This window comes from Arvicola amphibius, chromosome 1, assembly GCF_903992535.2.
Source record: "Arvicola amphibius chromosome 1, mArvAmp1.2, whole genome shotgun sequence".
Taxonomy (NCBI): Eukaryota; Metazoa; Chordata; class Mammalia; order Rodentia; family Cricetidae; genus Arvicola; species Arvicola amphibius.
This window is the reverse complement of record NC_052047.1, coordinates 66,764,045-66,908,223: the sequence shown is the minus strand read 5'-3', so window position 1 is coordinate 66,908,223 and position 144,179 is coordinate 66,764,045. Positions and strand designations below refer to the sequence as shown.

The 144,179-nt window shown below is 44.8% G+C and overlaps 2 protein-coding genes across 2 annotated transcripts in view; both read left to right on the top strand.

The window, feature by feature from the left end:
- The window catches only part of Ywhah (tyrosine 3-monooxygenase/tryptophan 5-monooxygenase activation protein eta), an 8,901-nt gene extending 4,909 nt beyond the window's left edge, over positions 1-3,992 (top strand). Inside the window, exon 2 of the mRNA XM_038316121.1 lies at positions 2,564-3,992. Coding sequence (XP_038172049.1) covers positions 2,564-3,217 — 654 coding nt within the window. The 3' untranslated portion in view covers positions 3,218-3,992. The remainder of the gene's footprint in view (positions 1-2,563) is intronic.
- Positions 3,993-68,781: 64,789 nt separating this feature from the next.
- Positions 68,782-132,690, top strand: LOC119826619 (sodium/glucose cotransporter 1). The gene is made up of 15 exons (XM_038348030.2): positions 68,782-69,146; positions 82,261-82,332; positions 96,002-96,106; positions 97,132-97,191; positions 98,294-98,398; positions 113,821-113,926; positions 114,985-115,065; positions 116,594-116,814; positions 116,999-117,134; positions 118,879-118,986; positions 122,377-122,527; positions 123,123-123,291; positions 125,807-126,022; positions 128,378-128,483; positions 130,853-132,690. Exons 1-15 carry the CDS (start codon positions 69,012-69,014, stop codon positions 131,074-131,076), a joined length of 1,995 nt encoding a protein of 664 aa, XP_038203958.1. The 5' UTR covers positions 68,782-69,011; the 3' UTR covers positions 131,077-132,690.
- The last annotated feature ends 11,489 nt before the right edge of the window (positions 132,691-144,179 follow it).

The window sequence follows — 144,179 nt, the reverse complement described above, 5'->3', positions numbered from 1 at the left end:
ATCTACCACTTGTAAAAAAAAAGGGAAGTCTGTAGGCTTGAACTTTGCCTGTTCTGAAAGCCAGGAGGATTTTTCAGTGTAATAATTAAGAATTGGTCGGATTTTGGTTCTGGCTATTAGTTGAGTGTTGCATTTTACGTGTCAGGACTGGTAAGATGGCTTAGTTGGTAAAGTGCTTGTTGTACAAACATGAGGACCCATATTAAACCAGCAGCAAAACAGTTGGTGAACAGATGGCTTTAATCCAAGACCTGGGGAGGCAGAGACAGACTCACTGGTCTTCTAGTCTAGGCTACTTGTTCCAAACCCTTGCGAGAGACCCTCAAAGATGAGCAATGCCTGAAGAATGGCACCTGCGGTTGTCTCTGTCCTCTGCACAGAGGTTAACCGATGTCCCCTAGTGTCCCCGTGGAGGTAGCTTAATGCTAGCATTTTCATGTTTCCTCACCCTTCCTTCACTGATGTTCTGTTCTTCTGCCGTGGGCATTGACACTTGGACGATCAGAACTGGGCAGAGCTTCTGAAGCTACCAGTCTCCATGCCTTCAGAGACGGTAGCGTGCAGCATGCCAGTCTTCTGGGTTGTATGATGTCAAAAGCAAGGCAAAGGCAATTCAGTCTCTAAGGACACTGAGAGGAGCTGTTTTCATTTGGCCGGTATTAAGTTTAGAATGTTAGTTATCTCTGCTGGTCTTGAGCTTATTACATAGCCCAAGCAGGTGAGTGCACAGTCTTCCTGCATCAGCTTCCTGAATACCTGTGCTGTGGGCCTGCATCACCGTGCTTGACTCCTGTGTCAGTTTTGTTTGCTCAGTATTACAGCTGATAATGGGTATCTCCCAGATTAAGAACTTTTTACGTTTTTCTAGTCATGTTCTGGTTTTGGCCCTAGGTCTATTTTTATCCAGTTTATTGCCTTATGAGTAGTGGGAGGAGGCCCCTAGAGATTTCTGAGTATGCAAATGATGTCATAGGAAGATAAATGAGTTAGCAGCAAACTGTTACTTGTGACTTACTAATGCTGTGTAATCCTAGAGCAGAGAATGGTTAAAAATGCTATGGGGTTGCGAGTTTGTGCAGCCAGAGGCAGTGTGGTTAAGACAACAGTTAAATTGCTGACCTGGAGACTACTTTTGTTGTTAATTTGTCTTGTTTTTAAAAAATGGAGAGATGCCTTTAATTCCAGCCCTCAGGAGGCAGAGGCAGGCATATCTCATTGAGTTCCAGGACAGCAAGGGCTACGCAGAGAAACTGTCTCAAAAAATAAAATAAAAAGAAAATTAGAAAAAGTTGTAGCTGATGAAATTGAACTCTTCCATTAAAGTAATTGTGTTTCAAAATTTATGGCCACCTAGATTCTAGTCATGTAGTTTGTAGAAAAAAAAAAGATGACTGCTAAGTAGCATTGCTTCCTTTTATTAGAGTTGGGCATTTACTAATGAATGTACTTTTCATTTTAGTTTGGGTGAAGCCTGGAAGTATCTGAGGGGAGTACCACAGAGCAGAGTCTTTAGCATTATGTACCACTGTAATGCCTTCCATGATACCCATTCAGTCATTCCTCTACCAAAATGAAAACATCACTTAAATTTTTTTTTTCTTGCTGGGCGGTGGTGGCGCACGCCTTTAATCCCAGCACTCGGGAGGCAGAGGCAGGCGGATCTCTGAGCTTGAGGCCAGCCTGGTCTGCAAGAGCTAGTTCCAGGACAGGCTCTAGAAACTACAGGGAAACCCTGTCTCAAAAAACCAAAAAAAAAAAAAAAAAAAAAAACCAAAAAAAAAAAAAAAAGTCAGAGGCAGGTGGCTCTCTTGTGTTTGAGACCACCCTGGTCTACAGAGTGAGTTCTAGGATGGCCAGGACTATACAGAGAAGCACTATCTTAAAAAAAAGTCTTGCTGGTCAGTGGTGGCGCAAGCCTTTTATCCCAGCACTTGGGAGGTAGAGACTGGTGGATCTCTGTGAGTTTGAGGCCAGCCTGGTCTACAGAGTGAGTTCCAGGATGGCCAGGACTGTTACAAAGAGAAACCCTGTCTTGAAAAAAAAAAAAAAAGAAAATATTTATTTGTATATGTGGAGACAGTGGGGCATCAGGTCTTCCTGGCACTGGAGTTATAGACAGTTGTGAACCACACAGCATGAGTACTGGGAACCAAACACTGGTCCTCTGTAAGAGCAACAAGCTCTTAGCTGCTGAGCCATCGCAGACTTGAATTTTGAATTACCCTAGGCTCTATCATGCCGTAAATACTGAGATCACAGTCACTGTGCCTGTGCCTGGTTCCATTATGAACAGAATTGTTACATCGAAGGGATTCACAACTGTCTGTAATTCCAAGATCTGACACCCTTACACAGACATACACGCAAACAAAACACCAATGCAAATAAAATAAAAATGAATAAATTATTTTTAAAAAGAAAAGAAAAAGAGCCAGGTTGTGGCGGTGTACATCTTTGATCACAGCACTTGGGAGGCAGAGGCAAGTGGATGTCTGTGAGTTCAAGGTGGATGACTTTCAGATACTCAGGCTTTGCACTCATGTTTGCCTCTGGTGTTTTGCAGGTGACAGAGCTGAATGAACCTCTATCTAATGAAGATCGAAATCTCCTCTCTGTGGCCTACAAGAATGTAGTTGGTGCCAGGCGATCTTCTTGGAGGGTCATTAGTAGTATTGAGCAGAAAACCATGGCAGATGGAAATGAGAAGAAGTTGGAGAAAGTTAAAGCTTACCGGGAGAAGATCGAGAAGGAGCTCGAGACAGTTTGCAATGATGTCTTGGCTCTTCTTGACAAGTTCCTCATCAAGAACTGCAATGATTTCCAGTATGAGAGCAAAGTGTTCTACCTGAAAATGAAGGGCGATTACTACCGCTACTTGGCAGAGGTGGCTTCTGGAGAGAAGAAAAACAGTGTGGTGGAAGCTTCTGAGGCCGCATACAAGAAAGCCTTCGAAATCAGCAAAGAGCACATGCAGCCAACGCATCCCATCCGGCTCGGCCTGGCCCTCAATTTTTCTGTGTTCTACTATGAGATCCAGAATGCACCAGAGCAGGCCTGCCTCTTAGCCAAACAAGCCTTCGATGATGCCATAGCTGAGCTGGACACATTAAATGAGGATTCCTATAAGGACTCCACTCTCATCATGCAGTTGCTGCGAGACAACCTCACCCTCTGGACGAGCGACCAGCAGGATGAAGAAGCAGGAGAAGGCAACTGAAGATCCTTCAGGTCCCTGGCCCTTCCTTCACCCACCACCCCCATCACTGATTCTTCCTTGCCACAATCACTATATCTAGTCCTAAACCTATCTGTATTGGCAGCACAGCTATTCAGATCTGCCCTCCTGTCCCTTGGGAAGCAGTTTCAGATAAACCTTCATGGGCATTTGCTGGACTGATGGTTGCTTTGAGCCACAGGGCATCATTCCCTTTTGAATTGTGCAGAGAAGTGTGTTCTGAATGAGGCATTTTATTATGTCTGTTGATCTATGGCAAATCCAGGTGATGGTAATTGAGGATTGTAGAAAGGAGAATTAGCCAACACAGGCTATGGCTGCTATTTCAAACAAGCTGATAGTGTTCTGTTAAGCAGTACATCTTGTGCATGCAAAAATGAATTTGACCCTCTCACCCCTTCCTTCAGCTAATGGAAACTGACACAGCGACAACTTGGTCCTTCACCATCAGCTTCATAAACTGTTTAACGTAAGCTTTCAGCAGCCCTTGCTGTGCCTCTTTAAATTATGACGTGCACACACTTTCTTTTCAATGCAATGCATCAGAAGTTTTGATATGTGTAACTTTCTTTTTTTGGTTGTGATTAAGAATCATGGATTTATTTTTTGTAACTCGTTGGCTATTGTTCTTGTGTATCCTGACAGCATCATGTGTGTCAACCTGTGTCAATCATGATGGGTGGTTATGAAATGCCAGACAGCTAAAATAAATGTTTTGGACTTAAAAGAGTAAATAAATGCTGCTTTGGGGATATTATCAGTGCCTGGCCTTGATTTTTCTTTTTCCCCTTCCTCGCTACAAAGCTGTTTTGAGTCCCGGTTTGCGTTTCTCAGCATTGTAGCGTTGGTAGTGTGTGTTCAGACTTTCCCTGTCCTTTGGTGGCATTAAACAGTGTGTAGCACACAGTAGTTTTCTGTGCAATGGCACTATCCACTCTCCTTGGTAACTGATGCTTATAAACGAGCCAGGAGAAGTGCTGCTTTCTGTAGCAGGGTACCACTCCACTGTAAGGTTGAATCTGTCTGTGGTGGGAGTGTCTGAGGTTAATCCATTGAGGATTGAGTGATACATAGTACTGACAGTAAACCCTGAGTTTATGTGGCTCATTTTCCAGGTTAGATATTATAAAATGCTAGTTAGAGTGTACAGCCTGGGGCCAGAGCAGATTTTAGTGATTAAAAAGTTTTTGCCAAGCCTGTCGGTGGTGCACACTTTTAATCCCAGCACTCGGGAGGCAGAGGCAGGCAGTTCTCTCTGAGTTCGAGGCCAGCCTGGTCTACAGGACAAGTTCTAGGACAGGCTCCAAAGGGGGGGAGTTCTGCCCAATATCATGGCACACACCTTCAATCCCAGTGCTTGGGAGGCAGAGGCAGTCAGGCATAGCTGAGGCCAGCCTGGTCGATACAGCAGTTCAGGCCAGCCAGAGCTACAGTGTGAGACCCTGTCTGAAAAAAGAAAATGTGATGGGGATTTGTGTGTGGATTGATGTGTGGTGGTAAAGGACACGGGGAGTTGGCTTTCTACCATGTGGCATCAGGATCCGAATTCAGGAGCATGAAGCCGTGGCAAGTGCTTTTTACCTGCTGAGTACCTCAAGCAGTTTTATTTTAAAGGATACTTCCTTTTTTTGTTTTTGTTTTACTCGAAACTTGAATTACCTTTTTTGAGATAGGGTCTCACTGATGTAGCCCTTGAGCTCACTATGTAAATCAGGTCCACTCAGGGCTTGAGAGATGGCTCAGAGGTTAAGAGCACTACTTGTTCTTCTAAAGGTCCTGAGTTCAATTCCCAGCAACCACATGGTGGCTCACAACCATCTGTAATGAGATCTGGTGCCCTCTTCTGGCCTGCAGGCATACACAGACAGAATATTGTATACATGATAAATAAATAAATATTAAAAAAAGAATCAGGTCCACCTGATTCTTGGGGTTTCTTGAGCCAAGAGGGAGTTATAAGCTGCTGTAGCCTGCTTTATAGCCCATCTAGCATCCTACGGCATGTTTAAGGTCTTCTATTTCTTTTACACAAGAATAACTTAAGTGACTTTTTAAAAATTTATTTATTATACATATAATGTGCTGCTGGCATGTATGCCTACATGTCAGAAGAGGGCACAAGACCTCATTATAGATGGTTGTGAGCCACCATGTGGTTGCTGGGAATTGAACTCAGGTCCTCTGGAAGAGTAGCCAGTGCTCTTAACCTTTGAGCCATCTCTCCAGCCCTTAAGTGACTTTTTAAAAACAGATTTTAGGCATTGGGCCATTTGATAAGACAAACAAATGTTCTGGGAATTTCTGTGTATAGTCTCTGAATCTACAGTGAAACTCAATGGTGTTAATGCTTTTGATTGGAGAAAACTAGGTATCAGCCATGTTATTTAAGGTGCCTATCTTCAAAGAGGTAAAGCTGAAGTCAAAGCAGACTGCTGGGAGGGTTGTAGCTTGATGGTAGTGTGCTTGCGTCACACAAATGAAACCTCAGGTTGGATCCCCCAGTACCACATAAACACCTGCTATCCCTGCACTGAGGTGGAGGATTGGAAATTCAAGGTCATTCTCAGCTACATAGTGAACTTCAGGCCAGTCTGGAATACATAAGAGCTTTTCTCAATGCAAAAAGCCAAAACTGGGGTGTTGAGCTGAGTATGACAGCATGTACCTGCAGTCCAGCTAGTTGGGGGGCCATGACAGAAAGGTCACTCGAATTGAGGTGTTTGGGACTGGCAAACATTTTAAACATGGAGCTGCCTTACGGCATGGCTCCTAAGCCACAACTATTTTGATCCCTTATCTGAAGAGTAGACCCCACAAAGATGACTCTAGTGACCAGCCTCTGCTGCTCCCTCCTCCAAAATGACATCTTATAAAATATTCTGGACTCCTGGCCTGGGGAAACCTGTTCTCTTGAACAACCAGGTAACTCTGCATCATTCTTTGCCATGTCCACTGGACTGCAGACCTTGATGGTGTCTAGAACAGCAGGAGGCGCACAGCTGGGGGAGCTGAAGATGAAAGGGATATTGCCCAAGGTGGAAGTGCCTAGGCTATCGTGGAGGACAGAGCTATGAATAACGAATGACACTTGCTGACTGCCTTCTGTGAGCTAGTCACCTTGGTAAGTGATGCTTTAGTTCAGCTGCAGAGATGGTTCAGTACTTAACAGTAGGAATAGCCCCTGAGATAATTAAAAGTTTGATTCTCAGCACCCATGTTGGCCTGTTCAGTTGCTTGTAACCCTAACTCCAGGGTTAAACATGGAGCAGGCCTCTGTGAGTACCTTTGTTCAAGTGGACACCTCCCCCCCACACACACACACAGAATACAAAATAAATTTTTAAACAAGCTTTAAAGGACTGAAGCTGGGCAGTGGTGGCACATGCCATTAATCCCAGCAATCAGGATGCAGAGGCAGGCAGATCTCTGATTCCAAGGCCAACTTGGTCTAAAGAGCAAGTTGCAGGACAGCCAGGGCTGCACAGAGAAACCCTGCCTCAGAAAACGAAATCCCCACATAGCAAAAGTTGAAGGACTGAGGATGTAATTAGTGGTAGAGGAGTAGTCTAACGTTAACAAGGGTCTGGGTTCTATCCCCAGCACTGCAAAAAAGAAAGGTGGCTAGAATTCTGAGATTCAGAAGTGACTTTCCTAAGGTTAAAGAGCCAGAAGGCAGCCTAGCATGCTGCTCAGCAAGACTTCAAGGTCCTTGCTTTCCCATAACATCATGTTGCCTTTGTGTGTGCATAGAAGCAATTTAAAAATTCAGAAGGACCCAGAGTTGTTGAGGAGGTCTTTGATGAGACACCCCCTCCCGCACTTGCCAGTCTGTCACTCTCGGTTACATTTGCCTTCCAACCAGATTGGCTGCTGAGTGTCCCACCAACATCCTGGGCATGTCCTGAAATCGGGGCCTTTCTGCTCTTCCACTGAGAAAGGATGCTCTGTAGACAACACACTGACAGATGAGAACAAGTGGCACCAGATGAAGCCCAGCTACTTAGTTCAACCTGCTCACTTGTGTGTGTGTGTGTGTGTGTGTGTGTCTACCATGTTCATGTATGGAGTGCACACATGTGCATGTTGATACCAGGTGCTTTCCTCCATCGCTCTTTATATTATTGTGATAGTGTCTTACTGCATTGGTTCAGCTAGAGTGACTGACTAGTATACCCCAGGGTTCTGTCTCTGTCCCCAGTGCTGGGATTAAAGGCATGGGTTGTTACTCCTGGCTTTTTTTTTTTTTTACATGGGTTTTGAGTGGCCAACAGGCCCTTGTGCTGGTGGAACAGTCAGTTTGTTGACTGAGCCACCTCTCTAACCCTGTTCCCTTACTTTTACACGTCTTTACCCGTCCTGGAATAACTATCTAAATTCAATCTATGATCTTCCTTCTTTGACAGCTACTATGAGCCCATTTTGGGGGTTTAGTCTATGACTCTGTTCCACACAATGACATTTATCAGTCCTTCTCTACCCAATAATCCCATTAGATTGTTACTGCATTGAGTGGGTGGCTTGAGATGCCTGTCAATTGACGTAGGCATGAGCCTGGTTCTTACAGAGCTAATGTGCAATCATATGTGTATATGTGTTTCTGTACACATGTGTATGTAAATGCAATAAAAAGAAGATGAAAACGTCATTCAGGGTTCCCCCTGCTGGACACAATTCACAGTTTATTGGACTTAATGTATGAAGTCGTAATTTTAGGACGGTGGCCCATGAACCATTGAAATGACTTAGCAGGTAAAGTCACTTGCCGCCAAGCCTGACAACCTGAGTCTGCCTCCCTGAACCCACGACAGGAAAGAGAATTGACTGACTACGTGTGGACCATGGCATGAGTCTCCCCTAAATAAATTAATACGTTTTTAAAGTGACATTTATTTTGCCACCTGTCTACTATAGGCAAGCCTTAGAGTTGGCATCTCTTCTAAACTGGTGGTATAATTGTAAATGCTAGCCTCTTAGGTTGTTGCCTTTGGTGGTGTCTGGAGAATTCCATTCCTGAGATCTGTAATTATTGTCAGCTGCTCTGGGATGGTCCCCATCTTCTTTCTTTTCCTCTTGTACCCCCATTTCCTTCTGCTCTTTACATGTGTCTTCTGCAGCTGCCCTCCTCCTGCTTGACTTTAATGGCCACCCCCTGAATTCCACCAAGATGGTTACTATGGAAATCATCTCCTGGAAGTGACATCACTCATTTCCTAGGCAACTGTTTCTAGGGTAGTGAATCATTAGCTCACCATGGCAACCCTCCAGGAGTATACTTCTGCAGTGAAATGGGAAAACAGAATGCTCATGTATTTAGCGGGGAGGTGGGGGGATGCAGGGAGAATACAGAAGAAGAAGAAAGGTTTGAGAAGAGAACACGTTTCTGCTTTGGAGAAAAACAGATGAATTGAGACAGGAAAAGAATGGAATCTTGTGGGTCAACCCTTTCTCCTTCCTAACAACTGGACTGATCATATGGCCTATCACCAAGCTGGGATATTTGAGAATGTTCAGGGACACCATTACTACTCTGCAAGTGACAGGTGAACACTTGGTCTCCCCAAGCAAGCGGGGTATATGAGCCCCTGCCCACAATCAGGCAGGTGTCTGGGCTTATTCCTCACCTGTGGTACTCCATCAAGCACGGACTCAGCTGTTTCTCTGTGGTTATTTGGGACACTACAGTAAGAAAACCCAGCCCAGGTCTTTGTTACAACGGGGTTCACAGTCCTGTTTGTGACGGTGGAGAGGGGAACCCCACAGTTACTCCAAAACATGCTGTGGTATGGACTGCATGCAGCGTCGGAAAGGGAAGACACCCAGCTTTAGGGAAAGCCTGTCAACAGATACCGGAAGCAGCTTGGGGAGGAGAGTTGACAGCTAAGAGAAGAGGCAGAGGGAGTGTGAGAGGAGGGGATTAATTGGCAGAGGAGTTAGCAGGGACAAGAGGAGCACAAAGAATCAGGAGGAATTAATCCTGCACAGTGGTTCATGTAATTCCAGTACTGGAGGCTGAAGTGGGAGGATTGCCATGAGTCTGAGGGCAGCCTGGGTTGTAGGTTTCCTCAATTTCTCTAGTACCGCGAAGCTCCTAGAACGATTTTGAACTTGCGTGATGTGACTGCAATGGAGAAACACCATAGACATAGGACAGGACTGTCAGGGTCTAGCCTTGACAGGTACACCGTAGACATAGTTAGGACAGGGCTGTCGGGGTCTAGCCTTGACAGGTACACCATAGACATAGGACAGGACTGTCGGGGTCTAGCCTTGACGGGTTCATAAGTTCCAGGGTAGGGGTGTGTGGGTTAGAAAAATTAGGTAGGAGGACCAGAGAGACATAGTTGTTGGGAGGACAACTCAGTGAATACTGAGTCTGCCCACGTTTATTTTCCATATGTTTATATACCCCAATCTAAAAGGGGGGAAGAAGGCAAAACACTGCTTTAACATGACACCAAGGACAACCAGAACAATTACTTGCTTTACTACTTGAGACATCAAACCGCTATTTCCTGAGTTAATATCATTAATTTAACATTATCATTAAGAACGTTTGGGGCTGCATATCCTGCTCAAAGCATTTTGATGTTCACCATTTTCCCTGGAGGTCAGTGGCTCTCGACCTTGCTAGCGCTGTGACCCTTTACTAGATAGTTCCTGAGGTTGTGGTGACCCATACCATAAAATTATTTTTGTTGTACTTCATAACTAATTTCACTACTTTATGTATTGTAATGCAAACATCTGATATGCGACCCCAGAGAAAAGGTCGTTTGACCCCCAAAAGGAGTCGGGCCCACAGGTTGAGAACTGCTGTCATTCCAGTGTCCTTAGTTTCCTGGTAGAAGAAAGGAAGGGAAGCCAAGGCCCGCTAAGCCCAGATGCTCTCTTAGACATCCTTGTTCTCCATAATCACCTAACTGAGAAGTGTGCATGGCTATTAGAATTAGGGCAAGAGAGCAAAGGCGTGGATTGTGACGGCAGGCTTGTGGGATGGAGGTGGCGGAGGCACGGTGCAAGGACTTGTGGCCCAGCTCGTTGCTGAGACATGCCTCCTCCTCACCAGCTGGCTCCCTGGGAGACGGAGTGTTTGGAACGTCATTCTCACCCCTACACGGGTTACTGGAACCGTCATTCTCACCCCTACACGGTTACTGGAGAAAGAGGTCTAAGCCTGTTCTCTCTTGGGCAAAGAGGGCTTGTGAAACAAGCCTGGAAACAAGTAGGCTCCATCCATGGGGATGAGACCTGGGCGCAGGGAGCGCGGTTCCTCTGCCTACCCACCCACCCCAAGCTGGGCTTCCTCAGTCAGGGTCAACCAGGGAAAACAAGTGCCAGCGCGCAATACCTAGGGAAATGATTGTGGGGCTGGTTGGGCAGGTCAGAAATCACTTATGTGGACGCTGGGACTCTGGAAGAACTGAAGATGTTATCCACAGGTAGCTTTTTTTTTCTTCTAAAGGGAAAACCTCAGTATTGGTTTTAAGGCCTTTCAACTAATTACGTCAAGCCCATTCTGATACATAGATATCTTCCCTTATTTAAAGTCAATCGATGAGGGACATTATCTGCATCGACAAAATACCTTCTCAGAATAATTTGGGCTAAGCCAGGCATGGTCTTGGTGACTTATGGAATTTATAATGTGACTACTGATTCCTTACTACACGCTCTGAGAGCGTTCCACGCGCAATCCTGTTATGGTTTAAATAAGACGGTTCCCTGAGGGGCTCAGCGGCAGAAACGCGTTGGAGGTTACCGAGTGGCGGCGGTGGACAGCAGGCCACGAGACCACGGCGGGCCACGAAGGAAGCCGGGTCCCAGGCAGGGAGCCCCCAAGTGGCCCGCTGGCCAGCGGGTCCTAGGCAGGGAGCCGTGGGGTGGGTGAGAGACCTCGGTGGGGCAGCAAGTCCCACGAGGAGCCGCAGCCATGGGTGAGAGACATACGGATCCCAGGCAGGGAACCACGTGGCAGTGAGAGACCCATATAGATAGGCACGGTCATGCAGAGTGAGGTTTGATATTATTTAGTGGGTTATAGAGAGGAAAGGGGGGGAAGAGGAAAAGGGAGAGAGAGGGGGGGGGACAGGGACAGGGACAGGGAAAGGGAAAGGGGAGAAGTGGGGAGAAGAGAGCGAGACAGGACAGACTATTACAAATCCCACATAGCGCACGAAACGTTCTTTCTAACTTTACAGTTAAAGTGAGTCAGCCTCAGGGAGGTTACATGGGGGGGGGGGGGGGAGAGCAGGTACCAGCTGCGGAACGTTCGCATTCTATGCTCCCTCCCAGTCAGCTTCTCTGGTCTCTCTGTGGTGTCGCCTCCTTTGACGTGAGGATATTGAGGATACTCCTGCCACCCTGGACCTCTGTTCACTCTGAAAGCTGGCACCCTCAGCCTGGCCTTCCTGGCTTTAAGGAAGTTATCTGCTCCGGCTTGGTACCACTTTCCCAGGCGTCTGCTGCCACCTAGCGGACTCGCGGGTGTCCATCACGCTCCACTAGAAGGCAGGCTTCCGAGTTTGCAGGAGCAGTTGAGGAGCAGCGATACACGTTCCACGGGCTCTCCCCGACTCCATATTCTTGTAAGTCCTGGGAGGGAGGACCTAGACGATTTCTGGGAATCTCAAAGGTAGCGAAGTTTTGACACTTCTCGGAGCCCAAAGGGTCCTTGATGCCCAGGAAGCTCGTCTAAGGTGTGTTCAACTTTTTGACACTCAACATCCACAAAATTTACTCTTGAGAACCTCCTAAATTGGCAATTAAAAACCCTTATATTTGAGCTGGAGAGATGACTCAGCGGTTAAGAGCACTGGTGGTGGGGCTGGAGAGATGGCTCAGAGGTTAAGAGCACTGACTGCTCTTCCAGAGGTCCTGAGTTCAATTCCCAGCAACCACATGGTGGCTCACAGCCATCTGCAATGAGATCTGGTGCCCTCTTCTGGCCAGCAAGCATACAGACAGACAGAACGCTGTATACTAATAAATAAATTAATAAATCTTAAAAAAAAAAAAGAGCACTGGTGGTGACTGGGCGGTGGTGGCACACGCCTTTAAGCCCAGCACTCGAGAGGCAGAGGCAGCTTGGTCTAAACAGATAAACCTTGTATGTAAAACAAATAAAACTCATATTTTAAGTAAGTTAACTATTTTTTGTTGGATCATATTCCTATTTTCCACAGTTGCCACTTGCATACGACTCCAGGATTGGACACACCTGAAAGAGGGAAGGTTAAGACTCGCTCTTGTGTCAACAACAGTCTGCGCGGATTCGGGGTCCAGTTCCGCCTGGAAGAGAGCACGGGAGGTGGAAAGGGGCTCTTGGAGCGCCCAACCCCTCCTCCACAAGACACATGGGGGGGGGGGGCGGGTGCGCTACCTGGTGTGGCCATGAGGTGGCCGCTCAGGGGAAGGAGCAAACTCTGGGACGAGATGCTGCGGCTGAGTTCAGTGTTGTTTCAGGACTGGATGGTGGGAGGGGATCGAAGGGAGTGGACCCAAAGAGGGCTGGAGCCGAGGCTGCCAGGCACTGCGACCCCTGCCGGCCAATTAGTCTTGCAGTCCTTTTAGCCAGCCTGGTTGGCCAGTCTAGTTAGACTGTGGTTAGTCCTTAGTCTAGTCAGCCTGTGAGTCAATCCTGTCTGCCAGTTTGTTGATTAACGGTCTAGCCGGACTTGTCAGAGTGTCAAACTGTCATTCGTTCAGTCAAGTCACCGTTGGTCCCGTATTTTCTCCACCGGGCCCTCGGCTGGTATTTTATTAGGTGGTCGGCTGGTGTCTTTGTTACGCTTCTGTTGCTGTAAGGAGACACCATGACCAAGGCAGCTCATACAACATTTAGTTGGGGGCTTGCAGAACGGTTTCAGAGCTTTAGTCCATTGTCCATTATCATCCTGGCAGGGAGCACTAACTGAGAGCTACCTCCTGCTCCTGAGGGATCTCCCAGAGAGAGGGAGACACTGGGCCTGGTATGTGCTTTTGAAACCTCAAAGCCCACCCCCAGTGACACACCTCCTAATCCTTCTAATCCCACCACAGTTCCACTCCCTGGTGACTGAGCATTCAAATGTATGAGCCTGGGGGGAGGGGAGCAATCTTGTTCAGACCACCACAGATGGCCCTCAAGACCCTCGGAACAGGGCCAGTGAGATGGCCCAGCAGGTAAAGACACTTGCTGACAAGCCTAGGAGTTTGATCCCCAGAGCTACGCGGTGGAAAGAAAGGACTGACTCACACAAGTTGTCCCCTGACCCCTACAAGTGTGCTGTGGGCACACACACACACACACACACACACACACACACACACTCCTGCACATAAGACACACGCACAGAGAATAAGTAAAAGTGTAAGAAAAAAATTTGAAAAAGGCATTCATTATCTGTAGCTTGGTGTGCAGGCCCTCCAAATGAGGGAGAGGAGTGCCCAGGGGCTGCTGACAGGAAGAAAATACAAAACTAGACCTCGGCTTTTCTGGATCAGAATCTTGCTGATGGAGGTTTTCTGTCCCGCCAGGTCCTGCAGCCATTAAATCCCAAAGAATCACACAAAGGTCTATATTAGTTATAAACTGATTGGCCCATTAGCTCAGGCTTCTTATTTACTAATTCTTATAACTTGCATTAGCCCATAATTCTTGTCTGAGTTAGCCACGTGGCTTGGTACCTTTTTCAGCGAGGCAGTCACATCTTGTTTCCTCTGTGGCTGGGTCACGACTGGAGACTGAGCTTCCCTCTTCCCAGAATTCTCCTGTTCTCATTTCCCCGCCTCTACTTCCGGCCTGGTCGCCCTATACTTCCTGCCTGGCTACTGGCCAATCACATTTTATTAAAAATAATACAAGTAACAGGATAAATGATCATTGTCCCACAGCAGAATCTTCTAGGTATTTAGGGAGTGGTGGATGGTGATGCCAACATGAGCCTGAGGTGGCACTTGGGGCAACTGCGATGCCACGGAAAGGGTGAGACTCACAGTGTCTCCTCTGGATTGGGTGGTGCTTACAGCTCAGCCTTTCCCTCTGCAGGTGGGAATCTGCTCCGTGAGAGGCTATGGGTTTAGACTAGGATCCAGCCTTTCCCTCATGTGTTTGAGTATAGTGGTGGCACAGAGTCTGGCCTTCTGGGCAAGCAGTAGAGCCTGGGTCTAATGTGAAGAAAGACTTAAAACAGTTTCTTTTGGAAATTTTATTTATGTGTGTGGGTGTTTTGTCTGCATGTATGATGTATGTGCACCATGCATATGCAATACATGTAAAACCTGAAGAGAGTCCTCTAGAACTGGAGGTATTTGTAAGCTGCCATGTGGGTGCTGGGACCTGGACCTCCCTCGGTCCTCTGAAGGAGCAGTCAGTGCTCTTAACTGTGGAGCCATCCCTCCAGCCCCGAAGACAATCCTCTCCACACTGTCTCTGCCTCCCTGAGTTTCTCTGTGCAACTCCCTTAGCCGATTTGGGCCCTGGCATTGCCGCAAACGTTCCTACTGTGGGATTTACTATGAATTCCCACAAACTTCCTGAGGTGGAAGGTGGCCTGCACAGAAACCATCGTTGGTTCCCACCACCTGTAGGAGCCTAGGGTGTGTGCTCTTGAGCACAGCCTTGCTTCCTTCTGGGCTTCTCTAGTAGTGAGAGGCTGGCGCAATCTCTAAGGCCTGCTGCATATGAGGAAGAAAACTCCTAAGGGGCACATCTAAGGACGCTGTGGGACTCTGCCCAGCTACAGTGTAGAAACAAGGAACAGATTTTATTTTAATTGAAAATAGATTCTTCTCTCATACAATACATTCTGGCCAGAGACTATCCTTCCCTCCAACTTCTCCCAGTTCCTCCCTACCTCCCCTCTTCTCCCCTCTGTCTCCTGAAAGAGCAGAACAAACTCCATTTTGAGAAAGAACTCCATTTTAGACAGGACCTAAATGGGGGAGGGGGTGGTGGTGAATACAGCCCAGAAAAGTCATAAACATCCTCAAGAAGCTGTGCCCTGGTCAAAGTGACCCACCAGGATGTCCAAACAATATCTGCTTGCTTTAAACGTCCTTGAAGGTGTCTGATGAACCACTGTTTTGAAATTCTTGTCTTAAAATTCCCCTATACCCCAACCAACAAATTCAAAAGTTGTACACATTTACCCAATCCTGAAATCCCAAGGCTTGTGCCACCCTGGCTTGTGCACCCTACTTGTGATTTTTTTCCCTTTATAATCCCCTTACCCTGAGGGCTTGGAGCTGTTCTCCCCCACCCTCTGTGTCAGAGTGTTAATGAAGCATGATTAATAAAAACTCAGGATCAGAAATTGGGGTTACACCTGAAGATCTGAAAAGTAAAACAACCAGCTGGTTTTTACCTCCTCCTCAGACTGAAATGGCAATCTTGCATCCTGGAATCTCAGAATGAGACTGTGTCTGAGAGCTGTCTCTCCCCAATCTTATATTCCTCTCTAGGGCTAGAATTAAAGGTGCCACTGAGATTAAAAGTGTGTCACTGTGGCTACTGGGAATAAAGGTGTTACCAGGTTGTTACCACAACCTGGTCTGTAAGGCTGAGCAGTGGGACTGTTTTACTCTCAGATCTTCAGGCAGTCTTTATTAAAATACAATTGAAATGCCAATGCAGATTAAGGTCCAAGTTAGCTAATTTGTAATCCATAAACCCCAGTGCATTTTGCATCAGATACCAATTCTGTGGTAATCATGTTTGGGGGTTCTTTGTGATGCGGGCACAGCTCCCATAAAAAAGAACAGGCCTTCAAGAGAAAAATAAACATGGCAAAACAAAATACAACAGGACAAGGCAATAAAAAAAAACCCCAAAAGACAAAAACAAAAACCAAAAAAGTCCCTTACACCAAAGCTGAACAAGGAAACCTAACAGAGGAAGAGTCCCAAGAGGAGGCAAAAGAGTCAGAGACATGCCCACTTCCATGGTTAGGAGTCCTACAAATCCTTTGTTAGTCCTTCCCCCACTTTGGGTGTCTGTGCCTCACTTAGTTGAGAACTCTGGTTTGTGAGCTGGTGAGTGGGAGGGTTGAAGTGCCCAGCTGTGTATGCACAGCCCAGTGGGGCAGAATGTGCCCCAGGGACTGGGGGCCCTCCATCGGATTAGGCTTAGCCTGGTAGGCTTGGTGGCACTTTTGTGGGGAAGAGGATCTTGACGACCCAAGAAAAGAGGGAGGGGGCAGATGAGTTTCAGATATGTGCTGGGACATTTCCTCTTTCTCCCCTAGTCCTAGTTCTTCTTGTTTTTCTTTGAAGCCAGGCACCCAACTCACACTATGTGTGGGTCATCTCAGTGGTCTAGTGAGGCTATAGCTCTTGGAAGTCAGAGACGACTAGGGCAGGGATGGCTCACTTCCTTGGGTGTAGGGCCCATGGGTCTACCCCTGCTCCTGGGGTTCATTTTGAGGACAGTTTCTGGCCAGCCAGTGTTTCCTGTTTGTTCTGTGCTCCTTCTTCCCCGCCTGGTGATTAGCTATAGGGCATTGTTGACTCCATCTTGGACGCAGTAATTTCCCACCTACCTGGGAGGTATTCCATTGTGCAGCAGCTAGGTATTTAAGGTTTTTCCTAAATTTGAATAAACAGCATTTGGCTGATCTCCTTTCGAATGACCCAGGTCTCTTGTCTGTTCTTTCAATCTCCAGGCCCTTGCCTGTCTTACTTATGGTACAGTGGCGCACGAACTGTACCGAGAGTAATCACTGGGATATCAGGAGTTACACTTGGGCAGGGCTAGGAAGTCCTGGGAAGAGTCGGGTATTCATTCACCACGTCCATGACCCTGTGGATGCAGTGCAGAGCCTACAAGCAGTGAGAGGGTACAGGAAAGAATGGGTTCATTCGAAGCCAGGACTGTGACCTGTACTGTGAGGGTACCAAAGAGGTTGTGGAAATGACAGAGAATGAAGTAGGGCAACTGGGGAAGGCTCACCCAGAAGGTGACTTAACCCTAGGACCTGAAGAAGAAGGAGCCAATCCTGGGAAAGAAGGAATGCTTCTGAATTCATTCATCTCTTCGTTAATTCATATGTTACCATGAGCCTCTGGATAAAGTTGTACCTTCTAGGAAACCAGAGAGCACCGGTCTAAGGAAAACCTTTTCTCTCACGGGGTCTGTGTTCTAGTAGAATCAGATTTTCAGAGACTGGCGAAACGGCTGGAAAATAACCAGGCTGTGTATCAGAAAATGCCTGTGGATGAGGGAATGTTTGGAATGAGATACTGAAGAGCCTAGCACACACAGTGCACTGGGTTCTATCTGCAGCACCATAAAGAAAATATGATTATTAGAGAATTAAAAATGACAGCAGCGACTTGTTTTAGATGCTTTCGTGTTGGCCGTCGAGCTGGTGCAGTGTAAGGGTCAGAGCACCAGGGGGCAGTAGCGGTCAGGAAACTGAAGAACATCTCAGCGGACGCCCGGGCGGGATGCTATATTGGCCCGGCTCTTCCTGCTCCCTCCCCCGCACCCCCACCTTGTCAGAGCGCTGCTGTGACAATCCCTGGATTCCCCAACTCTTGGCTGACACGGGTGAAACTGAGAAAGAAGCAGGAAGGGTTCCAATGAGTTGACAGCGCTGAGCGACCCAGGAAGTGGCTGGTGTTCAACTGCAGAGTTTTCTCACCCTCTTGCTTATCACTTCTGGCTGACATCCTCCCGCCAGGGGAACAGTTCCACCCCCTGGGCTGAGTGGGTACCAAACAACAGGTGGTAGCTAAGGTGAACAAGGCAATAAAGTTCATCAAGGTTAATTTATGGGAAATAAATGCAGCTGTACCCCATTTTCATCCATTAACATTCTAAACACCTTGTTCAAAATGCCCTGGAGTGTTTCTAGCTGCCAGGAAAACTCATTAGGGAGAAAGAGCAGCATGATGACGGTGGGTAGGGCTGAATTCAGTATATATATTTATTTATATTTTATTTATTTGTTTATTATGAGGCAGGGTTTCTCTGTGTAGCCCCAGCTGTCCTAGAACTCCTCTTCTAGACCAGGCTGGCCTCGGACTCGCAGAGATCCTCCTGCCTCTGCCTCCTAAGTGCTGGGATTGAAGGCGTGTGCCACCACTGCCTGGCAGGTCTCTCAACATATCCCTGGCTGTCCTGGAGCTCACTCTGTAGACCAGGCTGACCTTGAAGCCAGGGAGCCACCTCCTTCTGCCCGCTGAGTGCTGGGATTAAAAGTGTGTGCCACCATGCCCAGTTCAAGCTGAATTCAACTTTATCATCAGTGCCCCACTGAGAACCCTGCTGGCTCTGTTGGGTGGCTTATGGTGCTCTCCTCAAGTAATGGCTGCTTCTCAGAGACTTTTATACAAGAAGATGTTCGCTGGGCAAGGAGACCCATGGGAGCCCAGCTAAGCATGTGCGGGTGGGTGTGACTCTGCTTTTAGGTACAGGTGACATCAAAGCAGAGGCTGAAGGCGTAAGCACACGATCTGCCATGGAACTGTGCTGCTACACCGCTTTTCACTTTCGATGGTGGAAACTTTATTGTTTGTTTAATCAGCTAAATTGTTTATTTTTGTGGTACTGGGGACTGAGCCCCGGGCTTTATGCAATGAGCCCTGACTTCTTCATTCTGCTATGCTCACAGATCAGCTGTCCTCAGAGCAAACAGAGACCCACCCTTGCACAGTGTGCAGAGAGTGGGAGACCGCGGAACACTCAACCCTAAATGGGTTGTCTCCAGCGAACGGCTCCTCTCAGGGCCCAGGAAACTTTTAAGAGGAGCAGTAGGGATGGAGAACACCCAGGAGACAAGGCCTCCTGTGCACACCAGGACTGTGCACATAGGAACTCCCAGAGACTGTGGCAGCATCCGCAGGGCCCGCACAGGTCTAAGCCAGGTGGGGTCCCAGTGCCGAGATGGAAGTGGACACGAGCCCCCATCCCCAACCCAGAAGCTGTCTCCGGTTGACAGCCACCACCTCTCTCCAGTGGAGCCTCACTGGGCACACAAACCACACTTCAAGGCCGACCCCACGCTCAGCAGCAGTCATCCGGCTCTAATGAGCTCAGTGGTAGCAGTGGTAGTTTGGTAGGGCTTTTGTCTAATAATGCTTTGACTGGCACTTTTTATTTTACTTTGCTTTTGTTTATATGTTATGGAGTCTGATTTGTGCTTTCACGGGTTCTCTCTGTGCATCTGTGCACTCTCACACCTGTGTGTGCGCTTTCCATCCCCTTTCTCCTTTTGGTTTTGTTTTGTTTTTTTAATTTGCCTATTCGTTTTCTAAAGTTAGAGAGAAAGAAGGTGTGGAGTTGGACGGATAGGAAGGTGGAGAGGATCCGGGGGAGACGACATTGGTAACTACTGTCTGACATCAGAGAGCCTTCCTTCATCCAGCAACAAACGGGAGCAGATGCAGAGATTCACAGCCAAGCGCTGGGCCGAGCTCCAGGAGTCCAGCTGAAGAAAGGGAGGAGGGATTGTAAGAGCCACGGGGTCAAGGCCACGACCGGAGAACCACAAAGGCAGCTGACCCCGGCTCCTGGGTGCTCATGGACACTGGACCAACAGTTCGGAAGCCTGCCTGGGATTGACCTAGGCCCTCTGCATGTGTCATGGTTGTGTAGCTTGGTCCACAGCAGACCAGCAGTGTTTGGGGGAAATCAGCCAGAGGCCTTTTCTTGTCTTTTTATTCTATTGGTATTATATTTTATCTGAATTTTACATGTAATTATTTATCAGTAACATACATGTTTTTTTGTGTATTTTAAATGTTGAAATTCATTTTCAAGGCCATTTCTGCGGCACCAGTGCCTCGGTCAGCTGGTGAATAATTGACTTTACAGACTCACAAAGGAACCACTTAGGTCAGGGGGAGGTCAGGGCTAAGGAGCTACTGCTCCGGCCATTTCCTGCTCTGACACCTCTGAAGTTTGTGGATTCACTAGAGAGAAACAGAGAGAAAGACAGAGAGAGACAGAGAGATAGAGACAGAGAGAGGCGGAGCAGAGGCTGTGGCGAGGACTTGCTTCTACTCAGTGGCTGTGACTGGCTTTGTTAGGAAGGGACTTTAGGTTTGTGGAGAAGGCAGTGGCTGTTCAGCATGACTTACATGGCACTGGTAGCCATGGACTTATTTTATGTTTTCTTCCTTTTTAAAAATTGAGGTGAGATTCACACAACATACCATTCTTTTAAGCCTATGAGTACTCTGTCTGAATGTATGCCTACAGACCCCACTATAAATGGTTGTGAGCCACCACATGGGTGCTAGGAATTGAACACAGGACCTTTGGAAGAGCAGCCAGGACTCTTTCTCTGTGTAGTCCTGGCTGTCCTGGAACTCACTCTGTAGGACAGGCTGGCCTGGAACTCAGAGATCTGCCTGCCTCTGCCTCCCTCTATGAAGAGGAATTTTGTATGGTTTAATTATCTATTTCTTTTTTCCCTTATTTTTAAGCCTTTATCACCTGGTATTCCCTGGTGGTCTTCCATCCAAGTACTAATCAGTCCTGAGCCTGCTTAGCTTCTGAGATGAGAAGATATTGGGTATGTTAAGGGCGGCATGATATTATATTTGTTTAAACATTCTTCCCCTTGGGGGCTGGAGAGATGGCTCAGCGGTTAAGAGCATTGCTTGCTCTTCCAAAGGTCCTGAGTTCAATTCCCAGCAACCACATGGTGGCTCACAACCATCTGTAATGAGGTGCCCTCTTCTGGCCTTCAGGCATACACACAGACACAATATTGTATACATGATAAATAAATAAATATTAAAAAATTCTTCTCCTTTCTTTCTTTCTTTCTTTCTTTCTTTCTTTCTTTCTCTTTTTCTTTCTCTTTTTCTTTCTTTCTTCTTTTTATGTGTCCCTGTGTGGTGTCTGAGTGGGTTTATTTACACCATGTGTATTTAAGTACTTGGGGAAGCCAGAAGAAGGCATGAGATCCCCTGGAACTAGAGGATGCTGTGTGGGCCCGAGGACCTGAACCTGGGTCTTCTGCTAGAGTAGTAAGTGTTCTTAATGGCTGAGCCACCAATCCCGCCCTCTAAGGGTTTATTTTTCATGGCGAGCGTGTAGGATTTTTTTTTTTGAATGCTTCCAGGATATCCAAATCACCTACATCAGGCATTGTGCTTTCTTCACTTTGTATCTAATTGAGTCATAGCCACTGCCTTAGTTGGTTTCTCCTGCTGAGATAAAATACTAAGGTCCCAAACAACCAGGGGAAGAAAGGGTTTATTTTACCTTACAATTCTCAGGTTACACTCTGTTGCTGAGGGAGATCAGGACAGGAACTGAAACAGGGCAGTAACTTGGAGGCAGGAGCTGATGCAGAGGCCATGGAGGAACAACACTGCTTACTGGCTTATTCAATTACCTTCTCATGTTACCACCAGCCTAATGGTGGCTGCTCACGGTGAACTGGGCTCTCCTGCATCAATCGCGGACCAAGAAAATGCCCTATAGCCTTGGCCACAGCTTGATCCAATGGGGACATTTTCTCAGTTGAGGCTCTCTCTTCCAAATGAGCTTAGCTTGTGTCAAGTTGACAGAAAACCAGCCAGTGTGGTCACTGAGGAGCTGGAGTTCCAGTCAACCCGGGGAAGTCATGTTTTAAAAATGTTCTCTTTTCTCTATCCCTCCACCCCCTCTTTTTTTTTTTTTTGATACAATCTCACTCTGCAGCCCAAGCTATTCTCAAATACAAGTTTCTACTGTCCTCAGCCCTGAAGTTATGGAGTTTCAGATGGTGTCAACTACATACAGCTGTTTAGATTGAAACTCTGGGCCCTTTTCCTTCTTTAAACAGGGCCTCACTATATGTCCCTGGCTGGCCTAAGACTCACTACATAGGATGGGCTGGGCCTTTTGATCTATGCTTATAGCTTCTGCATGACGATCTTGCTTTGAGGGACTTCTCCAAGAACACTAGGGAGCAGTTAAATTACATTCTAAGTGCCCTATGTGCCTCAGGGAGCCCTTTCTACTTGACTTCACTCCCAGGGGAGAGGGTATGCAACACCCTCCTAGACACATTGTTCCCCAGGGGCAACAAGTGGGGTACTCCCCACGAAGACCAGGTTCTTCTGGGAAAGATTTTCTCCTGCTTGCTTGTCAGGTCCTTTGCAGCCCCTGTCTGCAATGGCAACACTAGATTCTCTCTGCCTCCTACTCAGTTCCAAGTATCTTAGCTTCCTTGGCCTCCAAGGTTTCTAGATTCCCCGCCTTGGTCCTTTGTTGATGGGGCTGGTGGACTCTGCAGCTTGTGTGTTCCTCCTGTCTGGCACTGCTGGAGAGACAGGAAAGAGATATGCTGTCTGGTTTCTGCTAGGCTGTGTCTGTTAGGGTGGCAGAGAACTCCTATTTTGGAATAGTGGGAAAGTAAGTCTCCAGAGGACCCTGCAGCTGGAGAAGGAGAGGGTTGTCCTGCCAGCCTTTGGGGCGGGTGCAACAGTGGTGACAGCCTACATGTTACTTAGGAAATAGATGCCAACCTCTGCTCTGGTTTGTGCTCAGCAGGTTCTCTTTTCTCCAGCCTCTGACTCACGTAGCCCCTCCCAGTCTATGGATAAGAGCGTTGACTCTGCAAGGCCCTCCACTAGGCCCAAAGCCCACAAAGCCCTGCCTTAGTGGACATCACAGCAGGACAAACGTATCAATGCAATGTGACAGGCTGTGTGCCCTAATGAAGGCTATGTGAAGGGTGATGGGAACCCAGCTGAAGGGGAAACAATTCTTCCTGGGGAGAAAGACAGAGAACTTGAACTGCCAGGACCAAGAGATGTCTGAGCGGATCCCCTGTGTGAAACGGCCAAGGACGCAGCTTCTTCACACAAGCCAAGAACAATCTTTAGAGGCTGGAGAGGTGGCTCAGCAGTTGGACACTGAGTGCTCTTCGAGAGGACTTGGGTTCAATTCTTGGCACCCACATGGTGGCTCACCGCTCTGTAATTCCAGTCCCAGGGGATCTGACATCTTCTTCTGGCCTTTGTGAGCGCTGGGTGCAACATGACACACAGACATACATTCAGGCGAAACACCCATATTCATGAAAACAACTAAGTCTCAAAAAAGAGTGGTTTGGAGGAAGCTCATTTCCTGTTTGCCTCTCTCCCCAGCTATGCTGAGACTGCCTTGAAGTTCAAGGAGCATATTTTTCAGGGCAGTGGTCCAGGCCCCAGCCTCTTTCTGGTCTCCCGTGTGATTCACCTGCTCTGTGTCCTGCCTGCTCCACCTGCAGGTGGTAGATGTGATAAATGACCCATATTGTGTGTTACTGGAAATGAACACATCAATTACTAACAGTAAATCACTCGGAACTTCTTTATGAGCCGACAACGACCCTGAGCTCACAAGATAGCCCAGGTTGGCCACGAGTTTGCGGTCCTACTGCCTCAATCTCATGAACCCAAACATTACAGGTGTGCACTGCTGTGCTTGGCTTCTGCAGCTATTTAGGCTTACAATACACATGTTGTAAGAAAGACTTCATAGCAGGGCTTGATCTTGATAGACTAACATAAAGCAAGTTTTAGCAAATGTGAAAAAATAAAAAAGAATTTCTAATGTCAGGTGACAGTGGAATAAAACAAATCAGTAGCAAGAGTAACTATAGTAATTTTTATGAGACGATTAATATCCAGAATATAGACAAACTATAAAAAAGACCCCAAAGCATCCAAGCATCCAATCAACAAATTGGCAAGTGAATTAACAGGCAGTTGTTGTTGTTGTTGCTACTGCTGCTGCTGCTGCTGCTGCTGCTGCTGCTGCTCTTCTTCTTCTTCTTCTTCTTCTTCTTCTTCTTCTTCTTCTTCTTCTTCTTCTTCTTCTTCTTCTTCTTCTTCTTTCTCCTCTTCCTCCTCCTCCTTCTTCATCTTCTTTTTTTAAAAAAACATTTTTAAAATTTATTTATTTATTATGTATACAATATTCTGTCTGTATGCCTGCAGGCCAGAAGAGGGCATCAGACCTCATTACAGATGGTTGTGAGCCACCATGTGGTTGCTGGGAATTGAACTCAGAACCTTTGGAAGAGCAGGCAATGCTCTTAACCGCTGAGCCATCTCTCCAGCCCCTTCATCTTCTTCTTCTTTGTTTTTTTGAGACTGGGTTTCTCTGTGTAGCCCTGGCTGTCCTGGAATTCTCTTTGTAGACCAGGCTGACCTTGAACTCACAGAGATCCACCTGTCTCTGCCTCCCAAGTGCTGGGACCAAAGGCGTGTGCCACCACTGCCCAGTCAGAAATTTAAATTTTTCTTGTAAGAATCTCTCTGTGCTGTTAGACTGGCCTCAAACTCCTGTCTTAAGTGATGCCCCAGCCTCAGCCTCCCAACAATGGGAACAGAAATGCACAGCACTGAATCCAGGTAAAAGAACTCTCCCCACTTTGTCTGTTTTGTTTTGGAGACAGGTTTTCCCTGTGACACCCTGGGCGGTCCAGAACTCACTATGCAGGCTAGACTGACCTGGAACTCAGAGATCCTTCTTAGCCTCCTGACCTAAACGAGACATTAGCAATAGGCATTTCTGTGGCAGAGAGCTGCTTGTGTTCTGGATGGTAACCAAGCACACGCTGATGAATATGGGTGTAGTTATTTCTTGGAACTCTAAGAGGTTGCAGAGGAGCAGCTGGGTTACTGGGGAACATTTTACGAGCCTGTCTTTTTCTTTTATGTTCCCAGAGAGGTCATTGCTCTCTTCCCGACTGGGAATTTTCTTTCTTTGGCAGGACCTGGGACTCTGCAGGTATGGCGGTGCCATGGCTGCTGCCAGGGCAGGTGCTTCCTGCAGGTGGCCTGGCACCTTATCTCCCCTGCCCTCAGCTCCTTCCGGGCTTTCCTGGCTTACCTCCCACAGCAGAAATAACCCAAGGCCAAACATTAACAGTGAAGTCGTAAAACCACGTGATGCTCAGATGGCTCAGTGGTCTGGACTCTCTGTGCCCTGTTATCGGAGAAATGTCACCTCACCTCCCCATGGATGGAGAAGGTGGAGTGGCTGCCATGAGAAGCTACCCAGCACTCCGGCCTCCAGACCGCCACCCTAAGAACTGGCTGAGGAGGCCACTATCACCTGATGTGTAGGGGGTTGCAGAGCCCGTAGCAATGTCTTTTTGTATTGAAAGAGGTACGTTCTGGCGTAGTGAGCAGGAAATCTACCAGCTTGTTGTGGGCTCCACTGTACATATATTTTTCAGAGCTTATAGATACCTGCATTGTGTTGGAAGACATGCCTGCCTTTCAAGTACCCTGGTGTATGTACATCAATCTGCTGTGTCTCTTTTGGTTCTTAGAGCCTTGTGCAGTGTCTCCTGCAGCAGCGCATTGTTGTTGAGCTGAGTGAATACTGAATAAGGAACATTTATGTCCACCTACATGGTGATCTCCACACATGCATGTCTCCAGGGTGGGGTACCTGCAGACACACACACATGCATGTCTCCAGGGTGGAGGTACCTGCAGACACACACATGCATGTCTCCAGGGTGGGGGTACTTGCAGACACACACATGCATGTATCCAGAGTGGGGGTACCTGCAGACACACATGCCTGTGCACTTCATTTCTATGCCACACTCTGTGCAGAGCAAACACAGTAGCATACACACGTCTGTCTGTCTTGCACCTCGTGGTCATGTGCAGATGGATAAGCACATAAATGTGTCTGTGATGAGAGAAAGTGGTCTCATGCGTGATGGATAGGTTGACAGCGTCCCATAAAGGCCACCTTTCATTTGTGTCCTGGAATGCTTGTATACACTTCCGGTTGTAGACTGATTATGTTTCTTCTGTGACGTTCTTTTCATTTTTAAATACTTATTATTATATTTTATGTGTATGAGTCTTTTGCCTGCATGTACAGATACTTACCATGTGCTTGCCTGGTGTCAGAGGAGGTCAGAAGAGGACATCAGAGCCTCTGGAGCTGGAGTTATGGATGGTTGTGACCTGCCATGTGGGTGCTGGGAATTGAACTCAGATCCTTTGGAAGAACAGCCAGTGCTCTTACCAGTTGAGCCATGTCTCTGGCCCCTCACCGATGTCCTTATTACACAGTGGACACTTGGCGCATAGAGGTAGCACGATTGTGTACAGGCAGATAGTATGAGGATCAATGAAAACGTGGTCGCTGACAGCCAAGAAGGAGGCTGAAGGAGAAACTGAACATGAAGAAACCTTTGTCTCAGAATTCCAGCTTCTAGAACTGTGAGAAAAATTATTTGTGTTGCCTAAACCATCTCACCTATTTTTTAAAGGGTTTTGTTTGTTTGTTTGTTTTGTTTTTAAAGACAGGGTTTTTTTGGGGGTCTGGAGAGATGGCTCAGAGGTTAAGAGCATTGCCTGCTCTTCCAAAGGTCCTGAGTTCAATTCCCAGCAACCACATGGTGGCTCACAACCATCTGTAATGGGGTCTGGTGCCCTCTTCTGGCCAGTAAGCATACACACAGACAGAATATTGTATACATAATAAATAAATAAATATTAAAAAAGATAGGGTTTTTTTGGTGTAGCCCTGGCAGTCATGAAACTCACTCTGTAGGCCAGGCTGACCTAGAACTCAGAAATATGCCTGCCTTTGTCTCCTGAGTGCTGGGATTAAAGGTGTGTGCCACCACCACAGGTTTAAATTCAAGGTCTTATTAAGTAGACCATGTTCTGTGAGTTCGAGGCCTGCTTGGTCTACAGAGTAAGTTCCAGGACAGCCAAGGCTACACAGAGAAAAAGCCCATCTCAATAAACCAAAACCAAACCAAACCAAACCAAACCAAAACAAACAAACAAACAAACAAAAAACCCAGAAAAGAAAGAAAGATAAAGACCATGGTGATCTTCCCAAGAAGTTGTCAACCTGTCCATCATGCATGACATCACATTCTCTCATCACAAGTACCAACAATGTTGTTTAAATAGGATCTTTCAGTTCAGAATTCCAAGGTCCTTTGAGGAAAAGGGAGTGAAGGAGAAGGGAAGGAGGGGGAGGAAGAGGAGGAAGAAGGAGGAGGGAAGAGGTGGAGTGAAGGAGGAGCTGCTCTAGATTAATATTCCCTTCAAGAATAGTGATGACAATAAGCAGGAGGAAACAGTTTTAATCTACAGGGATGAAGCCTCAACCTGCTGGAGCGTGAAGTTTCCTGGGTATGTATTTACATGTTGAACAGGGGCAGCTTCAGACTATGGTCTTATGGTTTCTTTACTTCTCCTTCCCTCCTCCTTCTTCCTTCCTTCTCCTTCCGTCCTCCTCCTTCCCTTCTCCTTTCTTCCTCCTCCTTCCCTTCTCCTTCTCTTCTCCTCTTTCCCTCCTCCTTCCCTATCCTCTTCCCTCCTCCTTCCCCATCCTCTTCCCTCCTCATCCTTCCCTTTTCCTCCTTCCCTCCTCCTCCTTCCCTCCCCTTCACTCCTCCTCCCTCTTTCTTTTGTCTTCTCCTCCTCTTCTTTCCTCCCTCCTCCTCTTTGCTTCATGCAGCTCAGGCATTGACTTTTAACATGCTTTGTACTCATAGACCACCCCATCTTCCTGCCTCCACTTTCCAAGTGTTGGGATTACAGGTATGTATGCACCACCATACTCAATTCATGAGGTGCTGAGAATTAAACCTAGGGCCTTATGTATGGCAGGAAGATAAGCACTCTGCCAGCTGCACCATCTCCTGGTCTCCAAGATACGTTTTCTCCAATGTCATGGCTAGAATAAAGAACTCCGGGGGGGGGGGGGGGCTGGAGAGATGGCTCAGTGGTTAAGAGCATTGCCTGCTCTTCCAAAGGTCCTGAGTTCAATTCCCCGCAACCACGTGGTGGCTCACAACCACCTGTAATGGGGTCTGTTGCTCTCTTCTGACCTGCAGGCATACACACAGACAGAATATTGTATACATAATAAATAAATACTAAAAAAAAAATAACTCCGGTGTCTCCTTTGGGCTCGACCACCAACCTGTTCTCTGGCTTCACTTTCTTGTGACCTGGGCTGTATTTGTCGAGTGGTCAGTCTGTCTCATGGGTTCCTAGGAGGATCGAAGGAGCTAAGAGAACAGTAGCTGCTCTGAAGAGTTAAGAATATATTTCCTAGTGGCCAGGACTTTAAAAAAATTAGAAACAAACCAAATCTTAAATGTTTGGGCATCTCAACAATGAGTTTGTGTCAGGCACAGGCTCCTAGGATAAAGAATTAAACACAGCAAGGGGCATAGCCAAACAGGAAGAAAGCCATAGGGTATGTTAACCAGGACCCCAGATAGTAGCTTTATACTGAGAGATTTGGAGTATGGGCAGGGACTGGAGGAGGCTCTGTCATAGGGCGTGCAGGAGTCACAAGAGGTTTGATGGAGGAAGTGGGGATTGGCAGAATTTAATAGGGAGAATAAAAGTTGGGGGGAATGGAGCACTCTGAGTCAGAGGGCCAGAGAATGGCGCTTGCACTGTGGGGCAGGACCTTTAAACCAGAGTTAGGCCTGGTAAAGATTAAAAGAGAAAACACGAAACTAGGTTAATTTTTGAATTAACTGGAACTGACCCAGCCCAATGGTTAATCTGTTTGACCCCTTTAGGAATTGCCTGGACCCTGTCCCAGGCATACCTAACACAAGGTGAGGATCGGGGGCAGCCTGGAGCAGAGCTGAGATGTCACACTGTCAAAGCCTCGAATCTTTTCTAGAGGCAAAATGAGGACAGGAAGGAGCAAATGAGAGGGGCTGAGGTTTCAAAGGGAATCAATGGTCAAAACAGGGACAAGAACTCCCGTCTCTGGGATGAGTTCCAGGTGATTTCCTAAACTGTCACCAGGTTGAGAAGTGAACTTGACCTCAGAGGCTTTTTTTATCCAGCATTGGGTGAGGTCCAAAGTTGAGGTCCAACTCTGTCTATGCAGCTGCGTAACTGGTTGGTTGTTTCTGGGTGTAGGGACAGCTGAATAACCAAGCCAGCAGTTTCTGGGCCCGGCTACTTTAACAATGACCAGAAGACATTGTTATCAATTAACTTCTACCAGGCTAATTGATAGTTTTTATTGTGCCAGAAGGATTTTTGGGCCCACAGCTGTAGGCTTTGGCTTTGATCTTTTTTTTTTTCCAATTCACGTTCTGCTCTGAAAGAAACTGAATCAGCTGAAGATAAATTCTTTTAAAATTATGTGTGGATGTGTGTGTGTGTGTGTGTGTGTGTGTGTGTGTGTGTGTGTGTGTACCTGTGTGCAGGTGCCCATGGAGGTCAGAAGAGGGCGTCGGATCCCTGGGACTGGAGTCACAACAGCTGCGACTACTATGGGCGCTGGGAATCTAACTTGGGTCTGCCGCCAGAACAGTGTGGGGAGGGAGATAGCGCCGCAGCTGAGAACACTTGCTGCTCCTCCAGAGGACCAGAATTTTATTTCCGGAACCCACATGGAGGATCACAACCATCTGTCACTCCAGTTTCCAGTAATCCGAGGCCCTTTTCTGGCAGCCGACAGCACGGGGCGCATAGGAGAGATGGCTCAGAGGTTGGAAGCACTGACTGTTTTTCCAGAGGTTCTAAGTTCCATTTCCAGCAAATACATGGTCACTTACAACCATCTATAATGAGATCCGATGCCCTCTTCTGGCATGCAGGCATGCATATAGACAGAACCCTGTGTATATAATAAATAAATTCTTTTCAAAGTATCATTATTTATCTAGAAATGCTAAAAGTATCTTTCTTGGCCTTTTCTATGGACTCCGTTATTTCTGGGCTCCAAAGTTGCCCTCCAGCTACGATGTAGCAGAAGATGATTTTGAAATCCTGATCTTCCAGCTCCCATTTTCTGAGTGCTGAGATTATATACATCTGCCGCCATACCCTGGTTTATGTGCTGCAGAGGACAGAATAAAGGCGTTTGTGGTTGTTAGCAAGTACTCTACCAACTGAACTATACCCCAGCTCTCCACTATATTTTCTGTTTATTTCTCTCTGTCTGTTTCTTTCTTTTGAGGTGAGCTATCTCCATGTCCCCCCGCTGCTGTGGAGAAGTGACCTTGGCATGCAGGTCTAGCACTCACAGAGATCCCTGTGTCCTGCCTCCGAGTGCTGGGGTTAAAGGCCTGCACCACTATGCTGGCTATGTTCTTTCTTGTTTTTTTGAGGGGACAGAGATGAGCAGAGACTCAGCCTGGCCTCAGAAACAATCCTCTTGCCTCTGTTTCCTGAGTCCTGGGATTATAAGGTCTCTGCCATCATACTTAGCTGGACTGTCTTGTAGAGATCCTTGTGTATACATAAAATTAACAAAACTTGGGCCTGGAGAGATGGCTCAGCACTGGCTGCTCTTCCAGAGACCCTGGATTTGATTCCCAGCACCCTCACAATGGCTCACAACCATTTGTAATTCTAGTTCCAGGAGATCTGATACCCTTTTCTGGCTTTCATGGGGACCATTCACAAGTGGTGCGTAGACACACGTGCAGGCAAAACATGCATACCCTTAAAAAACTAAAAAGAACAGATCGATAGAATTTCTATGAGTTAATACACTTTGGGTTAATTTGGGTCCCAGGTCCATCTAAAGAGCCCCCTTCAGAAAGGGAGACATTCAAGAGCTCTCTTGCTTCCCTACATATGTAGGCATACACATAAAAATGCATTCTCTTTGATTTCATTGTGATATTGGACATACAGTGGATCCAGAGACTGCGTAGCTCACGGTCCCTCTCAGCGAGTCTGTTTTAATGTCTTCATCATGTCATTTTTATAACCACTGAGGTCAGCCACTGGCTTTTGTTTTCCTGTAGAAGGCCAGTTTGTATGTATTCTGCCTTCCAAATGCTCTCTATTGTAGACTTGAGCTGCTGTTTAGCAGAAAGCACAGGTTGTATGTAAATAAATGGGTCTGACATGTAAAAATTTCCTTATATATATTATAATTAAACTTTATGTGATTTTCACATTATTCATTATACTAAGATTTTTATTTTTAATTTTATTTTACCTTATGTACATGTATGTATCTATGTATACTACACGAGTGCGGTGATCTTGGAGTTTAGAAGAGGGTGTTGGATCCTCTAGAGCTGGAATTCTAGGCAGTTGTGAGCTGAGGGATGGGGACGCTGGGGACTGAACTCAGGCCCTCCAGAAGAGTATCCTTGAGCCACCTCGTTAACTGCCTTACAGTTCAATCGTTTTTGAGCTCGGTCTCATTTTGTAGCCTTGGTTGGCCTGGAATCCACTATACAGACTACAATGGCCTCAGATTCACAGAAATACACCTGTCTCTGCCTCCTGGGTATTGGCATTGCTCAACAAAATTTAACTTTTTAATTAACAGTAATTATACTTCTTTATGGGGGTAGAGTGTGCTATTTAATAATCAACTCTGATATTTAGACCATCCATCATCTCAAGTAGTTATTATTTCTTTGTGATGAATATAGTCAAATTCTTTCTTCCAGATTCCCCCCCCCAGCTTTTTGAGACAGGGTTTCTTTGTATAACCTTAGCCGTCTGAAAACTAGCTCTGTAGAGCAAGCTAGCCTCAAACTCATAGAGATCTGCCTGCCTCTGCCTCCTGAGTGTTGGGATTAAAAGTGTGCACCACCACTGCCCAACTTCTTCCAGCCATTTGGATAGATTATTTTCTAAGGGCGACTGTAACAGATTACCAAAAGCTGAGTGACTTAAAACTATAGAAACATTCTTTCTTCCAATGATCTATGCTCCCAACCTCCAGACAATAGAAATCTATTCATTCATGGCTCAGGGAGCTGCAAGTCTGAATGGAGAATGCATTGGCCATGCTGTGTCTGAGGATCTTGTGTAAATACCTAATCCTTCTTGTGGAGACTCTCTCCTGGCTTCCGGTGGCTCCTGGAGAAGCTTGCCGACTTTTACCGTTGCCACCACATGGCATTCTTCCTGTTGCTGTGTCTTTGCTTCTCTGTCTAACAGGATCTGAGGAGCTGCAACCCTGAATGACCTTTGATCTGAGCCTCAAGTACCATACAGCAGAAGCACAGCTGACAGACCGCTAGACAGACTCATGGGAGTGTGCCCTCTAATGAACAACGCAATGTGCAAACTTCAGAAACACTTGTCTTTTGACAGTCATTGTTGATTCTGTAGAAATCTTGTGAAATCATGAATGTTTCTCCCTTCCATGGTGGGATTCATCCCAAAATATCCCAGCAGTGTACAAGCCATTCTTTAAACCTGACTTCTCCTGTACTGACAACTGTACATCTTTTCCCTCACCATGGGGCCCTGGTGTGAAAGCATTCACTCAGCCAAACCTTTGTTTCTCACAGTCAAATCTGCATAAACCTAGTGCCCCACAATTATCCTTATTGACAGGACTTATTGACAAGAAAGGAGCCCCAGGTAGGAGGCACTGGGAAGACAGACAGCATGTCTGCTCTAACTGATAAACAGGTCTAGACAGCCCTGAATTCTCTAGCAGCAGACTCAGGAAGGTGTAATCTACTGGTCTTTGCTACCCTAAGACGACATTAATATTCTATACTTACCTTCACCTTTCATTTAACACAAGGTCTTAGTCTAGGAAATTAACTGTTTGCACCTTTACCCCTAAAAAACATAAAGGAAAAAGCTTAGATCGCTAAGCCAACCCCAAAGAAAGGAATTCCTTCTCTCCTGGGTGCCAGCGGATACAGCACCCCGAGGGTCAAGCTCCATCCTAATCCTCCAGGTGTCTGCCAGGGAGCTTCACAGCGGTGCCCCTTTTGGGACACCCATCTTGTCAGTCTTTCATCTGTCTTGTTAGCCCTTAAAAAATGCATGCTTGTGTGGGACATAAGCTAGAAATCTTGTGTGATGGGTGGAACAGCGAGGGCAACATTGAGAGAGCCTTGGAGAGAGCATAGGAAGAATAAAGGAGACATGGATCAAAAAGACTTATGTGAGCTAATGGATTCATCAACCCTCAGATATCTTAGCCAGTTTCACCTGCTATAGTGATAATTCTGAATCCTGAGACATTTAGAGGGGCTTCACCCCAACCTAAACCTCAGTAGATCTTGTTTCTAATTACACCAAAAATTGCAAGTGAAGCCACATTCTGTGGTTCTGGACAGACATGGGCTTTGGGGAGGACAGTCATAAACCCAGCCTGGAGCAGTTTTACCAAGAGGCTCCTACATTTACTGCACATCTGAACCAGCCACACGGCTTCTCACAGCACAGGCTGCTGGCCTCATCCCTAGGCTTTCTCACCTGTATGTCTGTAGAATAGACCCCAAGTGATGCTGCCACCGCTGGTCCGGTGACTACATGAGAGCTACTTCCTCTGTTGAGGGTTCTCTGTTTAGGTCTGTACTCCATTTTTTTTTTGATTGGATTATGTGTTCTTTTGGTGATCAGTTTCTTGAGTTCTTTGTATATTTTGGAGATCAGACCTCTGTCTGATGTGGAGATAGTGAAGATCTTTTCCCATTCTGAAGGCTGTCGTTTTGTCTTGTTGACCATATCCTTTGCTTTACAGAAGCTTTTTGGTTTCAGGAGGTCCCATTTATTAATTGTTTCTCTCAGTGTCTGTGCTGCTGGGGTTCTATTTAGGAAGTGTACTTCCCAGGCTATTTCCTCTTAATTGATTTTTTTCCTGGAAAGAAAAGAGAAGCACATAAAAATTCAGGAAGTAACTGAACCATACAAAGTCTAGGATGTAAGCAAAATTTAAAGGCTCAGGAAGCTCCTGAAATGTATGAGACCCACAGGCCTCTCCCCAAGATAATAGCAGCAGTAGAACACTACGGGAGAGAGCAGACTCTCCTACTGGCCAACCTGTCTGCCAGTTGGTCTGGGAGCTTGAGGGACACAGCTTTTATGAGCTGTCACTCACGCCGAGGGGGGCTTCTGAGCAATGCAACTGGCTTTGAGTCATTCATGTTCCTGTGAGTGACCTCCCACCAGGGTCCTCTGAGGAACCTTAACAAACTCTCTAGCTTACTACGATAGACTTGGGTGGAGCTGTTTCTTGGTCTGTCCTTAGGGCCTATCTGGAGTGAATATACTTTGTCCACATTTCCCAGAAAAGCTGGAGAGCAGAATCTTTTCTCGGAGTATGTGCAATGGCCTTACTTCCCTTATCTTTGAACTTTGAGTGCCTGCTGGTCTGGGTGAGTTTCCGGGACTAAGGGCCAGGACTCTTGGCTTCCACTTCTGCTCTGTTGACATATGACGGAGGTTGGGGGTGGAGCTTGTAAAAGAACACTTGCCTCCCTGGACTTTGATAAACACTGACATTCTGTCTTTCTTAGACCTTAAGTAAGAAAGTTTTGATTAGTTCTTGGCTTCTGTGTTGCTTTGTCAACTCTAAATATATGTTCATGAGACTCAGACTAGGAATTGTTGAGCTCATGATTTCTCTCTTGTGCTTTCTTTACTAACTTCCCACCCATTTATCCATCCACACACCTACTCTTGTATCCCTCCATGCATGCGTGCATGTATCCATCCATCCATCCACCAATCCACTTACTACACCCTGAGTATCTGTTGTGTAGTAAGCATTGCTCTCAACAGGACAGAGTTGGGCTAACAGAGCCGTGTCTTTTTTGTTTGTTTGTTTGTTTTTAAGATTTATTTATTTATTATGTATACAACATTCCTTCCCTGTATGCTTGCATGCCAGAAGAGGGTGCCAGATCTCATTATAGATAGTTGTGAGCCACCATGTGGTTGCTGGGAATTGAACTCAGGACCTCTGGAAGAGCAGTCAGTGCTCTTAACCTCTGAGCCATCTCTCCAGCCCCCAGAGCTTGGTCTTGTAGGGAGGGACTCAGACAATGGAAACACATTTGAGGAATTTACAGCTATGGCTTAGATACTTTTAACTAAGTATCTGGCCATAAGACAACTTTACACTGTAGGTTTGCTTGTCAGCAATGGACACTTGTCTTAGCTGGGATTTTACAGCTGTGATAGACACCGCGACCATCACCACACTCCATCCATCCATCTCTGAGGGAAGTTAGGGCAGGAAGGAACATGGAGGCAGGTTCTGAAGCAGAGACCATGGAAGAATGCTACTTACTGGCTTGCTCCTCATGGTTTGCTCGGCCTGCTTTCTTATCCTATCCAGAGCCACCTGCCCAAGGGTGGTATCACTCCCCACAGAGATAGGATCACACACATCAATCACTAATTAACAAAATGCCCCACAGGCTTGATTACAGGCCAATTTTTTAAAAAAACATTTCTTTCTTTCTTTCTTATGTTTATAGATGTTTTGCTTGTATGTATGTATGCATGCATGTATGTATGTATGTATGTGTGTATGTATGGATGTATGTGTGTATGTGTGCATACATGTATGTATGTATGTGTACCACATGCTCATGGAAGTCAGAAGAGGGTGTTAGCTCCCTGGAAACTGGAGTTACAGATGGTTATGAGCCACTATAGAGGTTCTGAGAACTGAACTCAGGTCTCTTGCAAGAGCAGCCAGTGCTATTAACTACTGGACCATCTCTCCAGCCCCAGGCCAATCCTATGGAGGCATTTCTCAATGTAGTTCTACCTTCTCAGATAGCTGGAGCTTGTAGCAAGTTGACAAACAGCAAGAACAACCAAACTAACCCTCAGTGTAAGAATAGCAAACGCCATAAGAGGGCTGGCAGTCAGTTGGTGAGCGTGTAAAAGCCTCCAGTCTGGCCCACACCAGGGAGGCAGAGGAAGAGGATCAGAAGTTTAACGTCATGCTTGGATACACAGCAGGTTTGAAGCCAGCTTGAGATACACGAAACTGTGTCTCAAAACAGAGACATACACAGCAATTAACCTCTGAGGAGGGAGTTGAGTCCCACTCAGTGCACTTGCCTGTCCTGCTTCCCTCTTAAGTGTCCTGTCATGGAGTTTCCAGGTCTGATTGTTGCCCCTCCAGAAATCCTGACCCACCCAAAAGAACTATTTCAAAACTTACTGTGCTGAAATTTACCAGTTAACACTGACTTGCAGATATCAGGGACTATAATTAAGAGGGCAGAAGCCTCTAGAATCTATTTGTCTGTCTGTCTGTCTGTCTTTCTGTCTATATGATACAATATTTCTATATTAGTGGGAATATCTTGTGCTCTTCCTAGTGGGGTGAATGAATAATTCGGCATGGCTGACGTGCTGAGTCATATTTGACTACTAGAGAGAGACTGAGATTGTGGCTGCTGACCTCACGATGAAGGATGCCGCATGCTGGGCCTTATTCTGAGAGTAACAAGGAACTATGAGTTTTTACTTTGGAGGAGTATTTTCTCTTTCTCTCTGAGACAAGATGGAATTGCAGTGAAATCTGGAGACCTCAGGGTGCTACGGTTAGACTGTGAACTTTTGATCTTCCTGCCTTGGCTTCCCGAGTTCTGGGATTAGAGGTGTACACCGCCATTAGGGGCTGTGAGAGGATCTCTTGGGCAGCAGGTGAAGTGACAGGGAGAATAGTCAGGGCATCAACGGTTTCAACAGAGGTTTCAAACAGAGGCCAGCACCACGGTCTCACAGAGAATAAATTCAAGAAGGTATCTTGTGATCTTCTAGGTACAGGCTTACTATCCCAACTTCTTGGGAGGCCAAGCCAGAAGGATCTCAAGTTCAAGGCTAGCTTAGACTACATAGCAGTTTTGAAGTCAGTTGGGCATTTAGCATGATCTTGCCTCCAATCTAATGTGGGTGGGTTGGCATGTGTTCTGTGAAGGAGGGCTTTCTCATCATAGATGAGGCATTGTATTCAAACCCATGAAAATAAGGAAAAAGATGTCTTTAAGTCTTTAGTGTGGGCCACTAGGTGTTTGGGTGTGCAGAAGAGGGAGGGAGCCATGTGTGGGGAGCATGTGAGGTACAGGCTTGAGTTCCAGGGAGCCTGCTCTTGGGTCCAGCCACACTCTCTCTGTCCCTTCTTAGATTATGTCAGCCAAGTTCACTCCCACTGGAAGGCCACTTTGTTCCTTTTCCTGTGGTTTCTCTGTGCCTGGCTCCTCTCCCTTCTCACATCTCAGCAACGCAAAGACAGAGACCTCTATTGTTTTGTATAATCCAGGCCAATTACAGGACTTGGCACATAGGGAATACACAATGAACATCAAATAAACAAGCAAGTGGTGCCTAAAATCCAGAAGCAAGGCTGGGGAAAGTAGATATGTACTCGTCACAGCGAACAGAGGGGCTCAGAGGCAGAAAAACCCTTCACAGTTGGAGCAAGGCTTGAGAATTCTTTCTTTGTGATGATTTTTGTTAATGGTGGTGGAAATGCCTGGGCACAAATCCCTTCTAACTGGCTGTGTGACCTTGGGTAAGTAGCCTCTTATCTGTACAGGGACTGATAATTTGTGAATGTTTAGATGGGATGAAGCCTGTATAGGTATCAGGCATAGGCAAGTATTCAATAACTATTAGCTATTGTCATTATTTATTAAATATGATTTTATGACAAGAAACACACAAAGCCTTCCCTCCCTCTTCCCCCTCCCCCTCCTTCTCTCTTTTCCTCCCTCCCTCCCTTTATCCCTCTTTCCTTTCTTCCCTCCTTTCCTCCTTTTTCCCTTCTTCCCCTTTCCTTTCCCTTCCTTCCTTTCTCCCTTCCTTCCTTTCTTCCTCCTCCCTCCCTCCCGCCCTCTCTCCCTCCTTAGCTCCCTCCCTTCCTCCTTCCTTTCTTCTTCCTTTTCCTTTCCCTTCCTTCCTTTTTTCCTTCTTTCCTTGCTCCCTCCCTTCTTCCATTTCCTCTTTCTGTCAGGGTCTCCTTATACACTCCTGGCTGGCCTGGGTCTCAGTAGTCCAGGTTGCTGTCAAATCTGCCTCTGCCTTCTGATGGTTGAGATTACAGGCAAGTACCACCCTGCCAGGCTATGTAAAACCAATACACATTTTTTTGATGGGGCAGGATCTTATGTATACCACCTATAATTTCCTGTATAGCCAAGGATAACCTTGAACTTCGGAGCCTCCTCTTTTCAAGTTCCCACCTCACAATTACAGGACCATAGTTGTGCAATGCCGTACCTGCTTTACGCAGTCAGTGCAGGACCTTGAACCCAGGACTTTGTGCACACTAAGAAATCAATCACTCTGCCAAATGAGCCACTTTTCCAGCCCTCACTGTTTTCTCTCGAGACTGTCTCTTTATATCTCAGGCTAGCCTCAGGTTTGTGATCCCGTTGCCTTAGTATCATGATAGGCAAATATCACTACAGCTGGCTTCCAGTGTAAGTGCCAAACTTTCACAATAATTTAGAGAGATAAGAATTTTATTTAAAAACAAAACAAAACCCCATAATCCCTAGTTGAGAGAGCAGAGGCTCAGAAAGAAGGGACTGAGCTACATTCACCTGTTGGGAGGAAGAGGCTCTGGGAGCTAGGCTTAGGTTTACCTGATGTTAACGCTTACACTCCTAACTCGCCATACTGCATCCCGTGCCATGCCGTGAATCCTAGTGTGATAAGGGGAACTAGCTGCAGATACTGGTTGTGATTCTGAGGTCCCGCCTCTTAGAGCCTAGGTTATCCCCCTCAGAAGCCATAGAGGTCCTCTTTGAAAGGGCAGTAGGAAGCATGTCTGGAGACTAAGGGCACTGCCAGATCAGTGTTCCCTGCTCTGCTGGGAAGACAGCATTGGGAGACTTTTTGACAGATGCAGCCTCCTGGTCCACATGAACCCCATAAACTGAGGCATTTCTGGCCAGTCAGCACATTGATGTTCAGTATCTACAACCTTTGGGCCAGATAAGAGACTTCAACTAAAGCATTTTCTTCTCTTTGAACACTTAATTATCTAACCACTTATTAACTTGTTTGATACTATGATAAATAATAAGAAATGACCTTTGAACTCATTCATTGACAACCAAGTGTTCTGAGGAAAAGTATTCTATATACACATAGATGCACGTGTATACACTCACTCAGCTGCAACTCCCGCCTCCCAGGCATCCAACCACACTGACCTCTGTACTCTTGGGAACGCAGCAGTCTTGCAAGGATTAGGCTGTACATGCAAGGGCATTTATTACTCAGCCTGAATACACACACACACACACACACACACACACACACACACACACACAGAGCCAACAAACAAAAAAGACAAAAAACCCAAAACAAACAAAACAAAACCAAAACCACTCCCCCCCAAACTGCAAACCCTAACAACCACATGCACAGAAAAACAGAACCAAAAATGGAAAAAAAATCCACTAATCATCCTCAAACGACCTAAATTTGGAAGAACAGAAACTAAGACCAAACCAAGAATTTTAGCTTTTGTTTATCAACTATGCTCACTAGATGCCTGGGATTATACTAAACTCTACATCCTCCCCACCCCCATTGGAGACCGGGACTGTGATAAAATCACGATGGGTCAAGGGCGTGTGCACACACTAGAATTTGGAAGCCTTCTGACACAGCTTGTTCCAGGGCACGCAACCAATTAGCCAGAGAAGTCAACACCCCAAACCAAACAAAAATGAAAACCAAAACAAAGACAAAAACCCACTAAAGTTTATTTCTCAAAAAAATGTACTTTACCTTATTGTATGTGATGTCTTGTCAGTGTTCAGGTGCATTTTAGCTAAAACTAGTGAATACGCTAACTTAGATGGTTGTTGAAGCCTATCCAGTTGGCATTATTTGGCCCTTAAGCTCTTACATCTCTTAGCATGGAGGACGAAGAAAGCTGTATGTACATTGTTGCTTGAGGGTCTGTGCATTTTAGGGCAGATTTGTATTTGCAGTGTCAGTAGGCAAGTGAGTGGAAAATGCTAATACACTATTGGATTTTTTTATTTCCAGTTTGATTTCAGCTTATACCCTGGTTGGAAAACCTCAATTTATGTTCATGACGGTGGGAATGTTTTAAAATGTCTGCATTCTTTCTAATAAACTGTTGGAAGATAAAAAAAAAAACCCAAACAAAACAAATGAAACCAAAAGCCCCCCAAAACATGGAATTTGTTTTCTGTTGTGCAATCCCTCCTGGACACGGAGCCGGTGATACTCCGTGGAGGAAACTGAGTTTTTCCTTTCCCAGCAGATATCAGTTGATAATAGCGTCTTGGTTAGGGATGACCACTTTCCTTTATCAGTACTGAGACTTTGTGTGGTTTGAACCTGTGCAGATCTTGTGTGTGCTGCCATAGTCTCTGTGAGTTCCTATGTGTATCACCCCTGCTGTGTCTGGATGATTCTGTTTGCTACCTTTGGCTCTTACCATCTTTCTGTCTTATCTTCCTCACAGATCCCCAAGCCCTGAGGGGAGGGGTTTGATAAAGGCATTCGTAGGGTTGAGAGCTCCAAAGTCTCTCACTCTCTGTACACTGTCCAGTTGGGGGTCTCTGCATGAATTCCTTTATACTACAAGAAGAAGCTTTTCTAGTGAGGGTCAAGTGATGCACTGATCTATGGATATAGCAATTAGCTACTAGGAGTAATTTTATTGCTATTTTATTTTAGCAGAGTAAAGTTGTATCCTTGATTTCATGGCCTGTCTATTCCTAAGTTCTTGGTCACTTTATCGTGTCAGGTATGTGTTCCGTCTCATGGCATGGGCCTTAAATCCAATTCTAAAAAGTGGTTGGTTATCCCTTAACACTTGTGCCACTATTGCACCAGCACACCGTAAAGGCAGGTCTCTGTTGTAGGTAACGGAATGATGCTGATTGTTATCAGTCTCCTCCAGTAGGATGCAGAGTACCTTCCAACACCATGCTTAGTCAATAGGGGTGAAGCTTCTAGATGGGCACCAGATCAGTTTCTCCATGTTTGATGGCATAAGTAAAGTGGTATTGTCACCAATGGAGCCTTACTACCAGGTTGTGGAGAGTAACCAATAGCTTTGGCAATAGCCTGTGATCACTGGGGAAGGTGGTCCGTGGAGCTACATTAGCGACAGCTCAACAAGCTGTAACCTATTTCTGGCACTGAAGGTTTTACTTGGTGTCACAAGATGTCTAGTTAGGGATTGTCTTCCCCGTTACGTGGTGACTCCATTTACTTTCTATATGCATATATTTAAGGACTTTTTTTTTTCCCAAGAAAGGGTTTCTCTGAATAACAGCCCAACCTGTCCTGGAACTAGCTCTTGTAGACCAGGCTGGCCTCGAACTCACAGAGATCTGCCTGCCTCTGCCTCCCGAGTGCTGGGATTAAAGGTGTGTGCCACCAATGCCTGGCATTGAGGACACTGCTACAGTAGTAGGTTTCTCTACAAAAGGTTTTTAATGGTAGTTATCTTCCTCCATATTCCTCTTTATGCGGCTCTCCTTTTCACCTCCTCATTTATATTCCTGTTCTAGTTTCTCTTTCATCTGTTTATAATACTATGTTCTATTACCCCTTCTTTGGATGATTCTATTCTCTGCCCTGGACCTATCTGCTGTCTGTCTGTCTGTCTGTCTATCTATCTATCTATCTATCTATCTATCTATCTATCTATCTATCTATCTACCTACCTACCTACCCATTACCTATCTACCCATCACTTGTCCCTCTATACAGTTCTCTATCCATCCACCTCTGTCTAGCACTCTTTCTCTCATGGGAGACTGTATCTCCCTTGGTTGTGGTTTTCTACCTTAATTTCATGCTGAATTTTGGAGTTTCTCTTTTATGAAGCAGCAAGGACATAGTTATTAAGATACTTTATTCAGCATCTTGTTAAGTTATGATGTTGTTATGATGTTATTATAACCTTAGTATATTATTAAGATACTTTATTTTGGGCCATAGATATTTTGTTACAGTTTAAAATTTACAAAAGCAAATCGATTCCTCTTTAGTGTTTATCTGTATAAGTTTGACAAAAGCAGAGGGCGTGGGGACTGGAGAGATGGCTCAGTGGTTAACAGCATTGGCTGCTTTTCCAGAGGACCTGGGCTCAATTCCTACACTCTGATGGCACCTCACAACTGTCTGTAACCCCAGCTTCAGGGGATCTGGCACCCTCACACAGACATACATGAAGGAAAAACACCAGTGTACATAAAAATAAATCATAAAAATAAAAAAAACATAAAAAAGGAGAGAACACTAGTTCTCAGCACCAATATTGGGAGTCTCACAACTACTTGTAACTCTAACTAGTTCCGGGGGATCTATGACCCACTCTGGCCTCTTTGGGTGCCTGTATACATGTGCACAGACACATGCATATATATAAAAATAAAGTCAATCTTTAAAAAGACACGTTAGTCTTTTTTTCTTTGCTATTCTTTTTTTTTAAATTTTTATTGAGCTCTACATTTTTCTCTGCTCTCCTCCCTGCCTCTCCCCTCCCTCTATAACCCTCTCCCAAGGTCCCCATGCTCCCAAAGACGTGTTAGTCTTAAAGAAATAAAAAAAAAATCAACTGGACACATGTAACACTAAATGCTAGCAAGGAGACTGGGCAACAGGAAGTCTCTTTCATTGCTTGGGGGGGGTGTAAAATAATACAGCCACTTTGAATGCTGGGGATTGAGCCCCGGGGCCTTGCATGCACCAGGCAGGCTCCACCCCACTGAATTATATCGTCAGTCCTTGCAACACGGGCACAGCCACTTTAGATGACAGTTTAGCAGCTTCTCACAAAGTGAGACTCCTAGCAGCCAAGTGGTGATGTGTTTGCTTTAATGATTTGAAAAACTGACACACGAGTGTCTATAGTAGCTATCTTCTGAACTGCTAAAAGCTGGAATGAACCAACATGCCACCTTTAGTAGGCAAACGGATAAACTAATAGATCCATAAAACTAATACTACTTCAGGATAAAATCAGTGATCTCTCAATTCAAGAGACTTCAGAGAGGGGGTTCAGTGGGGTAAGGTGCTTGCTGGCAAGCCAGACAACCCGAGTTCAATCCTCAGGGCCCACATGATAGAGGGAAAGAACTAACTCCTGAAACTTGTCCTTTGACTTCCACACATGTGTTGTGACACGTATGTGCATTTTCGTATACACAACAAATGAACAAAGCACTTAAGACCTTTTAAATGTCATAGAGGATGGTTAAATGCATATTGCTAAATGGAAAAGTTATGTCTAGAAAGCTACCCTCTCTGACTCCAGTTGAGAGAGAGAGAGAGAGAGAGAGAGAGAGAGAGAGAGAGAGAGAGAGAGAGGAGAGAGAGAGAGAACACTCAGCTGTCACCATTGACTGCCGAGAGTTGGAGGTGACAAGAACAAGTATCCCAGAGGAGATTTTTGGGAGGCAGCGCTGCTGTGATCAGGCTAAACTGGCTGATCAGCAGCCCTGGGACCAGCTTGTCTCCACCTTCCCAGTGCTGGGATCTCACGTGCCACCAGGTTTTTCTGTGGGTGCTAGGAGTTCAACCCAGTTCTTCATGCTTGTGTGGCAAGACACTTTACTGACGGAGCTGTCTTCCCAGCCACCACCCTCCACCCCTTAACTGATTCTTTCTAGGTGTGATCTGTTTCTCACCAGACAACTCGAGTTTGCATTCACTGGGAAAGAAGTGTGTCCATTGGCGTGGCTTTTGTTTGAGTTCAGTGGTTTTTCCCTGTTCTTGCAAGGTGTTCTGTGGGGAGAGTTCGAGGCCAGGTTAAGTCATCAGCGTCCGCTTGGACCAGTCAGTCCCACACAAAGTGATGGAAAAGGAGCCGAGTCTCAAGTCCCCAGGGAGAGGGTGTGGCATTCCTGGTAGGACGATTAGAGTTTCTGGCTTCAGAGACAGGTGTGACCTGAAGAAGTTGAGACCGACCTCTGTAGGCCAGACTCCTCCTGAACTGAGCAGGCAGAAACATGTCTCTCTGACTGAGCTGGAGGAATGACGAACGATCCAAAAGCTCAGTATTGTTTTCCATGTCTCAGAATCCTGGAGCTGGGACCAACCTCACGGATTACGGAGGGCATAGCCTGGGTGGGGCTTAGCTCTGCTTGAGGTCCCAGTCATGGTTCTGCTCTCCATCCGCCCTGACTGCCTCTCTCCTGAAGAATATTTATTGAGCACCTGCTTTTTGTGGGATGTCATGACATTTCGACCTGAATCTCTGGCTGTCTTGTGCTGTGTCTCTGTCTGTCTGTCCCAATTTTCCCTTCTCCTAGGTCATTAGCACTGGTCTTTTCAAATGCTGCTCACAGCACCCTCTCTGTTCTCCCACAGAGTCTCCCTCTGATGCGACATCTGGGGGCTCCAGGGTGCCCCATGAATGTGTTTTCAGCTGCTTCCTGTTTGTCTTCTGCTAATCTCCAAGTCTTTAGAGGCGTGAACCTACTACTACTACTACTATTATCTTATATTCCAAATATTCTTTGTAGGTCCAGGCATGTAGTATGAGCTTTGCTCATTAACATTGCCCTCCTAATTGCACACACCGAACACCAGGCATTGTGCTCTGTGTGCACCACGGTATCTCTAGCCACAGCAGTGTGCCAGTAAGACAGGCATTGCTATTCTTATTTTGTAGAGGAGAAAAACCAAATCTTAGAATGGTTAATGATTTGCTTAAGGCAAGCGAGAGAGCTCGGATACAGACTTAGATCAGTTGGACTCTAAAGCTGTGTTCAGTAACTCACCGATGAGTGGAAGAATGAATGGACCAGTGAAAAAGACCTGCAGCGAAGAAACACCAATCTCTTATGTATGCTTTTTAAAAAATATTTATTTATTATGTATACAATATTCTGTCTGTGTGTATGTCTGCAGGCCAGAAGAGGGCACCAGACCTCATTACAGATGGTTGTGAGCCACCATGTGGTTGCCAGGAATTGAACTCAGGACCTTTGGAAGAACAGGCAATGCTCTAAACCACTGAGCCATCTCTCCAGCCCCTCTTATGTATGTTTTGAGAAGGTGCATATCCCACAGGAGAGAAGCAAGTATAGATTCTTAGGCTCAGCGTGGTCTGCCCATCATAGGGCCACAGGAAGATGGTGGGAGGGAGAGGGTCCAGAGCTGTGAATGGAGCGTAAGGAAGCTTCCCAGATGAGAGAGCCTTGTCAGATGAAAGGATTCAGGCAGGTAGAACTGGCAGAGGGGGCAGTAGGCAGCATGCTCCTCCAAAGCTGCCTGAGCAAAGGGAGATGCTGGCTGGCCTAGGTGTAAAGTATATGAGGATGTGGAGGAGGCAGATGTTGCGGGGTATTTGATCACACTGTGCATTAATTAAACAACTTTGCATTAATTAAATAAACTTTGGGTTAGGAGGCGGAGTCAGCAACTAGTTGACAGGAAGTAGCCATAGAGAGTTAAAGTCCAGAAAACAGATAGAGACACCCACAGGAAGGAGGAGTAGGGAGGAATTTGGAGTTTGGCGATCTTTTTTGGTTTGGGATCTTGGAAGAGACTCTCTCTTGCTGGGTCTCCAGCTGAAGAGGAAGATCAGTTGGCCTCTCTGAGCTAGCAGGTTTTCACCCCAGTGTCTGACTCCCGAGTCTTTATTGGTAAAACAGGACGATAGAGACTTGGTTAAAAACTACATTTAGCTGCAGAGGTAGAGGCAGAGGCAGCTCTGTTGCGACGCTGAAGTGGGAGCCTTGGCCTGAGTAGCCGGTCAGTGACTGAAGTCGCTGAAGCAACAGTAGATTCTGGCGCGGCTGCTGTACAGACAATGAAGCAGCAGGCAGAAGGCAATGCCAGGCCAGGGCCAGGCTGGCAGATGACAGAGAAACGTGGCTGGAGTCTTTGAGTTCTCTTTGGTAGATGTGGAGAGCCCCTGGAGAGCCCTTGGAGAGCCCCTGGAGACAGTTTGGGGTCAGAGAGTGACATGGCGCAGTATATGAGATGGAGTTGAGAAAGGAAAGGCTAAGAGGGGCACTGCAAGCCTGTTGCTATAGTTCAGGGAAGGATGTGGTGGCCTGGTGCGGGTATGGAGCATCTAAGGTGGGGTGCAGTGAGGAAAACCTGGGAGAGACATTTTAGAAGAAAGTTCTCTGGGTTCTACAGTGGGGAGAGTTGAGGAAGGAGCAAGAATCAACATGTGGATTAAGATCAGAGCCTTAAGTTATGGCTCCAGCTGAGTTACACGGCCCCACTGGGCCTCAGCATTCCATTATAAATTGTAAGGAGCGAGCTGTGGTGTCTCTTGTGGCTTTTTCAGGGTTCACATTCAGGCAACTCTTTAATTTCTAGTTGCGCAGACCTGGAAAGGGAGGCCAGTTGCTTCCTCTGGGTAGAAGCTGACTTTGGAAGGGCCTCAGGTCTGGGGTCTTCTGAAGTGGCTGAGGAGCTGTAATTACTGTACCACTAAGACCTGGGAAGCAGCCACACACCCTGCTTCCTTAAGCAGTTTCCCCAGTGGGAGTGTCCTGGAGTGGCACAGGTTACCTCCCGAATTAGGAGCCTCCTGAGGAGTGAGTGCATGGCTCCTTGGCCGCTGATAGCTCCAAGGTCGTTATGTAATAAGGCTCTTATTATAAGCCAAGAGTCCTGAGAAGAGTTCTCTAGAATTCCCCGTTGGCCATTCTACCTGCAGCCAGCAAGACTTTGGGCTCCAATCACCACTTAGCTCTGACACAAGTGGAAGAGTGAGCAGAGGGACTGAGTGGGCCTCAGGGCCCTGGGAGGATGAAAGGGGCGCATAGGCCAGGGGATAAGGATGATCATGGCAGAGACGGGTCCTGAGAAACCCGTGGGTCAGGACTTGTCAGGGTGACACTGAGCCAGGGGGGAAGCTGGTCCTGGAAGCCAACATTTTGAATTTCTTCCAGGGGACAGGTTTTGCTTTCCTTCTTTGCTGGGTGGGACACAATCTCTGGGCACATGTTTCCAATACGCTGTTAAGAGCAATGGTTCAAATTCTAGTTCTGCTTTCATTAGCCACACGACCCGGGCCAATGCTTGGCTTCCTTATCTAAGAACTGGAGTATCATGGGGTGACTTAGGCTATCTCCTGAATTATGAGCCTTCTGATGAATGAGCACGTGGTTTCTGGGCCTTTGTTCAAAGTCATTGTGTAATAAGACTCACCCCTTTGGCCCAGGGGTGCTGTGGGGACTATACGAGATAATGTTTATCAAGCATTTACTGATGTCCTCAATCAACAGCAGAGCAAATGGCAGTTTGGCGACAGCTCTTTCACTAGTTCTCTAACCCCATCTCAGGCGGTCATTGTCTTGGTCTAAGGGAGGGAGGGATGTGGTGCAGGGTCCTGGAATTAACCTGCCCTCTTCCTGCACCTGCATGGCTACTCTGTGTACTTTCTCTCTTCCCTCCATCATTCTGGCCTTGTCCGGGTGTTACCCGCTTTAATATCCCTTCCATCCCATTCCCACATTGTCAGAAGTCCACAGAGCTTCCTGCCACCTCCAGGCATGTAGGCATTTGTGAGGGATTTCCAAAGATAGCCCCTGTCATATGCCTTGGTTTCTGAAAGCTGCCCCTGGGAAGGAGCTCAGTGGTTTTCAGGACACCCAAGCTACCTTCTCTTCTTACTTTTAGGACAATTGATTTCCTTGTTTAATACCTTTCTTTTTGAGTGTTTCCCTCCAATACTACTTCTTAGACATGTTATGCAACTGAGGCTAATGTTATGGGTCTTACTAAAGGCAACAGTGAAAGAACTCAAGGGCCAGGATACAAGAAATGAACAGAGATCTAGAGGTCACCAGGAGGAAGCCAGTTGTCCCAGCCTTTCTGTGACTCTTTCCTCCCTTGAAGAGAACTACACATTTTAAAGAACTTTCAGGAGGTGGTGGCACACACCTTTAATCCCAGCACTCAGGAGGCAGAGGCAGGCGGATCTCTGTGAATTCGAGACCAGCCTGGTTTACCGAGCAAGTTCCAGGACAGGCCCCAAAGCTATGTGGAAAAACCCTGCTTTGAAAAACAAAACAAAACAAAACAAAACAAAAAACCTTCCCATACTTTCATCTTATTTTCACCCTTACTGAAGATTACTGGATAGAGATTATTGCTTCCATTTGACATATGAAGAAACTGAGTCCCAGGGAATCGAAGTGACTTACTCAAAGAAATAGGCAAGTTAGCAACAGACTTAGGCTTCAGATCTGGGAATGCTGATCTCTAGTCCAGTGTCTTTATGCGACATTACTGGAAGAATCCCTGCTGCTAGATTATGTGTTGCCCAAGGCCTGTAGTCACATAGCTGGGAGCTGTCTGCCTTTGACCTTTATTTTTTTTTCAAAATATTTATTTATTTATTATGTATACAATATTCTGTGTTCATGTCTGCAGGCCAGAAGAGGGCATGAGACCTCCTTACAGATGGTTGTGAGCCACCATGTGGTTGCTGGGAATTGAACTCAGGACCTTTGGAAGAGCAAGCAATGCTCTTAACCACTGAGCCATCTCTCCAGCCCTGCCTTTGACCTTTCTAGCTCTGCTTTTCCACCAGGGTCTTCTCACCTGCTATTTTTCTGTGGAGGCTCTTTACCCAGTGTTGTGTGTGAGTCTTCCTGGGCAATCTTGGACAAATGTCTCCTCACCCTAGATAGATGCTGATGACAAACCAGAGAAATGATTTCACCTGCATCTAGCTTATAGTTACAATTGTCTGATCTGGAAGTGAGCATTAGATATTTACAAAATTGGGTTGTACTATGCATACCATTTTGTAGACCTATATTTTTTTCTATTATCTGTGGTGAGTTTTAAAATTGTTTTTTTTGTTTTGTTTTGTTTTTCAAGACAGGGTTTCTCTGTAGCTTTGGAGCCTGTCCTGGAACTAGCTCTTGTAGACCAGGCTGGTCTCGAACTCACAGAGATCCGCCTGCCTCTGCCTCCCGAGTGCTGGGATTAAAGGCATGCGCCACTGCCGCCCGGCTAAAATTGTTTTTATTGAGTTGTATATCTTTTTCTGCTCCCCTCCCTTCCTTTCCCCTCCCCTCCTACCTTCTCCCATGCTCCCCAAGCTCCCAATTTTCTCAGGAGATCTTGTTTTTTTTCTACTTCCCATGTACATAAGATCCATGTTCATCTCTCTTAGGGTCCTCATTCTTGTCTTGGTTCTCTGGGATTCTAAATTGTCGACTGCTTTTGCTTTTTTTTTTTTTTTTTGCTTTATGTCTAAAAGCCACTTACGAGTGAGCACATATGATATTTGTCTTTCTGAGACCTATTGACGATCACATGTTACTCTAGTATATTGATATATTTATGTTTATTTAGTAAATTTCAATTCTAGACACAGGCCGATAGGAGGTCTTATCATAGGCATGATGGAGGTAAACAGCCCTGTAACACTTCCCCGATTATTTTCACAGCATAAACTCACAGGGTACGATTTGTTGGTCACAGGGTGTCACTGTCTTTTAGATTTGACACATATTGCCAAACTGTCCTCGCTCACAAGCCGGTCTGACCAGCACAATGGGAAATGTTTTTTTTCTTTCTTTTTCTTTTGGTTTTTTTGAGACAGGAAACAGGGTTTCTCTGTGTAGCTTTGGAGCCTGTCCTGGACCTCGCTCTGTAGACCAGGCTGGCCTCAAACTCACAGAGATCCACCTGTCTCTGCCTCCTGAGAGCTGGGATAAGGGCATACGCCACTACTGCCCAGGCCACAATGTGAAATTCACCTGTGTTCCCTCCATGATGGGATTTGGAATGATTTTTTTATTATAATTATAGTGATCAATTTTTAACTAATATAATTATATTACATTATAATTTTAAGTATAAACACAAAACAGGGAAGTTAGCAGTTTGAAGTTTGTGGCATTCGCAAGTTCCCATTGCTACACAGCTGCTGCTACCATCCATCTCCCCAAACATCTTCATTCTTCCCAACTAGAAACATCGCATGCATGATGCTTAAAAACAAAAATAGAACAAAAAGTCCTCATTCTTCTTTCAGATAAGTGAAATCATAAAGATCAACCCTCCCCAACCCCTCTGTTCTTTTGATAGAGTCTCACTATGTGACCTGACTGGCCTAGAACTTTCTATGCAGAACAGACTGGCCTCAAGGTTATACCAATCTTCCTGTATCTGAATTACAAGAGCCAAATTGTTTTTTCTTTCTATTTTGGGAGATTATTTCACTTAGCATTTATGTCTCCAAATTGCATCCATACAACGAAATTGAGCCTCAAGAAACCCATCATTGTTGGGCAGTGGAGGCACACGCCTTTAATCCCAGCACTCCAGGAGGCAGAGGCAGCCGGATCTCTGTAAGTTCGAGGCCAAGCCAGGCTGTTACACAGAGAAACTCTGACTCCAAAAAAAAAAAAAAAAAAAAAAAAAAAAGGCAAACCAAACAAAAAGAGACCCATCATTATGTTGACAATATCACACATTGGAAAGTACATACATTTTAAACATGCTCAGAGCATTTGAACTAGCCTATGGTTTGGTAAAATCATTTAACAGGAAGTCCATTTATAATGGGATGCTGGTTATCATCCTCTCTGGAGGGAAGCACATGGAGCGAGGAGGCAAGGTCCCAGGACCCTCATCTCAATCCCCCCACCAGTCACCACTGTGGAAGGTCCCTGCCCTCTGAGCCGTGGTGAGTCCGTCTGACAAATTAAGTGTGGACTTCAGGCCTTCCAAATCATGGGTCCACAGAGGAGCTCCTGATTCCTGCCATAGCTGGCAGAGGCATCCATCTCTCCTATCGGCAAACTGAAAGCATTATCATGAGGGTTGGGCTGTAGCTCACTGGTAGCGCAACTGCCTAGGACACACATGGTCTTTGCCCAGCATTGCAAAAACAAAAGAATAAAGATGATTGGCACATGAAGGAAGTTGGGGTTGTGTCAACTCAGTATCCACCCTCAGGGTATACGGATCCTTTCAACAAGAAAAACTGTAGTAGCAGGAGGACCATTTGTCTTGTTTCTTTCTGCAAGTAGCTGGCCATACCGGCGTCTTTGGCAGGGGTGCTGCCATCCCCATTTCCCAGAGCAAGAGAACAGACCTTTTCACGGAGACTGGGACTTGGTGTTGCAACAGACCTGAACAAATTCACTAGAGTAACCTTAATCTCCTGGTTAATTTACATGCCCCGCCCCCACCGTGTCTCTCCTAGTGACTGCAGGAGAATTTATTGCTTCTAGACCAGATTTCTCCACAATGTGTAGTTCTTTATGCAAAGAGTTCAAAAGCGTTCTGCCCTTATTGTTTCTTCACATCTTCTCAGCCTTTTGAGAGTCCCTGACACGTGCAAAGCTAAAGTCTAGGCTTTTCTCTTGCTGTCTAGTTTCTCTTTGGTCCCTAGCACCAGCTGAAGGCCCCATGTACCAGCCAGGGGGAGGGGATCCTTGGAGAGGATCCAAGTTAGATTCCCAGCCACACTGAATGGCTCAACCACCTGTACCACCAGATCCAGGGGCTTCTTATTCCTTTGGTCTCCATAGGCACTGCACTCATGTATGCCCAGACACATCCTATGCACATAGTTAAAAATAAAAATAAATCTTAAAAAAACAGAAAGCAGGGCTAGGGAGGATAATTTTTCTCAGCCTATCTTACTAGGGTTCTTTTGCTGTGAAGAGACACCGTGACCACTGCAACTCTTACAAAGGGAAACACTGAATTTGGGGTGGCTTGTAGTTCAGAGGTCTAGTCCGTTATCATCATGGTAGGGCATGGCAGTATGCAAGCAGATGTGGTGCTGGAGAAGGAGCTGTGAGTTCTGCATCTGGACCTGCAGGCAGCAGGAAGAGTCTGTATCCACACTGGGCGTAGCTTGAGCATAGGAGACCTCAAAGCCCTCCCCACAGTGACACACTTCCTCCAACAAGGCCACACCTCTTACTTGTGCCCCTCACTATGGGGTCCATTTTCTTTCAGACCACCACAGGTGTTGGATGAGCAGAGAAGCTGCATCTTCAGAGCTCCTGGAAAACATGGCAGCCATCTCCACATGGATTTTCCCTGCCCTGTCCCCACCAATGGTCACTACACCATAACTTTGAGGAGGGATCACCTTGTGAATCTTGTAACTTTTTGACCTTCTTGAGCCTGGTACTTTTTTCTTCCATTTTTTTCTTTTGTTGAAAATAGATTTTTTTTATACAATATGAAATGGTTACAGTTTCCCCTCCCTACTCCTCCTTGTTCCTCCCTACCTCCCCTCTCATCCTGCACCATACCCTTTCTGTCTCTCCTTAGGAAACTAACAGGCATTTAAATAATAATAATAAAACACAATAAGATAAAACAAAACAACAAAAGCAAATTGATTTGGTTTGTTTTCTCGAGATAGAATTTCTCTGTGAAACAGTTCTGGCTGTCTGAAACTCACTCTATAGACTAGGGTGGCCTCAAACTTACAGAGATCCTCCTGCCTCTGCCTTGAGTGCTCAGATTAAAAGTGAGCACAAACACCGCTGGCCAAAACCAAACTGGAATACAGCAAAACAACCAAACAAGAAAAAGAGTCAAAGAAAAAGCAGGAGCAACGCATATAGATACAGAGGTCCTATGTTTGCATGCATAGGAAATCCGATAACATGAAACCAGAAGCCATAATATATAATAAACAAAGGACCTGTAAGGTTTGTTTTTTAATGCCCCGACATAACATTGTGAGACAAAGAGCCTCCAAAGATAGCACTGAGCTCTTTCTGTGTTGGCATCCACTGCTGGGCATGGGCCCTGCCCTTAAGAGTGGTTTGTTTCCCCAGTGAGACTCCCTTGGAGGAAGCTAATTGTTCATTTGCAAGTGCTATCAACTGTAGACAGCTTCTGGGTTGGGGATGGGGGCGTGTGTCCACTCCTCCTTTCAGCTCTAGGGCCCATCTTGTGCAGACCTGTGAAGGTCATGTGTACTACCTCAGGCTCGTGAGTTCCTATGTGTGCCAACCTTGCCTAGAAGGCCTTGATTCCTTAGTGTCCTTCATCCCCTCTGGTCCTTACACCCTTTCTGCCTCTGAACTCTGGCATCAAGTTCCCTGTGGGGAATGATCTGATGGAGACCTCTCTTTTAGGACTGAGTGTTCCAAGGTCTCTGCTTATTGTCTGGCATGGGTCTCTGTATTTGTTTCCAGTTGCTGCAGAAGAAGCTTCTTTGATGACGGCTGAGCAAGACACTGATCTGTGAGTATAACAGTGTCGTTAGGAGGCATTTTATTCCTATGACACTTTACCAGAACAGCAGTATTTGGTTTTCCCCTAGTCCCCGACCTATTTAGTCTTAGGTTCTTGGCCACCTGAGCATTGCTGGGGAGGAGTTCCCTAGCCTGGCGTGTGCCTGAACTCCAATCAGATAGTGGCTGGTTATTCCTGCAAGCTTCGTGTTGCTATTGCACCAGTGCATCCTGCATGTAGGTCATCACTGCGGATCCAAAGGTTTGAAGCTGGTTGGCGTTCACCTTTCTTCTTTGGTAGTGTGCCTTCCAGTGCTGCAGACACTAGGGGGAAGGCCCTAGTAGGCTCCAGCTTGACTTCCCCCTCAATGAGTTGTACAACTGTTGTTTCAGCGATAGGAGGACCTTATAGTGGTTTGTAGAGAACCACCGATAACTTTGGCAGTAGCCTGGATTGTTCAGGGGTTCCCATGGGATCCCTTTGGCCTAGAACTCAATTACACATAACCTATTCTTGGTACTGAAAGCTTTGTTTGGTGACAAGAGATGTCCACTTGGGGCTCTGCCTCCCCCATTATTTGGTGATTTTATTTAGACTGCCCTCATATGTGTCTATATTATAGGAAGCTTCTATGATCCCTCAAATGGCCTTTAGTTTTAAATGTCCCTCCGTATATTCATGCCTTCACCCCTCTTTTCCCTCCTCCTCCCTTCGCTCCTTCCACTTCAGTACTCCCCCTCATCCATCCATAACTATTTTATTTCCCCTTCCAAGGGAGATCCCTCTCTCCCTGCTTTTCCCACTGTGGTTATATAGAGGATATACATATATATATATATATATATATATACATATATATATATATGTGTGTGTGTGTGTGTGTGTGTGTTTGTGTGTGTGTGTTGTAGCTTGCTTGTCAATGATTTAACAGTTAGCATCCACATATAAGCAAATATATACCTTATTTGTCTTTCTGGGTCTGAGTCACCTCACTCAGGATGAATTTTTTCAAGTTCTATCCATTTGCCTGCAAATTTCCTGCTTTCACTTTTTAAAAAAGAGCTCAGCAGTATTACACTCTGTAAACGGATCACATTTTCCTCATCCATTCACCCACCAATGGACATCTGGACTGTTTCCAGTTTCCGGCTACTATGAATAGAGCAGCAACAAGCATGGTTGAGCGAGTATCTCTGTGGTAGGATGAAGCAGCCTTTGGGTATATGCCCAAGAGTGGTATCGCCGGATCTTGAGGTAAATTTTGATTCTTGCTTTTGTAATGGACCATCACACTGCTTTCCATAGTGGCTTGCACAAGTTTACACTCCCGAAAGTAGTGGATGAGTGTGCCCCCTAATTTACATTCTTGCTGAATACGATGTCACTTGTTTTATTGATCTTGGACATTCTGATCAATGTAAGAGGAAATAAACATCCAAGTAGTTTTAAATTGCATTTCCCTGATGACTAAGGATGTTGAGCCTTTCTTTAAACATTTCTCAGCCATTTGAATTTCCTTTTCTGAGAATTCTGTTTAGATTTGTGCCAAGCTTTTTAATTATTTTTTTCCCACAAGACAGGATTTCTCTGTATTGTTTTGCAGCCTGTCCTGGAACTCGCTCTGTAGACCAGGTTGGCCTTGAACTCACTGAGATTTACCTGCCTCTGCTTCCCCAGTGCTGGGATTAAAGGCGTGCGCCACTACCACCCAGCAATGTTTCTTCTTGATGTTCAGTTTTTTGAGTTTTTAAAAATATATTTAGGATATTATCCCTTTCTTGGGTATATACTCGATAAAAATATTTTCCCATTCTGTAGCCTGTTGCTTTGTCTGAATGATGGTGTCCTTTGCCACAGAAGCTTTTCTGTTTCCTGAGGTCCCATTTATTAATTGCTGCCCTTAGTGCCTGTGCTATCAGTGTTCTGTTCAGAAAGTCGTCTCCTGTACTAGTGAGCTCAATGACTGTCCTTCCCTTTCTCTTCTACCTGATTCAGTGCATCTGTCCTCGTGTTGAGGTCTGGAGTAGAGTTTTGTACAAGGTGACAGGGACGGCTCTCTCTGCATCTCCTGCATGCAGCTATCCACTCTGTACAAGATGACAGGGATGGCTCACTCTGCATCTCCTGCATGCAGCTATCCACTCTGTACAAGATGACAGGGACGGCTCTCTCTGCATCTCCTGCATGCAGCTGTCTATTTTGACCAATACCATTTGTTGAAGATGCTGCCTTTTTCCAGTGTGTATTTCTTGCTTCCTTATCAAAATCCAGGTATCCATAGGTCTTTGGACCTTTTTCTGTGAGGCTGGTTCTATTTAAGTGATGAACATGTCTGTTTCTGTGCCAATATCATGCTGTTTTTTTCATTACTGTTGCTCTTTAGTACAGTTTGAGGTCAGGAATGATGACACCTCCAGACGTTCTTTCATTATTTAAGAGTACTTTAGCTCTCCTGAGTGTTTTGTGTATCCATATGAAGCTGAACACTGTTCTTTCAATTTCTGTGAGGAATTGTGCTGGAATTTGAAGGAAATTACATTGAATTCATAGGTTGCTTTTGGTAGGATGGTCATTTCTACTACATTAATCCTACCAATCCATGGACACGGGAATTTAGACATAGATTGAACCTCACATTGTAAGAGCTGTTCGAAGCAATATTTTTGGATGTGCAGAATACAGATGACTTGCTCAGAGCCAGGCAATGATCTTAGAGAAGCCACCCTCACTCTTTGGACCTTGATTTTAAGAGTGTCGAATGAGTAGGTGGGCAAATGCTCTTAGCCTTTTTCAGTGTGAAGAGCCGATTTTTGTTAAAAGTCATGTGACTCTAAAACTGCCATAGGCTTTCTTTAGGATCGAAGGACCCAGCCGTCAAGGTCACCAACAACAGTAGCTTTCCACGGTCCAGAGGCACAGCCGTCTTCCGGAATCAGTGCTGTGTGGTGGCAATCACAGTATTAATGACAATTGTAGTTAAAGAGGCCTTTGCCCCACGACACCACGTCCCTTTCACATGAACAGCTGACTTCAGAGTACACTTTGCACCCGAGGAAACTCTCCAGCCTCTTTTTCAAGACGTGGAAGGCCAGCGGAACGTGACTTGGGATGAATGGGGTCAGGGTTTAACCTGGGAGAGAGACATGCCTTGAGGAATCTTCCAGGAATGACCACGAGGCCTTCATTTGTGGTTGAACCACAGCCCCATTAAAGCCCATATTAAATTGTCTTTTCTGCTCTTTCTGAACACAATCTTGACCAATTCTTTTCTTCTATCAGTATTTCTGAGAAGCCCCTTGTTCCACATACTCAGGCAAACTAACTGAAGCTGGACGGCTGAACAGCAGACCCTCTTCAACCACAGAATTGCTCCAGAATCAGAGATTTTAGCATTCTCCACTTTGGAGCATTTTGGGGTTCTCCATTCTCTAGATGAAGCCAGTCTAGAAGGAGTGTCTCTGCACCTCAGACTTAGGTCTTGTGTTTTATGTTGCTATGTATATGCCTACATGGGCATGCATATATGAGGGCTTTCAAATATTTGCTTGTATTTAGTGTGTTATTAACTTACATATGAAGCTAATTTTTTAGCTCTTAGTTCCTGTACCTGTCACATGAGGGCTTTCTTTATTTTCCTTCCTTCCTTTATTTCTTTTTTCTTTCTTTTTTAGTTCTGGCTGTTCTGAAACTCATTGTGTAGATCAGGCTGGCTTTGAACTCAGAGATCCACCTGTCTCTGCCTCCCAAGTGCTGGGATTAAAGATGTGCATCACCACCACTAGGCTGGGCTTTCTTTAAAAATAAAAAAAAAACTATGTAGTAATATCCCATTGAGTAGACATGCCATATATGCACACACACACACACACACATACACACACACACATGCTAGTGCTTTATGGATGGACATTTATGCCATTTCATATAATTTTCAATTTAGAATAGTCCTATAATAAATACATTTAAATGTAGATCATTTTGCTCTTATATTAATTATACATTATGCTATATACTTATAGCATAAATTTTTAGAGACAAATTGTTGGATCAAAGGGTGCATGCACAATTATTTCATTAAAAGTAGTTTTAGGTCACAGTAAAATGGAGTAGAAAGTACAGAGTGTTCCTATAAAACTCTGACCTAAACACACCCAACATCACACTCTGGTTTGGAACACTCGCCATGGACGATAACCTCATTATTAACCAAAGTCCATAGTTTATATTAGGGCTCGTATCTGTGAAGTACATTCTGAGGGTTTTGACAAGTGTTTGATAATATATCTATTATTATTTATCTGTTGCTATAGTATTATACAGTTTAATTTCAGTGTCCTCAGCATCTAATGTCCCTTTCTTTCCACTGCAAGCTGCAAGTACAGACCTTCCTGATGACCTCAGAGCTTTGTTTTCCCTAAAAATTTCTTTAAAATTTGAAAATTTGTCCATATTGGGTTTCGTAGTCTAAGTTGATGAGGACAACTGATCAGGTCTCTTCCTCAAGGGAGCATCAGATCTCGTTACAGATGGCTGTGAGCCACCATGTGGTTGTTGGGAAGAACTCAGGACCTTTGGAAGAGCAGAGAGTGTTCTTACCTGCTGAGCCATCTCCCCAGTCCTGTTTTGTCCCCTGGTGTCACATAAATATAACCTTTTCAGATTGTCTTTTCCCATTTAGCAATTATCATTAATTAATTAATTAATTGATTGATTAAGATTTTGAGACAATGTTTTTCTGTGTAACTTGACTGCCCTGGATCTCACTCTGTAGACCAGGCAGGCCTCAAACTCACAGAGATCCTTCTGCCTCGGCCTCCTGTGTGGAGTGTTGTGATTATAAGAACGTGCTACCATGCCAGGGCGTGGTGGTGCACACCGTTAATCCCAACAGTTGGGAGGCAGAGGCAGAAGGATCTCTGTGGGTTCATGGCCAGCCTGGTCTACAGAGTGAGTTCCAGAACAGTCAGAGCTGCTATGCAGAGAACCCTGTCTCAAAAAACCCAAACCAAAAAGAAGAAAAAAAGCATCTATACCAAGCCTGGCTAAATATCATTTTCATTTACTCATTGTGTGTGTGCATGTGCATGTGCGTGTGTGTGTGTGTGTGTATGTGTGTGTGTGTATGCACGCATGTATGGGCTTTGGTATGTATGTGGAGGTCAGAAGACAGCTTTGGAGGATCTGGTTCTCTCCTTCCACTATGTGAGTGCTGAGGATCAAACTCAGGCTGTTAGCCTCAGGGGCAGCACCCTTACCCACTGGGCCATTTTGATGAACTGTGATGTACACTTAAGATTCCTCTGCTTTCTGTCACTCCAATCACACTCTATCGTATGAGTGCACTGCAGTTTGCTTGTTTATTCACATACTGAAGAACAACAGCAATTTGGTGACTTCAAATTTTTGGCAGTTATGAATAAAACTGCTATAAACATCTATATGCAGCTTTTCCCAGTTTTCTGCCAGTTCTGGGGATGGAGCACAGGGCCTCATGTACTCTTGGCAAGAGCTCTACCACTGCACGAGACTGGGATATGGCTCAGTGGTGGGTTTATTTATTTATTTATTTATTTATTTTATTTTTTTTGTTTTTCGAGACAGGGTTTCCCTGTAGTTTCTAGAGCCTATCCTGGATCTAGCTCTTGTAGACCAGGCTGGCCTCGAACTCAGAGATCCGCCTGCCTCTGCCTCTCGAGTGCTGGGATTAAAGGCGTGCGCCACCACCGCCCGGCATGGGTTTATTTATTTTTAATTCATGTGTATGTATGTGTATCTGTGTGGGTTTATGTGCACCCTATGTGTTCAGGAGCCTGCAAAGGCCAGAGACTGTAGAACTAGCGTCATAGGCAGCTGTCAACCACCACGTGGTCTGGGAATCAACTCTGGGCTCTTGGTTATCAGGAAGTACTCCAACTGCTGAACCATTTCTCCAGTCCCAGGACTTTTTTTTTTTTGACATTTTTTTCAGCTTGTTTGGGTCAATACCAAGAGACTGACTACTGTGTTCTATGGTGTTTGAAGTAGTTATACCATTTTACATTTATTTTTTAAAAAGATTTCTTTAGTTATGCGCATGGGTATTTTGCATGCATTCATGCATGCATGTCTGTGTACCATGTGACTAACTGGTGTGCCCAGAACTCAGAAGAGGCTGTCAGGTCCTCTGGAACTGCAGTCATGGGTCAAGCAAACCACCATATGGGTGCTGGGAACTGAACCCTAATCCTCTGCAAAAGCAATAAATGCACTTAACCATTGAACCATCTCTCTAGGCCCCAGTTTTGTATTTCTTTATTTTTCCTTTTTCCTTTTTCCAAGACAGGGTTTCTCTGTAGCTTTGGAGCCTGTCCTGAAACTAGCTCTTGTAGACCAGGTTGGCCTTGAACTCACAGAGATCCAGCTGCCTCTGTCTCCGGAGTGTTGGGATTAAAGGTATGTGCCACCACTGCCTAGCCTACTAGCAATTAATGAGCCTTGTCTATCCACAGCCTCCCCAGCATCTAATATTTCCAGCGTTTGATCACCTACTGGCCATCCTAAAAGGTGCAGAGCAGTTGTTTTGAATTTGCAGTTTTAAAAAAAATATTTATTTATTAGGAGATTTATTTATTTATTTATTTATTTATTTATTTATTTATTTATTATGTATACAGTGTTCTGCCTCCATGGATGCCTGCAAGCCAGAAGAGGGCCCTAGATCTCATTACAGATGGTTGTGAGTCACAATGTTGCTGCTGGGAATTGAACCCAGGACCTCTGGAAGAGCAGTCAGTGATCTTAACCTCTGAGTCATCTCTCCAGCCCGGTTGCCCTGGAACTACCTTTGTAGACCAGGCTGATCTCAAACTCATAGAGATCTGCCAGCTTCTGTTTCCCAAGTGCTGAGATTAAATGTGAGCACCACCCCCACCTGACATTAATGAAATCCTTAACTTTTGTTCCTTTTACTATTGGTATTGGGCCTTACAGTTGTCATGAATAGGAAGACTGTAAATGGACAAATCTAGTAGCTATAGTATTCTCTCTCTCTCTCTCTCTCTCTCTCTCTCTCTCTCTCTCTCTCTCTCTCTCTCTCTCTCTCTCTCTCTCTCTGCCTGTCTGTCTTTACCTCTTTCTCAATGCTAGGAATCAAATAAGGACCTCGTACATGCTAGGTAGGCTCAGAGTCTCTCTCTATATTTTTCAATTTGTATTTACTTACGGCCAGCCTCCTCTGTGACTCAAGCTCTTGCATTCTAATTAATCCAGCTTCTGTCCTTTGGTTGATATTCTGGTTCTTCCGTATTTGACACTGAACACGGTTTAACTCAGATAGAATCATTTCCTTCTTCTCCAAGGTTATTGTTTTGGGAAACCCCATTCTCCTTAGTCATGAGCATCTTAAAGTCAGGCAATGAGTTCTTTACCTGTGCACGCCTAATGAGATTGTGAGCTAATGCAGGCTTGCTCATCTTTAGAAGTATTTTGAAACTCTGTAATTCCATGGCACTGCCATTGCCACAATAGTATCTGATGCATGTGGAAACTGTCACAGTTAAAATAGGGAGCAGCCTTCCTCACTCTCAATTCAGAGGCTTTCATTTTCCTGCTCATTGTCTTTTATTCATCTGTCCATCCATTCACCCACTGCCATCATCCATATCCATCACCATAGCCATCCACCCTTCATCTCTTATCTATCCATCTCTTATCTATCCATCTCTTATCTATCCATCTCTTATCTGTCCATCTATTATCTATTACTTACATGTCCAGTCACACATCTATTCATTTACTCAGCCATTTTACTCTCTTTTTCCTCTTTTGGTGATGAGGACTGAACCCAGTGCCTCACACATACTAAGTGTGTCCTCTACCGCTAAGTCTCTGTGACTAATCTCTATATATAAAAGATTAAAATGCTTATGTAGTCATGCTCATAGCAGAGGCAATCACAACACGTCAAAACATGGACAACTAACCGTGTGTCCATAAATGAAGGAAGGGATAAACAAAATGTGATCTAGAATACAATAAACATCATTCAGTCTCAGAAAGGAAGAATGTCCTGACAGATATTGTAGTGTGACTGAGCCTGGGAACACCGTGTTAAGTAAAACAAACCAAACATAAAGCAACACATTCTGCAGAGTCTGTTTAGAAGAGGCATCTAGAACGGTCAAATCCATGTAGTCAGAAGTAGGATGGTGGTGCCAGGGGCAGCCGAGGAAGATGGGGCAGGGAGGGCGGGGCAGTGTATCACTTTAATATTGTAACGATGGCAGCTGCATGGAGTTGCAGGGAGTTTCAAAATATTTACCGAGATGAGTAATTCTGTGTTAGTTCACGGCCACAACTGGTGTGAGTCAATAGGAGAGAGGACTGTGCACTTGGACTTGGGGTGCCGCTGATCAGGAAGGAGCAGTTTCCCCAAGTGATAATGCTGGTAAGGAAGGGAGAGGCTCCAGCTGAGTGAAACCACGTTCAGTATCAAACGTGGGAGACCCGGAACACTAGCCAAAGGAGAAAAAATCGGCTCAGTGGAAATTCAGGAACTTGAGCCACAGGGAATTCTGGGTTCACATGGTAGAGAGGGATGTGCCCAGGAAAATGAAGGAAAAGCAAGAATATAGAGAGCTGAATCAGCCTCAGGGTAGAGGTAGAGTCTGCGTTGTAAAAATACAGACCTGGGGATAGGTGGTGGCGAGGGTCACACACTACAAACCCATCGATGCGATTGAAGCCTACGTCTAAAAATTGTTCAGATGCCAAATCTTACGCTACCTTTATTTCCAGTGAAAAGAGAGCTGTAGTAAGATTTATAGAGTTATTAAATATTTGTTGAATATTAAGAGCTGTCAAGACTTTGTGTATATAACACTGGAGACAGAGGACAGTAAGCAAGGCAAAACCTGCCCAGCAGAGCTGCCCTTTACACAGAGAAAGGCAGTAAACCAAGAAACGGAAGCTCACGTTTTGTGTGAGTACCGTGAAAGCCATGGGTCGGGTGAGGTGGATTGTTTGAGTGTGCGCAGTCAGAATAGGTGGTGGTTCTTATTTTACTTTTTAAAAACGGAACATTATGCATAATGTTGCTTTTGTCATAAGTAGTATATAGGCATTTATTTTGTTTTTTAAAAATTTATTTAATTATTTTTGTTTTCTGTATACAGGTGTTTTGTCTGCATGCATGTATGTGCAGCATGTGAATGCCTGGTGTCTACAGAGGCCAGAAGAAGGTATCAGGCCCCCTGTGACTGGAGTTGCAGATGGTTGTGAACAGCCATGTGGGTGCTGGACTCACACAGGTCCTCTGGAAGAGCAGTCAATGCTTTTTACCGCTGGGCCATCTCTCCAGCCCCAGGGGAGGTTCTTAACTTACTTTGTCAGTCTGAGAATCTGACCAAGGTCATGAGCCCTTTCTCCCTGAAGACACAGACCTGACCAAATGTGCATGTGATTTTTGGGACTACAAAGATGTCTGAAGCCCACCTCTGAGGGGATACGGATGAAGGTTAGGGACCTGCTTTATTGGTTTCCTACAGCTTTTTGGAATGGATTACAGCATGCTTTACGTATTGCAGAAGATCCTCTGTGATCCATTGCCTGCCCATGTCTCTGTCCAGTCATGCAGACCACAGGAACTTCCGGTTGTGGAACATGCCTCTGTGCTCACACACCACCCTCCACCCATGCTGCTGTAGGGACTCCTGCTGACCCCTGCCGCTTGTCCCTTTTGCTCTTGCACTGCCCTCTTCAAAGGGACCAAGTCAGACTTGCTTTGCTTCACAGCCAGAGCATCTGTCACACTGTAACTGTTGATGCGATCGGTGTCATTTATCCACTCAGGTAGTGTTTATTGAGGACCTACTATGTGTCAGCCCAGTCCTGGGCACAGTGAGGGTCAGGAGACATTAGCGTTAGTCTTAAAAAGCTTATACATTAGAGGAGATTATAGATACTAAAATATAATTATATAAACATAAATCAAAAATTGATACACATGTAAGAAGGATGAGAATAGGGAATTTTTTTGGAGGGGGCGGTTTGAGACAGGATTTCTCTGTGTAACAGTCCTGGCTGTCCTGGAACTCACTCTGTAGACCAGGTTGGCCTTGAACTCACAAGAATCCACCTGCCTCTGCATCCCAGGTGCTGGGATTAAAAGTGTGCACCACCACTGCTTGACTGAAAATAGGGGTGCCTTGGATAGCATTTAGGCTAGGGATGGAGGCAAATGAGGAGCCCCTTGGAAGAGATTGAAAATGGGACTAGAAGTTTGCGAGAGCGGCTGGTGGGGAGGAAGGGCCCTGCACAGCGACCAGATGCAGGGATCACATGAACGCTTTCCTTGGTTGACCTGAGGCAGAGCGGGCATGCCATTCACGTTTGTATTTCTAGCATCTGACACTGAGCAGGCACAGTGAATGAATAAGGGGTTGCATGAAAGAGTGTTTCCATGCACGATTACTGGGATTAGCTACTAGATGGCGGAGAGGGTTCTTTTGATGGTGAAATGAATTCTGTTTATTCAGCCCAAGTGGTGTGTTGAACACCTGGATGAAATGCAAAAAACACAGAGCCGGTCAAGTTGGGGAGAAATGGTCCGGGTAGGAGGGCTTTTTAAAATTATCTTCAGGCAATATGCCTGCCTGTGGGTTATTTATTGGGATGAAGCGAAATTCACATAGCGTAAAACTAACCATTATGAAATGAACAGTTTGGGGGTCATTAGATCACTGAAATGTTGTGTAACCCCCACCTCTAATTCCAAAACATTTTATCATTTCCAAGGGATGCCCCCCAGATATCCATGTATGGATTTTAAGCTCTCTAAAAGTGGGGGCTGCTAATCTGTCCTCTCCGTGTCCCTACTGCTTAAACAATGTTTGCCTGGTGTTTGCTGAATGCACGAATAACTTCCTAAACCCACACTCACCTGAAAAGATTTCCCAGTTGCCTAGAGAGCTTTCCTTAATTATATCAACAATCTGGATGTCATTAAAACTTATTATCTTAGTATGGTGTAATAAATATAAAATAAAATGTATTATCTTGGTCCTTTGAATTTACAGCTCAGAAAATCAGTCATATTCATAGTTCTGTACAGCCACCATCACCATACAGTTCCATGTTTTGCTTTGTAAAATAGAAAATCAGTGCCCATTAAACAGTAACTCTTGGGTTAAATGTGTAGCTTGGCCATAGGGTGCTCATCTGCTATGTATCAGGCCCTGGGTATGATCTTCTGAAGCACAAAAAAGCCTTAGTAATACATACCTCCCAGCCCCTGAAACGCCTGTCTTATGTAAGTAAAATTGCCCAGGTATTTATTTTAAATATTTTAGTTATTATTTGTGTTTCCTATCTATCTATCTATCTATCTATCTATCTATCTATCTATCTATCATCTATCTATCTCTGTGTGTATGATATGTGTGAAGGCACAAGCATTGAGTTGGAGGACAATTTGTGGGGTCAGTTCCCTTTTCCACTTTTATGAACCTAGAATGCAGGTTGTAAGGATTTTGAGGTAAGTGCTTTTTCCCACTGAGCCATCTCAGTAGCCTGAGGCTGGGGAGTTTTTAGTCTATTTTTTTCTTTAATTTTTTTTGTATTTCTCATATGAATATAATCTATTTAGATCAGATCTACTGCCTGCTTCCACCCTGAACTCCTCCTGGAACTCTCCTTTGCTTCCCAACTTCATATCTCCTTTATTTTTCTTTCAAAACCACTCAGGCCAATTAGAGGCTGTACGCACATGGGCATAGGATGCCACTCACTGGCGCATGGGCAACCTACCAGGGCCACACTGATGAAGATGAACTCTTCCTCTCAATGCAGAGAGAGTGGCTGTGGGGTGCTTAGCCTAAATGGGACAACCTTCTCCAACACACATACACACATGCACACACATACCTCACACACATTCTACACACACACACACACACACACACACACACACACACACACACGCATGCATGCACGCATGCACGCACAGCTCACAGAATATCATGGAAGAGGTCTCTGAAAGACCATAGTTGTACCTTTTCTCTTGGTAACCATTAACTGCCAACAGGTCCTCAGCTAGGGGCAGGGTCTTGTGAACCCCTTCCATTCACCATGCTGGAGTGTTGGCTGCCTTGATTTTATGCCGGCAGCTACAGCTACACCTCCATGTTCAGAAGACATTACCTCACATCAATTTTTCCTTACCTTTTGCTCTTACAATATTTATGGCCCCTCTTCCACAATATTCTCTGAGCCTTTCTCTCTCTCTCTCTCTCTCTCTCTCTCTCTCTCTCTCTCTCTGTGTGTGTGTGTGTGTGTGTAAGGTTGTCTCACTGAGGTTGAGCACTCCAGTCATTTTCTCACTCTGACAAGTGTGAGTCTCTGTATTAACTGCCGCCTGGGGGACAAAGAAGCTGCTGTCATGAGGGGTGAGAACTGCACTAGTCAGTGCTGTAAGGACAAGAATTAGATGCGGTGTGGTGCTTCATCCCTTTAGCAAATGGTAGCAGCACCTATGTCCTCCAGCCGGAGGATTCTTTGCCAGGTTTATAGTCCCAGGTATGAGTTCCCTCCTGCAGAATACACCTTAATTCCAAAGAGAACCCTATTGGTTACCCCAATAAGGTCCAGGCCATTATTGCTCCAGGGGGCGCATCTCTCCAGGCTGGTCATGATTGTAGTTTACAGGGTGCACATCTGGGTAGGGTTCCTGATGGCTTTTCTCCCCCAGCAGCCTGCACGGCCCCTCCTGGCACTGTGAGATCTAGCCATGGGGAAGACATTCTCAGGTCAGCACCAGCTTGATTTCCCACGTCCTGTGAGCAAAGCGTGTGGTGTCTTGGTAACCAAGAGCAATGGCAACTCTTTGCTCTTGACCAGGGACATCCTGTACTTGTCACCGTTCATTTTGTTTGATAGCCTATAGCATCTGGGGGAAGAACTGCACCTCCGAGTAGGAGAATTCCAAGTAAGTATTCTCTAAAAAAATAAGTTTTAGGAAGCGTATAAAAATAGCTTTCCATTTGGCTTTCCCAAACATCCTTTAGTGTTAGTTATTCTTCTCCCCACTGCCCCTCTATCCTAATCTCAAACTTTCCTTTTTGTTCCTGGTTCCCACCTCATGGCAGTTGATGGGTGTGGGTCCAGGCTCCCGGGTGGCGAATGTGGTTTCCTGGACCAGAACCTGCAGGCTTTTGGGCATTTGCTTCTCTATTTCATGTCACAGACGGAGTAGAGACCAGTTGAGAGCCAGTCACATTGGTGTGTGACTTCCAGAGAACTGGGCTTTCCAGGATCAGAGTGTCAATGAACTCTTTTTTTTTCTTACCTCAATCTCTGAGTTTGCAGCAATCCAAGACATTTGCCAGAAGATGGTGCCTAGAAAGACCTGTCCTAATTTAACTTGTCTTTCTCATAATTAATGGCTCACATTAATGTCTGAGACCTATAGACAATTGGGATCAACTGCCAAATGGGAGTAATGTCAGAGGGAGAGAGGGCTGCTGGCCTGGAGGTGGCCTGAATATCAGGACCAAGGCATCACTTATTGATGTGTTCCCTACCCCATCCCCTCTCTCTCCAGTAATGGTTAAAATAAATACAGGTACATCAACTGAATAGCAGTTTGGTCATTTTCATCTGCAGGCGCTTGGGGCAACTTACTTAACCTTTCGAGTCCTAGTGCCCGTGACATGGGAAAACAAGGATGGTCACTATGAAAACAAAAGAACCATTTGTGCCTAAGCCATGCCCGCCTCCGGCTCTGTGAGGGCAAGGGCATTCCTGAGAGCCCCTCATCTTTGAGTCCAGAGAAGGTGACAGTGATGACGTCAGCCCTGTTCTTGAGCACCACATGTATATTTCACTGTGTGAGATGCCTCGATGCGCGGAATCATCTGCCTCAGACATGATTGACCCCATTTTGTAAGCAAGGAAAACAAGTGCCTGCAAAGTTAGGTAGCAAGTTCTGGGCTCCTTCTCTTGTTCAGAAGACAGAATTCTGACTTAATATGCCTGAATGCTAGGCACTGGTGGGCTCATGGGGGTTGGTGGACAGGGTGGTGGCATCCAGGAAGGAGCCTGATCCTTTATAACAATGATGGTGTTTCCCTTTCTTGGTTTTAGAAATAACCATCCAGCTGTAGAAAATCTCATCCCTGAGAGGTGTAGCAGGGGATAAAGTTGAGGCTACAGTGAGGTTAACAGGCATTGATATGCAAATGTCCAGGGCTTGTCTCCGGTGAATAGGGATGAGGCTGAGAGCCAGGGCGCTCAGGAGCCTGGCTGGAGTCTGAACTGATACTAGGGTCTTTTTAGAGATCAGCTGCGGCACGTCTAGCAATTTGGCTGAAGAGGAAACAGGTTGAGAGAGAGAGAGAGAGAGAGAGAGAGAGAGAGAGAGAGAGAGAGAGAGAGAGAGAGAGGAGTGAGTGCCTAAGGCCTTTTGGCTGAGGAACCAGCTTGAACTCGGCCGGGCCCCTGGCTTCCAGCTGTGAATTCTTGCATTTTTCCTTCTGCCAAGAGGCTGAGGGAGTGTCCTGAGGAGCTCTGAGGAAGGAAAGCTAGAGATGTTGCAAATGTGTTACTCCATGCTTCTTCTGCAGAGCTAGTCTGGGAATTAATTTCTAGAAGTCCTCCCTCTGCAGGATGCTCTGGCCTGGCCTGGGCTGCAGGGCCAGCGCAGCTCTTGGCTCACTGTGTGTGATCTCAGCCCAGGCTTGTGGCTCAGACACCTGTCCAAATGTCCAGGGTTTGATGAGATCTTGGAAAGAGATTCTCGGGCATCTTCTTGTCTGTGTGCTTTACTCTTTTGATTCAGGGTCTTACCATATGTGTAGCCTAGTCACCAATCACAATCCCTTTGACTCTGTCCCTGAATGCTGGGACCAGAGATGTGCTACCACACCCAGACATCTCTCACACTTTAAAAGGGTTTCAAAGCACATTACAAATCGTCCCTTATTGTCTGGGGAGGGGGAGGTGTCTTGGTACCAGGATCCCATCAATATTGAAATTCAAGTCTTTTGTATACAATGGCACAGTTACATAATATACATGCACACAACCCATGTATTTCCTCTCATGTGCTTTAAATCATCTCTGGATTACGGGTAGCACTGATTACCATGTGCAAGCTATGTAAAGCTCTTATACAATACTGTCTAGGGAATCGCAAGGAAAATAGTCTGTACAAATTTAGCACAAAAGTATTTCCATCGGTGGTGGGTTGAATCATTCAGGTGAAAACACAGGACAAGGAAATGACTCTGGCGAGACCCCTCTTTTTTTCTCTTCTTCTCCTTCCACTGAAGATGCAGGCTGTGGAGAAGTCAGGAACGGGTGAGTGTGCTGCTGGTGGCCAAGAGATTTGTATTGAGTTTGACCCAGCAATCTCATCCTGCTGAGAATATTCTCCAGGAAACCAAAACTTGGCTGAGTTCTCTGAAATGTCCTGCACTCATTTTTTTCACACGGAGAAGCCACACTCACAGAAACGCCGGGTCTGTTTCAAAGGCACCTGCCACAGGTGAGTCACAGAGTGTACGCTGCTGGCTCCAGGTGTTTCGGGCCCCTGTGCAGCTCTTCCTTTTCTGCTCCACGAAGGATGTGGCAGTCCAGGTGTGGCAACTGCGCGAGGTGCCCACTGCGGGAGTACAGAGGACTTTTGTGCCAGGAGGGCACCACCCCCAGCAGGCCCCTCCCTGCTCACGGAACAGCCTTTACCTGTGGGCGGTCGCCCGTCCCGCAGTTTCTCCTGCAGCTTTGCTGGCTCCTCTTTCACTCCGAGAGCTGCTTCACGACGGTGCGGTGCAGTGTGCAGCAGGGACGGTATTACTGCCGCGCAGCCCCTCTGTCGCGGGTCCCCTCCCTCGGGGCTGATCATTAACTCAACGGCATTATAAGGAGTGAGCGTCCCTGGTGAGCCAGTGAGCCAGAGGGACTCCTCGCCACCGCCATGGACAGTACCACCTTGAGCCCCGGGGTCACCACCACAGATTCACCCATACCGTCCTATGAGCGCATTCGCAATGCGGCTGACATCTCAGTCATTGTCATCTACTTCGTGGTGGTGATGGCTGTCGGACTGTGGGTATGTGCGGGACCTGGGACATAGACTGAAGGGGCCAGGGCTACTGTGTGGCATGAGCGGGTGCAGAGATGCCATGGTTTCACTAAACCACAGAAGGCCAAGATGGGCTTATAGGTCTAGAGAAGGGAGTGGGAATGTCCTGGAATGCTGGGGAGGAGTTCAGAGCACAGGAAGCTTGTGTGTAGGACCGTAGAGGGTGCCAAGGGAGCCTGTCAGGAAGGCCCAGGGAAGATCCCCAGCTGAGGGGGAAGTCGGAGGATCACAGGGACTAGGATAGAATGTAAGGGACAGGAAAGGGACAGCTTGGAGCTGCAGGGAGGGGCCCAGGGCAGGTGGATACTGTCCTACTCCAAAGAATCCAGTTTCCAATGGGAAAGAAACAATTTAGAGCCAGATGGTGTAGCCTCTGCGTAGCAGGTGCATGAGGCAGCCTATGGCTGACCAGTGCCCCCTCCTGGGGAAGGGTTAGCTTTGTGTGGTGGGATTCTAGAGAACCTCTGGGATTAGCCATGAGGAAGGAATTGAGCAGAGTGGCCTGGTCCTGGGGAGACGGAAGTACATGTGCTCCTCTCGGGACTCTGGGGACACACCAAACCAGAGAAACTCGTTCTTCAAAGCCTGGAACCTGGAAAGTTCATTTATGATGCTGGACACCTAACAGCTAGACAGAGCGTGCGAGCTCTTCAGCCATCTCTAAAGGGTGAATTTGCTATGGAGGCCGCTGTGGGCTCTTGAGTTACGAAAGGATGGTGGGCACTAGCCTTTTATAGACATAGCTGTATCCGGGGAGGAAGGAAGGGAGCATGGGCTCTTTTGTTTAGTTTTGGAATTGTAGAAACCATGTGTAACAGAAGGACTTCTGGGTGTCACCCTTGTGTCAGCGCGGCTGACTCTTCATCACTACACCTGTCTTCCTACCAGAGCAGGTGTCTAGAATACTCCCCTTTAGTACTTGTTCTCCTGCAGCTGAACTAGATGATGAAGAGCGAACCCCCCCAGCCTCAGTTTATCCGAGTATAAAATGGGCATGTTCTTAGGATCCCCTCCCCCAAATACTGTGATGTGAATCTGAGAGGTCTTTATTGATTCTAGGAAGCTTTTCTTATTATTGACCTTAGGGTCAATAACCTTGCAGGATGTGTGATCCATGCCCTGGATAATATTTGTCTTTTCAAGTAAAATGGACACAAATGATAAGCTGGGTAATGCATTTCACGCAAAAGTCATGGAACAGGGAGAACAGGAAAGCCAATTACAATTTTACAAAAGAAAAACTTGAAGTCACAGGCGATTGTGGATTGCCTGAGGTTTTGCAATCCCTGGGACTGTTCTGGGAACTCATGTGTCTTGATCCTTGCCTTGACACCAGGCCCTCAAGCATGGTGCTTGCTTTCTGCCTCCCCGCTCCAGTTCAGACCGGTAGGTGTTGGAGCCGAGATGCGAGTCCACAACCTGCTAGTTACACCAGATGCCCCTTTCCAGGCCCTGACCATCTCGCTGCTCTCACCCAGACTCATCTTAGCCCCCCCCAAGTCCTGCGAGTGTTTACAATTTTTGTGGTGTTTGCACTTTTCAGATATCTGTGAACCAGGGTCACTTGTCCTGTTAAAATGCTACTTAACGCGCCTGCTAGTATTTGTCTGTGTTTAATCTTCTCCTATTGGCCAGTGTTTCTGGACCTTGCTCATTTGACACAATGGATGTCTTCCAGTTAACACTTCTCTTTATCCTACTGAGGTGTTAAGGCTTGAATTAGGGATGGGTATTCTGGTCTCTGAATGACCTCGGGGCTGCACAGACGCACCCCAGCCCACTGTGCGCCACCCGCAGCTACTGCTCCTTCATCTCCATCCCCATCCATGCCAGCATTACCTATGTGGGCTCTATAGTCTTTCAACGTTGTTCTTCATTGACTATCTTTGGGCCTTGTCCTATTACCCGTTTGATATTTATTTCCCTTTTCTTCACTATCTCTTGTTGCTTCTTCAGGGGGTTTTATATACATCTAAGTTGAATTGCTGACCTTATTCTTACTGGAAGATACTACCAGCCCAAGCCAGAACTGTTAAAAACTATGATAAATGGCCAAATCTTGACCCATAGCCCACTTTTGTATGGCTTATAAACTAGGAATAAATGCTACACTGTAATTGTGAGTTATAAATGTAATAGAATAAAGCAAAATAAAAATAACATGTGGCAGAGAACCCATAAAATCTGAAGTACCCAATATCAGACCAATATTCTTCTTTTTAAAATTTTATTATTGATTATTAATTTATATTTTATGTATTCAGGTGTGCTGCCTGCATGCATGTCTATGAACCACACGTGTACAGTGTCTTATGAGTTCATAAGAGGGTGTCAGGTCACCTTGAATTGAAGTTATAGATAATTGTGAGTTGCCATGTGGGTGCTGAAAATTGAACCTGGGTCCTCTAGAAAAAGTCAGTGCTCTTGACCTCTGAGTCATCTCCTCAGCCCTCAAATCCATTTTATTTTGGCCTAATCTGATGATTGCTTGTCATTAAGACCCTTGCTATTTAAATAAATAGGATCATTGATCAATAGTTGGCATGGCTTTTGAGTTATTAGCATCATTGACTGCTTGGGTTGGAAAGCCACACCTGGATCTTCACTCTGAGGACCAAACACCCTAGTTTCTTTCTTTTTCTTTCTTTCTTTCTTTTCTGTCTTCTTTTTCTTTTTTTCTTTCTTTTCTTTTTTCTTCTTTCTTTCTTTCTTTCTTTCCTCTTTTTCTTTCTTTCTTTCTTTCTTTCTTTCTTTCCTTCCTTCTTTCCTTCCTTCCTTCCTTCCTTCCTTCTTTCTTCTCTCTCTCTCTCTCCCCCACCTCCCTCTCTTCTTTTCTTCCTTCCCTCCCTCCTTCATTCTTCTTTTCTTCTCTCTCTCTCTCCCCCCCCCTCCCTTCCTTTGTTCCCTCCCTCCCTCCCTCCCTCCCTCCCTCCTCCCTTTTTCCTTCTTTCCTTTCTTTCCTTCTTTCTTTCTTGTGCATGTGTGTGTAAAGTCTCTCTACACAGCCCTGGCTGTCTCAAAGCTCACTCTGTAGGTCAGATTGGCCGCAGACTCTCAGAGATTCACTGCCTCTGCCTCTGTTGCCGAGCACATCCTACTTCATGGCTTGATGGGTCAGATAACACCCAGCTCATGAGTGATTTGATGGACAACTGTCAAGCATTCAGTTTCCATTAAGGGCCAATAGCAGGCCGAGAGCAGACCGAGAGCTGTCTCTCAAAGGGAGAATAGTTGTCTGCAGATTATCATATTGCCTTTCTTCACAATCCCAAGGGACTCTTCTGTGATTCTCACATGGAGGCTTACCAATGGCTCAAAACAGCATCCCTATCTGCTATTGACCCCTCAAGTACCATCGGGTCTGCTGGAAAACCATATGGTCCAAGTGCTACAGCAGCCTGGACCTGTTGAAGATTTGTCTCCTTGTTCCAGGCTCCACTCAAAAAGCTACTAGCTTTCAAAGCTTGAGTAGATGGGGCAGAGCAACACACCCAAGTGAGGAATGTGCTGTCAACAGAACCTAAATAGGCCTACTAAGCATTGTGCTTCTTTCTCGGTTATGGGTGGGGCCAGGTACAATAACTTAATCTTTCACCTTAGAAAAGGATTATCTCTACATGCCCATACCAACTGGACTCTCGGAAATTTCATTGAGATAGAGGCCTCTTGAATTTTGGTTGGATATTCCCCATCCTCTGATGTACACATGCCTTTTCAACATTGGTCCATTCAGCATTGTGTCATAATAGAGTGGACCAGTGTGATATTTTATAGAAAAGATGGATGACCAAGATCTCCCTGAACTAAGTTATGATTCAGCAGTGCTGATGGCTGTGTATATGGTGGAGATCCATCTCAAGGAACAATATTAGCAATGGGACTGGAGACTAGTGTGAGATTTTGGGAAAGATTGTGACTGTTTTCTGCCCTTGTCCCAAGAATCAGCCTGAGGCTAAACTGAAATGGTAATGTAATTTTCTTCAGAGAGGAGATTTCAAGCCATCCCGATATCGACTCTGATTGTTCCGATGTTTGTTGGCCATCGCTCTTATGCAGGTCTACATTTTAAAGGAGCAAGCAGGGCAAAAAGAAACACACCATGTGCAGTTTAAGTGAAAAGGAGCACCAGGAAATTCAATGCTGGAGCCAAGGCCTGTTCTGAAAGAGATAAGGAGAGGCTAATAAAGCACGGATGCTAATAAAATACAATAAGATAAAGCAAAACAAACAAATCAGAATAGGACAGAACAACCAACAAGAAAAAACCAAAGAAAAAGCACACAAAACACACATGGACATAAAAGCACACAGGGATCCCCTAAAAACACAGAACTGGAAGACACAATATGTAAGGACCTATGGGTAGAAAAGAATGCCCACATAACACTGTGAGACAAAGACTCTCCAAACTTGCCACTGAGCTCATTCTGGGTTGACATCCACTGCTGGGCATGGGCCCTGCCCTTAAGAGTGGTTCGTTTCTCCAGTGAGACTCCCTTGGAGGAAGCTAATTGTTCATTTGCAAGTGGCTGTCAACTGTAGACAGCTTCTGGGTTAGGGATGGGGGCGTGTGTCCACTCCTTCTTTCAGCTCTAGGGTCCATCTGGTGCAGACCTGTGAAGGTCGTGTGCGCTGCCTCAGGCTTGTGAGTTCCTATGTGTGCCAGCCTTGTGTCTAGAAGGTATCGAGGGCCAGCAGAGTCCAGCTACTGACTCCCTGCCAAAGCTCGGGGAAGATGCCTTAGCATAGCAAAGGACTTAGAATCTAATTCTTAGTCTAAGAAGTGACTAAATGAGCTCACACATTCGCTCTAGGAATTATGTATTTTTATTTTTTCCCTGCACCCTTTTTGTTCTGCAAAGTTTCCTGTTTTTACACACACACACACACACACACACCACACACACACACACACCAAAGGCAGTTCTCTGGAAACCACAAGGTTACAAACCTAGTGTTTCTCTCAGGGTCATAAGCTGTCCCAAGAGACTCAGTTCAGGGAGGCATGGCTAGGAAGACACCCACCTGCACTAGGAGGCAGAAAGATTGATTTTTATAGGCTCTAAATTGTGAAGGGCATTCGTACAAAATAGCACATTTCTAGGATTAACTAGGGGTTAGTGATAGAAAACGCAAAGGGAAAATGTGTAGGTGCAGCGAGTGGATGGCTTTTCTTTAGAGTTGTAGCGCTGAGGGTCAGCTGAGCTAGCGCTTTCCCAAGTCAGCTGTGGGAGAATTAGGGCACTCAAATCAAATGAGCTTGGATATCCCTTTATCTCTGAAGGTCCCAAATGTGACCCTTATGAAAGACTCCTTTCCTGACTGCATGCCCTGCCAAATGGAAGATAGTTGCAGGGAGCTGGCCTCTAATGTATCTCAGGGAAGGAAGCGGAGATTTAGCTGTGGGAGTCAAGGTTTTTGACTGTGTGACAATTCTCTCAATGGTCTCACAGAGTGGGGAAAGTCACCCAATCAGCCAAAGAATAAGGCAGGGTTTTCAGTGTCCTTGTTTTGTGGGACAAATAGATCCTGTTATGAAGCTTGTCCCAGTATATATTCTATATATGAAAACTACACAGCTAAATGAAAGATCATCCTCCTAACCACCCACAGACAAGTCCTATAAAATTTAGATGCAATCATGAGATTACATATACACATCCCATGAGATTACACACTACAATGCAGGTATGGGGAGACACCAAGCTGCTTCAGGAAATGTGAACAACAGTTTCCAGAGTTGTTGGTCTGGCAGACCTTGTCCGGACAGGATTAATCCTCCGTCAGATAACCATGCCTCTAGTGGGTTGACATCTACACTAGTTGCCACCTGCTTCTCATGGCCCCTGACAAGAAGGCCTTGAGTCCTTGTGTCTTTCATGCCCTCTGGTTCTTACACCCTTTATGCCTCCTCTTATATGGAGTTCCCTGAGACCTGCGGAGAATGATCTGATAGAGACCTACCTTCTAGGGCTGAGTGTTCCAAGGTCTCTAATTCTCTGCTTATTGTCTGGCATGGGTCTCTGTATTTGTTCCCAGCTGCTGCAGAAGAAGCTTCTCTGATGATGGCTGAGAAATATCTGCGAGCAGAGCAGAGTGTTGTTAGGAGTCATTGATTGCTATGCTCCTTTAGCAGAACAGTAGTGTTCTGCCAGTCTGGTCTCAGGTTCTTGGCTGCTTATGCAGTGCTGGGCATGCGTTCCATCTCATGGAATAGATTTAAATCCAATCACATATTGACTGGTTAGTTAGTTGGTCACAGTTTTGTGTCACTAGTGCACCAGTGTATTGCAGGCAGGGCACCACTGTCTACTGAAGGTTTATAGATGGGCTGGGGTTTACCTTTCTCCTTTGAAGTCATGCAGAGCACCTTCTTGTACTGTGAGCACTAGTCTGCAGGGGTGAAATCTGAAGGTAGGCACCAGCTCAGCTTCTTTGTGTTCAATGAGTTGTGTAGGTATTTTCTCCAACAATAGGGCCTTACTGTCAGTTGGTGGAGAACCACCGGTAGCCTTGGCAATAGCCTAGGTTTAGGGATTCACATGGGACCTCTTTGGCTAAGAACTCACTTCGATATAACACATTTCTGGTACCAGAAACTTCATTTGGTGATGAGGAATATACAGTTGGGTCACCCTATTATTTGGTGATTTCATTTAGAACCTTCATCTATGTACATAATTTAGGAAACTTCTATTGCATTAGGTCTCAATGTGACCCCTCAAATGGCCCTTGGCTTTAGCTGTCTTTCCCTGTATTCCCTCCATTGCCCCTTCTTCTCTCCAGCTCCCTGTTTGATCCCCTCAGTCCAGTTCCCCTTTCCAGCCTCTATCCATCATTATCTCTTCAATTTCCCCTTCTAGGGAGACACCTCCCTCTTCCTCTTGCCCCTTCCTCTCAACCTCACTTCTGCAGTTAAACAAACTCTAGCTGCTTGTTCAACAATTTAACAGCTACCATCCCTATATAAACAAATACATAGCATATTTGTCTTTCTGGATCTGGGTTACTTCACTCAGGATGATTTTCTTCTAGTTTGTCCATTTACCTGAGAATTTCATGATTTCATTTTTTTTAATAATGGTTGAGTAATATTCCACTGGGTAAACTTTTCTTATTCATTCATCTGTTGGTGGATATCTGGATTGTTTCCAATTTCCAGCTACTATAATAGAGTAGCAATGAACATAGTTGCATAAGTGTCTCTGTGGTAGATGACTCATCCTTTGTATTCGTGTCCAAGAGTAGTATTGTTGGTTCTTGAGAGAGATCGATTCCTGCCTTTGTAATGAACAGTCACATTGATTTCCATAGTGACTGTCCAAGTTTGCCCTACCACCAGTAATGGATGAGTGTTCCCCTTGCTCCAAATCATCATTAGTATGAGGTGTCACTTGCTTTATTCGTCTTGGACATTCTGATTTGTGTAAGATGAAATCTTCAAGTAGTTTCGATTGGCATTTCCCTGATGACTAATGATGTTGAACATTTCTTTAAGTGCTTCTCGGCCATTTGAGCTTCCTCTTCTGAGAATTCTCCGATCTGCACCACATTTTTAATGGTTTTTGTTTTGTTTTGTTTTCTAGATTCTTAGTGCTTTTAGTTCTTTATATATTTTGAATATTAGCCCAATAAAGGATATGCACTTGCTAAAATTCTTTTCCTATTCCATAGCCTGTCTCTTCTTCAGAGAGATGGTGTCCTTTGCCGAAGTCCCATTTATTAATTGTTGCCCTTAGTGCCCGTGCTATCAGTGTTCTGTTCAGAAAGTTGCCTCTTGTACCAGTGACTGTCCTTCCCTTTCTCTTCTACCTGATTCAGTGCATCTGTCCTCATGCTGAGGTCCAGAGTAGAGCTTTCTACAAGATGATAGGGACGGCTTTCTCTGCATCTCCTGCATGCAGCTGTCCACTTTGTACAAGATGACAGGGACGGCTCTATCTGCATCTCCTAATGCAGCTATCTACACTGTATAAGATGACAGGGACGGCTCTCTCTGCATCTCCCGCATGCAGCTGTCCACGCTGAACAGCGCCATCTGTTGAAGATGCTGCCTTTTTCCAGTGTGAATTTCTGGCTTCCTTATCAAAAGCTAGGTGTCCATAGTGTGGTTTTTATTACTATTGATCTGTGGTACAATTTTAGATGAGGGATGGTAACAGTTCTCCAGTAACCCTTAATAAAAATCATTAAGAGTTGCTTTAATCATCCTGAGTTTTTGTGTTTCCACATGAAACTGAAAATTGTTCTTTCAAGTTCTGCTTTTGACCGAGTTTTTTTCCCACCTGGTCCCTGTAGTTAAGCCCAAAGAAATCACACAGAAGCCTACATTAATCATAAACTGAATGGCCTAGTAGCTCAGGCTTCTTATTAACTCTTATAACTTATATTAGCCCATAAATCTTGTCTGTGTTGGCCACGTGGCTTGGTACCTTTTTTGGCAAGGCAGTTACATTTTGCTTGCTCTATGTCTGGCTTCCTCTCTGTCTGGGTGAGGACTGCATACTGCAACTTTCCTCTTCCCAGAATTCTCATTGCTCTGCCTCTACTTCTTGTCTGGTTGCCCCACCTACACTTCCTGCCTGGCTACTGGCCAATCAGCATTTATTTCAAATACAAGGGATAGGGTACAGACCATTGTCCCACAGCATTCTGTGAAGAATTTTGTTGGAATTTTAATGGAGATTGCATTGAATCTGTAGCTTGCTTTTGGTTTGATGGCCATTTTCCCGGTACTATTCCTAATGATTTGCCAGAATGAGAGATCTTTACATCTTTTGATATCATCTTCTCTTTCTCTCTTCAATGTCTTAAAACTTTTATCATAAAAGTTTTTCACTTGCTTGGTTAGAGTTAACTCCAAGGTAATTTATATTATTTTTATATTATTTGAGGCTATTGTGAAAGGTGTTATTTCCTTGATTTCTTTCCCAGTTCTTTTGTCATTTATATAGAGGAGGGCTCCTGACTTTTGTATGTTAATTTTGTATTCTGCTACTTTGCTGAAGGTGTTTTTCAGCTGTCAGAGTTTCCTGGTGGAATTTTTAGGGTAACTTATATATATTATCACATCATCCACAATTCAAGATACTTTGGCTCCCTTGCTCTCCTTTAGTTTTCCAAACTAAGACCTCTAGTATTATGTTAAATATTTGTGGAAAGAATGTACAACCTTGTCTTGTTCCTGACTTTAGTGAAATTGCTTTGAGTTTCTCTCCATTTGAGTTGATGCTGGCTATGAACTTGCTGTAAACTGCCTTTATTTATGTAGCAGTGTGTCCCTTGTATCCTTAATCTCTTTAGCACATTTATCATGAAGAGGTATTGGATTTTGTCAAAGTCCTTTTTTATATCTAATGAAATGATCATGTTGCTTTTGTCTTTCAGTCTCTTTATATTGTGGGTTACATTTGTAGATTTACATATGTTGAAGCATCCCTGCATCTCTGGGATGAAGCCTATTTGATCATGGTGGATGATCTTTTTGATGTATTCCTGGATTTAGTTTACAAGTATTTTATTGAGAATTTTTGCATCTATGTTCATGAGGGAATTAGTTTCTAATTCTCTTTCTTTGTTGGGTCTTTATGTGGCTTGGGTATCAGGGAAACTGTGACCTCATAAAATGATTTGGTCAATATTCCTTTGTTTCTGTTTTGTGGAATTATTATTTGAGGAGTACTGACATCAACTCTTCTTTGAAAGTCTGGTAAATTTCTGCACTAACACCATCTGTCCCTGGGCTTTTATTTGGTGGGAGACTTTTAATGGCTGCTTCCATTTCACTAGGGGCTATAGGTGTGCTTAAAATTTTTATCTGATCTTGATTTAACCTTGGTAAGTGGTATATATCAAGAAAATATCCATTTCTTTTAGATTTTCCAGTTTGGTATAATACATGTTTTTAAAATATGTCCTTAGCAAGCTGGGCGATAGCTCAGCCTGTTAAGCGCGGTGCTGGCGCAAACGAGGTCCCGAGTTCGAACCCCTGGTCCGTGTGGTTCTGTCACAGAGCGGTTCTGTGTTCTGTGTGTCTTGCGTGTGTCTGTGTGTGTGCAGTTTACCACGCTGTCTTGAGGGAAAAAAGTTTAAAGTATGTCCTTATAATTCTCTGGATTTCCTTGATGTCTATTGTTATGTTGCTCTTTTTGCCTCTAATTTTGTGAAATTGGATTTTCTCTCTCCACCTCTTAGTTTGGATTTGAGTTTGTCAATTATATTGATTTTCTTAGAGAATCAACTCTTGATTTTTTGGATTCTTTATATTTTTTCTGTTTTATTGATTTCAACCCTGAGTGATTTTTGCCTTCTAATTCTTTTGGGTGTGATTTCTTCTGTTTGTTCTAGGGTTTTCAGGTGTGCTGTTAAGTTATTCATATGTGATTTCTCCAATTTTTTGATGGAGTTACTTAGTCCTATGAGCCTCTTGGACCTGTCTTCATTGTTTCTCATAAGTTTGGCCATGCTGTGTTTTCATTTTCATTCAATTCTAGAAAGTCTTTCATTTCTTTCTTAATCTCTGTCTTCATGCATTTTTCATTCACGAGTGAGTTCTTCAGTTTCCATTGAGCTTGAAAACTTTCTGTTGTTTCTGTTGTTGTTGGTAGCCAGCTGTAATCCGTGCTGGTCAGATAGGATGCAGGGAGCCATTTCAGTTTTCTTGTATCTTTTGTGTCTTCCTTTGCGTCCAAGTACGTGGTCAATTTTGGAGAATTTTGAGCTGCTGAGAAGAAAGTATGTTCTTTTGTGTTTGGGTAAAATGTTGTGTACATATCTGCTAGGTCAGTTTGGTTTATGATGTCAGTTAGATCCAGCATCTCTGTTTAGTTTTTGTCCAGATGACCTTTCTATTGGCAAGAATAGGATATTGACATTCCCACTGTCAGTGCGTAGGGTCAATATGTAGCTTAAGCTGAAGTAGTGTTTATTTATGAACTTGGGTGCCCTTGTTTATAGTGCATAGACATTAGGAATGCAATGTCCTGGTGGATTTTTCCTTTAGTGAGTATGTAGTGATGATCTCTATCTCTTCTGACTAGTTTTGGTTTAAAGTCTATTTTTTCAGGTATTAAAATGGCTACACCAACTTGTTTCTTGGCCCATTTGCTTGGAATGTTTTTTTTTCCATCCTTTTACTCTGAGATGATGTCTATCTTGATGTTATGGTGTATTCTTTGATGCAGCAGAAGGAAAGATCCTGGTTTTGCATCCATTCTGTTAGTCTGTGTCCTTTTCTTGGGGGAATCGAGATCATTGATGTTGAGAGTTATCTGTGAGTAGCAGGGTGGGGTTGCTGGGCTGCAGTGGTCCTGGTTGCTATTGATTGTGTTTTGACACTGGTGAGTAGACATCTGGGTTTGGGATGATTGTAATTCTAGGTGCTGATATCTGATCTTGTCATTGTTGGCACGTGTTCTGTTCCTTAGTTTCTGACTTCAGAATTGGCTCCAGAGTGATTGTTCCCAGTTAATTTCTAGAGCCTAAATTTTTAGTATTTATTTCTAATTCAGTGGCAGCTGCCTTCTCTGCTCCTTGGGTCTGTTTGCCACCTTGCTATTCCCAGGAAGAGCACCACCGAGTCTTCAGAGTATGGCTGTGGGAGGAAGGACATTGTCAGGAGTCTGGAAAGACTTGAGTGCTCTTGCTGCTACTTCCCGACACACAGAGGTGCTCAATACATATTTGCTGATTGACTGGATGTATAAAGGCCATATTTCTCAAAGGTTTCCAATCCCCCCGCCCCCTGTGCAGTCTGTTTACCTATAAGGGTGCACCTGTTGCAGACATGTTTGCTGAAGGAATGATGTCAGAGGTTAATTCCTTTGGACCACTGATAAGAGCAAAGCCACTATCAGTCAGTAACAGTGTCTGGAAAGGAGGCAGTGACAAAGAAGGACTGGGGTGGGGGGAGAGACCTAGAAGCCAGGCCAATGGCACTGAGCCAAAGGCTGGGTTGGGAATGACTGCAGACTGAGAGGTGCCAATTTCAAAGGAGCTGAGAGTCTGCTCCTCATGTTTTGGAGATATAGGTTATTGTCAGCTCCCAAACCTTCAGTGGCTCCCCATTTCTGGGAAAAAAGACTGTGCTTTTTGGCCTGACATTTGAGAGCCGTGATTCTGTCTCACTTTTCACCCTTTCCACATTCGTGGGTCTCAGCCAGGCTCAACAGCCAGCATTGTTTGCCTTCCCCACACACTGTGAGCCGCTCCTTCCTCAACCCTACTCTGCCTCTCCTGAAGTCTCCCCACCTCCTCCCTGCTCCCCCTCCTCAGATTAACAAAACCCCACCTTTCCTTCAAGACTTGGGGAAGCACTGCCTCTGTGTGAAGTATTTCTTGCCATCAGGACTTTCTTCTGCCCTCTGAACTTAGTCACAATATATTGCAAACTAACCACCCTAGCGAGCGCCTATGTACGTTCAGAGAGAAAGGAGTTGAGCTGAGCTTGAGCATCTTGTCTTTTAATTAAGACTAAGTGCCAACACTTTAGGTTCTTATGACATTTTAATTTTTTTCTTAACAGCTTTATTGAGATATAATTTACATACCCGTTAGTACTATTTAAAGGTAGGATATTTCATTACACCGCGGTGTGCATGTAAAAAATATACAAAAACATTTCATTCCCCCTGTTTAACATACAGACAAAACAAGGGAACAGGTCCAGGAGGGGTGACTTGCTCAAAGTCTCATGGTAGGCTGCCTGCAGAGCTAGTTCTAAGGCTTCAGTTTCCCTGTCTGTCAAACATGAGCCAGCATCTATGAGCTCCTTTGCATGAATGCCCCGAGGCTGTGGCGGGAAAGAGGGCGGGCAGATAGATGTGGAAAGTGCCTCAGAGAGTGGAATGGACACAAGGACACGCCCGTGGGAAGGGGGCGGTCAGATAAGACGTGAAAAGTGCTTCAGAGAGTGGAATGGACACAGGACATGCCCGTGGGAAGGGGGCGGGCAGATAAGACGTGGAAAGTGCTTCAGAGAGTGGAATGGACACAGGACATGCCCGTGGGAAGGGGCACGTCCTTCCGTTGGCACAGTCGCTCTTCTACTTTCCTGTTAAAGGTTTGACCCTCTCTCCCTCAGGCAATGTTCTCCACTAACCGCGGGACAGTTGGAGGCTTCTTCCTGGCAGGCCGAAGTATGGTGTGGTGGCCGGTAAGTTTCTCTGAAAAAAAAAATTTTTTTTTAATCTTTCCTTTTTTTATTATTTACTTTTTGAAATTATAATATAATCATATCACCCCCCCCCCCTTTTTGGCCTCTAAACCACCCCTCCTGCTCTCGTACAGATTTATGGCTTCTCTTTTTATTATCTGTTGTTACAAGTATATATGTATGTATATACACACACACACAAACATATACATATATATTTAGAACCTGCTGGGTCTGAATAATGTTACCTGCATGCCTGTTTTCAGGGCTGAGTATTTGGTACTGGGTAGCCAGTTGGTATGCTCTACCTGGGGAAAACTACGTCTCCTGCTCTCAACACCCCTTAGCTGTTGATAGTCACTTGTGCAGGTGGAGACCCGGTGGTTTTCACAGCCACTTTGGCGTGTCTAATAGTGTTGTCCTTGTTCAGCTCATTCTAGGCAGTCATGCGCGTGAGATTTCATGGCTGTAGCTTCTGATATTCCTAGGAGAACAATTGCAAGACAAATCCCCAGTCCTACGGTTTATACTTTCCCCTCCAAGCTTAGATACAAGAGTTGTTTTGTAGATGTATCCCTTGGAGTTGGGCTCCATAGCTCTGTATTTTGATTAGTTGTGGCTTTATTAATGGTCGCCATTTATTATAAAAAGGAATTTTCTTGTTTGTTTGTTTCTTTCTTTCCTTCTTTCTTTCTTCCTCAAGACAGGGTCCCTGGCTGTCCTGGAACTTGCTTTGTAGACCAGGCTGGCCTTGAACCCTCAAAGGTCCCTCTACCTCTGCCTCCCCAGTGCTGGGATATAAAGTGTGTGCCACTACCACCTCTCAGCTAAGAGGAATTTTCTTTTTTTTAAAAAAATATTTATTTATTATGTATACAATGTTCTGTCTGTGTGCATATATGCCTGCAGGCCAGAAGAGGGCACCAGACCTCATTACAGGTGGTTGTGAGTCACCATGTAGTTGCTGGGAATTGAACTCAGGACCTTTGGAAGAGCAGGCAATGCTCTTAACCGCGGAGCCATCTCTCCAGCCCCAAGAGGAATTTTCTTGATGATGGACAAAGACTGTACTTAGCTGTGGGTGTGAGGACAGATATCCAGAACTGTGCTGAGGCCCTGTACTGCTTTAGTAAAGCTGCAGGTCTTCCCGCAGTGTCCATGACGTCACCAGCCCTGGAGAGGTGGCCAGGCTTCCAGAACTAGACATACTTTCCCTCCTGTGAGCACTTCCCGAGTCTATAGCATGAATAATAAAAACCCAGAGTCAGATATGGGATTCACCCCGAAAACAAGAAAAGCAAACAGCCAAACTGCAAGAGAAGTCTTACTTCTCCATGGCTGGGCGATCGCAGATTGAGAGGACTAAGCCTCTCTCTCCTCCCATTTTATATTTCCTTTAGTGCTGGGATTAAAGGTGTATGACTCCCTAGTACTAGAATTAAAGGTGTGAGTCACCACCACCTGGATTTGTTTCTGCATTGATCTTGTGTAGCCCAAGGTGGCCTTGTACTCAAAGGGATCCATCTGCCTCTGCCTCCCAAATCCTGGGATTAAAAGGTTTGTGTCACCACTGCCTGACCTCTAGTGGCTTAGCTTTGCCCTTCTGATCTTCAGGCAAGCTTTATTTATTAAAGCATAAATAAAATATCACTGTATAAGTCCAATTAGACAACTCTTGGTTAGCATTAAGGTGTTTGTGCCACTATTGCGCCCTGAGGTACCTGCGGTATCATGCCACACGGGTCATTGCTACGGTTCACAGGTGTCATCACTGGGTAGGACTGTCTGTTTCTCTCCTTTGGAAGCTTGCATGGATCCTTCTGGTGCCATGAAAGCTAGTCCTCAGGGAGGGGCACTCAGGTCAGTTTCAGCTCAGGGACCTCTGGGCACTGTGTCTGAAGTACATGATGTCTTTAGCAATAGGAATTTACCTTGTATCTCTGGGGGGCAAGCAAGGGCAATATGAATAGTCTCTAATGTTCTGGGGTCTCTTAGACAACCTAGCTCAACAACTCAAAAGAGGGCTCCTCATGCCTGGGGCTGGAGTATTGTTAGGTGGCCTTTGGCTCTCAGAAGGAACAAATATATTCTGGGTAGTAAACCTCTGTCAAATGTAGATTGACAAAGAGTCTCTGCCAGTCTGTGGACTTCCTTTTGCCTGGGTTGATTATACTTCAGCTGGACAGAAGCTGTTTAATTTTATGAAGTCCACATTTTAAAGGAAGTCCTGACTTCCCATAACCCTCCTAGAGGGTAAATATCATCATGGGAAATACAAAAATGAATGTGTGTAGCTGTGTTCCAATAAAACTTTATTTAAAAAAGAAACCGGCAGAGGGCCCACTTTGTTGTTCTAAGGACACTGTATACAAAGTCTGAGAACAGAGGCCTTGGCCATTCTCGGGTTTGTCTCTTGTTTTTGCCAGTGGAGTATTGCAAGACTTATCTGCTTGACTCCCGAGTGATCTGGCCAGGTAAGGACAGCGAGGCAGATGAGTCACTGCATGGCTGGCCCAGGTTTACACAGAACCAGGACCCCTCCCCTCCGTTCTTCTGATTGCTCAGGTCCTGAGGTAGACATCGATGGGGCCAATAGATAGGTATAGTATAAGACTATTCTGAAAACCAAGACAGCTCTTCAATTAGGGTTAGAAAGAAACCCCAACAAAAATTATCCTTAAGGAAGAGAACAACACCTCAGACTTAGGTGTTGTCTTAGGAAATACACCTGATTTTTATTTTTATTTTTATTTTAATTTATTTTTTTACTTTTCAAGCAGGATCAGTCTCACTTTGTAGCTTACGGTGGCCTTGAATACAAGATCCTCCTGCCTCAGCCTCCTCAGCACTGGAATTACAGGCATGCATTTTCATGCCTAGTGGAATTTTACTTCTAAGTTGAGTTCAAAACCTGACCATCAGACTGAAGTTCAACTGTTTATCCTGCTACCAGGGGGCCAAAGACAGGGCAGGGGAAAACATGGCAGGCTGCTGGTGCTGGTGCAGGGAGCTCATGATTCAGAGGCAGAGAGGGAAGCAGGGGAGGCAGAGAACACACAAAGAGACAAAGTCCCAGGAAGAAGCATGAAGGAATGACAAGTAGCTGGCCTTTCAGAAGCGGGGAGAAGTGATTTCTGTCTCATTTGCCACCTTGGTCAACTCTGCCCTCTGCCAGCTTGTGTTTCTTCTGTTACCTGTGATGAGAGCCAAGCCTTTCCTTTATGTCACTTAAAAAAAAAGTCCTTGACGTGAATATGGGCCGACATTCCAGAAAGGGAGGAGGCAGACTTGTCTGTAGGTGGCCATGCCTGGCCTTCCTTGGTGATTGCCTGAGGCATTGGGATGTATCTGGCTCTCTGGTGCAAAGGCCTCACAGAGGCTGAGAGTAGAGGAAGTTTGGAGGATGCAAAGCCTTCCTAAAACTCTTCCTAATTTCTGTCCCTGTGCAGAGGGAGAGAGAGAGAGAGAGAGAGAGAGAGAGAGAGAGAGAGAGAGAGAGAGAGAGAGAGAGAGAGAGCACGCATTGCTCCTTTATCCTTCAGTTCCATGGTGGCAATTCTGGGGAACAAGCCTTGTCCTGGTGATGGTGTCTGTAACGTCATGCTGTGCCAGACCTCTTGGGTAGGCCTGGTATGGGCCACTTCCTCACTATCTCAGGGCATTTATTTATTTATTTATTTATTTATTTATTTATTTATTTATGTTAGTTTTGCTTTTTCGAGACAGGGTTTCTCTATGTAACAGTCTTGGCTGTCCTGGAACTCACTCTGTAGACCAGGCTGGTCTCGAACTCATAGAGATCTGCCTGCTTCTGCTTCCCAAGTGCTGGGATTAACGGTGTGCACTACCATGCCTGGCCCAATTTGTTTTTTCTGTTTGAGTCAAGTGTTGGCAAAATTTGACACTTCTTCCAATGAGATTTTCTTTGAAGTGAACGTCTTTGTCCCATCTGCCAGCTTCTGCCTTCTCCAACCACCTGCGTCTTCTCCTTTTCCTTCCTCCCTCCTTTTCCTCTTTTTGTTTCTTCTCATTTTCTTCTTCTCCCACCATCTTTTCTTCGTCTACTTGTTCTTTTTCTGTCATTCTCCATTATGGAAGCCTTTTTTTTTTTTCCGAGACAGGGTTTCTCTGCAGCTTTAGGACCTGTCCTAGAACTAGCTCTTGTAGACCAGGCTGGTCTCGAACTCACAGAGATCCGCCTGCCTCTGCCTCCCGAGTGCTGGGATTAAAGGCGTGCGCCACCACCGCCCGGCTCGGAAGCCTTTTCTTTCTATTTTTTCCTGTTCTTAATTCCTTATTTCTGAAGAGCTGCCTCCTCCCCACACTCTTCCCTTCCCTTCCCTTCCCTTCCCTTCCCTTCCCTTCCCTTCCCTTCCCTTCCCTTCCCTTCCTTTCCTTTCCCTTCCTTTCCCTTCCCTTTTCCACCTCCATTTTGAATAGGATCTCACTGTGTAGCCCAGGCTGTCCTTCCTCAGCCTCTTGAGTTCTAGGTTTCAGGCATGTACCACTCCACTACCATGGGCTCAGAATCATTATTCATGGGTCTCATCTGCGGACCCACACCTGGCCCAGAGGAGCTTCTTTGACTGATGTGATCACCTCCTGCCCTACACATCCCTTGTGTTTCCAGGCTTCAGGTGACCAACGTATGACCAAGTTTCTGCCACTGAGTCATGACCTAATCCCCTGGCCTCTCTGTTCCCACTGGCTGTCTTCCTAGTGTTTTCTATCAGATCAGCCCTTCTGTAGTCAGAAAAGGCAATCGGAATTACAACCAATGTTTCAAGTCGGTTGAAGCCAGAAGAGTGCTGGAACTGTGAGCTGAGGTAGGTCATTCACGTTGCCTGTGTTTTCCCTGTCTGCCAGTGGCATGTGGTACACAACATGCAGAGTTAGCTGTAGTTTTTTTTTCCTTTTTGGTTTTTTGAGACAGGGTTTCTCTGTAGCTTTGGAGGTTGTCCTGGAACTAGCTCTTGAAGATCAGGCTGGCCTCGAACTCAGAGAGATCCACCTGCCTCTGCCTCCCAAGTGGCTGGGATTAAAGGCGTGTGCTACCACTGCCTGGTGTTAGCTGCAGTTTTATGTCGCTTTTGAAGTAAACCCTATATTATGAAGGTAATTTACAATTAAGAACAAAGATTCTGGAGTCAACCTGCCTGTTTAAAACCTTAGCTCAGTGAGTTCCTCCCTGCATGGTTTTGGGTGGCTCTGTCTCTGTGTGTCTCAGTTTCTTCCATGAAAAAAGTAGAGATCATTGCACCTACCTTGTAGAGATGTTTTGTTCTTCTTGTTGTTTTAAGACAAGATCTCACATAGCCCAGGCTGGTCTTGAACTCTCTACTTAACTGAAACTGACCTTGAACTCCTGAATGTCCTGCCTCTGCCTCCGAAGTGATCATCATCATCATCATCACCATTGTAATAGTTTTCTTTTTTTCTTGTAAAGATAGGGTCTGGAGAGATGGCTCAGCAGTTAAGAGCACTGACTGCTCTTCCAGAGGTCCTGGTTTCAACTCCCAGCAACCACATGGTGACTCACAACCATGTGTAATGAGATCTGGTACCCTCTTCTGGCCTGTAGGCAGAACACTGTATACATAAAAATAAATCTTAAATAAAAAGATAGGGTCTTACTATGCAGTCCAGGCTGGCCTCAAAAATCATCATTTACCTGCCTTAGTCTTCCAAGTTTTGAAATTATAGGCATTCACACCCACACCTATCATCATCGTTATTATATCCCATGTTTAGGCCTTCCTCCATTAGCTGTATCTTCATCCGTTCATCCGGTCCTCTTTCCTTTCTTTATACAACAACATGGTGTTGCCAGTCACGAGCTAGACTCTATGCGGGAGCTTGTAGATCATGCATACCCATCACCCACATTTTAGAAAGTATTTGTAAAATTATAAGTAGCAGTAAGGTTTCAGCAGGAAGTATTTTGAATCAAGAGTGGGTGGGATAAAGTGGAGTGTTCCTTGACGTCCCCTCTCCCCATAAAGTTTGTCCTTGGGTTTAGGGACATTATTTAAGGGTTGATTATAATTAGTATATGGTTGAGGGTTTGGGGGTCGGGGGAGGAATTTTATAAGCTCAGGGATCTTTTTGAAAAAAAAAAAGAGGGATAATTGGATGATGGGATAATAGATTTGTAGTTGTGAGTTACTGTTTTTAGACAAATAATTTGGTATCAATTCTTGTATATTGATACAAAGTTAAATTATATTGACTATTGTATGCATGCATGTTTCTACCTCTGTTTAAAACATTTATGTATTGATATATATTGTATTGATATATATATATATTGTATGTATTTACCATATTACATTGTATATTTGTACATTGTTTATATTTGGAGGTCATATTGTCCTCATTTATTGCACAGTTGTTTATTGTCTTAGTCTTTAAGTTAGATAGGTATTGAGAATTATATAGATCAGTAGTCATCTATGTTTGTCATTTATAATTAGACTAATCAGGTTCGTTAGATAAATAGAGATTATACTCAAAATAGATAGATAATCTTCAACCTCTTCAAAGAGCTGTAGAAAATGGCCTTTAATTTAACTCAGAGTTCCATGGTAGACAAATAATTTGGTAGTGAGACACAATTGCTCCTGGCAACACCGATCTATTCCCGAGAGAATGTTGAGCACCAAAGACACTCCACGTGGAGCCTTTCTTCTTGGCAGAACTGGCCTTTGGGCAAAGAAATGCCCATACCTCAACCACTGACAGATACAGAGCATCCATAAATGGATAAAACAGGACTGTCATATCCTGCCAAGACAGGGTAAGATAGTTCTGAAAAGTTTCTTGCCTTTGAAAATTGTATATCAGTTACGTTAGGCCTTAGCCAAAGTTGGTTGCGTCAACGCTGCAAACGTGACTTTGGGTGATTGTCCAGGTAGCTAGTTGTCTCTGTGATTTGTTGCATGTTTTAGAAGTTGTTTGAATACACTTCCTAATTACTCAGGTAACATTATTTTCCTTCTCAGATCTTCGATGGGGTTGAAGACTATATAAATGTAGTTACTTTCCTCTCATGACTTGGCCAAGTTATTTATTATACAAGACTTAAGCTAGTTGGAATAGGATATTTGTGCTTATTGTATATAATTTCATAGTAGGTTTAGAACTCTCTTACTTAAACAAAAGGGGGAGGTGTTGCGGGAGCTCCTTCTGCTCCTTCAGCCAATAGCCGCTGAGATACCAGCTCATTGGGGCGTGGTCTCTCTTTGTAAAAATGCGGCCACTTCCCTCCGCTCGCTCTCTGGCTTCCCGCTCTGCTTCTGATGACTAGGCTCCCTTCCTGATTGCGCAGAGGGCTGTTGTCTGGGACGGTGATCTGTAAGTTTTTCCCCTTCAAATAAATAACCATTCTATTAATCATAATTCCAAACTGGTGTGGGATTGTTTGTGATTTACGCCATCAGGAGACCTTTCAGAGGACAGGGTTTTAAGGCCAGGACCAGATGGATCCTAAGGGGCCAGCCAGAAATGAAAAATGTTGGTCTGTTTATACCAATCACCTGAGGTGATCCTTGAGATGTCACATTGTGTCCCATAAGTGTTCATAATTATTATGTGTCAATTAAAATGAAAGAGAATAGAATAGGCCACCCATTTGAAAATCAGAGGTGAGTAATTTAAGAAAACAAAACAAAAGAGCCCCAAACCCTCCTAAAACCTCCAAATGAAACCCCGAAAATCTCCCACCCCACAACCAAGCCACCAACCTCCAGAATGGTCAGAAGCCCTAGGTTGAAAGGAGCAGGAGATATTTAAAGACCTACGTGAGCCAGTGTGGGAGGGGCACAGACATGGTAGCTCACGCCCTCAATGAGGGACCCTTAGCTACTAGGGATTCCAAAGAGAGGCTCATCTAGATGGGCGGCTGGCTTGATGGGCGGTTGGCCTGTTTGTGACCTCCAGCGCCATCGAACAACTTCACTTGCTTTTGGTGGCTAAAGCCATTGGGAAAACACCAGCGTTGGCAATGATTTCTTGATTTTCTACCCCTGTGGATCTTTCAGTAGGCAGAGACATGTGCAGCGGTAATGACAGTCATTGTTTCTGGGGACATGAGCTCATAGAGTAAACACAGATTATGATGACGCTGGAGCAAAGCTTGTGTCTAAATGTTTGCCAGACATTTGGAAATACAATATTCTGAATATATGAGCCTTTCCTTATTTTCTGTCTAAAGCCAGGAAGTGCTATCCCTAAGAGATGGCAAAAGTCAAATGTCAAATCTCTCACATCTGACAGTGCCTTCTTTCTCTCTCTCTCTCTCCCCTTTTTTCTTTTTCTTTTATTTTATTAAAACGCCTGTCTTGTCTGTCTGTCTGTCTGTCTGTCTGTCTGTCCATGCGTGTAGATATCTGCCACTGCTCCATGTGTTGTTACGGGTGTCTCATGGAAAGGCCTAACATAGCTCCTATCTCTGATTACTGGCTTCCCTGAGAACTGACCTCCAGACATCAGAAGCTAGGCATGGCAGCTCACACCCATGTCCCAGCACTGGAGAGGGGGATCAGAAGGGCATGTGCACCTTCATTTACAGAATTAGTTTGAAGCCCACCTGGTCTATAAGAGACCTTGTCTTAAATAATTAAAAGAGATAAAACCCCCAAACTATTTTTTTTCATTTTGCATCCAATCCTAGTTCCCACTCCCTCTCCTCATCCCATTCCCTCTACCTTCCCCCCCACCCACCTCCATCCACTCCTCAGAGAGGGTAAGGCACATTGCTTTATGGAAGAACCAAGGCCCTCCCTACTATATCTAGGCTGAGCAAGGTATCTCTCCAAAGAGAATGAGTTCCAAAAAGCCAGTACAAGCAGTAGGGATAAGTCCTGGTCCCACTGCCAGTGGCCCCACAGTCTTCCCCAGCCATACAATTGTCATCCACATTCAGAGGGTCTAGTTTGGTCCTCTGCTGGTTCCTTCTCTGTTCAGCCGGAGTTGCTGAGCTCCCGTTAGCTCAGGTAGACTGTTCCAGTGGGTGAACCCATCATGGTCTTGACCTTTTGCTCATATTCTCACTCCTCCCACTCTTCAGCTGGAGTTTGGGAGCTCAGGCCAAAATTCTGCTGTGGCTCTCTGCCTCTGTTTCCATCAGTTGCTGGATGAAGGTTCTATGGTGACATTTAAGATAGTCATCAATCTGATTACAGGGCAAGGCCAGTTTGAACACCCTCTCCAATATTGCTTAGGGTCTTAGCTGGGGTCATCCTTGTGGATTCCTGGGAACTTCTCTAGTGCCATGTTTCTTGCTAGCCCCATAACAGCTCCCTCAATCAAGATACCTCTTTCCTTGCTCTCTGTGTCTGTTCTTCCCCCATCTCGACTATCCCGTTCCCCCATGTTCTCCTCCCCTCATATTAATCCACACAGTTATGAACACCTGATTTTTGACAAAAAGCTAAAATTATACAATGGAAAAAAGAAAGCATATTCAACAAATGGTGCTGGCATAACTGGATGTCAACACGTAGCAGAATGCACATAGATCCTTATCTATCACCATGCACAAAATTCAATTCCAAATGAGTTAAAGACTTCAATATAAATCTGACCACATTGAACCTGATAGAAGAAAAAGTGGGAAGTAGCCTTCAATGCATGGGCACAGAAGACCATTCCTTAAATATAATACCAGTAGCACAGACACTGAGAGCAACAGTAAGTAAATGGGACCTCCTAAACTGAGAAGCTTCTGTAAAGCAAAGGACACAGTCAATAAGACAAAAAGGCCACCTTCTGAATGGGAAAAGATCTTCCCAACCCCACATCAGAGGACTGATCTCCAAAATGTATAAAGAACTCAAGAAATTAGGCATCAAAATTCCAAATAATCCAATTAAAATGGGGTACAGATCTCCCTTTTCTTTTTGAGACAGGATCTCATGTAGCCTAGGCTGGCCTCACGCTTGCTATTTAGCCATGGCTGGACTTGATCATCGATCCCTCCATCTCTACTCACAAGTGATGAGATTATAGGGTACACTGCACCACACCTGTCTGGCAAAGAGGGATTCTTATTCCTGGTTTAGAGTAGAGGAAAGTGAAGCTCAAAGCATTAGAGCAACTGAGTTCAGGTCCTGTAATTTGCTATGTCAGCAGTATTAGAAGCAGGTCGGAGAGCGCCCCCTATGCCCAGAGGAGTGATGCAGGGTCCTGGGTGTGCATAGGCTGCTGCTGTCCTTTGGTCAGTGTGTAGGGAGAGCTCCTGCAGAGCTGCAGCTGGTTTGATTCTGGAGTTAGCACCTCGCTTTAATCTGTCTTCTGTGACTGCTGCCTTTTTGTCTCTGGTACCTTCTGTTTGAAATATGTGAATCTTGCTGGGCAGTGGTGGCACATGCCTTTAATCCCAGCACTCAGGAGGCAGAGGCAGCCTGGTCTATAAGAGTAAGTTTCAGGACAAGCTCCAAAGCTACACAGAGAAAGCCTGCATTGGAAAAACCAAAAGAAAAAAAAAGAAGAAGAAATATGTGAATCTTGTCCGAGTTTTCTAAAGGTGCAAAACCTATGCAAAATGAGGGTCCACCATTTGGGAATATGGAAATTAACTTGCTAAAGGTGTAAATTGGATAACAACAGAAATGCCCTTTGCTAAGCTCCGGAGAGTCAGTGCTCCAGAGGCCCTGCAGCTGGAAAGGCTAGACATCATCCTGCGAGCACCTCTGTGTCTGTTATCCACAGACCCCTGTGAACCCACACCGATACATAACATCAGTGTGGGCTTAGAATTATTTTCCCCCGGGTGACGTAGTTCTGTTTTCATTTGCAAACAGCACGGTTGAGTGTACACTCCTCTGAGCTCTGATGCCAGCTTAGCTAGGAGTCAAATGTCTCTTTTCTACTTCTCATACAGAATGCAATTGTAGTTAGCAGTCAGTGGCCTTTGCCACATGTAATTCATTTCTTTGTTTAGTTAAATAACAGCGTGTGCCTGTGTACGTATTTGATCCGGTGCACATGCCATGCATGCGTGTGGAAGTCACAGGGCAACTTGTGGGAACTGCTTGTTTTCCTCCCACCATTTAGATTCTGGGCATTGAACTCAGGTTGTCAAATGTGGCAGCGAGGTCCCTTACCTGATGAACCGTCTCCCAGCTCTTGGTGACATTTTTACACAACACCAATACTAAACTTCCCTGCCTGCTTTGTTCTCAGTCTTCAGGCTCTGTCAGTGAGTCTGAGAGAGTGCTGGAGGGTTTAAAGACTGTATTCTGATAATTATATTCATAAATCATTGTAAAAAATTAGAAAAGTATAAAAATAAAAATAAATAAATATATGCTCTGTGTTTTCTCTTCCAAACATAATTGTGCCAGAATATGGATCTATATTTGTCAGTTTATCTATATACATGCACCCATACATGCACTAAAATATTTTGAGGGTCATGTAAGCTATGTTAGGTGAAGCTATCATTTGTGCTATTTTGAAGCAAGGTCTCCTGTGTGCTCGCTGGCTGCAGTCTATGTGTAACTGCAGTCCTGAAGCTCCTGTCCTTGCTCTGAAGTGCGGGATCCAGGAGCGCTCCACCAGAACTGTCTCCATTTTGATTTATTGAGACAGGTTTCTGACATAGCTTAACTGATCTGACTGGCATTCATTATGTTGACCAGGGTGGTCTGGAGTTACAGCAAAATTTCCAAAGCTATCATTTAATTTAATGACTTCGTAGTATTCCACCATTAGTGTGAATCTTAATTTATCAAATTGTTTTCCTATAGTTGAGCATTTTAGTTGGAAACATGTTTTCCTCTGTTTTAATAGCACAGCAGTAAACGTCCCGACGAAGCCTCATTGTTGTGTCTCTCACAACTTTCTGAAGGCAGAGTTTAAAAAACTAGAGAATCCATACCCACGCTAATCGGAATGGTAGAGCAGGAGTCGCGGTTTCATTTCTAAACCAGAAATACACAAACATAACTCTGCTTGTCAGCAGCAAATGTTGTCATTGTAAAGGCTTTGTCTGTTTGACCATATCCTGCAGCACTAGGCAGAAGGCTCGGTGGGTGCTTACTGTGCAAGTGGGCTGGCTAATTTTATGTCAACTTGACACAAGCTGAAGTTATCTGAAAGGGGGAACCTCAGTTGAGAAAATGCCTCTGTGAGATTTGGCTGTAAGGCATTTTCTTATTAATAATTGATGGCGGGAGGACCCAGTTCATTATGGGTGGTGCCATCCCTGGGCCAGTGATTACAGGTTCTATAAGGAAACAGGCTCAGCAAACCATGATGAGCAAGCCAGTCAGCAGAATTCCTCCATGGTCTCTCATCAGCTCCTGCCTCCAGGTTCCTGCCCTGTTTGAGTTTCTGTCCCAACTTCCCTCAATGATGGACCATGATGCTGAAGTGTGAGCCAAATAACCCTCTCCCTCCCAACATGCTTTTGGTCATGGTGATTCATCACAGCAACAGTAACCCTAACTAGGATAGCAAGCATGAGGACCTGCGCTCAGATCTCCAGTCCCCATATAAATTCTGACACAATAGTTCACTTCTGTAGACCCAACACGAGGGATGGGGTATAGGGTAGAGACAGTGACCCTGGAGGTCACTGGCTAGAGAGCCTGACCATGTGATCCCCTTATGGACACCCTTTTTCCATCCACAAGAGACAGTATGCCACTACACAGTCAGGTTGGCTTGGAACTTGCTATGCAGCCTGAGGTAGTCTGGGGGCATCCGCTTCTGTGAATGCCCACTCTCATGCCACCCTGCCCTGTCCACCACAGCCACCCTGGTCTTTTCAGGCCTGCGCTCATTCCCACATGGAGCGTGGGTGCTGGGAACTGAACTTGGGGCCTCTGCAAGAGCAATGTGTCCTCTTGGTTGCTGAGCCATCTCTCCAGGCCCAGGTTGCTATTTTCTCCTTCGGTTCCCATGCACAGCCCCCTCTTCAGTTTCGTCCTCCCATCCCCTGCTCTTGGGGGATTTAGTGAATACCCTCTTAATCTGCTTTCTAAACTGTTGTCAGATATGTATGTGTGTTCCTGAAAAGTGCAGTGGTTTTTGATTGTTCCTGGGGCATCTCCAGGACCTTTGTAGAAGAAAAATGGCAATGTGGTGTGGATTTAGAGACTAGTTATCATTAATAGTATCTTGTGTTACTTCTGAAGACATAAAATCCCAAAATTTCATGTCAGGAAACCACACAGAAGTCGCCTGCCCTGCTATTTTTCTCGACAAGGAGTCTGGGGTCAGCGGTCTCTAAATGATTGCCTTCAAGAGCACTGTCTGCACTTACTGAGGACTGTGTTAGGCCCCAGCCACCAGGTCTGACAGGATGTGGAGGAGAAAGGCGCAGCCTTGCTTCTGAGCAGACAGTTCCAGGAGGCTCAGGGGCACCCTGGTGGGCTGGGGGACTTCCCAGGGCCTCTTCACAGTTAAATCAGGTTAAAAAATGACCAACAGATGTGGATGTCGATGTGACCTGCTGCTCTTTTGAGCCTCTCTGTGTTTTGTTATTTTCCAAGTCCCCATGACTGCTGTGGGATCTGGTCCCACAGATTTCAGCATAGTCGAGACCCCACTGATCTCTAATTGCTCAAGTGCCTTTGTTTGGTGGGCATGTCTCTTTTTCTGTTGTCCCAGCCAAAGTGTCCTACTCACCTAACTGTATTCATTCATTTCTTTTTGTTTTCAGATCGGAGCCTCTCTCTTTGCCAGTAACATTGGAAGTGGTCACTTTGTGGGGCTGGCAGGGACAGGAGCAGCCTCAGGCATCGCCATGGGTGGCTTTGAATGGAACGTGAGTAACACCTGAGGCTCCGTGTCCTAGAGGTAGAAGGAGCTGGTCCTCAGTTCCATTTTCATTGCTATGATGAAATGTTGGAGACAGGTTAACTTTACTAAGAAAAGGTACTTCTTCAGTCAATAGAGTTGAAGGCTGAGGTTTAAACAGCATGATACAGGCTCTTGTGAGGCTCCTTCTGGACTGTGGAGTCTCAGTGTGGATGGCAAATGATGGAGGACATCACTCACTCAGGAAGATAGGTTAGAACCAAGACTGGCTTCGTAAAAATCCCCCCCGGAACAGCGGATGAGTCCCTTTAGAATTACCCCAGTCACTTCGGAACAGTGCTCTCAAGGACGCAAGGATGTCCCAGTGTGCTCCGCCACCTCATAAAGTGCCACCACCTTTCTACACTAAGGACCAAGCTTCCCATATGCGATTATAGCGGAGTCTTAGCAGGCAGCCAGCTCAGTCTGTGTTCAGGATCTTGAGATGTTATGGGATCCTCAGAAGCACCTGGGTGCAGTGGGCTTTGACTCCAGGAGCATTCACATGAGAGGCCCGCTAGCTATGACAGTCGCAGGAGCCCCTTTCCCTTGGTCCTCAAAGACAAGGGCTCCTCTAGCCACGTTAGGGATTGGGAAATGCGACTGGTCTACCTCCTTTCTTCCTCCCACTCTCCCTTCATCTCCCTCTCTCCCTCCTGCCCTTCTTTTTTCCTTTCCTCCTTTCTTTCCCTTCTTCCCTCAATGGTATTTTATTCCTTATAAACCAGGGAAGAGATGAAAGAGGACTCAGAACTCTAGCTGGGAGTCCATGCTGTGTTGACAGTGGGGAGTCTGGGCTGTGTTGATGGGCAGCATCCTGGGTTCTCTCCTACTGTTGTTCACATGCTTTTGCCATAGACCAAGCTAGTAGCAAAATCTATTGAAGCCCCGTAGGAAGGGGTGGGGATTTTCTATAGCAGTTCAGCATCTCTTGAGAGAAGCAGAGATGTGGAAGTTTCTCCTGATCAGAGTTAACTCTTGTTTTGGTTACAGGCCTTGGTTTTTGTGGTCGTGCTGGGCTGGGTGTTTGTCCCCATTTACATCAAGGCTGGGGTAAGTAACCGCTCCATTATCCAACTTTGTCCTCTTGGAGGGCACAGGGGACTTTATGGCATAAATGTCAGAGAATTGTCCAGGTCTGTTTTCAGTCCGAGGTTTTAAAATAGCTCCTGAATGCATGCAGGGGCATTAAAACAGTCCCCCTGGCTCTGTTCAATCCAGGTTTGTTACTCTTTCATCTAGGAAGGTCCCTGGGTGACCCTGTTTTATTCAGAGCCCCCTGAAGCATCCTCCACCCTTTCTCTGAGTGTGTTCTTATGATACACTGCTGTGAGCTCCTTACTTCCTCCACTAGAAGGGAAACAGAGGGAGAAAAAGAACTATGCCCCTCTTGATTTATGCACAACATCACCTCCCATTTTGGAGCCTGTGGCTGACCAGACATAGCTTCATCATCACCTCTTCAGTGACATAGATAAGCACCTCCTCCATGTGTCTACATCCGGAGCTAGAGGTGATACAGGACAAACCGCAGACTGTACCTTCTTGAGGCTCACGGAGTGCTTGTGACAAACTGGTCCCAGAAGACAACAGGCTAAGGGTATAGGGAGCAAAACAGGAAGTGTGGCTGGATTTGCAGAAGGGAACAAGCAGAATGTTTGGGAAGGCCTGCAGCCACAATCCTTTGTACTGCCTGTGTAGAACAAGGTGACAGTCACATTAGAATAACTTCTCTGGGACATTGGCAAGAGGCTACCGTTGTCTTATATAGTAGATGCACTATATAGAAAACAAAATACATACAGACACAGGCAGGGAGACAGACACACACAAACACATACGTGCATTTTCATGCACCTTCTCCAGGGCAAGCATCTGCCTCCTTGGTTACATTGAGTCATGTGTGTATTAGAGAACATGTGTTTATTGGCTGCTTTTGATACATTGCAGCTGAATGCTAGGGCCCCCCTACTTCTACTGGACAGGGTACGTGGAGCTGAAATAAGCAAATGGCACCTGACTGTTTTGTAGACTTCCTGGGCTAACAAGGGGTTTGAATCCCTGACCACTCCTGAGGCTCTGACACCAGGATAGACCCCATTTATCTGCTTGCCCTGGCTCTCTGTTCACTTCGGCTCCACTTTATCCCACCCAGGTGGTGACCATGCCAGAGTACCTGCGGAAGCGGTTTGGAGGCAAGCGGATCCAGATCTACCTTTCCGTTCTGTCCTTGTTGCTGTACATTTTTACCAAGATCTCAGTGAGTGCATTGCCAGGGGCCTGTGGGATGGGATTGGGGAGGGAGGCTGGCTATTGGCTCATCTTCTCACTATCTCAAGAAGCAACCATACATTTGTATGGACTTTGCGTGTCAGCTTTCTTGCTCCTGAGGGGAAAGTCCTGTTTTCTGCATCAGTGAGCCTTGGAGCTCTATGGGATTCCTTGTCCTCCGCTGTGGTGTAAATTGAAAATGTATCAGATTCATGAAAGTTCAGCAAAAGCTTCTCTGAAGAGATTAGAGGAAGGTTGAGAAGTCACAAGAGCTGTCATCCCACCCCAGGGAATATATCCAAAGGAAATGGAAGCAGCATGTAAAAGAAATACCAAACTCCCAGGTTTATTGAAGCCTAATTTATAGTAGTCAAAGTATAGAGTCGACCAAAGTGCTCGTCAGCAAGTATAGGTGGAAATCTACCACACACACACACACACACACACACACACACACACGCACGCACGCACACACACACACACACATACACACACACACACGCACACACAACACACACCACTGTTCAGTCTTAGAAAGAAATCTCAGCATTTGACGATTTGGGTGAACATGGGGTTATGTTAAATGAAATAAGGCAAGTGCAGAAAGATCAACGCTCAAGATCTCATTTATATGTGGGGTTTAAAAAATTAAACTTATAGAAATAGATACTTAAAATGTTTCTTTTTAATTTAAAATTTATGTGTATGGGTGTTTTGCATTCCTGACTTTCCCTTGTACTACCCCCTTCACGTGTCAGTTTGTGTGTGTGCGTGCACTCCAGGTGCCCCTTCATTTGATTCCCTGGAACTAGAGTTACAGGCAGCTGTGAACTGCCACATGGGTACATGCGTATTTCTGTGTGGATATGTGCATGTGAATATATGTGTGTGAATATGTGTGTGTGAATCCATGTGCCAGAAGAAGGCACTGGATCCTCTCGAGTGTGATCCGCTCAATGTGGGTGCTGGAAATAAACCCAGGTCCTCTGGAAGAGCAGCATATGCTCTTAACCACTGAGCCATCTCTCCAGCTCTTCCATATACACAATGAAAAACTAAAAGGATCATTAAAAATCTCCATGCAATATATTTTGATCATATTCTCCCCAGCTCTTCCCATATCTTCCCCACCTCCCTACACACCCAATTTCTTCTTCTTTCTCCTTTTCAAAAAAGAAAAAAAATCCCAACATCAAAACAAACAAACAAAAAGATAAAAAGAATACCAAACCAAAAAGAAAAGAAACAAACAAAAAAAGAAAAGAATACACAAAAATCTGAGTCTGCTTTGTGTTGACCAACTACCCCTGAGCATGAGGCCTGTCCTGGAGAGGGATTCTCTTGTACCCAGTGACACTCCACCAGAGAAAATCAGTTTCCTGTAGGTATCAATAGTAAATAGCTTCTTAATTAGAGGTGGGACTTTGCTTCCACTTTCCCTTCTGAGTCCTGGGATTTTGTGGCTTGGACTTGTCCAGATCTCGCTCATGCGGTCACAGTCTCTGTGCATCAGCATCAGCTCTGGATGCTTCTCTTTCCTCGGAGTCATTCCCCACCTCTGGCTCTTTAGTCTTTGCTTCCCTCTTCTGCATAGATCCTGAGTCTTGAGCAGAGGGCTGGATAAAGACGTCTCATTCAGGGCCGTGTTGGGGCAGCTGGCCCAATCCCTGCGTTCAGGGGCGTGGCTGCTCCAGTGGGGTAGCATTCCCCTTAAATAGGATTGGGGCGCCGGAAGGCGCCCCGCTCTTTGCTCTCCCCCGCGCTCACCTTCTGCTCCGCTGGACCCTTGGTTCTGTAAGTTCCCTTATCTCCCCTTGTATTAAAATTGAGTAATTATAAAACGACTATCGTGGTTATTTCGTAACCCCTCCGACCGCTGGCAGCCGGCACAGGGCCAAGCGCTCCAGAGTCTCCCACTCTCTGAACGCGGTCCTGCTGTGGGTCTCTGTGTCAATTCCAGCTCCTCAGGAAGCTCTGAGGAGGGTGGGAGCTGCACCAATCTGGATCCCAGCAAACGTTCTCTGCACACAAGCTTTGCAGCATCGTTGTCGTGCATGATGAACTACTGCAGACTGCTTGACTTCAGCAACGCAACCGTTGCCACTCGGTTCATTTATTTCCTTCTCATTTTTCCAGCAGTCTTATAAATCAAATCCCAGAGTTTATAGCATTTGCTTTCAGTTCTTCAGCACACACACCTTCAACTTTTGGAGCCAATAACTATTGTGCCTTTACAACATTTAACAAAACCTTAAAAATGATGTAATTAAAAATGTAGACACCTTAATGTTTGGCATGCCGAAAATTTCTTGATCATATAAAAATGTTTTCATAGGGTTAGGACATATCGAACTGATTGTAAAACAAAGAAAATATTTTTAAAGTTTTTAGCATACCACATTTATTTTATTCCTCCTATACATTACCCTCTGGTCTGGCCTACATACCAAGACTTAGAAATTGGATTGTTTGTCTCCATGTTCAAGGACAAAAATTCTTTTTTGTTTTTGGAGCCAGGGTTTCTCTGTAGCTTTTGGTACCTGTCCTGGAACTAGCTCTTGTACATCAGCCTGGCCTTAGACTCACAGAGATCTGCCTGCCTCTGCCTCCCGAGTGCTGGGATTATAGGCGTGTGCCACTACTGCCCAGCTAATTATTCTTTATAATACTCTGGATTCTAGACCCCTACCAGGTGCACAACTTGCAAGCATTTGTCTTTTCATTTTCTGGACAGTATCCTTTGATGCAGAAAGGTTTTACATTTTGGCAGAATTATTGATTTTGTATTTGTTGCTCATGTTTTTGGTGATATTTCATAGAATTTGGCGTAAAGTTCAAGAGGATGGAGATTTATTTCCTTGCATGCACATATGGAGGTCAGAAATCATTGTTAGATGTTTTTCCCCATTGTTCTCCACCTCATTTTTTTGAGACAAGGTCTCTCAGTGACTGTGGAGCTCACCATTCAGCTAGACTGGCTGACTGCTGGGATCTGCTGTCTCCAACCCCTGTGCTGGGCTTGTAAACACTTGCATGTCTACCTATTGCCTGGGGCCTAGGGGTTTGAACTAAGGCTCCTGTGTACACACAGCAAGCATTTGTATTTACTGAGCCCTCTCCAGCCTTTCTCTTAAGAGTTATCTTTTGTTTTCCTGGGTTTGATCTGTTCTGAGTTGTGAATGTAAGGCAGGGTCCATGCATTCTTTTGTGTGTGGACCCTGAATTCTCCCTGCACTGTTTCCCATGAGTGGTTTTGAACCTACTGTCCTGGTGAGGGCGAGAGGACATTGTCTTAGGAGTTGGGGCTCACAACCAGGAATTCTATCCCCGTTTACCCCGCACCCCAACACATACCGATGATGTCCTCAACTGGTAGCAACTTGATTGCTGCCTCCTCGTCCTCCTTCCCCCTTCCAGGGTTAATTTTCAGTCACAAGATGAAAATCTGGCCTTTCCAGTGCTCATTTCTCTAGAGACCAGCGAGCAGAGCCCTGACTGGGACGGGCCTGAATGCCGAAGAGAGCAGGGCGGGCGTCCTAAGGAGGGAGGCACCACCTGAACAGAGCAGAGGGGATGTAGACAGTGGGGTTGGGGACACCTTAGAAGGGACAGGACGCTCAGAGGGCCTGTGTCTTGGCGTAGCTGTGAGAGTGGGAGCTCACAGGAAAGGAAACACAGCTGTCCGTTCTGAAGGGCAGATTCGTGAGTCACCGTTGAAGCTGGTGAGGTCTGTTGGCTGCAGTTGCCATGGAAAGGGTTCTCTGTCCTTAGACTGGGATAGGGCGGTCGTATAAATAAACCAGCGCCAGGCATTTTTTTCCTTCTCCTTATCACCTCACCTACTCTTCAGGTTACTGATTAAACCTCCTTGGACTTGAGAGCTCCCAGGTAGCCAAGCACCAGCCCTTGCAGCCCAGCAAGAGGGGAGGAGCAGGTTCTCCAGTGGTCACTGTGGCAATTGAATGGGACACAGCTGCAGGCTGCTTCTGTGTGTGATTCTGAGGCTCCTGGTTGGAGACCCTGGCCAACATAATATTTGTTTCACCCACTGACTAAACAGCAATCCCAAAGCTGTCTTGAAAATGTACATGAAGATGCCTTAGTCCTGCTCTAGTTCCCACTGGGGCCTTTCCCCGTCTCTGGTTCTCACCAGCATACTTCAGGGCCTTTCCCCGTCTCTGGTTCTCACCAGCGTACTTCAGGGCCTTTCCCCGTCTCTGGTTCTCACCAGCGTACTTCAGGGCCTTTCCCAGTCTCTGGTTCTCACCAGCGTACTTCAGGGCCTTTCCCCGTCTCTGGTTCTCACCAGCGTACTTCAGGGCCTTTCCCCGTCTCTGGTTCTCACCAGCATACTTCAGGGCTGGAGATGTGCATTTTACTTTCCAAACCATGAAGAAAGAAACTGAGAGCAAGAGATGTCAGGTAATATTCTCAAAAGCCACACCACTAGGGCTGGGGAGATGACTCAGTTTAGTAAAAACACTAGCCACAAAGCCTACTGGCTTGGGTTCCATCCCCAGAACCCACACAAAAAGCCAGATGCAGCGGAATGCATGTGTAATCCCAGCCGAAGCACAGTGAAGTGGACAGGAGAACTGGCTGCAAGCTTGTGAGCCTGCTAGCCTGGAGTAGCTGATCAGAGAAACAAACAAGAGAGATCCTGTCTTTAGAAGCTGGAAGGTGAGAACTGACTTGAGACATTTCCCTCTGACTTCCATGTGTGGATACATGCACACAGGCAAGTACCCATGAGCTCTTATAAGTGCACACACAGCTGGGTTACAGACACACAGCTGTCCAGCGTACACAGATGTGAGCACACAGCTGGCATGCAGACCCACAGCTGTCCAGGGCACACTTATGTGCACACACAGCTGGGATACAGACACATAGCTGTACAGCTCTAGGTTCAAAGTTTGCAGTCTTACAATTCTGCCCTGTGTTCAGGTGAGATGAAGCCAGAGAATGACGGAAAGGGATAGAGTGTCTCCTCCTGTGTCCTAAGCAGATGGATGTTTACAGATGGACAAACTGCACAGAGAGGGTTCTGCGAGGCTCAACGGGAGCAGAACTGGAATAAAGTAGTAGGTTTCCCAACACCAAATCTTTTACCCTATATTCTCTTTGTTGTATGAATCTTACAATCCTCTGTGGAGATCAGGTCAAAATTCAAACCTCAGGGAAAATGAAGAGGTTTTATAATGCATGCTGTACCCAAGGCTGAAGGAAGCCCCGGGGAGGACTACGTGGAGGAAGTGTCTGCTGCAGAGTGGTGTGTGGTGATGGTGAAGGAAGGGTGTGTATGCAGAAAAAAACCGTTTAAATTTGGTTGGCTTTAGGTTGACTTTATGTCATATGATGACATTTTTAGGAAAATTACAGCCATACCTGTTGGGAGCCTGATGTTCAGAGTTAGTTTTTAAACCACAGTGGTAAGGATTTATATTAAACAAAGCTGTGTATGTGTGTGTGTGTGTGTGTGTGTTTGTGTGTGTGCGTGCACAGAGGGTTTGTGAGACTCATATCCAGACAGGGAATAGTTAAGGACCTGCTAGAAGGGATTTGGAGCGAGGTAGGGATTTAGTAGGTGTATCACTGGTAGAAGAGGAGGACAGGGAATTGCAGGTACAGGTTAGCAGCGGCAAGGAGACACAGTTGTGGCTGTCACCTTGTGATCACGTCTCTTTGTCACTCCATGGATTTTAATGGTTCACTTGAACACCTGCCACATCAATCTGCAAGAGGCGTTTTGTTCTGCGAGATTTCCTGACATGGTTTATCTCAATCAAATATGTCCAATCAGTTGAGATAAAGATTCAGGTTTTATGAATCATCTGACAGCTGGATGTCCTGTCTTCTATTTCCCAGAGCTGTTATCACAGATCATGACTTCAATAAACTTTTAACATCAACCCCAGCTGCACATTTTGGGTCTCTGGGTAGAGATAAAAGCTTTTGCGCTTGCTTAATGTTTGATGCTTATGACCTAGACAGTTCACTTTGACAAACAGCAAGAGAAATTTGAGTAATGAGGCTTCTCCATCTGAAATTAGTGCCAGGGAGGACTTACTGGGTGCTCAGAGATATCTTGGTTAGAATAGAAAGGGCAGGACACACACAAACACACACACACACACACACACACACACACACACACACACACACAGTCCCAGGGTTGGGCCAGGTATGGTGGTACACGCCTTTAATTCTAGCCCTCAGAGCAGAGACAGGAGGATCTCTGTGAGTTCAAGGCCATCCCAGTCTATATAGTGCATTTCAAGACAGCCAGAACTATGTAGAGAGATCCTGTGTCAATAAAATAAACTAAAAATCCCAGGGTTTTAATCCTCTGAGCTGAGGCCGGTCACCTGCTCAAGGCTCTGTCACTCTCAGAGGTTTCCCTGTGAAAACCATGCTTCATTGCCTCCCAGGAGTCCCATGGACACAGTTCAGCCCAGCTCTCCGAGTAAGGAGAATGATGCTCGGGTTGAACCCAACCTTTCATCCTCTGCTATAACCAAGGTTTTATGGAAATCCCACAGAGCATATGTGTTTATGTTGTATTGGGCTGTGCTCTTGTCTCAGCCTTTGCCAAGAAGATAAGGGAGAATGGTTTCCAATACCATTTGTGTGTGTGTGTGTGTGTGTGTGTGTGTGTGTGTATGTGTGTATGTATTACTGGGGAATGAACCAAGGGCCTTGTATATGCTAGGTCATCACTATACCACTGAACTATTTAAAATTTTCTTATTTTAAATTAAAATTTTTTGAGACAAATTCTCACCTAAGTTGCCCAGCCTAGCCTTGGACTCTGTAGGTCTTGAGGTGATGACTTTCCTGCCTCAGTGTCCCAAAGAGATGAGATTCTCAGGCAATGCTACTATGTTTGGCTTCCTACCCCTATAGAAAAAGACTGTTCATTCTTGGCTTTGAAGGATATACTTTAAAATTGTTACTTCATGTTGGTAGTGCTTAGCAGCACTGAGAAAGTTTCTTCTTCCCCCCTCCCCTCCCTTTCTTCTCCTCTTCCTCTGTTTTGTTCCTCCCTCCTGTTTTGGTCTGTTTCTCCCTCTCTTTTAGTGCTAATAGAATCTTAGCAAAGGAGCGATCTGGGATGACCTATGAGACACAGTGAGGATACAGGAGACTTTTATACCAAGGCTGGCAGTGTATTCTCTAACTCATCCCCCAAGTTTATAAGTGGAAAAACCCGGGCCCCGAACATTTCATGCTTCAAAAGTACAAAGAACAATATGGCATGCACTTTTATATCTACCACTCAGACTTTATTTATCTAAGTGATTTATTTAAAAAAGAAACAAATCAGAACTTATTGGTATACACCCTTGATCTCAGTCACTTCTTAGAAAGTGGACACTGTCTTGATATAGTCTTCCAGTCTATGATTTCATATTTTCACTATACATATAAACATCTCATATCAGTTCAGAACCTATTGTTTTATTGTCTCTGCATTATCTTTGAAAGTATACGGAAGCAATAACATTTAAGAAAATTTTAGGCAGTGAAACTACCCATAATTCTCTAATTTATCTATAAACACTTTCATATTTTGGTCTTGTCCATATTATGTCTATAGAGTTACAAGAAGGACATGCACAGCAGCCCAGTATAGGTCAGGGGGCAGAGCACTTGCCTATCATGTACAAGGTCCTGGGTTCAACCTCCAGCACCATCTGGGCATGTGTACTTGCATACTTCTGCATGTGCACACACAGGCACACATACAGATATAGAAATACACACATGTGTTGTCTTCTCCCTCTTTAACTATCAAATTATAAATCTTTCCCAGCTTTGTTGTTGATACCCATATTTCAGCAAAGTAGTAAAGAATCACAAAGACAGACCAACTTTGGCAATGCTGACTTTGAAATGTAAGTTTTCTTTATAAAATTTGTATTTTTTAATTAGAAACTATTTAAAAAGCTTTAAAGCTTCTAGGTTTAATTCTAACAATTCCAGTTTTGGGAAGGGTCACATACATATGGCCTGGACTGTGTGTGCTCTGTTCCCCACTCCAGGGGGAGATGTCTGCAGGGCCCCCTGTTCCCCACTCCGGATGTCTGCAGGATCCCAGAGCACCTGGTGACTGAGCTGTTAGCTTTCTTCAACAATTCAAAAAGACTTTTCTCTGTGTAGAAAATTTTCCAGAAAAGGGATCATTTAGCTTTCAATACATTGTTTTAGATTTATTTTATTTTTAATTTTTACACCCATTTTTGTTAAGACCTTTGTCTTGTCCTTGAGGTTATTTCATCACTACACTTGTTCCCCCTCCTCCCCTCCCTCTAACCACTCCCCACATAGGCACACTTGCTCCCTCTCATGTTCATGGCACCACTCCCCTTTCTTCAAGCTCAGGGCGTTGTATAGGTGTTGTTTTCAGTTTTTGGGGAGCAGTCTATAGCCTTGGCAATAGCTTGGGTCATTTGGGGGTTTCCATGAGACCCCATTGGCTAAGAGCTCAATTAGACATAACCCATTTTTAGTACTAGAAACTTCATTTGATGGCAAGAGAGATCCAGTTGGGACTCTAGATCTCCATTCCTTGGTAATTTCACTTATATAGCCTTCATGTATGTATGTATGTATTTTATGAAGATTATTCTGTCTAGTTATCTATACTATCCTTCAAAATACCCCTTTATTTCAGTTGTCTCTCCCTGTACTCCCTCCTTCAACTCCCTCTCCCCTTCCTCTCCTCACTTGACCCTCCTGTTCCAGTCCATATATAATTACCTGTTCTATTTCCCTTTCCTGGGGAGATCTATCTATTCCCTCCAGTCTCTTTCTGTATGCCAGCCTTCTGTGCTTCCTGGATTGTAGTTTGGTTGTCACTGACTTAACGGCTCACATCCACATATAAGTGAACATAAACCATATTTGTTTTTCTGGTTCTGGGACTTCTCACTCAGGATGATATTTTTCTGGTTTCATCCCTTTACCTATGAATTTCATGATGTCATTTTTAAATGACAATTAAATAGTTTAAATAATTTAAATGATATTTTTTTAAATAGTTGAGTAAAATGTACTACATTCTCTTTATCCTTTATCTGTTGATGGACATCCGGGTTGTTTCCAACTTCTGGCTACTATGAATAGAGCAGCTATGAGCATGGCTGAGCAAGTGTGTCTGTGGTAGGATAAAGTGTCCTTAGGGTATATGCACAAGGTTGGTGATGGCAGAGAGGTGGGCTAAGGAAAGGACCGAGAGGTGTTTCAGCAAAGCGCTAAGGGGATTCTTATATGACTATAAATCATGTCTTCATGACTAAAAGGGGGGCCCTGAGGGAGTTGGAGATATGGTGGGAAGGGGATTTCTTGAAAATAGGTTTCAGTATGACAGAGAATTGTCCAGAGAGACAGGGGCGGAAGTGTTAGCAGGAACCTGAGTCTGAATCCAGAGTTGGAGTCTCCAGTAAATGGAAAGTGAATGGAGCTGAGGTAGAGGAGGAGAATGGAGCTGAGGTGGGGGAGGAGGTGAATGAGCTGAGGTGGGGGATGGGCACCTGTTAGCAGGTTGTTACTGGGCTGAGGGAGAGAAGGGAGAGACAGTATGGACGGCAGGAAGGACAGTGTGATTTGCCTACCTGAGTTCCTAAGTATAGATCTGGCTGGAAAGATTGGCTATGGCATGCGATAGGCCTATGACTTTCAGAATAAGTAGAGAGGGTCCTGGAAGAAGCCTGAAGATCATTTGTGGTACAGTCCGCAGAGGTTAGACCCCAGATGCTGGATCAGATCCAGACTAGATCTGGTGGGTTCAGAAGAAGATGTGATGGGAAGTCAGAGAAACTCAAGGGCTAGACCTTGGGAGAGGAAGCAGGATGTCTGGCTGGATGGAAAGAGGTTGGATGTGACTTTTAGTGGGTGGCAGGTAGGACAGAGACTAGTGGAAGCTTGGAGGTTGGTTTTGGTGTAGGCAGGATTGTCTAGAATAGACCAGGGTACCAGATGTGGTATTCATGCTATATTTGGCAGGCTGGGGGAGAAGGCACAGATGGCCTTTTTATACATTTTTAATTAAAATATAATCACATTACTTTCCCCTTCCAGTACCTCCCAAGTCCTCTTCCTCCAACCCCTTCCAAATCACCCTACTCTCATATTGATAGTCTTTAAAAACTTATTTTTGCCACGTATATGCATATATCCATGTATATGTTTGTCTGTATAATGCCTGCATAAACAACACAGGAACAATGGCGGCACTGAAACAGAATGCTGACACAGAAGGGGATCGGTCTCATGGGGTACCACTCCTAGACAAGGAACTACAGGCAACTGCTGCCTGAGAGAGGGACTCCCTCCCGGGATGGTGACGATGATGATGGTGACGATGATGATGGTGACGATGATGAGGAGGATGACAATAACAAGCCTGGCTAGCTGCTCGATCGATACAAAGCAATCAGCCTTGAAAACACAGTCAGACAAACATCAATACTTTTGAAGTACAAAAATATTTATTAAGTTATTTAATAAACTAAGTGCACAACTTTTTTTAAAAAAGTAAAGATTTCTATAATGAGCTTATATTTAGAAACTTTAAAGTGTTTTTAGACTTTTAAGTAGTCTTTTCCAAAAATCTTGAGGTTTATAACTTTTGAATATAATAAACCAAATGTTTGCTGATCTTGTTATTAATGAGCAGATAGCTCAAAGATGAGGAAAAAGGAATTCAAGATGGACATATTTCAGGAAAAATGCCAGAAACATTTTACAAAGTAAAAATAAATAATTTGAGAGTTGGATTCCTTAATTAACTAGTCCCTTTACTTTTTACACTGTCAATACATGTTCTCGGTATCTCTGAAGCTCTCAGAACTCTTCCCTCTCATCTGTACAGTCCTCAGATGCTGGAGTGTAGGCAGCGCAGCATGTTCCCTCCACCTTTCCTTGAGGTGGTTCCTGGATCGTGGCAGACGGTGATCAAGTGTCTCGAGCCACACGGTGAACTGCCTGCTTTGTTGAGCCTCTGCCTTCACCCCCTTCTTCCACCATTCCCCGGGAGATCGGAGTTTCTCTAGTTCTTCTCTAGTTCTCTCTGTGGTTTATGAATCAGAGAGAAGCCTCACCTCTTTCTGCGTATGAGGAAAGAGAGTTCCAGGCCAGGAGCAGTGGCTGACAAGGACAGTTAGTGGTTCATGGACGCCGTTGGAGGCGTGTTAGGACCCAGAGTGAGACTTTGAAATTCATTATGTCTTCTCTGTCTGTCCTTTCATCATTTCTGAAGCCCCGCACAGTCTTCAGATGGAACCTTTTGCCTCTTTAAGGCTATCTGCTCTGTTTCTAATCCTTTTTTTGCCCCCAAGGCTTCCACTGTCTCCTGTAGTCTCTTCAGTTTGTTTCCCCAAGAGCTTCCCTTCTCTGAGCCTTTGCAGGTGGCTGTAGTTTAATCTTAGCTTGATTAGCCATCCTTACTTCTCTCTCGTGATTCGCCCAGAAGTTTATGCTTTTCTTCCAACCACTGTATCTGTTTTCCCTCTGCGGTCACAAAAGAGCAAACTCAACTTTCAACTTCTAATTGCACTTTTCTAGTGTGGCTTTTTAATTCCCGGCATTCTTGTTTTGCTCTCTCCACCGTTTCCCTCAGTGTTTAGCCTAAGTTCCGGTGTGTGTGTGTGTGTGTGTGTGTGTGTCTGTGTGTGATTCTCTGTGCCAGTGAGGTCACATGGCTCTGCAAATGGCTGCTTGGCTCATTCAGTTCAGAATTTTCAACTTTTTCTGTAGAAGGAAACGGCGGGCTGAGTCCTGCCACCCGGCTAGCTTTACCCAAAATAATTACACGGAAACTGTATTCTTTTAAAACACTGCCTGGCCCATAGTTTCAGCCTCTTATTGGCTAATTCTCACATCTCCCTTTAACCCATATTTAGTAATCTGTGTAGCACCACGAGGTGTGGCTTACCAGGAGAGATCTTAACCTGCGTCCATCTTGGAGAGGAGAAGCATGGAGACTCACTATGGCGACTGCCTGAAGTGTCTCCCCAACTCTGCTTCCTTTTTCCCACAATTCTGTTCTGTCTACTCCGCCTACCTAATTTTCTGTCTCATAAAGGGCCAAGGCAGTATCTTTATTAATAATGAAAGTAACAGACACTCCTCCATCATTTTTCTTTCACTGCATTTTCAGTATGCACCATTTTTTAAAATATTGTTTTTTTCTCCTCTTGAATAGTTTATTTTTATGAGCATTGCTGTTTTTGCCATGGGTATCGGGTCCTCTGGAACTGGAGTTGCAGGCAGGTGTGAGCTGCCATGTGGGTGCTGGGAATTGAAACTGGAGTCTCTGGAAGAGCAGTCAGCTCTCTTAACCAGTGAACCATCTCTCCAGCTCCTGTTGCTGAAGTTTTAACTTTTCATCTTGTAACACCACAAGATTTGAACCTTCCTTGGCAGTTTGTGCTTTACACATTAAAGCACAATCTCTTTCCACTAAGAGAACTGTGTGGGGTCCAGCAGCTGACTCGAGAATCTCAGCCTCACTGCAACCCCACAAGCATAGACAGAGACGAGCAAATGTCAATACTTTTTAGTATCAAAATAACACACACCCGTGGAAGCCTAGGTGAACTGTAAAATTCCCTGGAAAGGAAGAGGGGGAAAATCCACAGGGAAACGGAAAATTGAGGCAGATAGGAAGAACTGAAAACAAAATCCAGAGCCCTCGGGCCAGGTGGGCTTGCTTTCCTGTATTCAGTTAGCGCTAAGGTGGGCTTGCTTTCCTGTATTCAGTTAGCACTAAGGTGGGCTTGCTCGGCTGTATTCAGTTAGCTACGGTGTTCTTAGCAGGAATCCTGGTATTTTTGGGGTCCCAAGGAGAGAATTCATAAAAGGGAGAGTTTGTATTAGTTTTTTTTTATTTTCAATTCAGCACAAGAGTTTTCTCTATCTGTGTTGGTACAAGCAGCACATCATAAAAATAGGACAAATATTGGTCAACACTTATAAGCAGTTGCTTGTGTGTCGAAAGCACCGTGTTGTGCTGCCCGCCATCTGTCTAAGACCAGCTTCGACAAAACTCGTACATTCCAGGGTAGGAGAATGAGGGTTAGAATTATTAAGCAAAAGGAACAGAGATGTAAGATAAATAAGGGAAAGAAACACAGCACAGCATCAGGAGGGACATTCAGCGAATACGGAATTTGCCTTGTTTATTTTCCACATGCTTATACTTCACCCCAGAAGAGGAAGGGAGATGCAACAGACTTCATTAACATAATATAAGGAATAGACTTAAATTCTCTAGCCTTTGGTCCAGGTGGACTGGATCCAGTATTCTATACCCAGAATACTAATTAACCACACCCTGGGTCAGAAACGCTCCTTTGTAGCCACACCTGTTGTCAACAACTTTGAGAGAGCAAAAATCAGCTCAAACTCTCTGACCTCCAGTCAAGGTGGAACAAGCTTACAACTGTGGGTCCCCACACATGCAAACATGCAAACACACGTGTCACTTGTGTGCATTTACAGGTGTGTGTGTGTGTGTGTGTGAGAGAGAGAGAGAGAGAGAGAGAGAGAGAGACTCACCATCCCCTCTCTTCTCTCCTCATTCTGTCTGTCCTTCCTCACCAGGAATGATGATGACGTAGGTCTCTTTGGGTGAGAGCATCTTGCAGGAGGGCTTTGAGAAGATGGAGCTAGAACTAAGATGGGGCACCATCTTGGGAGGGTGGGGCTCAAGTCGTAGCACATAGCCATGGGACTGGTACTGGGGAAACAGTGAAGGCAGGAGACTAGAGATCCCACGGGGTGGATATCTTGGTCCAGTGTGCGTTGCTACTGTAATAAACACCAGAGATTTATAAAGAGCAGAGATTTCTTACAGTTTTGGAAACCAGTCCATCTAGGCCTTGTGCCAGCAGCTGGTGAGGGCTCTCTGGCTGTGTCACCATATGGGGGCTCTCTTTCCTTCTTCTTAGAAAGTCAATAATCTCATAAAGGGGGCCCTGCCCTCCTGGTGTCATTTACTCCTAATTACCCCCACTCCCCAGGGCCTCACAAACAGCAGGATATGGATTTGGGCGTTATGTTTCCAACTCATGAACTTTTAGGGGACACACTAAAACCATAGCAGAGTGCAGAGGATGTGGAAGGGACCTGAACACTGCAGGGTGCTGAGCAACCGCAATGGAGTAAGGAAGGGGGCCATAATTGGGAGTGTACAAGAAAGCTGAGTCCAACCCCTCTGACCTCTCCTTGGAGTGTGACAGGATTCCTTTTGCAGTTTCCTAAAATGTATTCAATTCTGTACAATTAAAAAAAAAAAAAAACAAACCTCACACACTCCCTGGAGAAGTCTAATTTCGGTATCTGCAAATCTAAAGATTTACCAAGATAGATGGGAATGGTGTTCTTCCTGTAACACGGTATTTTGGTGCCCTCTGCTGGCGTATATTAGTGACTGCATACTTTCCTGCCAGCTTTATCTTAGAGGCAGGGGAGAAAGCCTGGAAGGAATGGGTTAATGGGTAAAGAACACAGGGCAGTGGTGGTAGAAGCCTTCAATCCCAGCACTCGGGAGGCAGATACAGGCAGATCTCTATGAGTTCGAGGCCAGCCTGGTCTACAAAAGCTAGATCCAGAACAGGCTCCAAGGCTGCAGAGAAACCCTGTCTCGAAATAATTCACCAGTGATAGGGGACAAGTCCCCTGAAACGACACCAGCCAATCTAGACAGAAGCACTAGTAACATGTGAGAGGCATTTGATGTTCTGGTTGAACTCTTTTTGGGTCAGGCAGGTAAAATTAAAACCTCGCAGAGGGGTGGTGGTGGCTCACGCCTTTAATCCCAGCACTCGGGAGGCAGAGACAGGTGGATCTCCGTGAGTTTGGGGCCAGCCTGATCTACAAGAGCTAGTTCCAGGACAGGCTCCAAAGCTACAGAGAACTCTGTCTCGAAAACCAAAAACAACAACAGCAAAAACAAAAACAGACCTCGCTGAAGAAGCGGGGAGTGGGGGCTGGGCTTCCGACTCATAGATCTGAACCACGCACACTAATGTGTGTGTACAAGTCGGAGTAATGGCTAAGGGCAGCAGGTGGTGGGGTGGATGCTGACAGACTCTCTCTCTCTCTCTCTCTCTCTCTCTCTCTCTCTCTCTTTCTGTATTTGTGAAGCATCTTGTCCTATGACCCTCAGCTAGGTATTCAGAGCATGTGGTTCATATTAAAGGTGAAGGGATGCTGTGTGGTACAAAAGCCCCTTTCAATTAGCTTACTCTAGCATTTAAAAGATTTTTTTTTGAGCACAGAGTCCTTTATCTTGTGAACTACTAACTACTATTGTCAATAAAACTTGCTTGGGAACCCAGGAATGGCCACTGTGACCAGATGACCCCTCTCACTTTTGCCTATGCCTTGTTTCTCTCCTTCCAGGCAGACATCTTCTCTGGGGCTATATTCATCAATCTAGCCTTGGGCCTGGACATCTACCTGGCCATCTTTATACTACTAGCAATCACTGCCCTGTATACAATCACAGGTGAGTTCATTCAAGCGAATTGGCAGCTCCAGTCTGGCTCAGGGTTAGGCAGGGTTAGACTTGCGAGGGGAAAGGAGGGAGGGTTTGAGAATGGCTATTTTCTTGGTCTCTGCGGCAAGCCATGTGAATGTTCGGTGAAAGCCCCCGTGCTGGGTGGAGGAACTTGAGGACAAGCTTTCAGAGGCACTCGGAAGAGCTTAGCCTGAAGGTTGTGGGCAATGTGGCAAAGCTAGGACAATTAGAGGCATGCCAAGTGAAAAAAAATCTTAAGTGAAGGGAGAATGGTGGCAGGAATGGGTGGGGCGGGGCTCCGAAGCAAGGCGAGCCTGCAGGTACCAGAAGCAGGTGGTTACTGAGAAGTAGCCGGGAGAGAGGAGACACAAAGCATGACGTGATAAACAGGTATGGGGTCCTTGGAGCCTTAGATTTAATGTGACTAGATTGGGAACCATTTTGAAGTGGACAAAAGATATACAAAGAGGTTTTGGAATAAAATTTGAGGATGGCAGAGACACGTGTTCTTTGCAGGAAGGAAGGGGGAGGAGCCACAAGGGGACTTGCTGTTCCTTGAGCGCCTGAGTGCCCCCTATACCTGAGGATGAGACGTTCCTTAGAGAGGTTGGGAATGTAATTTACAGTTGGCACATTTGTCTGTCACATGCATGTGTACACACACACACACACACACACACACACACACACACACACACTAGTCCTGGGTTCCATCTCTACCATTACAGAGTCAAAACGAGCAAACATTCTTTTGAGCCATGTCCTAGCATTAAGCTCACAACAAGTACTTTCCACTCAGGTAGAGACAAGTGTTCCCTTTCCCAGGCCTTGTAGGTATTTTCCTAAGAGGCGAAGGCCAGAAACAGTTTTGAGCAGCAGGATTAGGTCCGGGGTGGGGGTTGGGGAAGAAAGGCAGGCAAGTGGTGGTGGCAGGGGATGGAGCTTCTCAGAAGGGGCACTATGGAGAAGAGAGGATAGTGGGTAGGAAAAGGAAGCAGGCAGGCATCGTGCTCTCCATGTGATCTATTGTCTGTTTGCCTGCTTAGGGGGACTGGCAGCCGTGATTTACACAGATGCCTTGCAGACAGCTATCATGCTTGTGGGGTCTTGTATCCTGACTGGATTTGGTAAGTGGGGCTAGGACTGGCTAACAGGTGGGGGCAGAGCTATAGAGTTCTGAGAAGACAGAGCAAGTCTGGCTGACCTGTCTGCCTGCTCTGATGTAACCAGTCTTTCTCTGTCCCACCAGCCAGCTCCCAAATAATGACATGGAGACTTATTATTAATTATGAAAGCTTGGTCTTACCTTAGGCTTGCCCCCAACTAGCTCTTGTAACTTATATTGTTTTTTTATTAATCTATGTTCTACTATATGACTTTTTAAAAACCTCCTCTCCAGTTTGTATGTACAACTTTTTCTGCATCTCCTGGCATAATCTGTGTACCTAGATTCCTCCTCCTCTTCCTCTCTCTTGCTCCAGAAATCCCACCCATCTCTCTTGCTTAGATATTGGTCATGTGACTCTTAATCACACCAATCACACAATATATCTTCACACAGTGTACAAATACCCACAACACCCTGTCTAGCTCAGGGCAGTGGCCCTGCCCTGTCTGGCCCTCCTTATGGGATCACCTTCCCCCTGTAGGACCCTTGTTGGAGCAGACCCAAGGAATACTTGAATTGCCCCCCGTTCTCTCCCTATAGCTTGGCTCAGTGGTCTCCAGTGGAGGCCTGTGGTGATGTGGTGCGTGTTTGCCGAGAACCTGGGTGAAAATGAATGCGGCTAACGACCCAGCAAGTCACACAGGTTCACACGCCGTGTTTGCAGGCTGAAACTATACCCTGCACAAGCTGTGATGTTAAAAGGCCAAAGTTTATGCATTGTTGGTGTTGGGTGATTTTTCATTTTAGTGCTTCATTTGACAAAAATTTAAAAATTGTTCACCCACTGATCATCTTTGATCATTTCTTGAAATTGTCTTTGTCTATAAAAGACAGCATTGGACATCATAGCTGTCATGAGGAGATAGAAGACATATTTTGTTTTTTATGTTTAGTGAACCCTCTGAGCATCATTCAAAGACTCTTGTCTACACTCTAGAGTTTAGTTTTCTAAGGACTTATATTTGCTTCCCCCGCAGTCTCTGGGGTCAGCAAGCACAGGCTAGGATGGCAGCACTGAGATGAAAGCTGGCAAAATTCTGATCTCTGCCCCGTTCCTGGGCATCCCTGGGGCCAGCTGCCTGGCCTGTGTCCTGTCTCCAGAAGGCCACTGTGTGTCCCTAACTTTGTGTTCTGAGTTCTAAAGACCATAGCAGACAGCTGGGGTTTGAAGAAAACCAGACTGCATGTGGTCCAAGGCCAAGTCTTCCTTTAATGAGGCGCCTCCCTTTCCAGACTGTGTGCGGTCAGGGCACTGCCACAAGTTGTTGCTTTGAAATGCCAGTGTCTCCCAAGAAGACAGGCAAGTTAACACTCCCATTTTTATAAATGAGAAGCCTGAGGTCTAGAGGGAAGACCATTAACTCCAAACCACACATCATGGGTGTTCCCCGATGCTGGTGTTCTCTTGGTGTCTAAGATACTCAGACATGAAATCGCTATAAGGAGTTAAATTTTTCAGTGTTTTCTTTTTAATCAATATGTTTCAGCTTTCACTGAAATAGGAGGATATGATGCCTTCATGGAGAAGTACATGAATGCCATCCCATCTATAATTTCTGATGGAAATATGACTGTCAAGAAAGAATGTTACACTCCCAGGGCCGACTCTTTCCACATATTCAGAGATCCTATCACAGGAGACATTCCATGGCCTGGGCTCATCTTTGGCCTGTCCATCCTCGCCCTGTGGTACTGGTGCACAGACCAGGTATGCAGTCTGGGTATTGACAGAGACTTCCACCTGTCAGGCTGTTGGGGTTGAATATGTAGAAGGCACACGCAGTCTGTGGGTTGCTGGGAACCAAGGCTGAAGACCAAATCAGGGCAGCTGGGATGTCAGAGGGTCCCAGAACTCCCAGCCTGCACAGCTCCTCACTGGGATGTCCCCACAGGTCATTGTGCAGCGCTGCCTCTCAGCTAAGAACATGTCTCACGTGAAGGCCGGCTGTACCCTGTGCGGTTATCTGAAGCTGTTGCCCATGTTCCTCATGGTCATGACAGGGATGGTCAGCCGGATTTTATACACAGGTAATTCCTCTATCAGAGCTCAGTCCATTTTTCCTTTGCTAGCTCTAAGGAACTTTGGAAGCTCTCCGGCTCCTTCATTCCGTTTCTTTTGTGCCATGATTACCAAGCAGCAGGGTTGCCTGCATCAGGCAGTGTGCACATTGGAGACACAGAGTTTCTGGGGTTATCTCTCCCTATTTCTTTTAAAATCGATTTGCTATTTATTTTTGTTTTAAAAACTTAAAAGTTGTTTGATAGCAAGCTTGTTTCCATGCCTGACAACTTGAATTTGATCTCTGGAGCCCACGAGGCGGAAGGAGAGAACCAGTTTCCTCATTTACATGGACAGCTGTCTCCTCCCTAATCTCCAGGTTCCCTCCAGGAAACAGTGTTTGCTCGCTTGCAGTTCTGCACCCTGGACCCCAGGCCTGTAGTGGGGTCTAATAATCTATTTTGTCATTCTAATGCCAAGGCCCAGCCAGCTGCCGCTGGCCCTGTGCTCTCTGCCCTGTTTCATGGGATATTTCCTTCGAGGTGCCCCGCCTTGATGGATTCACCTTTGGTCTTTTTCTGGCCTGCTGTTATGAATACAAATAATCTTTGGTTCGCTATTATGAATCGAAATTGTTTGGAAATGCAAAATAACAACAAGAAGTAAACAGTTCACCACAGAGTGACCGTTTGGCAAGCACCCCCCAAAATGAAGTCAGAATAGCTGGCAGGCATTGGCTGCGTTGTCCTCGGTTGCACGCCCCTCTTGGCTCTCATATTCCTGTGCCGGCTTGTGCACCATGAGGAAAATATAATTGCCTTCTATATTCATAACTCACACTTCTGTGGATCTTCAACCAACTACCTATTGAAAAATATTAAAATATTTGCACCTATGGCGAAAGTATGTGAGTTTTGCGTATCACTTTTTCCAAACAACATAGGACACAGCTGTTGCCATAGCACTTCTAGGTCATTCTATGTTGTGAGTGACCTGCGGGTGACTTCAGGAGAGGCTGTGCATGTGCTAGAGCAGGTGCTATGCTATTTATTTAGGGGCTGAGCCTCTGCAGACTTTGGCATCCACTGGGTAAAGAGTACCCACGAACCAGTCATACATGGATGCTGAGAGATACCTGTTGAGCAAACAGAATAACTCATGCCCTAATGGCTACTGCATTCATTTATTTAGAATAAATATATTTATTTACAATAAGTATATGAATTGGTGCTGTGTGGTACAGTGCTAAACGAGTATTTAAGAAATGTTGTTGAGCCAAATTCTATATAAGTTTCTAGAATTTTCTCCAAGATTTTAGATCTTGTTCCCTTCTTACAGTCTATTTCTTTATTACTGCTCCAGATTTCTCAAATCTTGGGAGTCACCTTGGTTTTCTAGGGATTTGACTGTATGTCTAAGAGGTGTTCAAAAAAACCCTCATAATCAGGGTCACAGATAACCCTAATATTCGTCACTAAGCTGTTGAGGTCGATGGCAGTGCCTCGTCCCTTCCCACCAGATCATTTCTTTGTTTCCTTTCTGTCCTCTAAGAACCATGTTTCTCTGCTGTGGGAGGGTCCAGATGTGTCAGGGATAACAGGCCATGGCATGGCACAGAGATCTTAGCTGGGAAACATTGTTTCCCTGCTGCTATTTCTGGGTACTGGGCTGGAATGTCTTCTTTGAAGTGTTGCTTTAAGGTAAATACTGCAACCATCAGAACCATTGCTACCCAATGGAAGCTCGCTGATGCAGCCGTTCATCTCTCCCTAGACAAAATCGCCTGTGTCGTCCCCTCGGAATGTCAGAAGTACTGCGGCACCTCAGTTGGCTGTACCAATATCGCCTATCCAACCTTGGTGGTGGAGCTCATGCCTAATGGTGAGACTTTCTTGGGAGGTCAATTTGGTTTAGGCTCCACCAAGACTTCTGAGTGCATTCTGGGACAAAGGCTTTTCCAGGCCAGGGGTGTGCTCTAAGGAGAAAGTTCCATTTCTGTGTTTCTGAGTTTAATTTATGTCTTCATAACATGTGGTTCAGCTGGAGTCTGTCACCCTGGGTCTTGTCTATTAGTCGGGCTAAGAAAGGACATGAAAACTTGTTGGGGTTGGGGGAGAAATTCCCTTTCCATGCCTGTCTCGATAATCATTTAAAATACTTAGTGTGCATTTTAGGCTTGTGCACAATTGCCAAGACAGGGAACCAACCTTAGTGTTTAAACATAAATGGATAAAACTGTGCTCTGCACAAGCAGTGGGTGACATTCAGACTCCCGAGAAGGTGATCTGTTCATCTGGGGAACACGGATGCTGCAGCAGGGTGTGAAGGGAGAGAGTCAGTCACAGAAGCGCAGATGCTGAGTGATCTCATCTTGGTATTTAGAGTGTGTGTGTGCGTGTGCGTGTGCGTGTATGTGTGTGTGTGTAAGCCACTGCACTGGCCCATGCACCTTATTTTCCTCACAGTTTTAAAAGTCCACACTGTGATAGAAAGGGAAGCAGACATCTGTAGAGAATGTTTAAACTGACAGCATCTGCGATCGCCTGTGTTTTCACTCATTTATAGTAACAGCTCTTTTCCTGCTACATTTATTATTATTGTTATTAGAATATAATTACATCATTTCCCCCTTTCCCTTTCCTTCCCCAACTCCTCCCATGAGCTCCCCTTTCACTCTCAAATTCCTGTCTTATAAAATTTTACACACACACACACACACACACACACACACACGGAGTCCATTTAGTGTTGTTTGCATGTATATGATTTCAGAGCTGACCACTTGGTATTAGATAACTAATTAGGAGCTCATCCCAATGGGAAGACTATTTTTCCTGCTCCTAATGCCCCTTAGTTGCCTGTGGTCCTTTGCCTATGGTGGGGGCCCCTGCCATGTTAGCATGTCTACATTGGTGTTGTTCTTGTTCAGGTATTGCTTAAGCAGCCGTATTGTTAAGGTATTATGCGTGAAACTTCCCTGCCATTTCTAGGAGACACAGTCTTACAGTAGACTTTTTGATCCTTTGGGTCTTATAATCTTTCTACCCTGTCTTCCAAGATATCCCATGAGTTTAAGCCATGGTGTTTTTGTTTTAAGACATGCTTATCTCCCTGAACTTGGAGCTCTCAGTTTTTTCTAAACTGGCTGACTAGGGAGCCCCAGTATCTGCATCTTCCCCATCAACTCTGGAGTTACAGCTATGAGCTACAGTTCCTGACTTTATGTAGATTCTGGGGGCCTGAACTCAGGTCCCCATGCTTCTGCAACCAATACCTTACCGGCTGAGCCACCTTCTCAGCCTTCCATCCTTTCATGTATGTATGTATGTATGTATGTATGTATGTATGTATCTCTGTGTGTATTTATGTATGTATGTATTCATGTTTTCTCTTGAGGCAGAGTCTCGTTATGTAGCCCAGGCTGGCCTTGAATTGAATCGATGTTAGTCTTCTTGTCTGAACTTCCCTAGTACTCGGATTACCGGGGCGCACCAACATGCCTAGATTTCTTTTTAAATTTCTCTCCAGAGCTTTATACACAACCTCGGGCAGAGCATTTGTATTAAAATTATGTAAGAGGGGAAGTATATTGAACTACTCCCCTGAACTTGGCTGCTTATTAGTTAAGTTTCCAATGAGCGTCAGTCATGCTGGTCTCCGCAGGAACAGGGTGTGACTTCTCCAAACGGGTCCCGTACCCCTGCGCTCATGAGACCCTAGCACATGGTGCTAGAGTAGAATAGAGACCAACAAATAGACGTGTGCAAAACAGCAAAATGCTGTGTCTGTCACCTGGCCTCTGTGACTACTGAGTCCCCTGTGTTAGACCACCAGACACTTCCTGTCCCTCGCCTTACATCACTCAGTTGCAGTTAATGGCATTGTCAGTTGCCTCTCGTCTTTCTCTTTGGTTTCATGTTATCATTGTCTGTTGCCTTTCCACATCTTCTTAGGCTGCCTCTTTTGTTTCCTCGTGTAGCTTCAGCTTTTCAGCCAGCAAGTGTTCCCCACCTAATCCTCATCAGTTCTGCCCATTTTGTCTCCTAATTATCATGCTCTTCTCTTCCTGCCTACTTTTGCCTTACTTAGTGTGCTATACCATAATTTGGGGTGGGGGGGGGCGCAGAGTTCAAGCAGATCTCAATTGGGTGGTGGTTGTGCACACCTTTAATCCCAGTACTCAGGAGGCAGAGACAGGTGAATCTCTGTCAGTTCGAGGACAGCCTGGTCTACAGAGTGAGTTCCAGGACAGGCTCCAAAGCTACAGAGAAACTGTCTCAAAAAGTCAGCAAACAAACAAACAAGCAACCACCACCACCAAGAAAAACCCAAAACAGGTCTTGCTGTAGGTCATCAGTCTGTGTCAGAGGCCCCCGTCACCAGGTGATTTATTACTGTGGCTAACAGATTGTGGTCCAGCTAGTCCAACAATCACTGTCTTCTAACAGAAAGTTCCATCGTCTAGGAGTTGTTCAATCCACGAGGCTGGGTGTCTCAGCTAGTCTTCAGTATTTGCCAGAATCCCTAAGAAGTAGGCTTGCCAGTGAGGGTGATGTCAAGCAGACAAACAGCAAGAGAATCCTCTTCCAAGTCCTTCATACAGGTTGCCATCAGAAGGTGTGGCCAGAATAAAGGTGGATCTTCCACAAAAAACTGGATTAAAGCTGGATCTTTCCACCTCAAAAATATCTCAATTAAAGATGGATCTTTCCACCTCAAAAGATCTGGATTAAAGGTGGGTCTTTCCACCTCAAGTGATTTAATAAAGAAAATAATCGCTCCCAGGTGTGCCCAGGGGCTTGGGTTTTAGTTAATTCCAGGTGAGTCAAGCTGATAACCAAGAGCAGCCTCCACACTATGCTACAGCTTTGCCCGATGAGAGTTGTTCGTTTCTCTAGGCTCCCATCCGTGGATGTCTTTTCATTCTCTCCAGTCCAGCTTAGACATCCTTCTTCTGTATTGTGACTCTTTGGGGAGAGTCCTTACGGCAGTCCCCTCGGCTGGAAACCCCCGCCACTGCCATGACTACCACAATCACCACCATCACCACCATTTAGTTGAAAAGTTTCCGATGTTTCTCTGTCTCTAAATCATTGCCTGCTGTGGTCTTAGAATGTAAAGCTACAGTCAATTTCTTGAAACTTCTCTTCTTTCTGGAGAGAGAAATTTGAGACACAGGCATGGTTTCTAAAGGCAAACAGACCTAGGGTACTGCTGCACAAGAAACAGAGTCAGGGTGACGAATGTCACTCAAACCCCACTCTCTTTCAGGACTCCGAGGCCTGATGCTGTCAGTCATGATGGCCTCCCTCATGAGCTCCCTCACCTCAATCTTCAACAGCGCCAGCACCCTCTTCACCATGGACGTCTACACCAAGATCCGGAAGGGAGCATCCGAGAAGGAGCTCATGATTGCAGGAAGGTAAATGCAGCTTCCTCCACTCTGCCATGTACCAGGGGAGCTGAAGGTCACAGAGAGTTCTACCCACCGTAGTGCGGTTAGGCAAGATTGGCAGGCACTTGGTATAATCGGAGTTATCTCTGTGCCTCGTTATAGCTACCATATACGGGCACTTTATTTTCTGAGGTACTGGAGGATTGAAGTCAGGGCTTTTCACATTCTGGGCGAGTTCTGCACCACAGAGCTAGACCCCAGCCCTGGCATTTCATTGTTCATTGGAAACAGCTGAGCACCTACACTTTGACTCTTCTCAAAGCGGGATTTTCATGCCTTAGGTCACTGGGCCAAGCTGCCCCTGAGAGTCAAATGAGTTTCAGTTATTCATAGACATAGATGACTTTCAGGTAAGCAGAGCAAGGAAGAGAGAAGCCTCCAGAATGAATTTGCTTATTTCACTTCACTGCGGTAACATGAGATATGCATATATTTATATAGTACTCGTGCATATGTGTTTGCTGGTGACATCTACATGTAGGTATGTGCATAGGTTTACATATTATTGGGACGTATTTATTCATGTAGAACACTGATGTGCTACTGTGGGCTTTGATTGCAGGTTGTTCATCCTCGTGCTGATTGGCATCAGCATCGCCTGGGTGCCTATTGTGCAGTCGGCTCAGAGTGGGCAGCTCTTTGACTATATCCAGTCTATCACCAGTTACTTGGGGCCACCCATCGCAGCTGTCTTCCTGCTTGCTATTTTCTGCAAGAGAGTCAATGAACCAGTAGGTATCGTTCTAGCAGCTCTCGAAAAGCCCGTGTGCTGCAGCAGTGGCTTATGGGGGTTTGCATATTCTCTATGAGGATTCTGTTTTCCAGAGATCTCAGATAGAAGGGACGTGCAGTTAGAGGTTTGGCTGGGTCCACCTCAAGGAAACACAAGGGCCCCTCAGAAGTTAATATCAGATCCATTTTCTCTCTGACCCTTCCCCCCTCGTCCTTGCTATAAGGTCCCAACTAATAGTGTACGTTTTCCATCCAATCTTTTTACCGTGTAGGCACTTAGTTTTATTTTCTTTGATTCTGGTCTCTGAGATGCTATGCTTACATTGCCTTCCAGAGAGCTAACTTGAAAAGGTATAGGCCCTGGTTACCGAAGGAGGAAAAAATAGAACAGAGGTGTCTCCTATGGGGTGGGGGTGACAGAGACTGTGACCAGAGAGCATCCCTTCCCTTGATCTTTGACAAGGTAAGTCATGTGGTGTTGCACGGGGCGTGAGTTAGAGATGAGGGCCACACTGTGTCTTTGTTCTGTGACTTAGTGTTTTACCCTGTTATGCTGTGGGGATCTTCTTTTCTGGTCTTTTCTATTTCTGTTCTCTGTGCTTCTTGTGTCCGTATGGGTGTGCCTTTTTCCTTAGGTGGAGGTTTCCTTCTAGGATCTATCTGAAGCTGTCTGTTCTATGCCATTGGCTCAGATTCTCGCCCATCTGTGCTATAATCTGAAGGTTTGTTTTTCATGGCCCCACATTTCCTGTGTTGTGTTCTTCTTCAGGTTCTTATTCCTTGCTTACTTGACCTAGATCCTCTGCTTACTCTTCGAGTCCTGATAGCCTGTCTTCTGCTTGATTCACTGTACTCGTAGCCTTCCCTGTGAGGTTTCTAGTTGAGGTGTTGGGTTTTCAGTTCCATCGTCACGTTTCATCTTCAGTCTTCAGGGCTTCTATCTCCTCACTGAATCCTGTTCTCACATCCCGATTGTCTCTGTCGTTCCCATCAGCCTTATGTTTGCGATTTCTTGAGCACCGCTCAGGTATGTGTTCTCCTTCATTTCATTGAACTGCTTGTTTGTGTCTTCATTCAACTTGAATTCTTTGCTGAAGTTATGATGGGTCTTTTCAATTCTGTGTCCCGGGTTCATCTGGGTAACTTTCACTGGTAAAACTTTCTACAGAAATGTGAGTGGAGGATAGGAGACACTGGATCAGTCTTTCATATTGTTTGTAGTTTTGTGATGGCATCTGGCCTATGGGCTTCTGTAGTTAGTTCTGATGTGGACAGAGCAGGTTGGACAGAGCAGAGCATGTGCCTGTGGGTTGGGCCTGAAGGCAATGGCTTGAGTGAAGTCAGGTGGACAGAGGGGACTGCTGTGGTCTAGGGTGTGCCTCCTGGTCTAAGACTGGAATGCATGGGTAGATCTGGCCACACGAAATGGTTGGATATGGTGTGGGAGGGGCCTGTGGGTTGAAAGCAGGTAGGTAGAGTCTGGCAGAAGCCTTCATTGGTTTCAGTGAAGACCAGGCTGAGGCAGTGTCTATGGGGTCAGGAACAGATTTGGCAGGTTGGGGGAAAGTGTGTAAATGGGGAGAGTCAAGGAGTCTCATTGAACTAAACCCTGGAGAAGGATGTTGGCTATTGGCTGGGTGCAGGGGTTGGTTGCTGTGCAAAAGGGACCTGTGATCAGATAGAGTCAGTCCTGGTGGAAGTCAGAGATTGGTTTGGATGTAGGCACAGGAGGCAAGAGTGGGCAGTAGTAATGGATGTGGGGTCCTGGAATAGATCAGGTGGGTTGTGGGGAGGCATGAATGAGTCAGAGAAAATCAATAGGTGAGACCCTGGAGAAAGGTGTGGGACATCTTGCAGGGTAGAGAGGTCGGATGTGATGCAGGAAGGACCTGTGGGTTGCTGGAAATTGTCTTTATATTTTATGGAAAAGTTCCTTTCTTCTTCATTCCTCAAAGACTTAATTTAGTGTTTTTAAATAATATCGTCAGAGAAGCTAAATTACAAATGATTACCTTGTATCAGAATATGCAGGACTTGGGAGTCTTGTGAGGACATCAGCTGAAAGGGTGCAGGCTCAAATCATTGCTGCTCTTGTTTTTGTGTCCTGAGGATTCAGGATTCATGTCCATGGCCTCACACTTCTCGTCAAACACTCAGCCTCTGAACTACACCCTTCACCCTTGAACTAGCTTTTCTGTTAGGAGGAAGGTTTTGAATTACTATGCACTGTTAATAGTCTATACTGACCAGTAAATATTTGAACCCATTATATTTTGAATTTTTGTTTTATGATACAGGATATCATGTTGTTGAAACAAACAAACAAAAAAGACAGACTCATGAAAAGTGCTACTTAACCGTTCTGATCCAGATCTGATTTCAGTGTCCCTGCTGCAGATGGCCCCGAGGAGCCTTCTCTCTTGTTTCTTCAACTCTGGCTTCTCTACATAGGACAATAAGAACACCAGTTGCTTTCTTGTTTCAACACACTTAACCCAGGGTTTTCTTTTGCAGGGAGCCTTCTGGGGACTGATTCTAGGCTTCCTGATTGGAATCTCCCGCATGATTACCGAGTTTGCCTATGGAACCGGGAGCTGCATGGAGCCTAGCAACTGCCCCACCATCATCTGTGGGGTGCACTACCTTTACTTTGCCATCATCCTCTTTGCTATCACTCTCGTCGTCGTCTTGGCCATCTCCTTCCTCACCAAGCCCATCCCAGATGTGCACGTGAGTATCCATCCATTCGAGACCTTTCCTGCCCGTGTTCCACAGTCCTTGCTGCAGCACCCCGCTGAGCAGCTCACACTTTACAGGGCTGAGATAGCTCCAGCTGATCGATGGTTTCATGTAGAAGGATTCAGGATGGGAAACGTGGGATGCTTGCTGTATCAGCACTGTCTGGTCCAAGCCCTTACAGCCCAGACTTCAGTCTGGGGCTTTCCTGAAGACTCAGCTTCCTGAGTAACGCCTACAAATGGAAGTGAGGTCACTTGACAGGCAACATAATACTCTAGATTAGAAGTCCATGTCCAAAATAAGAAGTTGTATTTTGTGTGAAAATACCAGAAGTCATGCAACACACATGCCTAATTACAAAAATCATCCACTCAGGGAAACTGAAACTATAGCTTACTTTTTGAATTTTTTCTAAAGGAGACATTTTTAAATTAATCCATTTTTATTATTTTATATTTTATCATGAGGCTTGGGGTTTACTGGTAAGGTTCTGGGGTGTGTCCATCTCCTCCAGTGACTACATGGCTTCTCCTGACTCTGCCTACTTTCTCCCAGCATTCAGTTTAGTTCCCCCCCCACCCCGCCTAGCTCTATTCTGCCCTATCACAGGTTAAAGTGACTTCTTTATTCACTAACCAATAAGAGCAACATATATACAGATGAACTTCCCACACCACTTGTGAAGTAGAAAAATCAAGGCATTTCACAAAATATGACTGGGGTGGACATATGGCATTGGTTCTCACAAAATTTTGCAAATTCCTACCTCACATTCCAAACTATATCAGTAGAAACTGCCCCTGCTCTACTCTGTGTTGACAGGGCCCATGTTTGTAGTTCTTATTTCTTTAATGTGACAGTGTTCAGTAATAAGATCTTACAATGCTGGTTTGCATAAATGACTTCTAGTCCTTTTTCTTAGCAGCAGTGCTGAAAGAAACAAATTTAATTATCAGAGAAAAGTGAATTCATTCACACAACAAACATTTATGTTTCAGGTAGTCTCTTTTCATGAGATTTTTAATTTTAAAAATGTAAAAGCTCCATTTTATCTATGTATTTTGTGCATGTGCAAGTGCACATGTGTGAGTATCTGCACACTACAGTGCACACATGAAGGGTAGAGGATAACTCGCATGAGGTGCTTGTCCACTTCTATTCAGCAGATCCTCAGGATTGAACTGGAGGCTACATGATTGGCTGTATGCTCCTTTATTCATGGAGCAATCTCACTGGCCCAGCATGTTTAAATTTATTGTATTTTTAGTTCACTTTGCCCTTTATTTTTGTTCTTATTTTTTTTACTAATATTATTTTACTTCTTTGATACTTTCATATATGAACATACTGAATTTGGTCATTTACACCGTCCATTACCATTTCATCCCATGTCTCTCCAACAAGCCCCCTCTTACTTTGGCTCACTGCCTGCATGAGAGTGAGCGGGGAGTCATCCAGAACCTGGGAGCTTGTCACTGGCTATCCCACTGGAGAAAATGGTACTTCCTCTTCAGCAGTCTTTAATTGTCCACAGGCCCTCAGCGTGGGGTGGGGTCTCCTGAGTGCCTTCCCCATGCAGGAGAAAATGGTGACAGCCCCATCTTGTGCAGGTCACTGGTGCAGTGAGGTCCCGAGTGCAGGGGAAGTCATGTCTAGTCACTGCTCCCGCACTCCTCCCCATCTGGTCTCCTCCATTCTTTTCCCTTCTCTCCTGTAATTCTCTCTGAGCCTTGGAGGTGATGCAGATGCCTCCTTTAGGGATGAGTTGAGGCAGCCTCTTAGCCTCTCCCTAGATTATGCTACATATGTTATATGGGATTTCAGTGGGACAGTGATCCATGTTTTCTTGGTATGGCAAGGCCATATTCATTTCCTTTTTTGATGCATACTTTTCTGTTGTCTGAGGTTTTTGTCCTGCCTGGTTTCTGCAGTCATTAAGTCCCAAAGAAATCACACAGAGGTCTACATTATTTATAAACTGATTGTCCATCAGCTCAGGCTTCTTATTAACTCTTATATTAGCCCATTATTTTTATCTGTGTTAGCCACATGGCTCAGTACCTTTTTCAGCGAGGCAGTCACATCTTGCTTCTTCTGTGGCTGGGCCAGGACTACAGAGGAATGGGCTTCCTTCTTCTTAGAATTCTCCTGTTCTCCTTAACCTGCCTCTACTTCTTGTCTTGTTGTCCTGCCTATACTTCCTGCCTGGCTACTGGCCAATCAGTGTTTATTTAAAATATAATTGACAGAATACAGACAATTGTACCACACCACTTTGTTTCCCCAAATTCTTGGCCTAAGGCACTATTTTGATCTTTCTGGTAATCTGTTCTGCTTTCTCCACAGCTGTACCGTCTGTGTTGGAGTCTTCGCAACAGCAAGGAAGAACGGATCGACCTGGATGCAGGAGATGAGGACTTCCAGGAGGACCCCAAGGACACGATTGAGATAGGTTTGTTCCTAAGCCACTTGTTGACGTCTTTGGCAAATGCCTTTGTCAATGCTCACATCTCTTCTCAGGGGCTAAGGAAGGGTGGTGGAAGACAGGTGCAGATACACACTGAAGGAAGCTCACCAATGGGCAATGCTGGGAAACCCTCTCAGATGCCTTGCTCCTCAGATTTTGCAGAACTCAGTGAATCAGGGAATGAAGCATAATTTGTTCTTGATGTGCAGCACAGTCAGGTTGGGGGGATTAGGGCTTTACTGGTATAGCCTATGGTCTGAGACAGAGATGTACGCAAAGCTATGTCCATTTCTGATGACACCAGAGTGTGAGCCAGAGACTCTTGGCATCTTATGTCTTTCCACTTTAGGTTAGAAAATCCAGTCTCTCTGGATGTTTAACATGACTTATGCTTTGTGATTTTTTTTTTCAGTTCTGGGGATCAAGACTTACTTAGGCTTAGCACATTGCAAGGAGAGCACTCTGTGTCTGAGCTCCTCCACTTCAGCCCCAGGCTTAGTCTTTATATTAAGTCTGTCTTCATCTTTTGTGTTGCAACTTTTTCTCTCTATGTGGAAGAGAAACACACATGGGTATGCGTGTGTATGGTGTGCAGAAGTATGCGAAGGTTAAGTATGCAAGTCCGTGTGCTTTATCTGGTACTGAAATGGAAGGTTGGTCCTGCAGACAGCACTAGATGAAGCAGAGAAAGTTACGAATCTCGCATCAGACACATAGACTCCTAGCAGCAGACCCACTAGATGTCGAGCTCACCATGTGCCCAGGGACCACTTGACTTCATCACCTCACTTCAGAGTTCTGATAAACATGTGTACTTGGTCACTAAAGCTCCAAAAATAAGTGAATAAGCTAGAAATGGTGGCACATACTCATAATCCAGGAGTTGGGACGCCAGTCTGGCCACATATTGAGGCTCCATTTCTCACCCCCAAAAAGCAAAATAAAACCTAATAATCTCCTATAAAAACCTGGATGTACCAATCAGTAATCTCTGAACACTGTGCTAACACATAGAGTGGGATCAGGGGAAGGGACCTGACGTGCAGACCCCAAAGCTGCAGGATCTCCACAACACAGGGCAACAACAGGATATCCAGGAGGAGCCCTAGCAAGGCTCAGCCTAGACTGGGTGGTAGAAACCAGAGGCCTTGAACCAGACCAATGACTCCGTGGAATGAACACTTCCAGTAAAGCTATATGGACAAAGGGGTTCGTGCTATGACTCACGATGTCACACTGCAGCTTCCCTGGCGAGATTTTTTTATTTTCCCTTTTTTAAAATTTAATTTATTTTTCTATTAAATTTTATGCAGGGGTGGAGGGTGGGTGCAAAGGGATGGGGGAATGAATGAGATCAAGATACATGATGTAAACACACAGACTACGATTTTTAAAAAGAACAAATTACCCTACCACATTAAAAAAAAGAGAGAGAGTAGGGTGGATGTCACAGCTGGTCACTGGCAGAGCTGGCATCTGAAACTATGCCTGTCTGTCTCCACTGCCATAACTGACCTCTGAGCTGGGAACCTGCTCCCTTGCCGGGCACCCACTTTGGGTGTCAGCACCACCATGTGGCTTGATATAGCAGTACTGGCGTGCACCTGTGTGCTGTGAGCTCAGCGGGTACTGACTGCTGTGGCTGTGCATCAGAACCTGGTCAGAGTGGCCCTTCCCTCTGGCTGGGTCTGTTGTGAGACCTAAGAAAGAATAGGCAAGTGCTGGCAGCTCTCCTGAGTCAGGCTAGCCTCCCTGCCTTCCATGGCATAGCAAACAGATATGGGTCCTATATTTCAGAGGTGGGTTTACCGTATTCTCCCTAAGTCACTTGTCCAGCATGTCCCTCTCATAATCTATTATCTTATCTGACTATTCTAAATCAAAGCACATTTTTATTGGTCCTGGAAGATATAAACCTCAGATTAGTTGACTATGAGAAGCCAGAATCCATGTCAACCCTGTCTTATAATTTGAACATTGTGTTTAATTCCCATTCTGGAAAACAAGAGAATTAGGATTCTTCTACAGAATGTAAATGCTTTGTGGCATTCCATCTTCCCAGGAAACTCTTTCAAGTCCCTTTAGCCCAGTGGTTCTCAACTTTTGGGTCTTGACCCCTTTGGGGGTCAAATAACCCTTTCACAGGGGCTGTCTAAGACCATCTGCATATCAGATATTTGCATTATATTTCATAACAGTAGCAAAATTACAGTTATGAAGTAGCAATGAAAACAGTTGTATTGTTGGGGGTCACAACAGCATGAGGAACTGTATTAAAGGGTCACATCATTAGGAAAGCTGAGAACCACTGCTTTAGACTTTGTAGCCAATAATCTTTTGATGTCTTTCTGTAGAAACAGAAGCTCCCCAAAAGGAGAAAGGATGCTTCAGGAAGGCATATGACCTGTTCTGTGGGCTGGACCAGGAGAAAGGACCAAAGCTGACTAAGGAAGAGGAGGAAGCCTTGAAGATGAAGATGACAGACACTTCGGAGAAGCCTTTGTGGAGGACAGTGGTGAACATCAATGGCATCATCCTGTTGGCTGTGGCTGTCTTTTGCCATGCCTATTTTGCTTGAATCCTGCCTTCTAGTGTAGACTTGTCAAGGCTGGCTTTGTTATTTCCCTTTAGGCCATTCTGTGGTTGTTTGGGGGAAATTGTAAATTTTTCCCATTGGGATTAAATATGTATATTGTGATTTTAGACTTGCTAGAAGGAAATAATTACATTGCTGTGAACTTTGCATTTGAAGCCAGTGTGGCACACGTATCTGCCTGTACTGGAGTTTAAGAAGAGAAATTGACAAAGATCTAGGAAAAGTCCAACTTAGCCACAGAAGCCTGTGTGGGCTCATGCTATTCTGCCTCAGTACATCCAGCTTGTAATTATTGTTTATAAATCCTTCAATAAGTTTTTTTTAAAAGTTGTAGTCCTGTTTCTGCCATTTTCCTACCTGTCTCCTCCTCCTTCATTGTTAAATCTTTTTGCCAGTTACTCATACCTTAGATTTTTTTCTAATCAAAAGAAAATCATTTTTACAAATGGATGACTGCCCAGAAAATGAGGAACACGACCTTATCCTAGGAATTTGTTTCTTAAGGTGGTGGTCTCAAGGGGACAGTATTTATCTGCAGTGCGGGGACTCACACCAATTGGGGGTGCAGACAATCTTGAGCACCAGGAATTTTCTGGCCTTTGGGAAATACCCAATGCGTGTCTCCTGTGTTTGTTGCTCATCTCCATGTTTTCTGTGCACGAAGTGTCTTAGCTGCTCAGGAATGTCCATTGACTCCATGAATTTTATGGCATTTTTGATGGATTCTGCTTGGTCCTTGCTTAGTTTGTATTTAACTTTATTATTTTTGTGGCTGCACAAAGTATACCTCTGATGTCCAGTATGGAGAACACTGCATTTCCTTGTGGCCCCTGCCTCATGGTGCTGATGTTGACATGAAATATGTACTTAGAAGTTGACACTGTGACATGACAGGGTAAATGCTCCTGCAGGGACATATGCCATCCAGACACAGTGCACCTTCCAAGGAATCACTGACCTAATCAGCCCAAGGTCCTCTTTCCCATGTGTTCCCATGGCCACATTGGTTGCCTTTTAAGGTGTCCTAATTGGCTAAGGCAGATGCCCTTGTCTCTAGGTGGCATTGCTTGGCTGCCTAGAGCTAAGTAGGAAGAAGAATGTTGATGTTGAGCTAGTTCTCCATGGGAAAATAATTTTCATTTAACTTAAAATTAATGAATTAAAGTAATCTTTGCAAAATCTCAATTATTTTGTAATATTATCCCATTGCAGCTAGGAAATGAGTATGTTATTGTAGAATGATTTTAAGCTAGCTTACAAAAGAGCTGAGTAAAGTCTCGTACTTAGATCTGGCTCCCAGGGTCAATGGATGGCTTGTGTTATAGGGAAGAAAACCTGGAGAGACATGCTTGAGGTGTCGTCTCCTTCCCCTTCCACTAGGCTGAGAAGATGGAAAGTGGGGAGTTACTCAGGGCCAGCATGGCACAGAGCACTGTCTTGGAGGGCTTGGTGGTAGGGTGTGGGTCTTGAGAGGAGGAAGGGGAGGGTTGAAGTTTGTGGGTGAAAAGGGCAGTGTGAACTCTTGATGGTTTTGGTTTCAGTTCTTGGCATTGCCAATAGTTAACTGTATATATTGTAATAAATTATTTTGTCTGAGCTGTGTGATTTTCTCCGTGAAAGTGTCAAACTTTTCTTACACAAGTCCTAATCATTTTCTAATCATTAACATCTTAACTAAAGCATTAACAGGTCAGTACTATCACGCAATTTGTCAAATTACAATTCTCTTAAATCATTTCTAACCAAAAGACAAGAAAAGGTTTTTGTAATTGGCGGGAGTTCAAATTCAATGCTTTTTAAATTAATTGTCGCAGTCTCTGAGTAGCAGCATCATCAACATGCACAACTATACCCACATAAAACTGAGAGAGCTTGGGAAGTAATTCTAAACACAAAAGAACAGAGCTGAGCATGGCTTCTTGGTACCAGCATTTTCTCGGGTGGGCTCTCTTTGCAAGAGGCAAGCACTTAAGAGAGGCTTTCTGACTTAGTTTTAGTTGTAAATACCTTACTGCCCTTTTAAGAGGCTCTGCCACTAAGCACTTAAATGGTGTTTATGAATAGCCGACAGCATGCTTCTTGGTGGTGGCAGGGACCTTGACACGCCATAGAGTTTTGGCAATAAACCTGATTCTGGCTAGTACCTGCACCATGAAATTAGACTCTCATAAAGCTAAGAAATGGGGTGGATTCAGCTGTCAAAGCCACAGCTTTAATCCTAGCAAAATCACTTAGCAAATTAAAGACTCATGTAGTCAAAAAAAAAAAAAAAGAGGTATACAGTAAGGATAGATTTAGACAAAAACAACCCTCTAAATGGTTTACAGTGTGTTTAAAAATATATATAGGTTTGAGAGAGAAGGAAAAGGATAAGGTTCTTAAAAAATAAAGACAGACATTAGTTGGGTGTGGTGGCACACACCTTTAATCCAAGCACTTGGGAGGCAGAGGCAGGTGGATTTCTCTGAGTTCAAGGACAGCCTGCTGTACAGAGTGAGTTCCAGGACAAAGATACACAGAGAAACCCTGTCTCAAAAATTTAAAAATAAAAGATAGAGTAAAATAAAGTCACATAAAGATGGAAAATACACAGAGAATCTGGATACTGTATGTTATTGTACTGTCTTTGAATCATTTGACAGCTGAGGAAGGAGAAACAGCTGCTAAAAGATATTTAATTATAAATGCTAGTGTATTAATCCAACATATATATTTTGAAAATAACTTGACTTCAAAACTTGTCAAAAGATATGTTACTTTGGAGAAGAGGTTTTGCTTTTGTTTCCACAGGAAATGAGAGGTTGTAGACTCATTCTGGGTTAAGAAAAATCAGGTTTGATCAAGGAAGATCCCCTGAAAAAATCTCCGATAGGAGCAGATGACCCAGATGATCCAACATTTCAGAAAACCTCTGTTGTAGTTTTCTCTGAGTTCTACATCCAAAACAGCCTCAATACTGCTGGCTGAGATGATCAAGCCTCACAGAATATTGCAGTCAGGACTTGACCATAATCCTAAATTTTCTTTAGGTACCCATAAGATTATCAGTGCCCCAAATCAGCAGGAAGTAGCTTGTAAAACTGTGCCCACATTTCCAAAAAATGGATGTTTTTCTTTGTTTAGAGTGTTGGTTACAAGTTGTTATTGATAATGGTCAGGAAGAAAGCTAAACAAAGAAGATTAGATTCAGAGTTTTTATTTTAAAAAAGGTGTGTGTGGGGGAGTCCTGTGGGACTATAGTCTTGTATTCTGTAAAGATTTGCCACTTTCAAGATTTAATAAAATGGTGATTGGCCAGGAGCCAGGCAGGAAGTATAGGCAGAGTGACCAGAAAAGGAGAATTCTGGTAAGAGGAAAGGCCCAGTCTGTAGTCATCACCCAGATGCAGAGAGTCAAGATGAGAATGCCTCACTGATAAAAGGTACTAAGCCATATTGCTAATACAGACAAGAATTATGGGTTAATGTAAGATGTAAGAATTAGCTAATGAGAAAGCTTGAGCTAATAGGCCAACTAGTTTATAATTAATGTAGGCCTCTGTGTGTTTCTTTGGGTCTGAATGGCTGCAGGACCAGGCAGGACAGAAACTTCTGTCTATAACAACTTTGAAAAATTTCAGGTAAAAAGTGAAAGTGAACTCAGTTGTGGCTAGCATTCAGATATGGGACACACACACACACACACACACACACACACACACTCACTCACACACTCTTGAGCATTTAAAAATTGTAGCCAAAATTAGGTGCAGAGGTGTGAGCCTATATTCTCAGGTACTAGAAAGTCCCAAATAGAAGGAACACTTGAGCCCACGAGTTCAAGCTAGCCTAGGCAATATAACCATATCTCAACTCAAGAAAAATGTAGCTAGCTATTCAAGTCGAAATACAGGTTGCCCTCTGAGTTCAGACAGTGACTATGATTTTGGATCTTTTAGGTTATCTTTTGAGGTTAGGGAGTGAACCAAGTCTTAGCTCCCCGCCTACGGTCACCTCTAAGACCAGGGAAAGGTGTCAAAGCTTCAGTCTTCACTCATGGTTGTCCTCTGAGGTCAGGGAGCACACTGAGACTTTGTATTCCTCCACCAGCCCCCCTCTGAGGTTAATGCATGGAGACTTGGTCCTCCAGCCAGAGCATCCTAGAGGTCAGGGAGCGCAGTGAGATTTCAGCCTCACACTGATGGTTGCCCTCGGAGGTCAGGGAGTGAGCAGAGACTCTGGTACTGGCCTGTCTCCACACAGCTCTCCTTTCCCTCTGAACTTTTCCTGATTAATGTCATACCAAGGTCACCACAGCAGGTCTCCTCAGTCCCCCGCTGCTCACATCTTTCCTCCCATTTCTCTGTAACCCCCCTTCTCTCCATCTCTCAAAGAACAGAGGCCTCCCTGGTTTATGGGATGTTCTAGCTTCACTTCTGCTGCTGGGTCAACTCTCCTGACATAGAGCCGCATGGGGAAGGAGAGGGTTTAGTCAGCTTCTAACTCTAGGTTATGGTCCTTGATTTCAGGAAACTCAAGGCAGAAACTCAAGCTAGTTATATCACTGTGACATTAAGAGCAGTGAAAAAAAAATGCTTGCTTTCAGCTAACCTTCACCAGTGTACAGATCAGGGTCAGTCCATGAAACGGAGACACCCACACTCAGGGAAAGAAAAAAACTCCTACAGAGGGCCCAGGGGCTAACCTTATCTAGATAATTCTTTAACTGTGGCTCTCATCCCAGGTGACTCTAGGTTGGGTCAGGTTGCCAGTTAAAGCTAACTAGCATCTCTGTGACTCAGTCTCCCAGGACCTGAGTCTGTTGTGTTACCTGGGTTTATATTTTTACCCCTCTTTCCAGTATACCTTTACCCAAACTCCCCCATTCCCACATTCCCAAATTCTTTCTCCCTGCTCAGCCACTCCCCCTTCTATGTATGCCCCTCCTCTACTTCCTATGTGAGATTTCTTTCTTATCTGTTTTCATACCTACATAACTAATGTATTAGTGCTGTGTAGTACTAATGCTGTTTCTTTATTTCCTAAAACAATTGGTACTTAAGGAGTGACTGTGTGGTAGTCAACTGCTACTCTATTTTCATAGTTAGTTAATTGCTGGATGGTGACAATTGTTGCAGATAGTAATCAACTCTCAGTGAAGGTCTGAGAATAGAATTCCCCAAACACCCATCTAAAGTAAGAAAATAGCCCAACATGATTATAACCCAGTCTCTTATAAACACCACAAACACCTCCACTGCAGGAAGGTGAAGCAAATCAACAACAGCAATATCAAAACACTTAACCAATGACTGAATTCTATATGGGTAGAGATACAAGTACAAAAATAATCCTAGCATAACCCTCAATGACAGCAACTTAAATGAAACTAGAAGAGAAAACCAAGAGCATGACTATAAATATGTTCAAAGATGTCAAAGAAGACATGAATGAACTCCAAGAGAACATAAAGAGCTGAGTGAGATAAGTCAATTCAGGATTTGGAAACAATAGAATCAATTATGTTTATAGTAATAGACCTGGGCTGTTCACAACCTTGGTCGAGAAGCTTCCTTTTTCAATGGACAGTGGTGAATCAAAGACTGAGTGTTGAACTTTAAGTTGGCCATCTTTATCATCCACCCACTTCTCAATGTCCAGGGAACACCCCAGAAGAGGAAATAGAAAGAATGTAAGACCCAGACACGGGAGGAACACTATGGAATGCAGTCTTTTGGACCTGACGTGACTATTGCACTCTTGAACTCATAGTGGCTGTGGATACCTGCACAAGACCTGTATAAGATCAAGCCACCCAGAATGTCACAGAGATGGGACAGAAGATCTCCAGGCCCCACTCCCTACTCAAGAGCTACTAATACTATAACTGGCAGGTTATGGCTGCTCGAAGAGGAAATCATTCTCTCATTTTTTGAGGGTGTGGCCACTGTCAGGTTTCTTGTGGTCCAGTGGATGACTTAATGCCATGCACATATGGGCCTCACTAATCAGACTTACTGGGTTATAAAAAAAGAATATGAAGTTAGAAGGGGTACAACTTGTTGGGGGCATGTGGAGAGAAAGTGGGTGTGGCATATGATCATATTTCATTATATATATATGATGTTCTCAAGAGTAACAAAAATATTTTAAAAGATGCAACTTGTCTTTTTTCTTTCTCCACTAGCATTTGTTGCCATTTCTTGCATCCCATCTTGATAATCATTTTCATCAATTTTTTCTACTTTATGTAACTTACAGCAAAAAAAGGACATTATTCTTACCTATGTCTTATTTTCTAATAAACAAAGTGAATATACTGTAAAATGATGGAAAGACTGAAGACAGCTAAACTGAAATGATGATGAAAAGTGAAAATCTCAATAAGTCAAATAAGAGACTCAGAGGATGGCATCATCAATAGACTGACTCGTGGAGAACAGACTGTCAGGCCTGAAGACAAGGTAGAGGGATTGGATTACATAGTTTAAGTCAATGATAATTTAAAACAATGAACAGAATGTGAGAGACCATGGGGACACCATGGAAAAAACTATGAGTTTTGGGTATAAAAGAAGGAGAAGCATTTCATACCAAAGGCATGGCAAATATTTTTTAAGTAAAGTAATAGGATAAAATTGCCCAAATCTAGAGAAAGAAATGTCCATCCAGATACAAGAAGCACAGAAAACACCGAACAGGACCAGAGAAGAAACTACACATCATATTCTAGTTAAAATAAATAATATATAGAGCAAAGAAGGTATAGTAAAAGCTGTAAGACAGAAAGATCAACCCACATGTAAAGACAGGTCCATCAGAATGATGGCTGACATTTCAATGCAAACCTGAAAAGTCACAAGGGCTTGGAAAGATATATTTCATGTTCTGAAAGATCACTGTTGCTGAACTAGGCTAACATACCCAGAAAAACTATCTAACATAATTGAAGGAAAAAGAAAATATTTCTATGATTAAAAAAAAGTTAAAGAAATCTATAATTACCAAGACAGCTATATAAAGTATACAAGTAGGAATATTTCAGTATGAAGGGAAAGAAAAACACATCCAAGGGGCTACAGGGGAAAAATAAACAATGTTAACATATTTATTAAGAATGAGAAGACTATAGTATGTACCTTTAATCTCAGCACTTGGGAGGTAGAGGCAGACAGATCTCTGTGTGTTTGAGGCCAACCTGGTCTATGTGGTGAGTTCCAGATCAGCCAGAGTTATGCAGAGAGACTCTGAGAGAGAGAAAGAGAGAGAGAGAGAGAGAGAGAGAGAGAAAGAGAGAGAGATTATCAAATTGTTAGTAGTCAATGTATACCTTTCAATAATTATTCTAAATATTGTCTTGTGATCCTATCGCGAGACACAGACTAGCAGCTTGGATGAGAAAAATAGGATGTTTTTGCTGCCCCCAGGAGCCCTTCACCATTAGAGTTATTATTATGGGATGGAAAAAGGTACTCTAAGCAAATGGAACTGGGAAACAAGCTGGCATTACTGTTGTAAAGTCTGACAAAACAGACTTCAAATCAAATCTAGTTAGGATAAAGAGGTGTGCTGGCTAGTTTTATGCCAACTTGACACTGACCAGAGTCATCTGAGAGATGGGAACCACAACTGAGAAAATACCTCAGACTGTAGGAAAGCCTGCAGGGCTTTCCTACATGCATTCCTCCATGGCCTCTGCATCAGCTCCTGTCCCCAGGTCCCTGCCTGGCTGAGTTCCTGTCCTGACTTCCTCCAGTGATGAAATTGATGTGGAAGGTGCAAGCCAAACAAACCCTTTCCTCCCAGTTTGCTTTGGTTGTAGTGCGTTTATCACACCAATAGTAAATGTAATTAGGACAGAGGGTCATTTCATTCTGATTAAGAGAACAATCCATTAAGAGGATATTATAATTCTAAATATATATGTCCTGAGCACAGATGGACCCAACTTCAATAAACAAGTATTACTAGACAAAAGATCATAAATTAATCCCAACATAGTAGTAACATATGACATTGTTGTCCTTATTCCAGTGTTAAACAAATCATCCAGACAAAGATTAAACAGATAACATTGAAATTAAATAACATCATAGAGTGACTGAATCTAACAGACATTTATACAACATTCCATTCAAATACCACAGAATACACATTCTTCTCTAAAGTCCATGGTGATTTCATTAAAATAGAACATGAATTGGAACACAAAATAAGTCTCAACAAATATAAGAAAATTAAAATAACTCCCTGTATTTTATATTACCTCAATGGAATAAAATAAGAAATAATGAAAAATTATAGAAAACACATAAACTCATGGAAATTAAGTAGCACACCATTAATGATGAATAGGTTACTGCAAAAATCAAGAAATAAATTATAAAATCCCTAGAATTAACTGAAAATTATAATAAATATTATGTGATACAATGAAAGCAATCCTATGAGGGCAATTTATAACTACAAAAGTCTATACTAAATTTAAAAAAATTTCTGAGTGATTTTATATAAATTACTTAATGATGAATCTTAAGGCATCAGAAAACAAGAACAAACAAAACCTAAAAGCAGGGTTTTAGTCACTGTCCTATTGCCAAGAAAAGACACCATGACCACAGCAGCTCATTTTTTAAAAATTCATCTATTTATTTTACATCCAGGCTGCAGGCTCCCTCCACCCTGCCAGCCAGTTCCCAAATAAATCCCACACAGAGACTTAGTCTTAGTTGTGAATACCCAGCCTTAGCTTGTCTTGTTTCTTGTCGACTTTTCTTAAAATTATTTCGACTACATTTTGCCTCTGGGTGTTTATCCTTCTCTATTTCTGTATACCTTTTTTCATTCTTACTCTGTGATTGGGTGACTGGGTAGCTGGGTGGCTGGGCGACTGGTCCCTGATGTCCTTCTCTCCTTGTTCTCTTGCTCCTTGTTCTTTATTCTCTCTTCCCAGAGTTCTCCTTCTGTTTCTATGCTCTGCCTGCTAGCCCCACCTATCCTTGCTCCTGCCTTGCTATTGGCTATTCATCTCTTTATAAGGACCATCAGGTGTTTTAGACAAGCACAGTAACACAGCTTCACAGAGTTAAACAAATGCCATGTAAACAAAAGTCAAATACCTGAAAATAACATTCCCCAACACATACCCTCTTCTTTTGTCTCCATCCAGGAAAGAGCTGGTCTTCTATGAGTATCAATAAAACATGGCATATCAAGTTGTAGTAAGACTAAGTATGTATTAAGTCTGGGACCCAGTATGAGAAGTAAGGTCCCAAAAAGCCAGTAAAAGAGTCAGAGAGAGCCCCTGTTCCCACTGTTAGAAGTCCCATAAGAGGACCAAACTACACAACTGTAATATATATGCAGAGGACCTGGGTCAGTCTCATGCAGGCTCCTTGGTTGTCACTTCAGAATTTTTGAGCCCCTGTGAGCACAGGTGTCCTGTGGTGTCCTTGACCTCTCTGACTCCTGTTAACATAGAGAAGAGCTCCACACTAACCTGGAATGGAGTATAACAAAGGTTTATTTATCTAAGGATAAACTCACAGAAAGAGTAGCAATCCACAGTCCTCTGCCCTTGCTGGAAACTGGAACTGAATCTAACAGTCAAGAGACCTGTGCACGCTTTTTGTCTGCATTTATAGTATGTGAAACCATGCCCAAAGTGGTCTGCTATCTTAAAGGCTATTGACTGAGGGAGTTCCCACAGCACCTCCCTTTTTTTCTAAATAAGAAAGTTCTAAGCCTAATACAAAACTATATACAATAAGAACAAATATCAAGTATTGTCCAGGGAAAAGAAGAGGCAAAAACATAAATAAAACTTAGAATTACAATCAGCATGCACAACATCAATCAAGAAACATACGATAAATGTTTTAATAATTATCCTATCTAAAGGAGTTTAAGTCTTTTATTAAAAATAACTTGGCCAAGTCATAAAAGGAAAGTAACTATGACTATCTAGTCTTTAACCCCATCAAAGACCTGAGAAGGAAAATAATATTACTTGAGTAAACATGAAGTACAATCAAGCAACTTCCGAAAGGTGCAAGAAATGACAGAGACAACTGACTTCCTGGGCAATCACCCAAAGTTTCATTTGCAACATTGGGGCAACAACTTTGGTTAAGGCCTAGAGTAACTAACAGACCATTTTCAGAGGCAGAAAAATTTGAAAAAGCCTCTTGCCCTTTCTTGGCAAAGTTTGGCAGTCTTCGTGTTTGTATACCGCTTGTCCAGTGGACACCATGCATTTTGTCAGTGGTCAAGGCAGGGGCAGTTCTTTGCCCAAAGGCCAGTTTTGCCAAGAAGAAAACAAGCTCTAAATGGAGTGTCTTTGGTGCCCAACATTCTCTTGGGAATTGGTCGGTGCTGCCAAGAGCAATCGTGTCTCGTATCAACAAAATCCTAAATTATTTAAATGCCATATTCTACAGTTCTTTGAAGTGTTTGAAGATTATCTATCTTTCTGAAATATAATCTCTGTACATCTAGAATACCTAATATGACTACAATGTTTGATTATTACAGATGACTATCTATTAATCTGTATTTCTTAACTATACATTACATTTTTAAACAAGCTGCAGAAATCCAGTACTTTAAACAAGAGCAGAAATACATATACACAGTGTAGCAAATTGACCTTAAATTTGTGTCACCAGACCAAAGTCCATACCAAGGTAAAATATTCATGTCTATATATCATATCCCCATTATTTATTTATTTTTTGGAAATTGACTGCGATCATTAATCACATGTAACCAATCCTTTTAAAATGAAAACAAATATTTATAAACAATTATTTTGGGAATTTGGGCATAGTTTTCTCCAAATTGCTTCCTGCTGTTTGTTGAGCAAAGTACTTTTGGGGTTCATGGAGACCTTTTGTGGGGGGGTCTTGTTCCATCAGACCACATTAGCCTGGAAGGAATCCACAGGTTCTCATCTTCTGTGGAAACAAAAGCAGAACCTCTTTTCCAAAGTAACACATTTTTAGACTCAAATTTCGAAGTAAAAAATACCTTTAAAATATATATGTTGGTTTAGCTTAGCAACCTGTTCAATGAAATGTCTCTCAGTAGTTAGCTCATTCACATTCAAAAATTCAAAGAAAATATGATAATGTACATAATCCAGACTCTCTGTGTATATTCCATCTTTATGTGTCTTATTTTTCTTTACTCCTTTAATCTATGACTGTTATATTACTTTTACTGTCTCTTTAAAGACTTTCTTTTATTTTTAAAACTATTTCTTTTTATAACTGTCTATGCTCTTTCTCTTCTCTTTCCCAAGCCTACACATATTTATCCAACATTGTGACCCATTCAGAGGTCTTTTTCATCTGAATCTGTCTGTATTGCATTTTTGCAATCATTTTCTGATCAGGAGTGCTTTTTTAAAAAAAATGCTAAGTGGGCATGGCTAGTACCAACTCCATGGCCCTGCCTGTTTGTTCCACCCAGTCCAACATGGCGGAGGCATGTTCACCACCAGCTCTGCGAGCCATGCTCACTGCCCCAACTTCAGGGACGCAGTGGGTCTGTGTTGCCATTAAGCAACCTGTAGTACTCTGATCACAAACCCCATTTAAATGCTACATAACAGGACCTCCCAAAAGAGCCACAGCCATTCAGTGATGCCAGCATAAACCAGTAAGCCAGCTTTTAAAGAAGCCATGCTGCTGCTTGCAGGCAACAACCAGAGCCTGTCTAAAAAATGTGGCTATTAAGAAGCTGTGCTTAGTTCCTGGTTTTGTGGGGCTAGAAGCCCTATTTTTTTTTTTTTTTTGGTTTTTCGAGACAGGGTTTCTCTGTAGCTTTGGAGCCTGTCCTGGAACTAGCTCTTGTAGACCAGGCTGGCCTCGAACTCACAGAGATCCGCCTGCCTCTGCCTCCCGAGTGCTGGGATTAAAGGCGTGCGCCACCGCCGCCCAGCTTAGAAGCCCTATTTTTAAGCTTTTTAAAGTCTTATGTGCTGGGAACTGGAAATGAGTCCAGCAGCCAAGAGGCCTGCACACCCTTTATGTCTGCATTTATAGTATATGAAACCATGCCCAAAGTGGGCTGGTATCTTAAAGGCTATTGGCTGAAAGTGTTCCCACAGCTGGCTCCTATACTCCTTCCTCCTCCTCCTCCTCCTCCTCCTCCTTTATAGGATTCCAGAACTTTGCCTAATGTTTGACTGTGGGTCTCTGCATCTTTTTCCATCAGTTGCTGGATGACATCTCTCTGATGACAATTGAGCCAGGCACCAATCTGGTCACAGAAGATGGCCAGTTCAGGCTACTTATCTGCTATTGCTAGGAGTCTAAGCCGGGGTCCTCTCCATAGACTCCTGGGAGATTCCCCTGCATCAGGCTTCTCCTACACCCTGAAATGTCCCCCAGATGTCTCCCCTCAGTAACACCCTTCTTATGCTCCCCAACCTGATGTTCCCATTCCCACCTGCCCTCAGTCCACTCACAAAATCTTTTATTTCCCCTTTCCAGGGAGATCTGGGTGTCTCCCAATGAACTCTCCTTGTTACCTAGTCTCTCTGGGACTATGGATTGTAGTATAGTTATCCTTTCTTTTATAGCTAATATCAACTTATGAGTGAGTACATACCATGTTTGTCTTTATTGGTCTGGGATACCTCCTTCAAGATAATTTTTTTCTAGTTCCATTCTTTTGCCTTCAAGTCTCCTTGTATCTTTGTTTTTAACAACTAAGTAATATTCCATTGTGTAAATGCACATTTTCTTTATCTGTTCCTCAGTTGAGGAACATCTGGGTTGTTTACAGGTTCTGGCTATTACAAATAAAGCTACTATGAACAGAGGTGAGCAGGTGTCCTTGTGGTATGAATGAGCATCCTTTGGATATATGTCCAAGTATGGTATTGCTGGGTCTTGAGGTAGGTTGATTCCCAGTTTTCTGAGGAACTTCCACACTGACTTCCAAAGTGATTGTATAAGTTTGTATCAGCAATGGAGAAGTGTTCCTCTTGCTCAACATCCTCTCCAGCATAAGCTGTTGTTTTTTAAAATCTTAGTCATTCTGACAGGAACTCCTACAGTTGATAAACACCTTTAGTCAAGTGGCTGAATACAAGATTAA

Coding starts and splice junctions, on each gene's coding strand:
- LOC119826619 (XM_038348030.2), top strand. CDS start 69,012: ATGGACAGTACCACCTTGAGCCCCGGGGTCACCACCACAGATTCACCC. Junction 69,147..82,260: donor TGATGGCTGTCGGACTGTGG/GTATGTGCGGGA, acceptor TCTCTCCCTCAG/GCAATGTTCTCCACTAACCG. Junction 123,292..125,806: donor GCAAGAGAGTCAATGAACCA/GTAGGTATCGTT, acceptor TTTCTTTTGCAG/GGAGCCTTCTGGGGACTGAT.